The sequence below is a fragment of the Aulonocara sp. 'chitande type north' Nkhata Bay genome, linkage group LG23 (assembly GCF_057382095.1).
Source record: "Aulonocara sp. 'chitande type north' Nkhata Bay isolate Kocher_YH1m ecotype deep benthic linkage group LG23, A_spYH_male_GT1.1, whole genome shotgun sequence".
Taxonomy (NCBI): domain Eukaryota; kingdom Metazoa; phylum Chordata; class Actinopteri; order Cichliformes; family Cichlidae; genus Aulonocara; species Aulonocara sp. 'chitande type north' Nkhata Bay.
This window is the reverse complement of record NC_141365.1, coordinates 34,423,490-34,567,668: the sequence shown is the minus strand read 5'-3', so window position 1 is coordinate 34,567,668 and position 144,179 is coordinate 34,423,490. Positions and strand designations below refer to the sequence as shown.

At 41.0% G+C, this 144,179-nt stretch overlaps 3 protein-coding genes and 2 long non-coding RNA genes across 9 annotated transcripts; 3 read left to right on the top strand and 2 right to left on the bottom strand.

Moving 5' to 3' along the window:
- Positions 1-15,438: 15,438 nt before the first annotated feature.
- Positions 15,439-21,018, top strand: LOC147302300 (uncharacterized). 5 transcript variants are annotated; one of them, XM_086283806.1, is made up of 4 exons: positions 15,481-15,515; positions 18,235-18,354; positions 18,651-19,068; positions 19,487-19,854. In XM_086283806.1, exons 3-4 carry the CDS (start codon positions 18,727-18,729, stop codon positions 19,676-19,678), a joined length of 534 nt encoding a protein of 177 aa, XP_086139932.1. In that variant the 5' UTR covers positions 15,481-15,515; positions 18,235-18,354; positions 18,651-18,726; the 3' UTR covers positions 19,679-19,854. The 5 variants fall into 5 exon arrangements, with proteins under 5 accessions (XP_086139933.1, XP_086139932.1, XP_086139931.1 ...); XM_086283807.1 differs by lacking the exon at positions 18,235-18,354 and having other exon boundaries at positions 15,439-15,515; XM_086283805.1 differs by lacking the exon at positions 15,481-15,515 and having other exon boundaries at positions 18,014-18,354.
- Positions 21,019-36,484: 15,466 nt separating this feature from the next.
- On the top strand, positions 36,485-37,718 carry LOC147302299 (uncharacterized). The gene is made up of 3 exons (XR_015127297.1): positions 36,485-36,559; positions 36,634-36,720; positions 36,800-37,718. It is a non-coding gene; the product is annotated as an uncharacterized LOC147302299 (long non-coding RNA).
- Positions 37,719-52,585: 14,867 nt separating this feature from the next.
- On the top strand, positions 52,586-56,760 carry LOC147302298 (uncharacterized). The gene is made up of 4 exons (XR_015127261.1): positions 52,586-53,513; positions 53,882-54,034; positions 54,396-54,483; positions 55,061-56,760. It is a non-coding gene; the product is annotated as an uncharacterized LOC147302298 (long non-coding RNA).
- A 6,251-nt stretch (positions 56,761-63,011) lies between these two features.
- On the bottom strand, positions 63,012-118,417 carry nalf1a (NALCN channel auxiliary factor 1a). The gene is made up of 3 exons (XM_086284081.1): positions 117,515-118,417; positions 74,307-74,478; positions 63,012-67,759 (listed from the first exon to the last, which is right to left on the bottom strand). The coding sequence occupies exons 1-3, from the start codon at positions 118,199-118,201 to the stop codon at positions 67,461-67,463; spliced, it is 1,158 nt and encodes a 385-aa protein (XP_086140207.1). The 5' UTR covers positions 118,202-118,417; the 3' UTR covers positions 63,012-67,460.
- A 6,289-nt stretch (positions 118,418-124,706) lies between these two features.
- On the bottom strand, positions 124,707-135,967 carry lig4 (ligase IV, DNA, ATP-dependent). The gene is made up of 3 exons (XM_086283419.1): positions 135,854-135,967; positions 129,832-131,902; positions 124,707-128,734 (listed from the first exon to the last, which is right to left on the bottom strand). The coding sequence occupies exons 2-3, from the start codon at positions 131,892-131,894 to the stop codon at positions 128,065-128,067; spliced, it is 2,733 nt and encodes a 910-aa protein (XP_086139545.1). The 5' UTR covers positions 131,895-131,902; positions 135,854-135,967; the 3' UTR covers positions 124,707-128,064.
- Positions 135,968-144,179: the final 8,212 nt, after the last annotated feature.

The window sequence follows — 144,179 nt, the reverse complement described above, 5'->3', positions numbered from 1 at the left end:
TATATATATAAACTTGAAAAACATTTACAGATACAAATCCTCATTTGTGCCTGGTGTATAACATCTATGTGCGCTGCAGTCTACAGTACTCTATCACAAACCCACCTGATATGGAGTCATAACAGATTCATCTGATTGGTCAAATGCAACGCATGTTTAATGTAACAGACACTGGGCACAGTAATGCCCAGTGTCTGTACAGATGAAGTAACATTAAGAAACCTGTTGGCTTAACATTAGCAACCCTGAAGAAAAATTAATGAGCAGCACCGAATAAATCAATACTGGTGATGGGCTGCTGCAAATATCCCAAGTAGCTGCACCACATAAAGGGAATATCTTCTCAATCACTGGTAATGAATGTCATCATCAGGACCTTCATTAACTTGATCATTACAGCACTGCTAATTATTACAGTGGCACCAAGGAGCACACTGGGGGCCTGGTTTGTATAATCATCTCTGGCTTAATTTGTTCATAGGAACCTCCATTTGTAAGTTACAGTACTGCTACATATATGGCCTATAACTTAAAATGTAAGTTTTCCAGTGCTATTTATTAATCTAAATTTAATTTCATCTTAATTCTGGCATCAAGTCGATCTTCTAATTAGGAATGCTTGGCTGGATGAAGTAATTACTGAGTGCAGAGGCATAACTGTTTCTAGTGCAGCTCTAAGTCTGCCAGGGAGACTGAGCTGACATCAAACAACCAGATCCTTCACATTTCACACTGTGAACACCTCAGGTTTCCGTATACAGCAATAATTGGTTGGTAATTTAATAACGTCTTGACTCATTTTGAGTATCATTAATACAACCAAAATCATAATTAGTATCTGGAGCACAGCTGGATTCAAACTTTCTATTTAGTCAACCATGTTACAGCCATTTACATTTCTAAATCATTTTATGTTTCTTGTAATGATGTGATGATCCACATGTGCTATGATAACTTGTGATTCACATGTGCCCTCAACTACTAAGCATAGCAAAAAAGTTGAGATCACTGATATCAGCATTCGACCATCACAGATTTTCAGAGGCATAGGCAGATTTTGGTCATTATTTTCTTTCTGCACTATTCAGTTCAATTCAATTTTATTTATATAACACCAAATCACAACAACAGTCGCCTCAAGGTGCTTATTGTAATGTAACCCACAGCACCTCTTCCAATGCACATCCTCAAAGAAATGGCATCGTTGTAACAATAAATACAAAGGAAGGTGCTATATCATGTGCATGTACAGGATTTAGGAAGTTTAGCAGAGTTAGAAGTTCCTGCTAACTTCTAACTCTGTTAAACTTCATAAATCCTGTTTTCATGGATGTCTGGATGTTAAACTTAATTGCAAAGCAGCCACACCGATCATTTTATTAAAGATGGACCCGGAAATGGCTAATGACGTCAGATTTAAAGACCACTTCGACTCTATTCTATATTAATCTATATTAATTTATTAATATTTAGTTTCTTAGACAAACCTTAGTTTCTTGTACCAACCTTTTTGACTTATATACTGTTTGTTACCATGTATGTTGATACGTTTCAATAAATGGCTGCGCCTGTTTTCCTAGCAAACTATAAAGAAATGAGGGGTGCTTGAGACTTTTGCACAGTACTGTAGCTCCTGAGAAATCATTTTTATCTGACAAAGCAAATAGATCTAATATCACACAGGAGCCTGTAGTAAAGATTAAAATTTCAATGAGTGAAATGGTAAAGTAGGAAATACACAAGGTGGAATCGATTTGATTCTTTTTTTAATTCTTTTTTTAAAATAAAAGATAGATATTTTTTGATGGGAAAAGATATATAGATAGAGCACCATTTCCCCTCAAAATTCAATTTCGCTGTTATTCATAGAGAGCCAGTTCACAGAAACAGTAACCTCAAGGCATTTACCAGTACCTGCAAGCCGGTTAGCCTGGTACCCAGTTTTCTTCAATACATCCGTTTTAAGAGATGATGTAATAATGCGGGATGGGGTTTTTATTTCCAGAAAGAGGTGCACATGATATAACGCCTTCCTTTCATTTACTGTTACAACTATGCAATTTCCTTGAGGATGTGCACTGGGAGAGGTGCTGTGGGTTAGCATAACATATACTAACCATAACTGAATGCTATGGTTAGTATAGAGATAATCCATCCACGTTGCTTTAAAATAGTGAATAGTGGTAATAAAAACTGAGAGAGGCCAATAGTGATCACTTTTTTTAAGGGTTTGTTCAGATTAAATAGAACAAGATACAAAGCATTAAAACAAGTTAAAAACACAACAGCCTTGATAAACGCAGAGCAGAGTTCATACATCATCACTTAAAGACCAGATAGAATTCTTCTGTACTAACTTCCATGTTAATATTTGGTATGACTATGTTTATTCATTAATAAACATAGTCATCATTATTTATTCTGAAATCCTTTTTTGGATGCTGGCTGACTTTTGTTCTGTTTTCTGATAATATGGCGATATGGCAGACAAACTGAAGCAAACAAAAATGCTAACAAAATGCATTCTGGTCCCAACCATAAATGAGTTTTCCACCAAGGAGTGATGGAAGCAAAGAGTGAAAACTTTACTTTCTGTCTTTACAGACATTTAGAGATCATGGAGTGAAACAAAGAAAGGCAGTGAGGGAGAGCAGAGAGGAGTAACCTGATTTACAGCTGACGCTTAAAGTGTCAATAAATGCAATTTTACTGGCTCACAGCACAAAATAGCCATAATAGCATTTCAGAGTGTTGATCAACACCCATGCTTCAGAGGAAATCGAATTATTAAGCCCAAAGAAATCAGCCGATCAGTAGTCCTGGCAGTAATATCTGGGACTGTGGCACTTGTCGGCGCTTGCGTCACAGCTGATGTCTCTATTAATGAGAGAGATGGAAAAACATGTAGTCATGCTGCCCACATCTCCCACATTTCCTCTGCATTCTGATTTCCTCCTGGTGATGTTTATCAAGTCTCTGCACCTTGGAATCCAAACTGAGGAGGAGAAGAGACATCATCCGTCGTCCTCGCTGACACCTAATTATGAAAATGGTGATCTCAGGAGGCCACGCCACATGGCACTGTGGCACAAGGTCGCCTGCTGGCTCTGTTCTCTGAGACATCCTGTAAGCCAGCAGGGCAGTCAGAGGGTGCTTCCTTGGCCTCTTCATGAGTGTGTTATGACAGGATGACTGGCAGAGGAGAGCAAGAAAACGTGAACATACATGAACATTTAAACTCTAAATCAGGCTGAAATGACGCAAGTTTTGGCTGCTAAGCACAAAACACAGACGTTCTTACTGTAGGCAGAGAGGCTGAAAATACCACATATGTTTCTTGGCTTCCAAAGGATTACTCAGATCACTGTGATGTGGGCACTTGAATGTGGATTGCTTACTTTTTCCCCTAGGTGAATTTGCCACAGGCTTAAATAAAGATTTTAATAAATGGTTCTGGGCAAAAGCCTCAAAAAATGTCCTCAGCTGCGTTCATCTGTCACCTTAGTAACAACTTTACTGATGACTTAATTGGTTTATTGGCTAATTTCATGTCACATTAGATACAACATGAGGTTCAAATTGTTATTGTTCTGATCTGTTTTAGTATTTTTGTTGAGACAAAGGGTTTAAATGAGCTGCCAGCCACAAATTGTTAGCCAAAGAGTGGTCTTTCCTTGGTAGACTTGATTTTACAATCAGATCCAACCTTTTTAGAATAGAATAGATCTTTAATGTCACTGTTACTAGAACAACGAAACACAGTTTGGCATCTCTCCAATAGCAGCATGTAGATTTTTACATTAAAATTCCTTTAGGACAAGAGAAACCAAAAAATTAAACTTAATAATGTAAGTATCTACACAGATATGTACAAGTTAGCCAGGTGCAATACAAGAATTAATGGCCTGTATTTGTATAGCGCTTTTACTAGTCCCCACTAGGGACCCAAAAGGGCTTTATACACCCAGTCATCTACCCACTGGTGGTGGTGGCAAGCTACAGTTGTAGCCATACCTGGGGCAGACTGACAGAAGCGAGGTTGCCATATCGCGGTAGGTGAAGTGTCTTGCCCAAGGACGACCGAGACTGTCCGAGCCGGGGCTCAAACCTGCAACCTTCCGATTACAAGGCGAACTCCCAACTCTTGAGCCACAATCGCCATGTAATCGGTGGTAGTGCACATTGAGTAAGAGGTAGGACTGCTGTTTGTATTATGATAAATACTGTTTATAAATACATAAAATGATATTATAAATGTCCTTAAATGTTAACAGTTAACCTTCGATCAGCACTCGAAAAAATGAAATTGGGTGGTTGTCACATTTACAAAATTCAAACTTGTACTGTGAACAAAATAATTCATGGTTCTGTGGTGAACGTAATTAAATCATGTAGAATCTGCATGAAATTCAGCAACTTAATTTATTCTTGTTGAGATGACATGATACAATCTAGTAAAGTGGTTAGTTACCTCAACTCACAAAATTCATAAGATCACACAAGAGTTCAAACCACAGGAAAATCACTGGGGTCAGAAGAGACAGACAACCATACACACACTATGTATATGCCTTCACTATTTATTGTGGTTTAACCTGTAAAGGATTAAAACGTACAGAAAATTCTATATCAAGCCTTGTAATCATTGCTTCCCTATTTTTTTTGAAGTCTAGATTGACAGGTCGGTGGCGCAGTGGTTAACACTGTTGCCTCGCAGCAAGATGGTCTTGGGTTCAAATCTGCAATCTGGCCAAGTTTGCAGTGGGTTCTCTCTGGGTACTCTGGTTTCCCGCCATAGTTAAAAGTCATGCAGTAATTAGGGTTAGGTTAATTAGTGTTTCTACAATACCTGGAATATAATCTGTAATATTCTACAATATGCTAAAATAATACCTTGTATCCATACCAGTGATGTCATGATCCCATGCACTATTATATTTTTCCTATTTTCAATCATAAACTAAAAAAACTTCTTGCAGCATGAGTATTTGAATATAAATATGAAAAAACACAAAAAGGGTCAATGATTGTACCTCACAGAAGAATGTTCAATATTCAATTAAAAGCTTCTTTTGGCTGCATCATTATTCACATATGCATATTTGATTTGGCACAGACCAGATACCCTTCCTGACACAACCCTACTCCCAGTCTAGATTTGGAGATCTTTCTCGTGTTAGGCGAACATATGAAGACAGTATTCAATTATTGGCTGTTTGTAGCTGTGATATCCTAATTGGAACAATTAAAATCAATAAAAATCTCTAGGATTGATTTAAAGGCAGTTACTGCACATTGTGGAGGGAAATGTTGATTGAATTTTTGACAGAGCTGAATTCTTTTTTGGGAGCCAGCCTGGTGTGCACTGTGAAATAACAGGCTAAATGTGCTTTGTCTTAAGTTAAACCTGCTGTAGTTGTGATTCCTTTGTTATCTCATCTCTCTCTCTCTGTGTGTGTGTGTGTGTGTGTGTGTGTGTGTGTGTGTGTGTGTGTGCGTGTGCGTGTGTGTGTGGGTGCGTGCGTGCGTGTGTGTGTCTGTGGGAGGGAGATAAAACATGTCTTCCATCATCTCAGAATTTATACCCACCTTTACTGCTCACTGCTTAAGTAAAATGTCACAAATATGGCACTGTACCCAGAGTAAAAGATTTTGACAGTCCTATGAGAGCGCCACATGAAATATGAAATGTAATTTTAACTCCTCTGGGCAAAACCTCACTCTGTGACTGATCCAGCAGAAAGGTTTTGACTTGAGTTGCCAGGCTGGATGCTTTCAATCATCCTGACAGGCGCAAGGCCAAAGTGACTGAAAATGAGAGGAAAATCACATGGACAAAAGACTGAGCTCATAACACCTGAAGCTTTCATGAAACAAAGAGGAGCGCTCTCTCCAGCAGAGCAATTCAACAGTTTAGGACAGTTGTTGCTCAAATTGCACTGAAAAATGTTGCCTCGGCAGAGCCATATTGTCACAAAAGACGGTTAATTTCTAATTAGAATACTCTACTAGGCAAATAAAAACCATGTTTACAGTAATGAAAATGTTCTATCACAGAACTATGACAGAGTAATAATTGAAGCAGTAAAAATCTGCTGATCTCTGTCAGTCCCACTAAAATGAGAGAAGGGGCAATTTAGGAGAAGTTCTTGGAAGTGGAAACAAAAGTATGCCAATTATCATAATGGTCTTCATAAGTACTTCTATGTGCACAGTTGAATAAAATCACTCCAAATGGACTGTGTTTCCAGTGTTTCCAGGTGCAGTCACTCCAGAAAAATCCCTGCTCTATAACACTATCACACTTTAAGATTACATCAAGTTTTAATAGTACCCCAAAATAACATAAATTATATTCAATTGAAAGCAGATAATCATATTTCATAATATTTTTTTTTCGCATTAATCTAGCTAAGTGTAAACAGCAGTAAATACTAAATATTCAATGTTGTTGTGCAGCACGCAGGACAGACAGCGCACAATGTGCTTTGAAGTAGCAGCCAAGAAAGGTGTAATTTAAGTCTACGAGCAGTGAACACCCGTGTGCATACCTGTGTGGATCAGCGCGCTTGTATTCAAATGGTTTCCACATGTAATGGTCTGCAAGAGGATGTAGCGAGCCATAGCCCCGTCCCCCAGGGCATGAAGCAGGCATGGAGGAGATCCAGGCCCCAGACATCCAGAGGCCTCAGAGTGCGAGAGCCCAAGGAGGACCACCGGAGGGGCATCCGTGCCACCCTCATGGGAAGGGCTGAGGATCCCCAGACGAGGTGTCACCCAGTAGCCACCTAGCAGAAGCTAGAGGGGGCTGCACCGGCGTGCCCGCCGGCTCTGCCAGCAGCCAGCTGTGCCAGAGTGAACCAAGCCACAGGCCCAGAGGCCCAAGGGCCCCCCGCACCCCGGAGGAGGCCTGACCGAGCAACAGGCGCCAGGCCCCGCCAGGTAGCCACCGGGAGTGAGCCGGTACATACCTGAGCGCCCAGCCCCGGACACCAAGAACCACCAATGCACCGACCCCTGAGGGCATCAGTCACCGGCAGGGAGTGTGGTGAGGGGAGATAGGCCTTGGAGGGCCTGGGAGTTCCCAGAGAGGTGGAGTCTAAGACCCGACCTGACATATAGACACAGACAAACAGGCACACACAGACACAAACATGCATTCCCACCCTCATGCACACATATACAAACACTCAGCACTCACCCAACGTAAGGATTGACATAAATGGACATGTACACACAATCACACTCCCCAAACATACTCTATACCCTGGGTCCAGGTACCCTCGCCCCCAGAGGGGGAAACAGAACCCAGACCCAAGAGATGTTACCCTTCCCCCCGGGGTGGAGGCAAGCAGACCGTCCCAGGCTCCGCAGCAGCAGGGAGGCCAATCGGATAGCTAACATCTCCTCCCAGCCCCCCCGCCCCAATGGCTAGCAGAGAACGGGGGTGTGTGAAGACCCCATACCTCCCTCCTCCCACTCATGTGTAGTGTTGCTGCATGTTGTTCTAAAGTGCATTTAAAACAAGGGAGAGCATGGTGCTGCTGCCAGAGAGCAGCAGGTGTTAGCACGGCCCCTCCCGAGAACCCTCAATGTCTACATGGATTTAAAATTGAGAGGTGGGCACCAGCGCCAGAGGTAGGTTTGAGTACACAGACCGTCCACTGGACGCCGTTAACGTGCCCACCCTCAAGGCCCTATATATACAGTGGGGCAAAAAAGTATTTAGTCAGCCACCAATTGTGCAAGTTCCCCCACCTAAAATGATGACAGAGGTCAGTAATTTGCACCAGAGGTACACTTCAACTGTGAGAGACAGAATGTGAAAAAAAAAATCCATGAATCCACATGGTAGGATTTGTAAAGAATTTATTCGGAAATCAGGTGGAAAATAAGTATTTGGTCAATAACAAAAATACAACGGAACACGTCTGGCACTGCGGGATTTGATTCCCTGCCGTTGTAGTGTGTTACTGATGGTGACCTTTGTTACTTTGGTCCCAGCTCTCTGCAGGTCATTCACCTGGTCCCCCCGTGTGGTTCTGGGATCTTTGCTCACCGTTCTCATGATCATTTTGACCCCACGGGATGAGATCTTGCGTGGAGCCCCAGATCGTGGGAGATTATCAGTGGTCTTGTATGTCTTCCATTTTCTGATGATTGCTCCCACAGTTGATTTTTTTCACACCAAGCTGCTTGCCTATTGTAGATTCACTCTTCCCAGTCTGGTGCAGGTCTACAGTACTTTTCCTGGTGTCCTTCGAAAGCTCTTTGGTCTTGGCCATGGCGGAGTTTGGAGTCTGACTGTTTGAGGCTGTGGACAGGTGTCTTTTATACAGATGATGAGTTCAAACAGGTGCCATTCATACAGGTAACGAGTGGGGGACAGAAAAGCTTCTTACAGAAGACGTTACAGGTCTGTGAGAGCCAGAGATTTTCCATGTTTGAGGTGACCAAATACTTATTTTCCACCCTAATTTACGAATAAATTCTTTACAAATCCTACCATGTGGATTCATGGTGTGTGATATGAGAGTGTAAGTAATGTGGATGTCTAATTTGTGAGATAAAATTGAGGCACAGGTGGCCAGAAGGGGACAGAGGGGGGGGGGGGGGGGGGGGGATGTCTCCCCTGCACCCTTGTGACACACCCGCACCCCAAGGCCCTACCTGTGTGGGTGAGTGTGGTGGAGCGGGAAGAGGGAGGTAGCCGGGGATGGGGAGGAAAAGGAGGGAGGGGAGGATGCCCCTCCCTTTTCATAATACTAATATTTAAGCTTTAAAAAGACTTCTTTTCTCTCAGTGTGCTGATTTCAGGTGTTTTTCAGCTGTCATAAATGCTTTATTTCACTGTATAAATGCTTTAGTCATTTCCTCCTGATGAGTATCACAGTAACGGTAATGTGGGAATCTATAAATATTTGATTTAGATTATTATTCAACAAGTCATACAGTATGTAAGTCAACAGTTCCAGTTTGCTTAAAAGATTATTTCTCCCACACGGTATTGTTCATATTCAATCAAGCAACAACCTTTAGGGCTTTCAGCTCCGCTCTTTCAAGTACTTTGACCTCTCTGCCATGTTGGTGACTTTTGAAGAATTCATAATGGAATAATCAGACAAGCAGTATCACTTCCAGTATATTCTTTTTCGGACATTTTCTGTGTAATCGCATGCTAATGTTACTGGCATGATTTAGCAATGCACATTCTTCCCGCCAAAAAGAAAAAAGAAAAAAAGGAACCATAAATAGAAATATGCAAAATGCTAGCACTTTGATGGTCTTTTATATAACGTATAGGTAAATTGTGTTTTTATTGTCTGCACTGTTTTCTTGAGCTCACATTTCTTCCTTACATACAGGCAGAGATAAAGGTGTTAATGTATTTACATTTTAGTCTTTGCCTAAAAGATTTTTTTATGCTTTTTGGGAGCCTTGGAAACTTCTGAGATCTGCTTACTTTCAAGTCTTATCTACTTGCCTCATGCAAATATTGACCCTTGAACTGTGCTTTTTAAATTCTGTCCAATTTGCATAGCCCAAATAAGCTCCACCATGTCTGTTAACTCCATGAGCAATAAGTTACACTTTTATTTCTGAAAATGGTTGGGTTGTGCCACAGGCCCCCAATGGAGCAAAGGTCAGAGTTAAAATGAACCCAGGCTTCATAATGAGCTTTTTAGTAGATCTGGAAGAACTGCGGCCTGACAACTTCACAGACGAAGGCAGTCCTCCTAGAGAGAAAGAACAATCAGGGAATTAAAAAAAATGTAAAAAGCATAAAATTAGGGTGGTATCGCTTTAATGCAAGACTGTCTTCATCTCCACATCTCTCCTATGCAACATTATGCTCAAAAACTGCTCAATATGTAGAGCCAAGAAAAAGCAATGTACAATCTCTGTGGGGAAATTGGGCTGATAGAATACAGTGATGGGCGAAAAAAAGCAAATCTAGGTATTAGAAATGTAGAAATAACTAAAATATATATGCAGGCTGTGCAAGAATTGTTATATAACCTATTCAGCATCATTTAGTGTATATACATGTATCACCTTGCCATTATAAGAAATTAGCCATAGTCCACGTGGTCATGTACATTACGTCCAGATCTGCATACTGTAAGTGCATCACTGTTCAAACCTCCAGCTGGAAGCACCATATGCACAGGAACATGTTCTCTGTCAAACTCAGACCATGTACAGTTCTGTGGGAAGAAACCCACTCCTTTCGAACACATGATCATTTCCCAAAGTCTCAAAGAGAAGATAATGGCTCGAAATGTTTTCGTGGTTTTCTTGGAGAAAGAGAAGACAGGCACAAACAGACGGGGTTGGGCTTTTCACAGCCTCATAAATGAGCATCCTCAAACTCTTTCAGTGCAGTGTTGGATTAAGTAGCCACTAGACGATTTAGAGGTCCTGCATTCTCGTGCTTTCCCTCAGTCTCTCATTTCTCCAAGCACATGGCATTTCACTTTGATTAAAAACATGCTGTATTATATTCACTCAGTCTGCTGAAAGAAAGCACAAACCAGTCGAGCGAGAAGCTTTGTTTTACTGTCATTTGGTTACTCTGCGAATCCGAGGTCTCTGAAAGAAGTTGTTCTAAATTTTGAGTCAAAACTCGACCTTTTCTGATAAAACAGGTAGGCTACATATTACTGCGCTGTTTAACTGACAAAAACGTAATCAGGCAAGTTTTCTTAAGGTATTTTTTAGTTAAGTAAGAAGAGCACTGTGGAAAAAGATGCAGTCGTTAATCACTAATACTCTAAAACAGACCTTATCTGGTATTTATGACTATCTCTTAATTACTGATGAATGACAAAGAAACTGTAGTACCATCATGTTTTTATGGGGAGCTAAAAATGCTGATATCTGGATCTGTAGGGGCTATTTATTCATTAGTGCATATCTGCATAATTCCTTATGTTCTACTGGGAAGCAGTCTAAGTTACTGTCTCTTTAAGCCCACTTTCTTCTGAATGGCCAGCTTTCTGAAGCCTACTGAGGGGCAGCACACCAGCACTGTGATAGGCTGCCTTTATATTGTAGGTGTTCTTACAGCTTGTAGGAGAAGATGAAAACCCCAGAGCTCACAAAGATTACTTTTACATACATTTAACTTTTATCTTTAACTTTTGCCACATTCAGCTGTATATGAAACATGGACGTCATAGCCACTATGACATAATGTATTTGCGCTTGCCTTCATACCCTGCCTTTCTAGCCTCACTGATCACTTAAAGCCTTTTGAAGCCTGGTAAGTTTTTTTGTTTGTTTGTTTGGTTGGTTGGTTTTTGTACCAGAGGAGTCTCCCCCTGCTGGCCATTTCAAAAGAATGCAGATTCAAATTGATGAAAAAAAAATAATGGTTGCAATTTTTTCAAAATATAAACAAATTTAGACTGAAAATCAAGCTACATGTTGAAAAATGACCCCACTATCCAATTCACAAGGCCACATTAAAAAACTTGTAACTTTCTAAAATAATGCTGATATTAATGGACAAACGCATATCCATTGTATCTTATCAAACCACCTTAACATCTGCTAACCTCTGACTTACACAACAATTCAAAACTGCAGGATATCAACCTTTTACATGTTCGTTCCTCTTTAGTATACAGGTACAGACTCTCGGTTTTTTTCTTCCAATATGTGAAATTTTGCACACTGCATGTGTGGACTTCCTCTTTTGTTTATGTTCGCTACACACTGTTTAACACCTACCTCTTACCATCTGACTGTAAAACACAGAGAGATTTTGTGACAAAGATGTGAGGTGAAATCACAGTAAGTGCTGTTGCCATCTGTTCTCCATGTGTGACTATGGCTGCAAGCATTATTAACATAATTTGAAGCTGCCACATATGTTTAATAATTATGCAATTGTCATTTATATAAAAGTATATGACTGTTTATGTGAGTGTGCGAGAGAGTGGGCGGGCACTGAGGTTGACTTTGAAGTTGAATTTATTTTTGGCTGCAAAGGTGCAAATTAAACCAACAATAGCTAATTTGTTACCTATTGTGTGAAACACTTTGCCAAAAAATCAACTTGTATGTTGTAAACAGCTTTAGTGAAGGTTACAAATGATCTTCTTATGGCCTCTGACAGTGGACTCATCTCTGTGCTTGTCCTGCTAGACCTCAGTGCAGCATTCGATACTGTCGACCATAATATCCTATTAGAGCGATTAGAACATGCTGTAGGTATTACAGGTACTGTGCTGCAGTGATTTGTATCATATCTAATAGACTCCAATTTGTACATGTAAATGGAGAGTCCTCTTCACACACTAAGGTTAATTATGGAGTTCCACAGGGTTCAGTGCTAGGACCAATTCTGTTTACATTATACATACTTCCCTTAGGCAGTATCATTAGAAGACATAGCATACATTTTCACTGCTATGCAGCTGACACCCAGCTCTATCTATCTATGAAGCCAGATAACACACACCAATTAGTTAAACTGCAGAAATGTCTTAAAGACATAAAGACCTGGAAGCCGCTAACTTTCTGCTTCTTAATTCAGATAAAACTGAGGTTATTGTACTCGGCCCTGAAAATCTTAGAAATATGGTATCTAACCAGATTCTTACTCTGGATGGCATTACCTTGGCCTCCAGTAACACTGTGAGGAACCTTGGAGTCATTTTTGACCAGGACATGTCCTTCAACGCACATATTAAACAAATATGTAAGACTGCGTTCTTCCATTTGCGCAACATCTCTAAAGTTAGAAATATCCTGTCTCAGAGTGACGCTGAAAAACTAGTTCATGCATTTATTACTTCCAGGCTGGACTACTGTAATTCATTATTATCAGGATGTCCAAAAAACTCGCTGAAAAGCCTTCAGCTAATCCAAAATGCTGCAGCAAGAGTACTGACAGGGACCAGAAAGAGAGAGCATATTTCTCCTGTTTTGGCTTCCCTCTATTGGCTTCCTGTTAAATCCAGAATTGAATTCAAAATCCTGCTTCTCACATACAAGGTCTTAAATAATCAGGCCCCATCTTATCTTAATGACCTTGTAGTACCATATCACCCTATGTTACGTTCCCCCCAAAGGGGTCTAGGCATGCGAGTGAGGGGAACAGTAACAAATGAGTCCGGAAACAGAATGAAAAGGAAAACAGACAGAGTTGTTCTGTATTGATATATTTTATTACAAATGATATAGCTTTATTACAAACGACATTAACTTAAAGAGCCGGCAATGCCGTTTTACCAATAATGCCAAAGAAACAAAGGAAAAACAAAGGTTGCAACAACAAAGAACACAACAACCAAACAAAAACTCCACACCACGAGGAGGCACTTCCAGGGGCCCACAAGCTCACCCTGTCACTAGTAGCAGCTAGCTTTACTGCCGCCGAGGCCCACAAGCCCACACTACTCACGTAAAGCAGCTATACTGTTTCCACAACTCCACACTTCAGGCAGGATAACTACACACCAAGAACACAAAGCAGAAGACACCAGAGAAACATCCCACCATGCTCCCAGCTTATATGACCTCAGAGAGGTGATTGCTGACTGGGCCCAGGTGGTAAATGAGTCCAATGAGCAGCAGCTGTGTTCTGGGGAGAGAGAAGAGCAAGAGAGAGACAGAGGGGTGGAGCAAGAGAGGAGGAGGCGGAGAAAAACACCACGCCCACACAAGGGCAGTATCAGCAGCTTGTGAACTCACTGTCTGACCCATACTCCGGAACAGTAGGAGGCGGTAATGCTCCTTTACGTTGGTTGCCAACCGCCGTTAAACACAAAGAAGAAGAAGAAGAAGAAGGGCAGTATCAGGAGGCCCAGCTAGGGCCGTAACACCCTATTAGAGCACTTCGCTCTCACACTGCAGGCCTACTTGTTGTTCCTAGAGTATTTAAAAGTAGAATGGGAAGGAGAGCCTTCAATTTTCAGGCCCCTCTTCTGTGGAACCAGCTTCCAGTTTGGATTCGGGAGACAGACACTATCTCTACTTTCAAGATTAGGCTTAAAATTTTCCTTTTTTGGTTGAGCACCAGTCACCTTTCTCACTCACTATGTGTTAATAGACCTCTCTGCATTGAATCACATCTGTTATTAATCTCTGTCTCTCTTCCACAGCATGTCTTTTATCCTGTTTTACTTCTCTCTCCCCTCTTCCTTCTGTCGCAGCAGATGGCCGCCCCTCCCTGAGCCTGGTTCTGCCGGAGGTTTCTTCCTGTTAAACGGGAGTTTTTCCTTCCCACTGTCGCCAAAGTGCTTGCTCATAGGGGGTCATATGATTGTTGGTTTTTTTATCTGTATCTATGAAGCGCCTTGAGGCGACTTTTGTTGTGATTTGGCGCTATATAAATAAAATTGAATTGAATTGAATTGTAAAAGCCACTGGTTAGCAAATAGTCATCTGTGTTTACCATAGACTAGATTCAAGTTGAATTGAATTAAATATTATTTCTATAGCCCCCAGTTAAAAGATGGCTGTAAGTTTCGAGTCTGAAAAGTGAAATCTAAAGTGGACGTGCTTTAGAAAATGTGTTAGCAAATGAGTGTGCAGATTGTCAGCCAAAGCCGCTTTCAAAACTCGAAAACAGTGATGGTGAAACTATGAGGCTTCACACTGGGACTTGGAACCAATGGCTGACATTATGGCGACTACATCCATCTTTTAAAAACAGTCTGTGGTATTCATACATCGCTAATGCAGAGGCCTGTTAGCATTGTTTTTTGGTCTATCGATTCAGCCATTAAGTCCTACACCCTGCTACTGTAACTAGCTAGTTGCTAATTGTAGTTTGAAAATTATCAGTTTTCTAGGCTGCTAGTTTTAAGTACTAGCAGCCTAGCTAGTTCAAGGTTCGGGGGCGCTGCAGAGGGCAGAGTAGGAAGTCTGTTTTCTGTGGCTCTTTTTCTCATTACCCAGTAAACACCAGTATGTGGGCCCCACATGGGCTATGGGGGTTCCAAGTGGGGATGGGCTTACAATGGGCATCCAATCTGGGACCCACCTGGGTTAGCCAAGTAGGACCCACTTGAGCCAGCCCAGATGGGCTATATTCTATGGGCACCATATGGGTAACATATGGGAAGTTGCATGAACAGGCAACTGAGTTTAACGATCTTAGTTAAGTATAATTATTAGTCATGTGTAAGTATAAACATGAATTAAGATGAAATAACTGATAATAAATTATGCCAGAGGCAGCATATGTATATTTAATTAATAACAAAATATACATATAAAATATATTAATATAAGTGAAACACAAAGAACAGATGCGACTTAAAATTGTAAGACGCTTAATAAAATAAAACAAATGGTTTTACATTTGAGTGGGAAAAAAATTTCACTCCATGTAGGAGTGCTTTTCGAAATCTCGCGTTATTTCATGAAAGGTTTTCTCAAACTCTCCCCCCATTCTGGAACATTCTTCATTTCGCGCCCTTGGACAAAGCTGACAGTTAAGCTGGCAATTTTTGGATTAAGTTCATCTTTGAGCTATGGACTTATTTTCTGCACTAACGGTAAGAACTTTTTGACTTAATTTGAATCCCTAAGTATAAATGAAATGTTTACAAAGTTATGATGCTGCAAAGTAATGTATGGCACAAGTGCTGGCGAACTTTTTCCTAGCACTCAGGCAAGGCTAAGCTAGTTTAAATTTTTAGGTAATGTTGGATTTAGCCAATTTTCACAGTTTGAAAGCATTTTCTGGTGTCCTGTATACTGCTTAACTAGCACCAAAATTAATTACTGCGTGTACTTAACATCAAGTTGTACTTAAACATTATCTTGGTTTTTCTCTATGATTAGTATTAATAAAGGACTGTATTAGACCAATTTAACAAAGTTCTAGTTTTTTAGGAGGAATATGGGAGGGTATTTTCACTATCAGAGCAACCAAAATTGCTTTGGTGTTGTCTTTATTAGCTTCATTCCTCACGGCTAAGTGAGGAGGGTAGGCCATGAGCAACTAGTCCCCAGCTTTTGCCCCTGTGTCAGGAGCATGCACAGCAGTCAGAGAGGCAGATCAGTGAGCACTCTATTTCTGTAGAAGACATAATCATCATTTTTCTTGCCATTGTTCTCATTTTTCCAGAAAAAGCAAAAAAGAAAATATAGGTATTCTTGATTTGTTTGGGGTTTTTTTTTTATACACACTTTAGTATGCAACTTTATATGTGTAGTTGTTTTAGTGAGAACTTCATCAGAAATACTGTACTGACTCAAGAATCTGCCTCTTACTGTTGTGCAAGCTCTGTACATGAGGGAAACTGAATATTTAAGCAGAACTGGTCGGTCTTGTTAGGGCCACAGTGCCAACTCCTTTTACTATGATTGCTGTGGCCCTCCTTTTTTCCTTTTTGTAATGTATATTTGGCTAGAATCTACACATTTATTTATTTATAAAAAAGAAAAGCAATTGCTCTTTGGATGTGGTCCTAAAGATCTGTGATCTTTAAGTGTTTGTCTGATGCCTTATTTGTGCATGCGCACTGTTATTTTAATTTGTTTCATTATGGCTTAAATTTGTTTGAATTTTGTGCATGCTCCTTTATCAGCCTTCCTGCATGGACAGCTTGTGTGGTTATTGGCCAGGAGGGTTTGCAATTATCTCAAAACTTGAGATGTTTGTTGTTTTGATTATGACTATGGCTACTTATAAATTGCATAGTCACACTATTACAATAATATGTTATTAATATCTGTATATTGGTTTGATTTTGCTGTTGGACAGTGGAGTGAATAGTAGCAAGGGTTATGTGTGATTTCTTTCTTTCTTTATTTTTACAGACTTTGACATAAGAAGCAGTGTATATTTCAAAATTCATTTATATTTAAAATTTGATGCATGCCAGAAATATACTAGTAGGAATCTTTTTTTGAGTTTGTAACAATTAGAATTGTTACTTTATAAAGTGATGTCAGGGTCTTTTATTGTAATACAACAGCTTTTAAGGCTGGTGTAAGCATCACAGCAGATGTCTTTATGCCAAAGTAACTGAGGATAAAACACAGAAAAAAGGAGATTTTCCTGGAGTGGCTTTTTAAATCAGATAGCCTTAGAAATATTCTGCAGTTGAACAAAAACTGAAGAAAACCATGAATCAATATATGAACATTACCTGATGCTGCTGAAGTAAAGCAGAGCAAAGTTACAGAAATTTTTTTTAGAGGTTTTAATAGTGAACAAGGTGAGTTTTTTGCAATTTGGCACAAAAAACAACTGACAACAGCGCTAAGCACAACTGTACACTGATGTATAATAAGCAAGGGAATAATGTGGAAAACATATTTCAGATGGGGAAACTTTTCTTGAAGTATACTACGAGAGAGCTGTGCAAGAAGTATGATGTTTTGTTTTTTTGTTTTTTTTGTTTTTTTCAATCGTGGTGGAAACAAGACAGGAAGAGGGAATTAATGACAGTATTTATCAAATGTGAAGCGTAGTTTGGATCTTCTTTTGCTGCTGGTTCAGTTAATTTTTAATTTTGATTGGAGAGTGATGAAACCTGGAGCTTCAGAATCTGTGAGCTGTCTTTCAGAAAGCAATGGAGCAATCTCAGAGGACAAAGAGCTCAGAAAGTTGTTGAACATTTTAGTTTCGTTTCACAGTAAAATGAGTCAGAGCATCATCAGGACTTAATATTGTACTCTGATTCTTTTGAGAATAAAACACTTGAGGAAGAGCACTACGATTGCGATGAACATGCTAAAGATTATGTTATCATGAAATTTATGTTGACTAAAGGACTGATGAAACTTTGTGCTATGGCCAACAAAGAGCACCAGGTTGGGGTGTCACTTTGAACGAGCTGGGTGTGGGATATGGGGGTAATGCGCAAGCTTATTTATCTTTGGTTAAAAAGTCCCCGAAAATGCAGACAGTCTATGCAAATTCTAACTGATTTCAGCATTCATGGTTTCTGTCAGGCAATATCTTCCTTAAAGTTTTGCAAGAAAACCAAGGTCTCTCATTGAAATTAGCACATAGAAAGCAACTGAATTGAGACAAGTTTTGCTTTACACAAGCCCAGTTCTACTGAATAATATACCAAGCCAAATGTATAGATACTTTATACTGTTATCTGTATCTACAAGAATTCTTCTAAGTCCTGATTTGTATATTGATAACTGACTGTGATTATGCAGAGGATGTTTTGAAGCAGTTTGTGAAAGATTTTGCTTTGATTTATGGTCTTGACTTTGTTGGTTATAATATACATTCTTTAATACACCTAGCTCAAGATGTACGGAAGTTTGGCCCTTTAGACAGCATTTCCTGCTTCCCATTAGAAACCTTCCTTGGTGGAATTTATTTGGATTCTGGAAGCAGATTGGGAAAGGGAAGCGGAAAAGGAGGTAATTGTGTTGAAAACACCTTAAAAGCAAAAATTTATTGAGATTATAAGAAGAAAAAAAACCTGACAGTTTCTTTAGCAGACCCTTGCTGCTCATCAGGTTCAGATATGATTTCAAAATAGCGCTTTATAACTTGTTGACTTTTAAAAAATTGTTTTAGACTTTTTTTTTGATGCCATTATATACATTAATGTTTTTAGTTTGTAGGACTAACCAGTACCCTAAATTATGTGTTTGGATTATTATTTATTTGTGTGTGTATGTTTGTTGTATTTTGTTTGTTTGTTTGTTTTAAGGCCAGTGATCCCGTCGAGCTCTGATGAGGATTGGGACAACACTGCGGAACAGCCAGAGACCTCACCACCATCAGCAATGGAGAATAGACATTCAAGTGAAACTCACTTCCTGAACATCACTCATCCATTTGTTCAGCCGCTACAACCCTCAACTCCTTCACCTGTGGTTTCACAACCAGTTCCAAGACAACTTCTACAAGCCACCAATACGAGCATGTTTGTACGTGTTCTAACCCTCCTGGAAGACATTAAGGACACTCAGAGGGTCCACAGTCGAATGCTACAGTCTCTCCTTACACAACGTGATGGACCAGTTGCTGCAGTATTACCCGAGGGTGCTGTATTTCCCATCCGGACAGTAGCAGATGTGGCAGCACTGGAGCAAAAACTGGCAGACCCTGTCTTCCTAAAAGAAGTGGTAAATAATAATGATGTAATAACAATATTCAATGATTAATGCCTCAATCAGTCTGTGTTTCATGCTAGCAGTTATGATCAAGGAAAGTTGCTGTTTGTTCGAACATGGTCAGTGCAATGAAGGAGTGGGAGGAGAGCTGAACAAAAGTTGCTATTTTTGTTAATAAAATAACTTCTCCAAACATTACCTAGTTATAAGTTGTGCCATGCCAAACCCAAAACTTAAGAAATTACTTTTGGTGAATCATTTAGCTCTTTGCATTCACATCAGACAGTGTTTGACTTTGACACCTAACTCTTTCTCAGTCAATTAGCATCAATATTATAGAGCCTAATTACTGTGTAGCTGTGCTTGCTTTCTTTTAGGTGTGACTGATGGTACTACTGTCAGTAAAATTATTGTCCTTGCGTGTCCTAAGGTTTCTGTTGTGGCAGAGATCAGAGGGAGCACTGTTGATGAAGCCACAAGAAGAATGATGGCCTTCATTATGGACAATGCTCTTTCCAGGCAATATAACTTCGTTGGGTGCCATGGAAAGCGGGAATTTCGAGGGCTTAAAGTTTTTGAAGTGCTATATGGTAAGTTCATTAGTTGTAAGATATTTTGTTGATGTTTGAATAACGGATGCTCACTACAGCTGCAGTCATTCAGAATCAACTTTTCTCTCCACCATTGTGAGCGGCTAGCTTCGCAATAACAGAAGTTTGACTTGATTGACGCGGGAATGTTCCCAGTTAGCCTAGCAGTCAGCAAGGAGGCTTCAGCGGTGCATTATGGGATCTGTAGTTTGTATATTATTAGCGCCTCATATCGCCAGGCCATGCATAACAATAATAGTACATCTATATAAAATGATCTTGCGGGCCGGATATAAATGTATGCCGGGCCGGATGTGGCCCACAGGCCTTGACTTTGACACGTGGTTTAGATAGACTGTACAAATTGTGGAGATGAAACCATCAGCTCATGTTGTTCTGGAGGTTGGTGGCTGCTGGCAGGAATGACCACGTTTCTTTCTGGCTTGTAGCATACTTGAAGAAGTCTCTCACTAAACAGTTTTTTGGTTGCTCACAGAATGTGAATAAGCTCCAGGAACTCCAGAGCCAGCCTCTATTTTTTCCAGTGTAATTAGTAACACACTGATTTATCTGATGGCCCTATTTTTGATTTACATGAAAATTATTGGCGCCCGCCTGGCACACACCTCAAGAAGTGGAATCTGTTTTCTCCTTGGTAGATGTAGCCCTTGTTACATTTTACTATTTTGTTTTGTGTTCATTATGAGGTGCTGTACCATGCAAAAAACTGGTTAACCACTTGCCTGTTCTAAGCTCTGTGCCAATCACTGAGACAGCCCACAACACCAGTTATCATTGTAACTATGTAGACATCTTTTAAACATTTGTCTTAAATGTTTTAAGGTAAAATATTTCACATTAATTTAATTTTTGAGTGCCTACTTGGTAAATCATTTTGTAAATAGCTTTTCTGTTTCCATGAATACTCATGGTCTTCAAAGAGTTCAATGTAGGAGGTCAAACAACTTGAACAGCACAACCTCCAAAACAACTTCAGTACTATCGCAAATCTGATTTTGTTTGTGAAAATGCACTAATTTCTTTTTTTTTTAAATTTCTTTCAGGACCAATGGATTGGTGAATGAGTGAGAAGCTGTGGTTTGCTGCATTTGTTTTTCCTTTAAACTGTATAACATTTATTTGTTATTGTTTTGTGTATACTGTGGACATTTTTGTCAACATGTTCTCCACACAAAAAATGTATTATATAAAAAAGCATACTGTTTTAAAATTTCATAGTAATCAGTATTAATAAAAAAGATAAACTGGCTTTGTTGTACAGGTGATTTAAATTATAGCTTACTTACATTATCCAAAATTCCATCTGGGCAAACACACTTGGGGCCACCATGGAAACTGAGGACAAAAATAGCTGGGTCTCAGGTTGGTAACCCAAGTGGGCCCCAAGTATCAAACCTGCTTCTATCCATCTGGGCCCCATACTCATTTATTGTCTGGGGCTGATTTGGGACCCATCATTAACCCATCTGGGCAAACACATTTGGGGCCATCATGGAAACTGAGGACAAAAGTAGCTGGGTGCCAGGTGGGTAACCCAAGTGGGCCCCAACCATCAGACCCGCTTCTACCCATCTGGGCCCCATACTCATTTGTTGGCTGGGCCTGATTTGGGGCCCATCCGGGTCCCATCAATAATCCATCTGGGCAAACACATTTGGGGCCACCATGGAAACTGAGGACAAAATTAGCTGGCTCCTAGGTGGGTACCCCAAGTGGGCCCCAAATATCAGATCTGCTTCTACCCATCTGGGCCCCACATATTTTTTTCAACTGGGCCTGATTTGGGGCTTATCTGGGACCCAGCATAAACCCATCTAGGAAAACACATTTGGGGCCACCATGGAAACTGAGGACAAAATTAGCTGGACCCCAGTTGGGTTTCCCAAGTGGGCCCCAAATATTAGCCCTGCTGCTCCCTATTTGGGCCCCACATATGTGTGTTGACTGGGTACCGTAAGAGCTTTGATAGATCTGTTGCACTAGGATCCTAGGTGGACAACGCTCAACATAAACTCCCTGCTGCTGGCTAGATGGCTCATTTCAATTGGGCATAAGAGCTGTTTAATTTGAACTTCGCCTGCAGTGTGTGTTGCATCCTGTGTAAAAGCATCTTTAGCTCTTAAAGGTCAGATTAGCATTAATTTGCCAAATAAAAAACTGCTAAAATCCAGCGATCCTTCAACAGCACAACTCACCTCATAGTTTGAAACAGTCAATAAACCACACGTTCCTATGTACAACTTCTGACCTGTCTGCAGGCGCCTCCATGACTCCTGCAGGCTGAATTGAGCAGGATTTCAGACCTATATTGCAACCATTTCACAGCCTGTTTGAGATACTTTGGCTTCACTGCCAGTGAGGTGCCAACTTCCATCTATAGAGAGAGACACTTCCTTACAATGCTAATTGTCTTCATATCATCATAATGGCAGTTTTGTGAGGCACCATCTCAGACCTCTTATGGTTTTGACCCCACTAGTAAAACATCTTTAGCTTTTGGAAATAAGTGTTGCTAACACACTTAAAAGTTCAATCATTCAGCAAAGCCTGACAAAGAATGCTTTTTTCTTAAATGTATTCAAACAGCCTAGAACAGCCGATTTATGGAAATGAGGCAGAAAAGGGTTTTCGCTCCATCACTCCACCTAACCATGAAAAATTGCGGTCTGAGAGTTGAGTGTGAATGAATTACACTCCACTCAAAGAAAATACTTTCAGCTGAAAGTTTCTTAAGCCTTATGACTCCATCAAGCCTCCCCCCTCTCTCTGTCTGTTTAACTGTCTGTCTGTCTGCCACCAGGTTGTGTGCTTCTCTCCACACAAACAGCAGTATTCATGATTGTTCTTGTAAAATTCAACGCTGTTTGTTGTAGCTCACACAAAGAGAGCGTAAACAGTTTATTAATCCTGTAACTTGAATTTCTAGGTTCTCATCTATCAGGTTTGCCTGTTTTCACATCATTCTCTTTAGTAGAGTTGCATTATTCACTGAGGGCTTCAGAAGAACATCCGATTCCACATGTGGAACTACTGACTTAATCCCACTCTTTTGGTGTTTTTAGACACTGATTTATTTATGAGAGCTTCTTTGGAGAGAATCGTACTTCATTAGACACCAAACACTGCTGTTTTCTGAGCATGCATGCCATCACCACTGCCAGTAGCTTACTACTGATCCCTGTGCTGGGAAAAAAAAGTAATTTTAACACACCTGTAAAATCAGTTAATCCAGCTTAAATGCGTGTATGTACTTTTTTCTGCACTGTTCACCTGATGAAGTATATGAACTATAGTGTTCATATACTACACTGTGTAAATGGATGTAATATGTATTATTTAATCTGTCTGAGGTGCCTGAAGTTTTGTCACGTGCCTTTTCTTGTATTAGCTAAAATTATGAAAGAAATGAAGTGTTTTCTGAATTCTTCGCCAGACAGAAAGGTCCAAGGCTGTGCCATCAGTGCAGAACTATCCATCTGTTCCCCTTCATAGTCTAGTTACTACTGCAGTCCTGGTCCAATCTGTTCTCTCCAATAGGTTAACAGTCCTTCAGGGCTGCTATAACAAGCTGTTGGCTTGTTGTTAGCATTCAGTGAATCCAAGTAGCTAGCTACTGCTTGGGAAATAAAAGGGGAAAACAGAAATGTAATCAGAAAAAAATATATTTTGAACTCTTTAAAAATGCCCTAAGTAAAAAGACGTTTAGTCATGTGGTTAAAAGTAGCCTGCACATAGCAATAAGCTGATCTTATGTATGTTAAAAGACAAATGATTGTGAGATTTGGTAGATATTTATTTCAGTTATGTCAGTTCTGTTCTTTTTCAGTGGCTCAAAATTAATTACACAATTTACAGGAAAGCGGTTTCTGTGGTCAGGTGAGGGCTGCTTCTTTTCACTCATGACGAGGCGACATGATTAAAAAAAAAGTCTGCAGCTTTGAACTTGCATTTGGTAACTTTACCTTTACCTGGTACTCTCAGTTGTTGATGCAAGGAACAGAGGCCATCATTACACTGAAAAAACAAACTCAATCAGTCAGCAAAATAGCAAAAATTCAGCAATTTGGTGGATTCTTTGAAAGAAGGAATGCACTGGCTAACTCAGCAAGGTCTGAAATACCACAGAAGACAACTGAACTGCATGAAGACTTCTTTCAATTGCTACAGTACAGTCTTGAGATGCTTTCGTGAATGTAATGAAATTCCAGTTTACAACAAAGTACAAACCAACGGATGCACTGAAGAACAAGGAGGGCAGATTTTAAAAAGACAGAAAACATCAAAAAGAGTCTGCAGAAAAAGGAAAAAAGAAGTAACAGAAAGATGGGAAGAGTTTTCGTCCCATCGTTATTTGTCAAACAGTCCTGGCAATATTATAGCATGGGCTGACATGGCTGCCAGTGCAACATTCACACACACATTCACACACTGGTGATGGCAAGCTACATTGTAGCCACAGCCGCCCTGGAGCGCACTGACAGAGGCGAGGCTGCCGGATACTGGCGCCACCGGGCCCTCTGACCAAATTATTGTCCAGATTGGTCATTTTATGTCAACCCAGTGGCAGAAAGATCCACAAACAAACAACAACGGAAGTTGGCTGCAAAAAAGGCCTAACATAGCATATCAAAGGAAAAATCAGATCCTGGTGATCTCCATGGGATCTATACGGGAAAGTTATTGACTAGCACTCATGCTATTAGTTTAGGATTAGCTTACTGCGGAATCCTAAACTAATAGCATGAATCCTAATTAATTAGTAACCCCTCCTGATGTTGCCGTATGACTGCATTGTTTATAAAAAAAATAGTGATTCAGTGTTAGATATTATATCTGTATATTAGTTTCACCGTGCTTCAAATAGGAATGCTAAATTTACTTGCCATCTCTTCTATATTGTGATTCACCTTTCGCGGCCTCACTGTTTTGCAGATTTCTTTGTGTTCAATTTTGCATGCTTTTTTTTGTTTGTTTGGGTTGGGGTTTTTTTGGGGGTTTTTTTACAGCGCATTGTGTTCTGGCTGTAGACCATTGTCAGTCAATCTTGTGCCCTGTCTCCTGTGCAGTACAGAATGCGTTCAGCTTGTCAAATTTACATAAATCTTCGATTGGTAGCAGTGTGACTCTGAAGTGCTGTACTGTGTGTCGTCATCTGCGGGTGCCTTTGGTTTCATTCTATAATACTGGAGTTGTTTTTCTACATGGTTTGAATTTTGAGAGTGTTTAGACAAGAGAGAAAAGTGTGAAAATGTTCATGCCATCACAGCTCATTATCATCACTCCATCAGACTCCATCCAAACTTCAGTGCTAACTTAACTACTTTACCTAACACGGTAAAATATCCTTTATTAATATTCTCCATTGTGTTACTGTTATTAAAGTGAAAATATGAGCTATCTGACAGTGCCACAATGGGGTGCAGCAATTATTATGTATTTTGGAGCCAATCTCCTTTATGTGCCTGAAGGCCAAAGTAGTTCATGATTGATCTGAGGTCAAATTAATTTTAGCACCGGAAGGAAATTCAAATTACATCAAGATTAATAATGTACCACCAGTGTTCCTTAGGAGAAATCTTACAATTGTAAGGACTGAAGAGTTTCAGTAAATGCACAGAAACACACTTCTATTAAAATACACAATAGATACACTGCCTTCATTTTCTACCAAAAAAACACAGCATTGAGGTTATGATTCATAAGAGCTACTTGAGTCATAGATATGCAGAGAAGCTTTGTTTTTTTCATGCAGTCCTGGATTTTGTTCTTGTCTCTCTACAACAAACACTTCCATCTGCTCGCCGTGTTTCAGCTCACTGATTACAATCAATGTGTGTGGGTGCTGTGGGTTTTTAAGTGTTTGCACCCCCTCATTTCTCCATCCCTTGCAGGTAACTGGGTAGCTGACAGCCTCGGCTCGCCTTGGGCTTCCCACTTCTCACCAACCTTTATGCCGTCACACTGGCTGTGTGGGAAGAACACATTGATGTTGAAAAAGGTGCGTTGCTGTAATTATGTGCCACAAAACAGCAAAAAAATTCACATATTTCAAGCATGTCTCTGAACTTTTCAAACCTATTCCTCTGCTTTTTTGGAGACTTAATAGCAGTTGAGTTCTTGTTTTTTTCTTTACATTTTTTCCAGTTTACTCCAAGGAGTATAAAGTGACAGTAATTACCAGTTTACATACTTTTACACAACCTTACATACACAACCTTTAGTTTCCTTTTCTTACCACATTTGACCTCTGATTTCACTTTTACAAGTATTGTCCAAAAAAAGAGAGAATGATCTGCTTAGTTAGTTAGAAATATACTATATGATCGTGATCGTGGAATTCTTGCTGTGCTGCAACAGTGTTAAGCACCGTGCACCGTGCTCAATCCAGTTTAAATCAATTTTATTTACATAGCACCAAATCACAACAACAGTTGCCTCAAGGTGCTTTATATTATTATTATAAGGTAAAGACTCTGCAGTAATACAGAGAAAAATCCGAAAACCATATGAGCCCCTCTGAGCAAGCGTTTTGGTGACAGTGGGAAGGAAAAACTCCCTCTTAACAGGAAGAAACCTCCAGAAGAATCAGGGTGAGTGAGAGCCCATGTTTTATATTATGGTTTAAAGGGGATGTGGGTTGGACTTCTGTGCTCACGGATAGAGCTTTGTGTCTTGTGTCTTATGAGTGTATTTTGAATCTAGTGACATTTCCACTCTATCTATCATTTGCTACTTTAAGAAAAACATTTGTGCATTTAGAGGCAGAAACCTGCACGGAGACTTAATAATATATTGATTATCAAATACTGACTGATATGATATGCATGCGCATTTGGTATGCTTCCATGCTAGTTTCTTGAAACAACATGTTGCCATATTTGGAAAAGAGGATGAAATTATCAGCCAAGGCTAGGACGCTTGACTACCGAGCTGCATTCAGTTCACTTTGCTGAATAATCACAGCACAGTCTTCTCTGCCTGTAATGAATCCAGACCTTTAGCAGATTTAAACTGCCTGATTCCCCGATGAAGGTTGTGTGTATGCTTCCTACTCAGCAGCTTTTGTTTGATCACTTAGAAAAAGTCGAGCTTCTGTGTTAAACTGGCTTGACTTTTGTGCCAAAGATCATCTGGGGTCTCTGGTTATGACTGACTCTAACCGAGAGGCCAAAACATCGATTTTTACTAAAAGACCTCTTAAAAAATAAAAAGGTAACTCAACTTGGTGGGTTTTTGTACATCCTGCCTCCTGCAAGCCAAACTAATGTCACATTGAAAAATCATCACTAGAACAAATTAAGTACAGCTTGTCATTTCAGCCTCCTTCTGAGTGACCTTTACAGTGCATTTCTTGTTGAGCATCCTGATTGTGATTATACTGCTCTGCTTCTTAATGCAGAGATTTGCTTTCCCTGAGTAGGAGTTAGATGATGATGATGATAATATCTGATTTTAATTAACCAAGATGTCAAAGGCCTTCATTATGTGTCCACTCTGGGATTTTCAAGTGTCACTTTGCACAGTGTGTTGGCATCCCTCACTGCTGTCCACACTCCCAGTGTGAGGTGCGCTGACCTCAGACGCATGTCAGAATCTGAGCTCCAAAGTCTGTGGAATGAGAAGCAAGGGAGATGTTGGGTGTGCATCAGGCCATGAAACAAGGTGGTTAATATGTGCTGAAGAAAAACAGGCCCCTGATAACAGTCCCCTATAGCTCAGCTATACGGCTTAGTGTTTATGAATGATTCATGCAGTGAGAGGATCTAATAGCACAGAGGCAAGAAGCTAGAGGAGGTTTACAAAAAGTGATATCTGCTCAATGCTGGTTCAGCCGGGAACGTCTCTCAAGCCATCTGGCAATTGTGACTTTTTACAGATTCTTGGACACAGGGGCGAAAAAAGAAAAGTCTGTGTGTGTGTGTGTGTGTGTGTGTGTGTGTGTGTGTGTGTGTGTGTGTGTGTGTGTGTGTGTGTGTGTGTGTTTTGGGTTTATTTATGTCCATCCTACATTACTCACCTCTAATACTGTCAGTTTATTGAATGGAGATTCTTCGCATTGATCAGTTTGCCTCAGTAGCTTCTGCCAACACCTTAAAAAATATTTGTTTTCTGCTAAGGAAAGGCGTCAGTTTGTGCGCCTTCTTTTTCCCAATGAAAGACAATTAATCACAGCCTGATTCCCTGTTTTATTTCTTTCCCCATGGTCAAAGAGCGTGACTATCAATAAGTGCAATAAATCCCACAGAAACCGCAGTAGCCTGAGTGTGAGAGTCTGTGATACCCTGCAGCTGAGCCACAAACCACACCCTGCCACACTGAGATTACATAGACGAGATATTAACAAAACAAAAACCCTTTTTTGAATCAATTTTGGTAATATTGACTTACCTCTACTCCTTTTCCTGCTTGTTTAAAATAAATAATCTGCACGCTAATAGAATACTTGTGCAATGGTAAATTCAAAGCCTCACAGGACTGTTTAACTTAACATCATTTAGCATGTTATTCAGTAACATTGTGTTCAGAGTTTGATTCTTGCGAGAGTATAAAGTGACTTTCAGGGTTTGTGTGGCCAAAAACAGTGTAAATATTTAGCTAGCAGCAGACCACCACGGCAAGGACTTCTGTGGAGACGAATGACTCCCGGAGTTCATGTTCAGGATTGTTGTTGAATTGTTGTTGAAACCAGTGTTTCTTTAACGAAATGTAACAGTTTCTGGTAAGCGCTACACACCACAACAGAAAACGTTCAACAAAATCCAGCCTGACTCTCCCCACATTTTCCAAAGCGTATGCATGAGAACAGCTTCATTCATGTCACTCTTTTGGTTGATGGCCAGGATGTTCGTTTGTGCCTTCCTACAGAGAGTGAGTACTCATGTGAGCAACAGGATACTGCCTGCAGTTCACTAATGACCATCTGTGGCATTTTTAACAAGAAGTTTCTGAACATTACTCTTAGAAATTTTGCATTTATGTAGCTGCTTGCTGACAAGATTCAGAGATTAGAAGAAGACTTTTATGTGCTTTCATACAAGGAAACCAGCCAAGACAAAATGTGAAACACTTTTCTATGACCAAATGGTGGAGAGTCCCAGGTGTTTAAGCCCTAGTGGAAGTTATCCCTTAAGAGGGTCGTCAACCCAATATTGATCGTGTGCCGCATCACACGAGTCAAGGTGTGGAAAAGGGTTTGGGTCATTATCAGCAGAGGTTTCAGGTCAAACCATTGTGAGACATTGCCTCACCCTATCATGTAACCTATTGAGATCAACAGACTGTCAAGATGTGAGTGGGCGTTAAGGCGTCTGGGAATTCAACTTAGTTCAATTCAATTTTATTTAAACAGCTTCAAATCACAACAACAGTCGCCTCAAGGCACTTTATACTGTAAGGTAGACCGTACAATAATACAGTCAGAGAAAATCCCAACAATCACATGACCTCCTATGAGCAAGGAAGAAACCTCCAGCAGAACCAGGCTCAGGGAGGGGCGGCCATCTGACGCGACCAGGAAGAGATCTCAAAGGTGGATTTTAGGTGACAGATGTCGTAAGCTCTGTCCAAAATGTGGACATTGGTGTCCTTGACCGAATGAGCTTTGTCCTTGCGATGAAGATGGACAGCCGGGTCTTCTATGTTGTACCATGCGCTTATGAAGTGGTTGTTTGGTCTCTCCAATGTAGAGGTCTGAGTACTGAATACAGCATACACTACGTTGTTTAGTTTGTGTTTGTGTTTTTAGTCCCTGGGACTGTCTGACCTTCTTTACTCCCTCCCACTAGGGCTTAAATACGTGGGACTCTCCACCATTTAGTCTTAGAACTGAAGAAGCTTCTCAAATGAGAGGTTTAGGAAACTTTAACAAGTACAGTCGCTTTTCTTTCCATGACGTGGATGACTGAGAACCTACACAGACAAAAATAAATCACTAAACACTAAAGTGAAACACCAAAAACTTTGACTATTTAGCCTACATGAATTACTGATTGTTTTGTGGCAGTCATTAAAAATAATGTACTGTAATTCAATAGTAAGAATGTGTCTTCAACACATGTTGAAAACTGTCAAACTTTGTGCATCAACACCGATAAATAGATATGAGTCTGGTCTACTGAACACTCGTGTTCTTGTAAACAGAAATAAAATTAGCGTCAGGAAGCACAAACTATTAGATCACATGTCGCAACTTTTTAATAAACTCCCCTTCGCCTTTGCTGAAGACACATGAGCACCACAAGGCGATTCTTTAAACACAACAAAACACATGAAGAAACTCATATGACAGCATTAAAATTTAATGTGCTGTACAAGATAGAGTAGCTGCTCTTTCAACCAAGATTGAAAACACAATGGCTCTGGGAGCTTGTTCGACAAGAGTGCACAAGACAGATGGGAAGTGACACGTGTGTCCCGAGGGCACAATGCGAGACTACAGAATTGCCGGACTTCAGCATTGCTGTTTGTGTTGCACCTTTTTTCCTTTGCTTTCCTTTCAGACAAAAAGACCATGTAAACACATTATTCTCTTTCACTCTGATGTCAAACTGACTAACTCCTCAAAGGAGAGCATCGCACTCGTAGCACCAGCTGTTCTCCCTCAGGCACCTGCAGTAACAAATCCAGGAGTTTTTTTGTAACCTTGCCAACTTGCAGTCGCAGTGAGGCCTTTGATGCAGATGAGCCCAGGCACTGGGCAGTCTATTGGTCACCGGCAGCTGAGGTGTCACGTTATTGAAGTGGCTAAGAATGAGCCTGGATGCCAGTTTCTTAAGTGAATAAACTGCGATTGGAGAGAAGAGTGGGCAGCAAGAGGACAAGATGTGGGAGGGAGGCTGGCATCTCCGATTCATTTTGAGCATGTGACAGCGAGAACACAGACTGGGTTTTTTAGCGTTAGTGATGAGCTGCTCAAGAAAAACACACGTGCTCGATCTACTCACACAGAAAAGAGAAAGAACAATATTTGACTTACTATTTGTTCTTGTGTCTTCCACATGCAAGTTTTTCAACTTTAGTGTTGAGATGAAAGGTATTTTTGAAATGCACTTAGTAGTACAAAAGAAATATTATACTTGTGTAGATGAAAAGTCCTGCTTCAGTGAGAATCCAGAGAAACAGTATTTTATATCAAAGAAAGGGTTCTTTTACATGGGATTGTTTTTCTACAGGTGTATATTCCTCATACAGTTTTTGAGTAAATGAGACAATTTGAAAAAAGTGCCAGACTTCAGCATACCAATAAGCATTTAACAATATGTAAATCACAATACAGAGTGCAATGTCACAACCCCGACCATAGTGGCTGTGGAATTCTCACTTGGGTTAATGGTACTTCTTAAACACATATTTTTATCTACAAAAATAGAAAAGGAATATTGTTGTAATTAACACTATAAGGTGGGACTGTAGTTACATTTTTATTTAGAAACAGCAGCCTGGCAGTATTAGTGCAGAGTTTTTGTATCCCATGTTGTACCTAGAAGTAATTTAATGAAGTAGAGATCATGGGATATTGAACTATAGCATCTGATCAAATAAATTTGGGGCATAATGCAGGAGAAATCAAAGCAAAGCAATGGTGTGAACAGTTAGCAAAGATAACTAAAAGGAAAAGAAGAAGTAATTTTTTAACCCCTTAAATAGTATCAGACGCTGTTTGAAAGAGTTTAAATTGTCTTAAATAGCTTAAATGTATCTAAATATAGTTGCCTAATAAACGCATTAGCTAGTTAGCCAAAAAAAAGAAGATGTTCTAATAGTTTTAGCCCTTCTCAAAATCAATGAAGTTGATCGAGAGCTTCTTTGGTGTTCCAGGGTCTGTTCGATGATGGTGCGCAAAGTAACGATCTGCTCCATGCCTGATCAACCACATCGAAATCCGCCCTGCTCGTCACGTAACATTTTGTTGACTGCCCGCTGTAATTGGTTCAGGAGGACTAGACAGAATACTTTCTCCAGGAACTGAAAGCATTGTGATTCCTCGCAACTTGCTATAGTCGCCCAGATCACCCTTCTTTGGGAGTTTAATTAATCCTAATTGAAATAGCTAAAAAAAAATTGGAGATGTTTAAATATATATGAAAGACAACAAAAGTTAGAATGATAGTAAGAATATTTACAATGGTCTGCAACAGTTAGCTAAAGGATCTGTAAATAAACTCCTGAGCTAATAAACTGTAGTTAGAAAAATCTAGCTGGATACTGGCTTAAGAGATTAAATATGTTATATAATCAGAACATTCATGTTATTTATGCAGTATAGTTAAAAGACTTATCAGTCAAGCAAAACATAGAACAAAACATAGAATCCCCCTTTGATTTAAACTCAGCTCTCTCTCTTTTATGATGTCTCTAATAGCATTAAATTAAACTAAAATGACCAATGTTGTTGATCAAAGGGTGCTTGTCATACATTTGGAGAGACTTCCTCCTGAGGTCTCGTGCCATACCACCATAAACATGCCAGACTTTGTCCTATCTTGAAAGCTAAGTAGGGTTGTGCCTGGTTAGTCCTTGGATGAGAGATAGCCTGGGAATACCAGGTGCACTAAGCTTTCCTCCCTGAATCTGTTTTGGCCAGAGGCTTCGTTGTGTTAAAAGGGAGTTTTCATCATTAAGTGCTTTTTTATAGGGGGATATCTGATTGTTGGGATTTTCTTTCTATTATTGTAGAGTCATACACTCTTCTAACCTGTAATACTGTCCAGAGTTCGTGCATGAACAGTTCACTTTTTTGTCTGCACATAGCTTTTTGCAGATTAGGCTCTGAACAGCAGGCAAACCAGAAGAATTTCTCTGTGCAGCCAACGTTAGCTGAGATGTAACAGATGGATTTAAATTAATTTTTAACTTTATTATGCAAAATCCCTGACTTTAATAGAAACACTTGCTTGGCAAGCAAGTGTTGGGGTCAGTCACTCGATTCAGGTCATACTGCATTACTTGAAGCTCATTTACCAGATTTGGTCATTCTAACTGCCACAGACGAGGATTATTCAGGGTATGCTTGTTGGCTAATGACTTGTGAAAATTCATTAGCCACCGAGCGTGCGGATCAGAGGAAGCGAGATCCTTTCTTGACCTATCTCATCTGGTTTCAAAACACTAAAGATGGCGATGGTGAAAATGCTCATCACAGGCCAATGGATAATCTAAACACCAACAAGACCGAATACTTAGAGGCTGGCCCCCAGACCGACGGCACGATCAGCGTCGATGGAGAAGATCTGGCGAAAGTACCTCATTTCAAATACCTCGGATCGATGATCAGCAATGACGGCGATATCCTACTAGATGTACGAGCCAGGATCAACGCAGCGTGGATGAAATGGCGCCAAGTCACCGGCGTCCTGTGTGACCGAAGAATGCCCAATCGCCTCAAGTCAAAGATCTACAAGAGTGTAGTGCGCCCCGTCGCCCTCTATGGATCCGAGTGCTGGCCAGCCACCGCAAAGCACAAACAAGCCCTTCACACGATGGAAATGCGGATGCTGCGATGGTGCCTAGGCCTGACACGATGGGACCACGTCATGAACACCGACGTTAGAAAGAGGATGGGAATCGCGCCAATCACAGATAAGATGCAAGAAGCGAGGCTGCGGTGGTACGGACATGTGGTACGGAGCGATGAGAACTCAGTGGTGAGAACAGCACTGCGGCTCAGCCCCCAAGGACGTCGACCTAGAGGCAGACCAAAGCGGAGATGGATGGACCGAATCAAGGACGACGTGAAGAAGATCGAAGCCGATCTGACCGACGCCCTTGACCGACCCAAGTGGAGACGACTTTGCAGAAAAGCGGACCCTGCAACCGAGCGGGAAAAACGCTAGGAGGAAGAAGGCCAATGGATAATCTCATGGCGGCTAAGTCCACAGCAGCTGTAGTATTTATGACTTTAGCAACCTACTTTGAATTGCATCAATTATGCATTTTATACATTGAAGAAACAAGTACACAAATTTCTTGATTAGATTCAACAGGAGCTCAGAGCACAAGAAGTCTATCCTCTTTTCCCAGCTTCTATATGAATGTCTTCCTACCTGGGCAGTAGATCTGACCCCATGAGAAGGGGAAATGTCAGTTGACATGTGGTTCAGAGGGAAAAAATGAGTGGGAGTTAAGAGAGCATTGCTGTGGGAGAACACATGAAAAGGCTAAGGAACAAAACTGGCCTGAAACTTCAATAACAGTCAGACCTGCTGCTGGAATCATCTGTTTGAATAAGGAAGTGAGCTACAGTAAAGATGAAGTAGCAGCTTTTATGTCATGTCGTTATGTACAGTATGTACAGTAGATACTTGATGTAGACACACTATTCCGTGTGTTTGCTTTTTTATGTGGGATGCTTTATCTTACATCTTCAAATTCTGTGATGCATCACTTGGATTCTTTTGAATTCTAGTTTTTCACCTATTTCATAATATTTAACACATATTTCATTATTCTGTTACAGTATTTTTCCAATCTCACACATTACAATGCTTGACAATGGCTAAACTCTGCTAGGCAGTTCACTGACAGCTGCTCATTTAACTTGGTGCTATGGTTCCCCCTTGTGGCTAATACAGGGTAATACATGCATAATACAATGTGATTCTCCCAGTGCTTTCTCAAAGTGACTCTTGGACTGGTGTTGAATTACCAGTGAGACTGTGTACTCTTCCATTGGATTTTTCCCTCTTTAAAATGTCTGTTTGACCCAAACACAGAGAGCTGAGAGAGTTCATTTAAGTTCTTCATTGTTTCTTTTCTCAGTGGGCTGTAAAGCCTGCCAATATCATGACATAATTTAACTTTATCTCAGATATTTTGCCTGTTTTGAGAATAATGGCTTCATTAAATTTAATAAAACCCACAAGTGAGAAACCTGTTTCTGACACTAGTGGAAAAATTGGAATTTTACACTTGATGTTACACTGAGGGAGAGAAAATGCCCCCGTGCGCAAAGGTAGACTGAAGAATAGAAAATTTCATCAGAACAAGTGGAAGTGAAACGTGACTGATGCTCAGGCTGAGGTGTGACGAGGCATATAGTAGGTTCAAGATTGCGTTCACTGTGGCGTGAAACTCCCAAATGTGAAGCTGTACTCCCCTCTACTGGTCAGTCTGAGAAACTGTCCCAGTTATCCCTGCAACCATATTATCAATAAAGCACCATTTTTCAATTTTTATACAACACAAAATAATACAGGAAATTACTGAATCTCAATTAGTTTTATTGTATAACCCTTGGTCACAAACTCCCTACTTGTCAACTACTTTGAGCCAGTTTGTGACAAATATTACATGCTCAACATGTCCAGGTGCTACTACAATTAACCTGTAAGCTACTTCCACTCAGTTAGTTATGATTGGGTGTCAAACCTTCTGTTTCTGACTCCATCAACTAGAGGCTGCTGTAACTAAACATGGAAGGTTAGCAAGGCTGACATAATACCACCATGCTAGGCAGGACAAAAACTTTTTATTTCATTCGGGGTAAGAGTTTTAGTAAAAGTAGTTGACATGATCTGGTTACACTTTTTTACACTTTTCAGAGAAAAGCAGAAAACCCATTGTAACCCAGTTCCTAAAATCATCTCAAACAAAAAAGAAGAAAAAGTAAAACATTTAATGTTCATTGTTTCTGTTCTTACTGTCCTTGTATAATGAAAGTGAAATTAATATATTTACTTAAACAAAAAAAGGGACACGGATTTATATATTTGTTCTGGTTAAACAAGGGTTAAGTTTCTCCGAGGATTGATGAGCTCCACTCCTCGCGTGTCAGCCAATCGGTGAAGCTCTAGGTAGCTCTTGTCCCTCCTTAGTACCAGCTCCCAAGTTTTCAGTCTCTTGGTTCTACAGCCGAACAGAGCAGCCGGGCTAAAACTTTGTTATTAATCTCTTGTTAAATTAATCTCTCACAAGTTATTTTTTAAAAAAAAGAAAAAAAAGGACAACAACTTTAAACTGATATTGTTCACAAAGTATGGTTTTGCACTTGTTGTCATAGAGGACAGAGCGAAGCCGGAAACGCTGAGCATCCACTCGACAGCGGTAAGCTAAACGTGGCTAATTAGACACGTGATGTATCGAGTGGGTTACAGTTGTTGGGTGTCTCTGAAACGCACTGTTGTTGTGCTAGTTATATCGTTAACCAAGTCATTAACATGTGAAAAGCTGTAAATGGTTAAAGCAGCTGAAAATAAGTTTATGAGAGATATTGTAAGCAGACTTCATGCTGCTTCCTGCTTAATTTTTTGATGTCACTCAGTTATATTACAATGCTCAGTATTGAATACTTGGAGGTAATTTTTAGTGTATTCCCACTTGTACTTGTAGGCCTATGGTACAAGCGGGATTAAGCACATCTATTTTAATACTCCTATTCATGGACTGAGTCCTTGTGTTTACATGTTATTGAAATTATGTGCACTTTGTTCAGTTCTGATAAGCATTTGTGTATTGCTCCATCTCTTAAAAGGGGTAATATACTTATTTATTTGTGATTTTATATATATGCAGTGAGTTTATATCTGATGGATGTAATCATGTTACCATGAAAAGTGAATTATATGGTGACTATAATTCCTGAATGTTTGAAGCCTTGTAGATAATCTTTAATGTTACTGCAGGTGTAGCCGGATGGGCTACTCGCCCTTCTTTTTCTCTCTTTCTCGCTCGCCCTACCACCCTCACTCTCTTTCCGCTGCACTCGCTCCTTGTATCGTGTGATTGGGTTAATTAGGAACCCACCTGCATATTGATTACAGGGTGGTGTTTACCTGTATAAAGGGAAGCCGGTTTTTTTGTTGGATCATTCCTCCCGAGCTTCTGGTGCGATACGGCAATAAATGCTGGCCTATTGGTTAATTTACCGATACAATCGCACTGTGTGACTGCTACAGGTAGGCCTCCTTTCGACCTCTGATTTCTCTCAAAAGTCGATAACTAGTAGTCATAATTCTGCGGCCCGCTACAGCGCGGCTGTTTCTCTTTTCTTTACTCCAGCTGTGGTGGAGAGACGCGAGTTGCGTCCACCGTACAGTACAGCGCCTCCAGTCTTGGGGTAAGCCGCTTATATTATAGCTGCTAGTATTTGTAAATTAGAGACGATTAAGGTTATCTTTGCCTTTTTTTGTTTGTAGGGTTTGATTGCTGCTGCACCTTCTCAGGGACCAACCGCCTGATTTTAAGCAAAGAGTCGAGACGCCTGCCTAGCTGCTGTCTTGTCTTGCCCTGTTTTATCTTGTGTTCCGATCTGTTGGCCGTCCAGTTTTGTTCCTGCTGCTGGCCTCTCCTCGCCCCTGGAGGCTTCGGGTCTCACGTTAAGCCCCTTTTTGGACTATCGTTTTACTCCAGCTTTCGCGGCTGGTCGGGGCGATCTTCAGCTGCATATTGGGCTGGTGTTACAAAAACTGGTACCGCCTCTCCCTTTCCCTCTCCCAGTTGTGGAGAGCTGCGCGAGACAGAGTAGGGCTACGGACAATCGGAACCAGCACCAGCTGTGGGCTGGCTCGCAGAGCACGAGTATTTCCAATCTGTGCTCTGTGGTGTATATGTGGGTGTGTTTTATTGCAGGTCTCCGTTTTTCTTTTAATTTCTTTTTTTAGTATATAGAGAGCCTTTTTATGTCCCATGTTTTTATCCTTTTTAATGTGTATATCTTGTGCTATAATTTCAGTGAACTGAGGATCTACCAGCGGCCGTGGGACCTTAGGTGGCGGGTCGTTTTCCACACTTTTGTTGTACAGCACCAGGTAAAGAGACTATAGTTGTTTTTTTTGTTTTTTTTTTGTGTGTGGTTTTCTTTTGGTCCACCGCTGCTGGTAAATCCCAGTTGTATGTTTATTTTGTTGTAATTTAGGACACTATTTTAGACAGTCTTTGTTGTTTTGTTTTTATTTTTTTAATAAATAAAATGGTGTTAATACATTGAGCCGGCCTCAGTGTGCATCCCTGAACCTGTGCAAACGTTCTTTTTAATTACATTTCATTTCTAAAGTTCATATTTCCCGGGGGCTAGAATTCCCCCAGGTGGCGTTGTCATTTTATTCTTTCTTTCATAACCCCGCCGACCACTTGGTCACATACTTGGCGTTGGTCGACAGGATGCACATTTGAGGTAGATGTTTTAAATTGTTTTATTTTTTGCAAAGATCACAGTTCACCTGTTTGAAGGCTCTATTTGTTTTAGAGTGTGATTATAGACAAGACAGCAGTATCCAGGTAGGAGGAAGAGTAATAGGATTTTAGCACCTTGCTGTTTTTTTTCCTTTTTTTTTTTTTTTTTTTGGTCAAAATTTATTATGGAGGAAGAATTGCAGCAACTTGGAGACTTGGTAGCGCAGTTAAAGGCAGATAATGAGCAATTGCGCCGGGATGGGGGCGCTGTTCTCGAGTCTGGTGGTGGTGCCGCGTCGGCCTCCTTCGCACCAGCTGGTTGCCAGTGTTGGGGAGTAACGGAATACATGTACCGCTGTTACGTATTTAAAATACAAAATATGAGTAACTGTATTCCGTTACAGTTACAGTTTTAAAAGGTGGTATTCAGAATACAGTTACTTTGTCGAAATAAATGGATTACACTGCGGTACTTTCCTGTTTCATTTTGTCGCGGGTCAGGACTGTTTGGGTTTTGTTTGACAGCTACGTTCTGTTGTTCCAGGCGGCAGCATTACGGTTGCCATGGTTACAGGGCGACGCTCTCTCTCTCTGCGACTGTGTGCTTCCTGGGTGAGAGAGCGCCTTTTCGTTGTTGTTGTTGTTGTGCTAAGCTAACAGGCAGAATGCTACAAGCATAGCTCTAAAGAATGTAGCATCGTGGGCAGTGTAGTCCGTGTTGCAGGGAGAATGGACTGCCATACATGTTATGGGTCTGTGAGCGCGAGGAGGGAGAAAAAGGGGAATGGAATAAGGTACGAGTTGTCATCGAGGAAAAACGGGAGCTGGAAGCATGTAAATATAATAATAACCACTTCAGCCAAGAAGAGTGCCTGACAAGCCCAGTTGTAAGTAAGCTATTAAGACTCGACTGTACACAGTGTTCGTGTTTTCCTCCGAAAACAATAAGTTCCGTTGGAGCAGCCTTTCAACGCCTCTCTCTGTCTCTCGCAAGAAAAGTTGACCCACACAACAAAGTAAAGCTATTTTTCGGCTACGAGCCGACAGGGACCCAGTATTAGTCAGAGGTCCCTTTACTACAGTTCGGAGTCGCGGACCTTCAGTAATAGTAATAAATCACAGCAATAGTACATTCACGTTGTTGTAAAAAGCATGATAATATAGTAAGTAATCCAAAGTATTCAGAATACGTTACTGTCATTGAGTAACGTAACGGAATACGTTACAGAATACATTTTGGGGCATGTATTCTGTATTGGAATACATTTTAAAAGCAACCTTCCCAACACTGCTGGTTGCATACCAAATGTTGGTAGCCAGGCCGCCGTTACAGAGCGTTTGATGGTGGTGCCTAGGGACCGTAAATGTCCCATGTTCAATGGCAGAACGGGCATCAATATAGCTGAATGGGTCGAAGAGGTTCAAGCGTGCATGCGTGCCCGGCACCTGTCTGTTGCTGATCAAGCTTTCTTTATTTTTGACCATTTGGAGGGAGAAGCAAGGGAGGAGATCAAATTTCGCCCTAATTTAGAGCGAGGGGATCCTGTTCGGGTGTTGACTATTTTAAAGGAACTGTATGGTAATGCGCAGTCCTATGTCACTCTGCAGCAGGCTTTCTTTTCGAGGAGACAGCGGGAGGGAGAGACTTTGCAGGAGTTTTCCTTAGCGCTAATGGCTCTGATGGAGCAAGTAAAACAAAGTGCACCTGATGGCATGCATAACGCAGAGGTGTTGCTCCGAGACCAGTTTGTAGAACATGTTGTTGACAGTGCTCTCCGCAGAGAGCTTAAACCAGGGCTGCCCAATCCCAGTCCTCAAGAGCTACTATCCTGCAGCTTTTAGATGCATCCCTACTCCAACACAGCTGAATCAAATGGTTTGATTACCTCTTCAGCATGCCATCATGTTTGGCAAAGGCCTGATAACAAGCCATTCATTTGATTCGGGTGTGTGGGAACAAGGATGCATCTAAAAGCTGCAGGACAGTAGCTCTTGAGGACTGGGATTGGGCACCCCTGGCTTAAACAATACATTCGCCGTGTGCCTACTGCCACCTTGTTAGAGGTGCGCGGGGAAGCAATTAGATGGGAAAGAGAAGGGTTTTCAGGCGGTGTTCGCGACCGTGGCTATTCTCACCCATCGGCATATGGTTTCCAGTGTGGAGTGCACACTAGCCCTAGGTTCGCTCCTGTTGGTACACCCGAGTCCGAGTGGCGTGAGCTAAAGGAACTCCTTAAGCGCCAACAAGAGCAGTTAAATCAGCTCACTGAGACAGTGGTTTCTTTACAGAACCCCCGAAGAAGTGTTCGGCCTTCACGGGCTGGCTCGGTGATTTGTCGCTGGTGTCAGCAGCCAGGACACTTTGCTAGGGAGTGCACTGGGGAGCGGGCTTCACGCCGCCCCAGAGCAGGTTCTGATTCAGGCCCTCCTTATGCCGCAGTTGGCAATAATCTTCCTGCTACCCAGTCGGAAAACTAAAGCCCTCTGAGCTGCAGAGTCACAGTTCAGGTGGGTAGTTCACTGGCTCACAGAAAGATAGGATTGGCAGGCTAATTTTATCGTGTCCAAAGATAGATGTGCTGATTAGTGGGGTAACTGTCCCTTGTTTGGTGGATACTGGGTCCATGATTTCCACCATCACAGAAAGTTTCTTTTTGGCACATTTTGCCCCTTGGGGACAAGAACGCCTTCAGTCATGCCATTGGTTACAGCTTCGGGCTGCCAATGGGCTTGCCATCCCTTACATTGGCTATTTGGAGCTCAGTGTACTCCTATGTGGCAAGGAAATGCCCTCTTGTGGGATCCTTATAGTGAAGGACCCTCCTGGTGCCACACCCTCTGTTCCTGGTATTTTAGGAATGAATGTAATCCGTCGCTGTTATCAAGAGCTGTTTGGGGCTTTCGGTGACTCCTTGTTTAATTCTCCTTCTGTGTCACAGGCACCGAGACCAGTTTTGGAGGCCTTACATCAGTGTCACCAGTCTGCAGCCCAAGCCCCAGAGGACCCTGTCGGTACCGTTAAGGTACAGGGCTCGCGGGCTGTGCGGATACCTGGTGGCGTCATGCAGCTGGTGGCTACCACCTTTTTTCAGCAGTTGTCAGGTCAGGCTGTGCTTTTTGAGCCTTCTGAGTCCGGGTTGCCAGTGGGTTGCTGGCCTCTCCATGTTTGGTCCAGGTGGATAAGGGCGTTGCCTACATCCCAGTCACCAATGTGGGGACAGCTGAAGCTGTTCTCCACCTGCGGACCCGTTTGGGAGTGATAAGCAAAGCTATTGTTGTTAGCCTCCCTGCTGGTGTTAGCGAGGAACACTCTTTTCCCGTTACAGTTTCCTCCCATACAACCAGCAGCCCTGCTCAAGAGATGGTGGACACTATTGACCTGTCTGCTCTCGCTGAGTCAGAGCAACATGAGGTACGGTTACTTTTGCAGAAGTACCGCTCTGTTTTCTCCACTTATGAGGGAGACTTGGGCTGCACAAACCACATTTTGCATGACATACCGCTGCTCGATGACGCACCTGTCCGGCAGAGGTACAGGCAAATTCCTCCTGATTATGAGGCTGTCAGGGCCCATATCAACCAGCTACTGGAGGCCCAGGTAATTAGGGAGAGTAGCAGTCCTTATGCCTCTCCCATCGTGTTGGTCCGCAAGAAGGATGGAAGCCTCCGTCTGTGCGTTGACTATCGTTTGCTGAATAGCAAAACAAGGAAGGACGCCTTCCCCTTACCTCGCATCGAAGAAAGTCTGGATGCCCTTGCTGGCGCACGCTGGTTTTCTACCATCGACCTGGCCAGCAGGTACAACCAGGTGCCAGTTTCTGAGCAGGATAAGTCCAAGACCGCTTTTTGCATGCCGTTTGGCCTGTTCGAGTGGAATCGTATGCCGTTCGGGCTGTGCAATGCTCCTGGTACCTTCCAGCGCCTAATGCAGAGGATGTTCGGGGATCAGCAGTGCCAGTCGCTACTGCTGTACCTAGACGGCATTGTGTTCTCCTCGTCTGTCTCTCAGCACCTGCAACGGCTAGAGATGGTGATGGCAAGGCTGCAGCAAGAGGGGCTCAAGGCTAAGTTAGAAAAGTGTGCCTTTTTCCAGCAGAAGGTTAACTACTTGGGCCATGTAATCTCCTGTGAGGGTGTCTCTACCGATCCAGCCAAGGTTGACGCAGTAGCCAAGTGGCAGTGTCCTTGTTCCATGTCAGAGTTGCGATCCTTTTTGGGTTTCACCAGCTATTACCGGCGCTTTGTGGAGGGCTTTGCCACGTTGGCGGCTCCCCTGCATCAAGTGGTGGCTAAATTGGCTGGCACCAAGACAAAGAAGGGCTCGGGACAGAGTTTGAGTGCTATTTGGACCCCTCAGTGTGAGGAGAGCTTTGAGGCCCTGAAAGCAAAGCTTGTGTCTGCACCTGTGCTAGCATATGCTGACTTTACGCGCCCATTTATCTTGGAGATTGACGCCAGCCACAGTGGTTTGGGTGCAGTTCTCTCCCAAGATGTAGAAGGTGCTGTTAGGCCAGTGGCTTATGCTAGTCGAGGTCTTCAGCCACATGAGCGCAACATGGACGATTACAGCTCCATGAAGCTGGAGTTTCTTGCGCTCAAGTGGGCCATGGCCAAGAAGTTCCGGGAGTACCTGCTGGGGCAGAAGTGTGTGGTTTACACCGATAACAATCCACTCACTTACCTCTCTTCAGCTAAGCTGGGTGCCACCGAGCAGAGGTGGGCCTGCCAGCTGGCGGCATTCGATTTTGAGATTAAGTATCGCTCAGGCCGCAGTAATAGGAATGCTGATGCTCTCTCTCGACAGTATGAGACGAGCTCCAGCTTGGCCGAGGATGTGTTGCCTGGGACTCGTGTCCCAACATCACTTCAGCAGGCTCAGCGTCCAGCCGTTTTGCCCTCTGTTACTCAGTTGGAGATTGGGGCCTTTCCATCTCACTCCCTGGGGGATATTCGTGCTTTGCAGGAGGCTGACCCCTCCTCAAGGATTTCTTGGTATACTGGAGGAGGCACACCCCGCCCTCTTCGGAGGAAAGGAGTCAGGTCCCCAAACCAGTCATGGTTCTGCTGCATCAGTGGGATCGTCTGGTGGAGAAGGATGGCATCCTTTATCGCCATATTTTGCGTCCAGGTGGAGGTGAGGAAGCCCTCCAACTTGTTCTTCCAGAGGCTCTGAAGCCTGAGACCTTGAGGCAGCTGCACCAGGACCATGGGCACAAAGGTATTGAGCGTACCACTGAACTGGTCAGGCAGCGTTGCTATTGGCCCGGGATGTCCTCTGACATCAAGCAATGGGTTCAGCGTTGTGAACGCTGTCAGGTCGCAAAGGCCAAATGAAATCCTGGCCATAGACTTCACGGTGTTGGAACCTTCCCGTAGTGGAGTTGAAAACGTCTTGGTTATGACTGACGTTTTTAGCAAATACACTGTTGCAGTCCCTACCCAGGACCAGCGGGCCTCTACTGTGGCCCAGGCCCTGTTAACAGAGTGTTTTTTTGTTTTTGTTTTTTTAAGTTTGGCATTCCTAGCCGCCTCCACTCTGACCAGGGTAGAAACTTTGAGAGTTTGGTGATGCAACAGCTATGCGAGTTGTATCAGGTAGCCAAGTCCCGTACAACCCCTTACCACCTAGCGGGTAATGGGCAGTGCGAATGGTTTAACCGAACCCTCCATAACCTCCTCCGGACCCTGCCATCATCTTGGAAACGTAACTGGGCTGCATGCTTACCGCATGTGCTCTTTTGCTATAATTGCTACTGGTTATGGACAAATAAAGTGTGTGATCATGTATGAGTTGTATAGTTTTAATGTTTTATTTGGGAACAGAATGGTGTGTATGTGTAAGTCTGGTGATGGAGTTTTTATTATGAATGAATGATGAATTATTATGTCTATTTTTTATGTTTAAGGACAACAGATGGAAATTATCCTTTGGCTATAATCTGGCATGTTTACATTCATGTAATTTTTTTTTTTTTTACATTTATGTTCATTTACATGCACTGTCCTAAATAAATAAATAAATAAATAATAGCACGCCGCATCAGGGCACTGGAGAGTCGCCGTCTTTCCTGATGTTTGGCAGGGATCCTAGGCTGCCTATTGATTTCCTTCTAGGCCGCGTTCAGGACCCAGTGCCTGGAGAGGTACAGGACTGGGTACAGCACCAAGCCAGGTTAATGGTGGCTTTTGAGGGAGCTCGGGCACGGTTGCCGCTGACCGTCGCAAGGAGCGGCATGACCAGAGAGTCCACCCTGTTCCTTTAAAGGTCGGTCAGCTGGTGTATCTTCAAGATCACAGCGCCCGTGGCCGGCACAAGATCCAGGACCTTTGGAGCTCTGTGGTCTATCAGGTGTTGAGGGCACCCCAAGAGAACAGGGCAGTTTATACCATTGCCCCCGTGGGAGACTTGGAGAAGGTTCGACATGTCCATCGCGACATGTTGAAGGCACAGGTCAGCCTAGGGCCTCCTACACCTGGTCCACAGGTTCCACCCCCACCTGTGCCTGCTGACTCAGAGCAGACCTCTCTGAGTGACGACGAGTTGTGGCTCCTTGTCCCTGAGGTACCCGCACACCCTGTAGCACCTGTGGTGTCACTTTCTGATGCCTCTAGAGTTCCATCGGTGGAGCTCAGGTCTACTCCCAGTGTGATTGTAGCACCCTCGACCTCTGCTCCCCCAGGTTCTTCCTCAGGCTCTGTTGAACAGTCTGAGGTGAGTGGGCCACACTTGCGGAGAACAGCACATTCGACAGCTGGTCAGCACTCGAATGTACATCACTTGCCACGTCCTGTTGAGTCTGTACCGGTCGCCAATGCTCAGCTTGCCATATTCAGGCCATGGTGTTAGGTTTCTTGAGTCATTGTTGGGGCGCCAATGCAAAAAAGGGGGGGTAGATGTAGCCGGATGGGCTACTCGACCACTGCTACACCTCTTTCCGGGATGCGTACAGATCACCGCTCCATCCTGCTCCTGCCCGCCTACAGGCAGAAGCTGAAACGGGAAGCTCCAACCCGGAGGGCGGTGCACTGTTGGACGGACCAATCAGAGTCTGCGCTGCGGGACTGTTTTGATCACGCGGACTGGGAAATGTTTCACGTGGCTGCTAGGGACATTGATGAGTACACAGACTCAGTCTGCGGATTTATCAGGAAATGCGTGGAAGATGTCGTCCCATCCAGAACAGTTAAATCCTTCCCGATGTGTTCGCCTCCGCGAACACATCGGACTACAAACACGCACATTACCAACTCCGGAAGACGATCAAAGCAGCCAAACGTGAGTACAGGGACAGGGTGGAGCAACAGTTTGACAACCCTCGGAGTATGTGGCAGGGACTAAACACGATCACAGACTTTAGAGGGAAAACCAGCACACCGCAGACCACGGCCTCTCTGTGTGAGGATCTAAACGTATTCTACGCTAGATTCGACACAGCGAACACCATGAGACCGGACAGTGTGCGCACCGCGGATGACGTCAGTGCGCACACTGTGTCTGAGGAGGATGTGCGGAAGTGCTTCAGGAAGGTGAACGCACGCAAAGCTACTGGTCCGGACGGGATTCCCGGCCGCGTCCTCAAGTCATGCGCGGCTCAGCTGGCTGGAGTGTTCACGCATATCTTCAACCTTTCCCTCTCTCTGTCTGTAGTCCCAGCCTGCTTCAAAATGGCCACCGTCGTCCCTGTACCCAAATCCTCCACCATCTCCTCATTGAACGACTGGCGACCTGTAGCCCTGACCCCCATCATAAGCAAATGCTTCGAGAAGCTGGTCAGGGACTTCATCTGCTCTGCACTACCCGACTCACTGGACCCTCTACAGTTCGCATACCGCCACAACAGGTCCACTGATGATGCCATAGCCCTGACACTACATACTGCCCTGTCACACCTGGAGAAGAGAGACACGTATGTGAGAATGCTGTTTGTAGATTACAGCTCAGCATTCAATACCATCGTTCCCTCGAAGCTGGACAGGAAACTGCAGGATCTAGGACTGAGCAGCTCCCTCTGCAGCTGGATCCTTAACTTCCTGTCTGACAGACGCCAAGTTGTCAGACTGGGCAGCATCACCTCATCCCCCATCACACTGAACACTGGTGCTCCACAGGGGTGTGTACTGAGCCCTCTCCTATACTCACTCTACACCTACGACTGCACAGCCACTAACAACTCCAACATCATTGTGAAGTTTGCGGACGACACTACAGTGGTGGGTCTTATCACCAATGGTGATGAGACGGCCTACAGGGAGGAGGTCAGCGCCCTGACCCACTGGTGTCAAGACAACCATCTCACCCTCAACGTCACAAAGACAAAGGAGTTGATAGTGGACTTCCGGAGGTGCAGAGAAGTACACACCCCCATCACCATCAACGGCGCTGCTGTGGAGAGAGTGAGCAGCTTCCGGTTCCTTGGTGTACATCTGGCTGAGGATCTTACGTGGTCAGTACACACAAACAAAACAGTGAAGAAGGCGCAGCAGCGCCTCTTCTTTCTCAGGAGACTGAAAAGATTCGGCATGAGCCCCCGCATCCTCAGGACCTTCTATCACTGTGCCATTGAGAGCATCCTCACTGGATGCATCACCACCTGGTATGGCAACAGCACCGCCTACAACTGCAAAGCTCTCCAGCGAGTAGTGCGGTGCTCTGAACGGATAATTGGAGGTGAGCTTCCCTCCCTCCAAGACATCTACAGGAAGCGGTGCCTGAGGAAAGCGGGGAGGATCATCAAGGACTCCAGTCACCCCAGCCATAAACTGTTCAGACTACTCCCATCAGGAAGGAGGTTCTGCAGCATCCGGTCCCGTACCAGCAGACTGAGAGACAGCTTCTTCCACCAGGCCATCAGACTGCTGAACACGTCATAGACACCTCAGCTTCACTACTGGAACTTTAACATTATGCACTCCATACTGTACAGTAATGCCACTGTTTTGCACATGTCTCAACTCTGTATATTTTTATATATTTTATTTATTGTTTACTCTATTTAATTTGTAAAATATGTGTACACACACACACACACACACACACACACACACACACACACACACACACACGTAGAAAAATATTTAGTATACACATCCAGAAATGCATATACTATTATATATTGTACATATATTCATTAGTTTCAGATGTAGCCATTCTTGTATTTTGCTTGTTTACATTATTGTATTTTGCACAACTCTGTTGCTTGTGAAGCTCGCACACAAGAATTTCACTCACATGTGCTGTACCAATGTACCTGCAAGTACAAGTGATTTGATTTGATTTGATTTGAAAATGATCATCACTAAATTGAAATTGAATTTATATTTTGAAAATGAATTGATTTGCTTTGAAACTGCATTTTATCCTTTAAAAATTCAGCTCTCGAATAATTTCAGTTTCACTTCTCACCATTCAGTTTCAGTTCTAGAATTCAATTTCAGTTCCAAAATTCAGTTTTTTGGAACTTACATCCTGTTCTGGTTCAAGCGCAGATTAATAGAATTATGTTTTACTAGCGGACCGAAAGTGTTACTGATGGGAATCTACAGCGTCTTGAGCTGAATTAAGACTTAAGAAGTCATTCGTCATATCGAATGACCAGCGGATAAACTCTCAGGTTGGTAATAAATGTATTACATGTATAAGGATAAGCGTCATGTTAACAAATGATAGCCGTAAGGTAACTTTTATGCTTATTGTAGCTGTTAGCTCAAAACGCTAATTTAGCGTAGTTTGCCCTGAATTCAGCTTTGACAAACAAATATGATCGACTGTTTCTAGTAGAATTCCAAAGTTGTCATCTTGGACCCTCTCAGAGTACCCCCTCTGTATGCTTGCAGAGACCCATACAGTAGGGAAACATGCAAAACGGTGTCCAAACCTTTGTATTTTAGCTTTATTTATGTCTTACACACAGTGTTGGGGAGTAACGGAATACATGTACCGCCGTTACGTATTTAAAATACAAAATATGAGTAACTGTATTCTGTTACAGTTACCGTTTAAAAAGGTGGTATTTAGAATACAGTTACTTTGTTGAAATAAATGGATTACATTTTTCCCTGTTTCATATTGTGGCGGGTCAGGACTGTTTGGTTTTGTTTGACAGCTACGTTCTGTTGTTCCAGGCGGCAGCGTTACGGTTGCCATGGTTACATGGTGTAAAATATCAACTCCAGTGACTTATTTACATCAGGACGCTCTCTCTCTGCGTGTTTCCTGGGTGAGAGAGGCCTTTTTGTTGTTGTTGTGCTAGGCTAATAGGCAGAATGCTACAGGTATAGCTCTAAAGAATGTAGCATCATAGGCAGTGTAGTCCGTGCTGCAGGGAGAATGGACTGCCATACCCGTTATGTGTCTGTGAGCGAGGGAGAAAAAGGAAAAGTCGGAGCTGTCATCGAGCAGAAACGGGAGCTGGGAGCATGTAAATATAATAATAACCACTGCAGCCAAGAAGAGTGCCTGACGAGCCCAGTTGTAAGTACGCTATTAAGACTTGACTGTACACCGTGTTCATGTTTTCCTTCGAAACAATAAGTTCCGTTGGAGCAGCCTTTCAACGCCTCTGTCTGTCTCTCGCAAGCAAAGTTGACCCAGACAACAAAGTAAAGCTATTTTTCGGCTACGAGCCGACACGGACCCCGCCGTATTAGCCAGAGGTCCCTTTACTACAGTTCGGAGACGCGGACCTTCAGTAACAGTAATAAATCACAGCAATAGTACATTCACGTAGTTGTAAGCAGCATGATAATATATTAAGTAATCCAAAGTATTCAGAATACGTTAATCTCATCGAGTAACGTAACGGAATACGTTACAGAATACATTTTGGGGCATGTATTCTGTAATCTGTAATGGAATACATTTTAAAAGTAACCTTCCCAACACTGCTTACACAGCATCCCAACTCTTTAGCTAACTTAATAACTTTAGCTAAAGTGAATAGCAGAGGTGGGACCAAGTCATTGTTTTGCAAGTCTCAAGTAAGTCTCAAGTCTTTATCCTCAAGTCTCAAGTCAAGTCTCAAGTAATGTCAGGCAAGTCAGAGTCGAGTCTCAAGTCACTGGTGTAAAAGTCCGAGTCAAGTCACAAGTCTGAAATTTTGAATTTCAAGTCCTTTCGAGTCTTTAAAAAAAAAAAAAAGAAAAAAGTATGTTGCAGTTATGCTAAATGTAAATATTAGACCATGTAATTTTTAAATCTGTGTTTTTCTCAACACATGACAAAATAGTGAACTTAGAAAATATACACAAATTGTGAAATTGCACCTCTTTAAAATGCAGCTCAATTAAACCTAGCTCCAAGAATAATTTTCACCGACAGTTCTGAGATAAGCTGCATGTTATTCTTGGATGCGGTTGTAGGACCGGTGTTGTGCCAAAAAGTGATTGTCTGCCAAAAACTGATTTCCGGTATTTGCCAAAAAGCGATTGCTCATATTTAAAGTGCTATAAGTAACTTGTTGGGCTATAATATGTTAAACATATGTCAAATGCATCCCTTATGGATGACATAAAGTCATCTTGAGCCACAAACAACATTCGTGTAGCAAGATACAAGCCGCAATCAGTTTTTGGCAGCGACTTTTATATAACCTTTATTTATGCAGTAAAAAAAATCTCATTAACATTAAAAATGTATTTTGTAAGAGTAAGTTGCCCAACAGGACAGCAGAAATGGCAGCAAATATTACAATAGTTCTGTAAAAATATTTTAAGTGGGGATAAAGGACCGGATTGGTTATAATGTAAGTACAAGTTGTAAAGATACTTAAAAAACAGATAATTTTTTAATTCTTTATGTAACCCCTTTGTATCCCCTGTTCACCAAAGTCTATTTACGAACATACGTAAAGATATTACACATAAAAAATACACAGAAACACTGGAAATCACTTTTTGGCAGACAATCACTTTTTGGCACAACACCGGCTTTAAAATCGCATGACAAAAATATCATATACATTAAAAAAACTGCATCACCAACGTAGCCTGGACAACATTTGCTAGTTAGATGAAGTCAGCTATCTCATCGTAGCATATTTATATGCATATTTATAATTATACGGTTCTTGTGAGTGCATACACTCGTGAAGTTTAGTAACTTCCGGTCACTGCAACAAGCCCAGGTACAGTTTACCGACGGATGGGTGCAGGACCTTGAAATGCAGCGTGTAGGAAGTAAAGACCATCGTACGTATCATAAGTTTACCAGTCTCACAAATCGTCGTCATAAATACACATTCGTTAACCGTTTATTAATATAACCTTTGAGCTTAACGGTAATTAATTAGTAGTAGAAATAATTTCTGGTACGCGTTACAGAAATGTAGCAGTGACAATAATATTGTATGCTGTAATCGCACTGGACAATTAGTGATACAAAACAACTGTTTTATTCTGTGAATAAAAGTATATGTTTTTGTCAATGTACCATAATAACAGAAGCGAAACGCAATATTGTGTCAGGACAATTCACTATTTATGCACAATAAATAAAGGAGCATAGCGCGACCATTTCTGTTCAGCGCCAGACTTGCTTGTAACCTATATCACTAATTATGTTATGAAAATGACGCATTAACTACAACAGCAGACTGACCTTTGTGTAAATGCTTGGAGCAGACTAACCTGTGAGCTGGAGTGTTCTGGGACGTTATATTTGATCTTTGAATGGCTGCAATACAGGCCATCCGTCGCGTCTTTGTTACTTCGGAAACATGGCTCGAACAATTTCTCTTCAACGACGTAATCCGATAACAACCGATCTCTTTACCCGTCGGCTTCCCGTGGCTGTCATGCGACCGGCTATTGTAGTTAATAATACAACGGCTTCTTGACATTTTTGTGTTTCTTTTTATCGCTGTGTGACTGATTTCAATTGAAAGCCTGCGTGCGCTAGTACCGCTTGCCACGAGTTCCCAGAATCCTTTGCGGTTCTACCCGTGAATGACGTCACATTTTCAATCTCTATATAATATGCATGTTAAATTTTATATTTGGGGTAAAATATCAAGTCTTTTCAAGTAAACCGGTTCAAGTCCAATTCAAGTCCCAAGTCATTGGTGTAAAAGTCCAAGTCAAGTCACAAGTCTTAGAACATTTTTTCAAGTCAAGTCTAAAGTCATAAAATTAATGACTCGAGTCTGACTCGAGTCCAAGTCATGTGACTCGAGTCCACACCTCTGGTGAATAGTTAGTCTAATTCATTAGTGCAGCATTACTGGATCACCTCTGTTTGAAGTGATATGATATGATATACAACTATCACTGAAACAGCAAACTTTGTAAATAAGCAAACAACACTTCTCATTCTCTAAACGTTTGGCCACAGCTGTAGATTACACTATCAGTGCTTGTTCACTCTTGACAATAATTACATTTCTAAATTCTCTCTGTGCATTTACAGGTAAACAATATCTAATACACTGAAAAAAAGGGACTGGCCATCTCTTGGATTTATGTAAGCATCTTGCATGTATTTAACACAATTGCCTCATGTTTTAAAGATAAATGTAACTATATAGTGTAAAAACTACATGATATGCAGAAAGGGTGTATTAAATTGTTTATATCATGTTCAGGTGAAGTAAGTCAATAAGATAGCAACGTTAAATCTCGTGAAACCACGCGTGATTTCATCTCGCGGGCTTTGGATCGTGGTTTAAAAAATGCATCCATCTCAGTCAAGTCGAGCAGCCAACTCTACGTTTTTTGGTATGTCTTGATTTTTTGAATTAATATTTACCATATTTCAGCCAAATGTAGTTAAACGTCTAAAGTGCCGCCATGTAACATGCTAAAAAAGAGCCGTTAGCTTATTTGCTGTTTTATCTGTTATCAAAGAATTGGCGCTTTTTCATTTGAATTTATCTTTGGCACAAGAGCCGTAATATCACATTAAACCTAATTACGAGGCACTCATAACATAATTTGGTTTTCTGTGTGAATAGATTTGTCAACTGACTCTTCAGTTACATTGTGTATTTACTGCACCGTGGTGTTAGTGAGATTTTGGACATTGAACAGCTTTAGCTAATATCATCAGCGGCATTATGCTAGCTTACATCCCTACCCCTCCTGCCCTCACCAGGGGCCCGTTCTTCGTACGTCGCTTACTACATCCAAGATCAAATGACACATCCAAGATCAAATCATCGCGCTAACCGTGAGCTCGCTAATCCGGTTCCCCGAACACACCTGTTGTTGACGATTAGTATAGCTGGACGCAGGAATGTGAGATCACTGGGTGGCCCAACAGGGGCTACGCATCGATAGTAGAAACATTGATCGGCAACCCGCTGATTGGTCGGCGAAAATGTCCAAGGGGCGTGCTCGGTATTTTCCGGCAGCAGAGCAAGAACTCATGAGTGAGGGATTTCAGGAGTTTCAGAGTTTAATTAAAACGCAAGAGAACACTGCAAAGGCTGCAAAAGCAAGGAGAGAGGGCTGGCAGAAAGTTGCTGACAAATCAAACTCGTAGGTAATTTAATAATAATAATAATAATGGATTGGGTTTATATAGCGCTTTCCAAGGCACCCAAAGCGCTTTACGATACCACTATTCATTCACTCCCACATTCACACACTGGTGGAGGCAGCTACGGTTGTAGCCAGGCTGCCATATCGCGCCATCGGCCCCTCTGGCCAACACCAGTAGGCGGTAGGGTAGATCTATCATATGACACTATATTGTCCAATATCATATGGCATTATATTATATTATAATATGTTATATTATATCCCCTTTCACATTAGAGCCACAACAGGACCCACAAGAACATGGGAACAAGTAAAAGTGGAATACAGGAGTATTCTACAGAATGGTAATATTTATCTCTTAGATTGCTTTGCGTCTCTTGGCAAGGTAATACTGGCCTGTAATACTCTGTTAGTTTGTTCATAACAGCAACCAAGAAAAGGGCAGAGGAAAAAAAGACAGGTGGTGGTCCTGCACCCCCTCGTCAACAAGTTGGTTAAGTAAATAATACCCTCACGGGAATATCGATATCTCTCTATGAGCACACTGTCGCGCTGAGCTAAAGGATCCTGTCTGTCCCGCAATATACGCTGAATTCTGAGGACTCTCCTTATCAATCTTGCACCTTCCGCAATGGGTTGGTCGCGTATACGGACAGGACATGGCTGCGACAGGCTTCCCAAATCCACCTTCGCTTTTATAGCCGTGGTCTCTCATCTTGATTACATGAAGTAATTTACAATTACTACTCTGAAATATGAATTACATCTGTAATAATCACATACATGTAATAGAATGTTAATAGTACATTTCCCTTTTTTAGGAAATGACCTGTATGTATCTGTGTGACATCAATAAAAGGATCAAGTGCTGCATTATCTTTAGTTACATTGATAATATTTATTTATGGTGAAACAGTGGAAAAATATCGCTGTTGCTTTCGTATAAATGAAGCGGACATACCTGCGTGGCCGCGATCTAATCCTGTTTACATAAAGTAAACCTGCTCCCGAGCAGGTTTACGCTTACGGCTCTGTTGCTATGACAGCAAGTCCCGGATGAGCTTCGGGGAACCGACTGATCCAGGATCACGCGAAATCGTCAACAATCTAATCCGGCTAACCTACTTAGCGAGGTACGAAGAACGGGCCCCTGCTGTCCTTTTGTTTTTGTTTGTTTGTTTTTGTTGATGCACATTGAGAGACCACATCTATTCTGCATTTCACCAGGAGTCAGCTGATGGATTGTGGGTTCAAGGTGTTATGGTAAGAAAGTATATTCTATTTTCGCTTAAGGTTTCTGTAACTTAATTATAATAGGTTTTTTATAATTATTAGGTGCATGCATACTCAAATAGACCACCCTATTAATACAACTGAGAAATCCAAAATCTGCCATAGGTTTAACTTATACCTGTATGTATTGTCAGAAAGGTGATTCCTGGACTCACATTAATGCACACTTGAACTAAAATGAGGTTGTAACTTGTGGGTTCTTGGGTTGCAAATCAGAAATAAACATTTTTTTAATCCCATAAGATCTGGAAACACAGTTTTTATTCAACAAAACATTACTGATTATTAACCAAGCACAGTGCCTGCTGTTATTTCAAAATAATTTTATGTCATTTCAGATGAAATGCAGCATTCCAGTGCATCCCAACCATGCCTTTACAGTCAAGGTTTCTGACGGAGCTGAGTTTCTCTCTCACAGTCTGCTGAAAGTGTTTGCAAAGTGATCGGGGGAACAGGGCACAAAGCTAAAGGATGTAGCTGCCATGATGACAGTAAGAACTTTAAAATTCTTTAACTACAAAGTGTATATGTATTGCATTAGGTCAGTAAAAGATTTTTATGCTGCATCCATTGAAACAGTCAACTATTACCTGTGAGTACTGATTCCACCGAAAGGATGCCATAATTTTCGTCATGCATTTACTGGCCCACTGAGAAAAATTGATCTTTTTAAAAAAATAAATGTTCTGGAAACTATATATCCATAAAGTTGATGTCAAACAGGAACTTTTGATATTGCTTTGTAGATGCTGGTGTTGCATGTTGACTGGTTTAAGTTTTGGTCTGGGATCATTTTCTTCTGTGCTACTGAAAAGTTCACAAATCTCTGTTTTCTTTGTTATAATACTTTAGGATGACATTAATGCTCAAAGGGAGTCTCATCAAAGTGCTCCGCATCTGTGTGAAAGACAATTGCAACATCTTGGTGCAGGAGTTCATGGTGTTTTATGAGTCGATTGTGGCTTTGCAACATTTAAAAATTCATTTAGTTATCCACTTGATCCTCATTGGACCAGTTAGGACCAGTAGTCCTCTTTAATAATTTGAAGTTCACATGAGGCCTGGTAGTGAACTCAGCCGCCGGCCCTTGAGGCCCCACCCCTGTATTAGGGGTCACATCAGTGTGAAAAAACTTTAAATTTGTCATTCTAGTGAACAAAGGAAAATCCCACCAATATTTACATTAGCTTTTGTTTGAAAAAAAAAAAGACCAACAGCTAACCAAATTGTGGGGCTGAAAGTCTAAATTCTAACATCTTCTGAGTGACAAAACCTGGATTTCTGATGGGCCGGTGTCTTTCTAAGAAAAACTAATGTAAAGCATTTGAAATTATGTTTTTCACCCTCTCTTAGAAACTCTGTTAGACCATGAATGGCAGCATGGCAGGCCACTCTTTGGCTATAGCTATTTACTATGTTGCTTGCATTGGTTTAAATTACTCTAACATTAGAACTGGTAGATTCAAAAGAGATGAGTTTAAAAAGGAATCTTAAAGAAATGTTTTGTTTTTAACCAGGACTTGACTGAGGCCACTGCACAGATTGAGAAAACCACAATGAACATCTGTCTCCAGAGGATGCACCAGGCAATGACTTTTCTGACGTTGGCATCATCATCGAGGGTATAGTAGTTCTTCAAGATCTGGATAACGTGACCTTTGCAGTAGCCATGCTGTTTGGACCTTTTTTATTCCTTCAATATGAGTTACCCATCACAACTCTGCTACACTTTTGAGGTGATTCAAAGGGTGGTAATGGAGTTGGAAGCAACTCAGCTCTCAAGAAAAGCTCACAACTAAGACAAAACTGCTCCTGCAACGAAGCTCACTGTTATTCATGTGAGGTGACCAGCTCTAGGTGAGAAGACATTTAAATCTCACACTTGTTCTGCTGCATTTTTGAAGCTCAATTCCAGGAACAGATCGCAGGGTTCATTTTTATATACACTGCAACTGCCATGAGGACGAGCCGTTTTTTTGTTGTTGTTGTTGTTTGTTTTTCCTTTTGCTCTGTACAAGTTCTCTGTCTGTTTGGCAGCATTTTTAAATTTCTCTTTGTATTTTTTCTTTCTTTTACTAGTGAAGAGATGTAGCATGAACAGTTATGCAGTCTAAATATCCCATATGGGCCGTGTGAAATGGTATTTTCAGTTTCATTCAGTTGAAGTAAGGAACGTTGAATATTTCTAAGCTTGCTGTTTTGAACCAAGATGTCACAGTATGATCAGTGCTGTAATTTTTGACAGTCACTGTATCAATGTTATTTTTGCATCTCTTGAATAAAGGTTTTGACCTGCAAGTGCTAATTTCTTTAGTTATTGGGGTAAAATGGGTAATGTTAATAGGAAGGTGTTTGCCAATTCAGTAACCTAATTTAATGTTAATGGAAACTAACATTACCTCAAATTGTTTAGTTATAATTGTTGTTTAACTGAATCTTGACGTCAGAGGCCTTAAATAGAATGTTTTGTATTGTTCTTTCCCAACATTTTTCAAAAGAAAGAGTCTAATTTCTTTGCTGTGATTGATTCCAGAGAACACGGAAGAACTGACATTATTTAACTGTTGGTTTATATAGATTCAGTAGTGGAGTAATGTCAGTTTAATTCTTTACCTACTGTCAATGCAGTGAAATTAGACATTTTGTTTTGAAAGGTTACTGGTGGATGCCAGCAACCATCTTGGAAGAGAACAATATAATCTGTTATAAGGCCTCCATTTGAAAATTGTGTATTTGATACTAGAATATAATAGCAAAATGTAATTTGAAGATAACATGTAGTATTTAAGTGACCAAGTAGTATTGGGTAAAAGTTATTGAATGGTGTTGGGATAACGTGAGAAAATTGTGAAGGATTAAAATATTTCAAGAGCTCAAATTACTTCATCAAAACATGTTTAAGTCACATTTTATCAACACAAATTGCACAGGTTTATTGAACATGAATAAATTGTGTTAATTTAACTCAATTGTTTAAGTTGCTGCCAAAGCAAAACATCTGTGTGCAACAAATGTCCACCATTGAATTAAGTAAATCCAACAACATATTTTTTTCAGTGTATTTTATCTAAATGACTGCTTCGTCTTTGAAAAGGGTGAAGAGCCATAGGCCGGTGACAGTTCAGTTCTACTCTAAGTACATCCTTACATTTAGTGCGCTGTCTTTGTTGTTTTGTTTTTATTTTTTTTAATAAATAAAATGGTGTTAATACATTGAGCCGGCCTCAGTGTGCATCCCTGAACCTGTGCAAACGTTCTTCTTAATTACATTTCATTTCCAAAGTTCATATTTCCTGGGGGCTAGAATTCCCCCAGGTGGCATTGTCATTTTATTATTTCTTTCATAACCCCACCGACCACTTGGTCACACAGGTTACAAACAAGTATTGAACCTTGATACAGAGAAATTTTGAACCTTGATACTTTGAACCCTGCTATTTTAATGTTGTACAACATGACTGAACTAATGATGATGAATGAATTGGTGATAGTGTAACCCAACTTACGAATTATTATTAAGAATGACTGAACTCCCATTAGCCAGTATCAGAAGATCTAGAATCGGCAGGAGCCCAAGGTATAAAGACCAATAAGGAGAGACCACACCACAATAGACTGTTCACAAATTTGTTATATTTGACACACAGCAGTTGCAACAAATGTAATGAAAGCAATAAAATAAAATACAAAATATTTCCCCCAAAATAACAAACTAAATAAAAGTGCGCGCATACAGCTTTCTCTGAGTCAAATGTATGAGTGAATAATGTCTGGTAACTGATGGATCGTTGGGGCCCATTCAGTTTGTTTAACGTTTGTCCTACCACACTCCGATGGAGGAAGAAAGTTCGTAGTCCTGCAGGTATCTGAAGCTTCAATGGGAACGAAACTTTGGCTTTAATAAAACCTCAGCAAATCCTGTTCACTTTTGGGTTGGCTCGCCATCCAGTTAACCGGAACCGGAATCGCCGCTCCTCAATGAGAGCTTGCTTCAGACCGGGTCCGTGTGTCGAACCTGACCGATGACAGGGTGAAACTCTGAACGACCAAAAACTGCAGCAGACTTGCTTGACTCCTAGCGATTCAACTTCGGGAACATTAGTTTCTCTGGCACATGGCATTGTATGAACAGGAACGAAATGGCAACACAGGAAATCATGTGATCAAGGTCAACAGCAAGGGTCACTGGGAACTCATTGCTGATTGGCCAAGTTAAACAACAACAGATAATCTTATTTGTCCACATCTTCCTTTAAACAAAAAAAGAAAAAGAAATTACTAAATTGTTTACATCATACACGAAAAAAAAACTACTTTCCACTGCTCTTTTTTCTTTTCTTTTTTTTTTCTAGCTGGGCTACAATAGCTGATCTGAATAGTAGTCACTGCAATTTGACACTACTTTAGTTTAATTTGTGGGAGTTATTCTTAAATTGTTCGTGACATATATTTGACCATTGTTTATAGGTCAGGTTTTTTGTTTTGTTTTTGTTTTTTTTATAAATTTTATTTTCAGTCACAGCAGCATGTTAACAACAAAACATTGAACATACAGTAGTTTGCTGTTCAGTATTTACAATACCCCAAAAGATAACAGAAATAGAGAAGGAAAAAACAAACAAACAAACCAAAGAAACCCCTACAAAACAACAAACAACAAACAAACAACAACAAACAAATAGAAAAATAAAATGTATAAGGGACATTCAGTGTACAGTTAGCTATGATAGCGATATAGAGATATGGTATCTGGTCATGATAAGGTGGTCATTTTAAATGTTTCCATGTACATCAGGAATGGCTGCCATGCCTTAAGAAATTTGGTGGTTGAACCTGCCAGTGTATATCTCATCTTTTCTAAATGTAAAAACCTCATGAGCTCCGCAAGCCACTGTTCATGTGTGGGAGGAGCTTCCTGCTTCCATCTTAAAAGTATAAGGCGCCTTGCGATAAGTGAAGCAAAGGCAATAGAATTCGATTAGCATTTTGGCAAAGTGATGTCTTGAGGTATCACCCCAAAGATAGCCGTTAGAGCAGAAGGCTCATATTTAACGTTATACATCTCTGACAGAGTGTTAAATATAGACACCCAATAGGTATGAAGATTGGGGCATGTCCAAAAGGTATGAAGGAGCGAACCTGTTTCTGCTTTACATCTGTTACACAGAGGGTCAGCTCCTGGATAGAACTTGGCTAACTTTTCCTTGGAGATATGTAATCGGTGTAGGACCTTGAATTGAAGGAGCCCATGCCTGGCACATATCGAAGAAGAGTGTACCCTCTGGAGAAAAGATTGCCAGAGCTCATCTGTTATAGTCATCCCAAGGTCTTTCTCCCACTGTGCTTTAAGGATGAAGAGAGAAGGAGATTGAAGATCTAATAGTATAGCATAGATTTCTTTAATCGCCCCTCTCTTATGAACGTTTATATTAATAATTTTATCCAAAGAAGTTTCCTCAGGTAGTTCCGGAAATGAAGGAAATCGACTCTTTACAAAGTGACGAATTTGTAAATAGCGGAAAAAATGTTGCCGAGGAACATTAAACTGCTTCAGGAGCTGCGTGAATGAGGCAAAAATCCCATCTACAAAAAGGTCTTTGATATTTCTAAGGCCATTACTTTCCCATATTTTAAAGGCAGAGTCCATCATGGAGGATGGGAACATATGATTTGAGCAGATAGGTGCTTTAATTGACATTAAGTGTAACCCCAACCTTTTCCTACATTGCACCCAGATTCTGAGCGAGTCATACAACAAAGGGTTACGTTTATAGGTGTATAGTTCTAATGGGAGAGCTGATAGGTCAGGTTTTTATATGGGACGAATCCAAAGACCAGGTCAGCGATTCCAGAACCCAAAGTGTTCCAGTGTTCACTGGACGGCGAGCCAACCCAAGATCCTAGGAGACGATATACATACACACGCACATTCATTCGCACATTGATGGACTCCAATCATCTACTGTACAAGTAGTGCGGTAGGACAGACAATCACACACACACTCCTCATTGGATGGACTCTATTGCAATACACCCGTTTGTCATTGGCCCCACCGGTACCATTTGGACCAAGACTAATTCTTTACTTGTGCACAATTTTATTTTATTCTTTTTTTTTTCTTTTGCTACTTTGGGTCAACATTTTTTGCTTGAAGTTCTGTGTAATTCTGTGTTGTTTAGTGATGTTAAGCCTTTTAAAAGAATTTTTTAAAGTACTTTTAAGCCACACAACTGTGTTTGTCTGGTTCCTCTGCCGTTCATGTACCAGAGCTCTAAGAGTCGTTCTTAGTCTTCTGATACTAGCCCAAATTACTCATTACCTTGGTTATTATCCATTGGTTCTGTTAAAACATTAAACACAAATATATAAAATATAACTATTTACAGAGAGACTGTAGACGCGATACGTGCAAATACACAAAATGTACCACACTAAGTTGGTGTGGTGCATTTTTTTTTTTATCAGTAACTTGATAAAAAAAAATTTTTTTATCAATAACTTACCAGAAGTCTGTCCAAATATATTTGCTCAAATGTATGTGGATGATGCAGTTATATATACGCAAGCAAATAGTGTTCAGCAGGTGGCAAAAGATCTTACAGCTGCTTTAGCATTAATGGCTGGAGGACTCATGCCTAATGTTGAACACCTCAAAAACTGTCTGCATGTATTTTTCAAAATGCCCCTTAAACTTGAAGCAATCAAACATATTCCTGGATGGAGTAGAGCTTGAATTAGCTCCAGAATTTAAATATCTTGAGGTCATTCTAGACCCCACATTATCCTTTAAGAGTCACACAAATAAAGTGTCCCAGGTACTTAAATGTAATAATCGAAATTTTAATCATATATGTAATAATTTAAATATGAATGTTGCAAAAACTTATTTTTACTCAATGATCATCTCTCATATGGACTATTGTTTGATGTCCTGGTCACTTGCTTGTCCAACAACACTATTGAAAACATTTATAAAAGAAGTTTAAAAGTACTTGACTAAAAACGGACTTCCCACCACCACTGTCATGTGTTAAAAAAACATAAATTACTGAACTTCAATAACTTAGTGAAACTTAAAAGAGTGTGTTTAATATATAAAATCTTACACTCCCTTGCTCCACCACCACTAAAGCAGTTCATTAGGCATAAAGAAAGCTCAGACAGGACCACTCGAGCTACAACCCGAGGAGACTTGTTTATACCCCACAGACGGACAGCATTTGGGCAGAACGTCCTTTCTGTCCAGGGTGGCCATCTGTGGAATAGTCTTCCTCAATCCATTAGAGAATGCTCGACAACTTGTTTAAGGCACAGGTTAAAAACTGGTTATGGACAAATCAAGTGTGTGATCATGTATAAGTTGTATAGTTTTAATGTTTTATTTGGGAATAGAATGGTGTGTGTGAGAGTTTGGTGATGGAGTTTTTATTATAAATGAATTATGAATTTTTTTTATGAATTATTATGTCTATTTTTTTAATGTTTTACGGACAACGGATGGAAATTAGCCCTTGGCTATAATCTGGCATGTTTACATTCATGTAATTTATTTTACATTTATGTTCATTAACATGCACTGTCCTAAAATAAATAAATAAACGCGCCAGACGCGCTACTTTGACGCGTTTTCGTGACGCAAATCTGCTTCTGAATTTTCGCAGGACCCTCAATTGCGCATCATCGTGCTTCTCCATTGACTGTACATGTAAACCTGACGCTCTGGTCGCGTCTATTGCGTTTGGTGTGAACACACCATAAGAGTCGTTCTTAATCTTCTGATACTAGCCCAAATTACTCATTACCTTGGTAATTATCCACTGGTACTGTATATAACTCCACGTAAGTGCTACACCATAATGGGCAGAGTCCCGTTATCAACAATTTATACTTGGCCTATCCAGCGAGCGCTGATATCAGTGATGTTGCAATATCAAAGTGGCTAAATGTAGCCGTTACACCCATACCCAGAGGGCATGGGTACCTTTGGTATCTTCAAGAGGATGATAAGCTGGTCCAGTGTTCCCTTACCAAGGGGAAAAACATCTTGCATGGTTTCTCCTGAATCTGAGATTAAAGGGCAGATCTCCTCTCCAGTACTTGCCCAGCTAAAATGAGGAGTGCGATTTCCCTTGTTGTCAGTCACCATCCAGTCCCTCTTCTGAACTTCACAACTAGCAGATGTGTTATTTATTTTTGACATATCAAAATGAAAATATTCAACAGAAAACCAATAAACTATAAGGCCCATTAAAATCGAGGGTGAGGAGGTGGAAACAGTGGACAGCTACAGGATCACCTGAATGACAGCCTGGACTGGAGGACCAACAGTCATGAGCTTTTTGAGAAAGTTCAGATCCTTTAATGCATGCAGCAAGAAGTTGAAGATTTTCTAACAGTCTGCGATAGCGAGTGCATCCAAGTTGCTGTCGTCTACTGGGAGAGGCAGCATCAGTGCCAGAGATGCCTGCAGGATCAACTAACTGATTCACAAGGCTGGAACCATCATTGGCCAGAATTTGGAGGCGTTGGAGTCATCAAGAGGCAGGAAGTCAAACTGAACAAACTGCTCTCCATCACAAGCCATCTAACCCTGCTCCAGTCCACACTACTGAGGCAACAGAGCTCCTTCTCTCTCAGACTGATCCAACCTTGGTGCCATAAAGAACACTAGAGCCTATCCCAGCTATGATAGGGCGATAGTCAGGGAACAACCTGGTCAGGTTGCCAGTCATGTCTTTAGACTGTGCAGTTAGTGGGCGGAAACCAGAGTACCTGGAAAGAATCCAAACTCCACGCAGAAGGGCCCAGCCAGGTGGTGGAATTGAACTCAGGACCTATGAGGCAACAGTGCTAATCACCACGCCACACTAACGGAAACTCTGTAAACTCTTTGCACTGTCTCACAGTCCTCACTCTGAGCCTGTGGCACTTTACTTTACCTCTGTTGTTTACTTATTGGTAATAAAGGTAGTATTGTGACTCTATAATTTCCCTCTTGGGATCAATAAAGAATCTATTAGGTAACAACTTCTAGTTTGTTAGAGGCCTAGTGGACGTTAAAAGGGGGAACCACGGCCCCAATTTACATTCCAGAGCCACTGTACGCAACCTTGGTTTGATGTTGCAGAGGTACGTCAGCTGGGACCACCACACAACATCCAGAACCTTGAGGGACTCAGGACAAATCCATCAATGTAGAGGGCTTTGGGCATCAAATAGTGTTTTTTTTTTAACTACCTCAGTGTCCTCTGCTCCACTGATAGGCAAGCTGCCTCCCTCGTCGGATGCAGCACTTCATCCCCACCGTATAAAGTTTGTACAAAGCATTGCTTCACTGTCCTACCAAACATCTCCCATACTCCAGTTTTTGCTTAACCCACTCCTCTTGGTTCCTCTCATTACTAAATGCTTTGCAGCTCTTCAATAATCAATGATACAGACACTGGGGAAAAAAGCACAAACAGCAGTAATGTTTAACATAATTTATATTTATTTTCTTTTGAACAAAATGTTAATAAATGTATTTGTTTTACGTCCAAAAAAGGTCATGACTCGTGGGACGCATTTTATAAATAATTTCATCCAAGTCTTTTGTAGAAAAAAAAGAAAGTAAATTAGCAAACTAAAGCATCTCTAGTATGACAATATGACAACTTTATCAGATTTTTTTCCTCTATATTTGAACCCTTTCTCAATCCAAGCTTCATTTTTTGTATATTTTCCTTTAAGACCTCTTTCATCTCCTCAACTCACACCACAGCTTTAGACAACAGAAAAATGCAGCAAAGGTCTCAAAAAACAGACAAAAACCAAGGAGCCAAACAGAAAACACAGTGAGATTCCAACAGTGGGGGAAGTAGGGAGAGGTTAGGGAAGATATTTGGGATTCCACATCCTCAGGACATATTTACAACATAAAGGACAGGGTGCCGGTGGATGGATTGGCGTGGGGGCGGTGCTGGAAAGTGGTATGTTGATTCGGGGTGGGGTTCATCTGCATAGATCCACAGGACTCATATCATGAACAGCTAGAGATTGAAGGAAGGAGGGAGCACAAAGTGTGGGTCTATTACATCCACTGCTGTCTTCAAGGGAATGTAAGTTCTTGTCAACAGAGTTTGTCAAGGAAATCAAAACAAATCTCAAAAAATAAAAATAAAAAATAGAGCCAATGTGGAATGGTTGTGGCGGTGGTAGACGTAGGGGAAAAACTATGGACATCTTAAAAACCTGACTTACTTTTGGACTTTATCGTTTCGCTCTGACATGTGAGCGAAGAGCAAATCGATGGGTGGTAAATAATGTGAGGCTGTAAATGAGGAAAAAGCCAATCTGGAAACAAAGTTCACCATCAGCAAAACAAGAATGTCTTCATTTAGATTTGGTGTACTTAGTATACGTTTTTTGTCAGTATTTGCTCACGGGTGGTTCAAATCCCTATTTCTGCTGCCTAATAGGCGAGTTCAAACTAATCTTAATCCCTGCATGATCCATCCTCATGTAAATGTGCACTTTACTAGCAGCAGCCATGCAAAAAAAAAAAAAAAAGGAAAAAAGAAAGAAAATCACACGGATCAGCCCTTGAAAACTCCTCACACTCCTCACACGCTGACAGTAACACAGCCCTTTGCTAGTCTGTGAAAGATAGCGGTTGATCAGCTTGTCTAAGGGTGATGTAAGAGTCAACGGTTTGATAGATTGGGTGGCTGGCTAGTCACATGCACCAACTCTGTGATACTGACAAGCTGAGCCATCAGTAGTGAAGATGTCACAAAGTAGGACACTAACCCCAGCTGTTTGTTTTTTCCCTCCTATATTGCACTTTTGCCTCATTAGATTTATGCAGCAGAGGCACTCAAAGATCTCGGGGCCTCATTTATCAGAACTAAAAATGACGTTCTGTGGGATGCATGGAATGGGGCCTGCAGCACAGAGTTGTAGGCACGTTAGTGTTTTCTGTAGTAATTTAATAGACAACTAACTTGAAAATCAGAAAGGAGACATTTGCTCACTCGCCATATTGTTGTTGGTTAATACTGACAATGCTTTCAGCGCTTCCATTTTTTCAACATCTTTCTTGCACATTGAAGTCTGAAGAATGATGTCAGATCTAAATTACTCGGACCATCCGAGGAGCATGTGAATGTGGAGAAAAAAGATTTTAGAACCAATTGACTGAAGATTTTTGTGAACATTTAGGGGCATTTGGCACTGTTGAACTTTTGTACACTTTGCTTGTCATTTTAATTTTCTGTTTTCCAGCTAGCTAGTAACATCAGTGCCATTCTCCTTGATTTTAGCTTAGACTTGTTATAAAAACGGTAATCTTTTTTCCCACAATGGGTGTCGCAATAACCATGAACTGTTTACACCAATATTTCACAAGTAAACGTTGGTATTGTACGGTGGCCCTGCAACTTAAGAAAACAGCATAACAGAAAAATTATGTGTCAGGAATTTACTTTTTATCTTTAAATTACACATTTGTGCTTTGTGTAGGGTGTGGCGCAGGACCCACATGCATGTGAAGTCATTGAGAGGCTGCCGTGGAAAGTTACTAGACTGCATAGCAACAGGGAGATAGGAAGGAGTTTTCCTTTACAGGAAGAAGACCTGTGATTGGAGCAGAGATGAAGCATGAGCCGGACACCAGACCAAATACAGGAAAGAGGGATGCCTATGGCGCCATGTGTAACTTGAACCCTCAACTATTTAATAAATTTTAAAAACTTATCATTTGAATTTTTTTCATGTTCTCTCAAAAAAAGAACACAGCAGCTGCAAAATCTCACAAAAACCAATGAAGTTAAATTAAAAAAACAATGTAAATAGAAAAAAGAGACGATAACTTCACGGAACAGTGGCGGAAGTGACAAGCTAACATTAAACAGCAAAAATGTAGCTACAGCATTATATGACTCACTATTAAAACGCTTCATCTGCATCTTTTTCTTCCTCACAACACTGATGAACCCTCAACATCTTTGAAGTGTATCTCTTTTTTAAAGTGTTATTTTTGTACTTTAGTTGTATTTTGTGTTCCTCTGCAGTGTCTCTCTATTTCCTGGTGTTCTCTCAAAAGTTGATTTGCATTTGACCACTCGGGATCACCGTAGTAGTTGTGTCCACAATGCACGTATAATATTACTGTAGCTACCCGTCATAATTGTAACTGTAAGTGCAATGGCAGAAATAATGCTACATAACAATTCTGACAGCGAAATTTCTGTTTCTATTTTTTAAATGACTTTTTAGGAGGTACTAAGATAAAACTGAACTTTTTTGGGGTCATAATTAATGACAAGTAACCCAAACATCCTGGAGAAAAGCTTGATGCCTATTAGAATAGAGCCTGCTGTTGGCCTCACAAACAACTGTGTGCAGTAAAAGTGACATCAAAACTGCCGGCGTGCGCTACACTTTGGTGTTTCAGATTGTCGTGTACTTCTTGATTTTTGTAACCTGCTGTACGAGCGGGTCGCTTCCATGATATATCAGTGGAATAGTGCTGTGATTCCGAGATTACAAAGACGGAGACTACTACAGCTGGAAACGGCGAGACTTTCTATAAAACAAAGTCTGCAATCCTTTTGATTCCAGTTTGGATTTCTTTTAATCCCACCAGCACTGATATGATTTCTTTATTTTTCCCTGAGAGGCAACATCTGCCGCTCAGGAGAATATTACAGTGAGTCTGGCGTGCCTTGAGCATCAGTAAATGGATACAGGGCTGTGGTGATGTCACAGTTTATAATGTCCATAGGCTAAGCTTAAGTGCAGTCATGTTGTTATGTAGTCCCTCATTAAGGTTAGCACTAAGGTCTTGACAAGTGTAACTGATAATTTGATAGCTTACGCTTGGCTGATAAATGAGGCCCCTGGTGTTTTGGCTTCATGCAACTGTCCTCTAGTGTCCCTGGGTTGTCCCTGCAAGTCTAAGTACTCGCCGTGCTGCCTGTCTGCAACACCAACACCACTGTATGAGGTAAACTGAACACTTTAGAAACCAGAAAACACCATTTCCCCCCGCCCAGGAGCGCTACACGGTGACTAATCTGAGCTTACTGTTCCTGCAACACCATGCAATCGTGAGCTGAGTTGTCACCACCTTTTCTTTTTTTTTGTAACCACTCCACCTCTCCTAACTTGCTTAACAACCCAACAAGCTAGAGGAGAAAGTGAGCCAGTCTCAGAGCACTTAAGGTCCTAAAATATGTAGGCATGTACTGTCATAAGGGGTTGAGGAAAGGTCCGGTCTGACAGAAACACAAGCTGAATATCAGAATACAGAATCACATACATTTTGTTTTCTGGGAAACAAGATCCACAAGTGATAGATGGAGCTGGTCCCAGCCGGCCCTCGAGCAACATCACATACAAGGTAGTAAAGAAGATCCGTCTAAGGTGATGGAGAGCAAGAAGTGGGAAACAGCTGATATGTCAAAAACATTCTGGCACCTGAAAGAAAGTGCAGCAAAAATCTAAAAGTAACGAATGAGAGTGCACACCTCATCGATGTCCATGTTTTCCTCTGACATGCTATCCGTACACACACATCGAAAACAGACGGAGGAGGGTGGAGAGAAGGGAGGGGAGGGGAGGGGGGGGGGACAATATGCTAGAAAACATTTGGATGGAATAGAAACAATGAGCAGGTTTCAAGTGGCAAGAGGTCAGTTCTTTTAGGGGTGGTGGTTCTCAAACATCTCTCTCCGGTTGATGTCCAATTCCAGCACCCTCCGCTCCAATTAAAACCTTCCCACTTCCTGTGGTTGGCGGTTCATCGGCAGCAGGCTTGTGGAGGCATTTCCAGCACATCTCACCAGCTGTGTCCCTGGCAGCCATGACAAGCCTTCGTCTTCCTCCCTGTCAACAATCGCTCTACGCAAGCTCCAGCCCTGATTAAACCCCAAGGTTCACTCCTCATTAGAAGCACTTTCCTCTGGCGAGAAAATGGCAGCCACGCCCACCAACGAAGAATTATGGGAGGCTGAAATGATAATGACAGTGTGTAGGAGGACAAGGGCCAGCAGGCAGATCTTCAGTCGCCCGCTGCACAGTCTCGGGGTGGCGGCGGAAGTGACCGAAGCCCCCACGGGCTGGCAGGAAGAAGCAGTTCTTTTTAGCGTGCCCCCTGAAGGGTTGTCCATTTTGGAGTCCCATCGGACGTCGCAGCACTCCGCCTCACTATCTGATGGATGGTTTCCCAAGAGACCTGAGAAAGAGAAGACACTGGATGAAAAAGCTGAGGTTCCCCTGCTGTGCACTTGTATTTATAACAGGGGGTCACTGGTAGTTTGGTGTTCTCACAGCAGATATACCAACTGTGTTCTGTATTCCACTGTTTTGCTTCACAATCAGCTGTTCACACGCTCATATGGAAGGCCAGAAGGAACCAAACCAAAAATAAGAAATGGCTCATAAATACATAAATATGCCATTAAGAAAAACCAACGTAACAACAAGATGCGAAAAAAGGTTTTTTAGCTGAGAAGGACATGAACTGAAATTTTTATTGATTGCTCAAGGATGCAAAGAGAGTCCTCAGCATGTTTTGGTTATTTTTAGGGGCTGTAGGTAATGTTATCAGTATGTGTCAAACGCTAACAGTAATTATCTAATACAAAGAGACAAAAAGAGTAAAGAGAGACTGTTTTCCATTTAGCCTTTTTAGCTAAATCTGATACATCTCTATGGTGGCTTTCTGTGAAGTTGCTTAATAATAATAATTTTAAAAAGTTGAAAAAAATAACCGTGCAATAAACAGCTCACATGGAGCACAAATGACAATGATCTGTCTAACACCAGCCACCTTGTTGCTCATCTGCTGCCTCGGTAAACGGATCAAACGCACTAGACCTCAGCGTGTGGCTCTAATCACAACCAGACACGGTGACCCTCAAATGAACTCCAATTAGAGCTCACCACGGCACAGAGGGAGCGCATTGCTGCATCAGTTGATGGTTCTGGAAGTCTTAACTTGCCAGCATGTTTATAAAAAAAAAGAAAGAAAGAACAAAAACACCATGGCTGCTGTGATCATCTGCACGGGGAAGCTTAAACTGCAGAGAGAGAAGCTCACTTAGTTCTAACTAAAGCAAAGCATAAGTAGAGAGCATGTGATTGATGATGAGAGCAGATTGAGGACTGATGGGGCTGCTGGATTAGACCCCTTCTCTGTGTGGACTGACACCTCACCTGACTCGTCTGTTGCACCTGTGACAAGTGAGATGATTTACCCTTTTATCATCTTTAAGAGACATTATGAAAACGATTAGGTTTGAGTTTGCTGTTGTTGCTTACATTGGTACGACTCATTTCCACCTGCAACCCTTCCAACCTGAGGTATCGACCCTTCCTACGTCGATATTCCACTAATGCAGGGGTGGCCAACCCGCGGCTCTCGAGCCGCATGCGGCTCTTTGCCTGGTTTCATGCGGCTCTTACGTTCATATCAAAGTTTATGTTTGTGTTTTGATTTTTTTTTATGTTGTTGTTTTAAAATGTGCGCGTTCGCTTCGCTTGAGTTCAATACGGTATTTTCATCAAATGCGCATGTGTGTGAGATGAAAATACCGCAGTTTCCCAGTAGGAGCAAGTTCGCCCTTAAAATGGCAGGAAAAAAATGCACAGCAAAAAGAAAATATGAAGATGAACACAGGACGTTTTTAACAGAGTGGGAGAGTTTATATTTTTTTGTTGAACGCAATGGTAAGCCATTCTGCCTTATATGTCAGACGTCATTAGCGCATTTCAAAGCTTCAAATCTTCAGCGCCACTTCAGCTCACTCCATGCTAACATCGACCAGGAATTTCCAAAAGGGACTGAACTTCGCAAGCACGAGTTGGCCACTTTGAAAAGTCAGGCAGAAAAGCAGATACAGTTTTTCCAAAAATTTACGAAGCGGTCAGAGACCATAACGCTCGCATCCTATCAGCTGGCTTGGAACATTGCACGGGCTAAAAAGCCATACAATGAAGGGGAGTTCGTTAAAAAATGCCTCAGTGATGTTGTTGAAATCTTGTCTCCTGAAAACGACAAATTAAAACGCATGGTATCAGACGTCCAACTGTCCCGCCACACTGTTGAACACAGAATATCGGACATTAACACGGCTATTGAATCACAGTTGCACTCTGACCTTCAAGCATGTGAGTATTTTAGTGTCGCATTGGATGAGAGTTGTGATATACAAGACAAGCCTCAGTTGGCAATATTTGCACGGTCTGTTTCAAACGATTGTGTGATCAAAGAAGAACTCCTGGATATTGTGCCATTAAAAGACAGAACCCGTGGCATAGATGTGAAAGAAACCATGATGGCTGCATTTGAAAAAGCAAATCTGCCCATAACGAAATTAACTGCAATAGCCACGGATGGAGCACCAGCCATGATGGGATCTGTGAACGGGCTTGTGGGGCTGTGCAAAGCTGACCAAACTATTCCTGACTTTTGGAATTTCCACTGCATCATCCACATGGAGCAACTCGTGTCTAAATCATTGAATTTAGATAACGTCATGAAGCCTGTGATGGAAATCGTCAACTATATCCGCACACATGCGCTTAACCACAGGCAATTCAAGAATCTCATCGCTGAGCTGGACCAAGGGCTTCCAGGTGACCTGCCGCTGCACTGCACTGTGAGGTGGCTGTCAAAAGGCCAGGTACTCTCTCGCTTCTTTGAGCTTTTGGATGCCGTGAAACTGTTTATGGAAAAGAAGGACAAGGACTATCCCGAGCTCTCGGACCTCAAGTGGATTATGGATCTGGCCTTTTTGGTCGACATGCTGTGTCACTTGGACAGACTGAACCTGACCCTGCAGGGTAAGTTAAAAATGCTCCCTGACCTAGTGCAAAGTGTGTTTGCGTTTGTCAACAAACTGAAGCTGTTCAAGACACATATTCAAAAGGGAGATTTAACGCATTTTCCCACTCTGCTAAAAGCCAGCGGGCAAGTCGCCAGTGCTGCCCTGAGTAAGCAAAGAGCCAGATATGCAACGCTGATTGAAAACTTGCACGAAAGCTTCGTGACCCGGTTCCATGATCTACAATTGAAAAGGCCACAGATTACGTTCCTCGTCGACCCATTTAATGCAGAGACCGGCTGTTTGAAAGTCCCGCTAGTCACAGATGAAGCTGCGGCTGAGTTGGAGATGATCGATCTTTGTGAAGAGGACCAATTGAAACCTGCTTTAAGGGAAGGGACCATTGAGTTCTGGAAAAGTGTGCCAATGGAAAAATACCCCAATGTCAAACGGGCTGCGCTTAAGATACTGTCAATGTTTGGGTCAACATACGTCTGCGAGTCTGTGTTTTCTACCCTAAAACATGTGAAATCAAAGCATCGATCTGTTCTGACTGACACACATGTGAAAGAATTGCTTCGAGTGACAACAACGGAATACAAGCCAGATTTAAAGAGGATTGTTCAAGGCAAGGAATGCCAGAAGTCCCACTAAACAACATGCATTATAAAAGTAAATGCTATTGTAGATTATTATATTTTTGTTTGTGGACTTGGTTGAACTGAGAGTTTGTGTGTGTGAGACAGTGCACACAATGTTCATTGTTGAAAATGACTGGCCTGTGGTTTTAGTACTGTAGGAGTCCATTTCTGTCATTATCATGTTGGTGTGTGACATTTACAATAAATCTGGCTGAGCAGAGATGTGTGTATTTTGTGTGTGTGAGAGAGAGAGAGAGAGAGAGAGAGAGAAAAAAGGATTGGTGATGTTCATGTGTGCCCATGCGTATGATGTGGCTCTTTGCGGTAACACAGTAAAAAAAAAGTGGCTCTTGGTCTCTGACTGGTTGGCCACCCCTGCACTAATGTAAGAGGTCATGCTGCTTTTGTTGCCATGCTGGTAGTGTAGGTAAAATATTTAAAGTGTACCACAAGTAGCTTTTTGTCACTTTGAACTGGGGGATTATCTTTTTGGATCTGCTCCCATGGTGCATTGAAAGATGCAGACTGGATTATGGTGGATTCACATAGATTTATGCCATAATGTGAGCCCTATTTGTTGTTGCAAAGAGCACTGCCAATTTGATTTTAGCAGCTCCTGGTTGCAATGCACCAATAAGTTTATGGACGACTACACTAAATTGCCGATTCACTCACCCATCCAAATCATTTAAATCAGGTGTTCCGATCCCTTCCATGGCCATAGATGTATAAAATCAAGCACCTAGCCATGCAGACTGCTTCTACAAACATACATAAATGAATGGGTCGCTCTCAGGAGCTCAGTAAATTCTAGCGTGGTACCGTGATAGGATATGACTGCACACCCGTAGACAGAGCAAGGTCCACAAAGACATGAATGAGTCAGTTTCGTGTAGAAGAACTTGACTGGCCTGCACAGAATTCTGACCTCAACCCGACAGGACACATTTGGAACAAAACAGAGTGGAAACTGAGCCAGGTCAACATCAGTATCTGACCTCACAAATATGCTTCTGGGAAAATGGTCAAAAATTCTTATAAACACTCCTAAACTTTATAGAAAACCTTCCCAGAATAGTTGAAGCTGGGTGACATCATATTAAACTGGGATGTCACTCAAGTTCATATGCGTTTGATGGCAGACAAGTGAGTACTTTTGGCAATATAGTGTAGCGCTGGATTAGTTCAACACTGAAGATGGCTTAGAAATTTAATAATATCTAGATTGTAGCTACGAAGGAGTTCTAGGATAATGATATGTTTGAATAGTGCAAGCCACACTAAAAATGTGAGTATCACCGCTGGGTGTTTACATTTAGCTGAGATGTTAAAGCAGTTTTTTAAAGCAAAACATGGAAGGGCAGGCAAAGAGGATTGGAAGTCACTTAATTGGCTCCAAAAGCTGAGCGCCGCAGACAGCCGTGTTGCTGAAACTGCTGACTGTTACCGACACAAATCAGGCGCTAAACTAGCATGACTAACTTCCTGTTGATTCTAGAACACCTGCATGCACCTGCCCCTTTCTCTTCACAAAGTATTTCACTGTGGCTCACAGTTTGCTTACAGCAGCCATTAATATTTTTGATGGCATATTTTTAAATTTATGGCAAACTAACTTATTATAACCATCAGGAATTCTTTAATTCACTCACATTAACCTAACATGCATGTCTTTGAACTTTGGAAATCCACGGAGACTCACAGGAGGGAACACGGTCAAACAGGACGTCAAACGTTCCTGCTCAGAGGTGAGAGTGCTAATGCCCAAATGGTATTTTTAAAAAATTGTTGGAAAGGGACACCAAAAGGGCAGGAAAAGCTTTGTAAAAACCAAAAATAATTCACATCACAGTTTTCCTCAGTAACCTTTTTTTTTATAACAGAAACAAGACGATAATTGAATAAAAACTAACACACGATGAAATGCATCGACACCTTCATCAACTAATAAAAGCAAGATTAAAATACTCTGGATACTCTTGTGCAGGTCAAATACGCACATCTGATCTCCCCCCAGGAGCAGGTAGAAAACGAGACAAATGTCAGCGCTTGGGAGGAAGAGAAGACCAGACGCTTTAACACTTTAACTTTCAGACTTTCTATTTTACTCAGCTTCATCAACTTTGGATGTAGTCTATCGATCGTGGCTCAAGAGTTGGGAGTTCGCCTTGTAATCGGAAGGTTGCCGGTTCGAGCCCCGGCTTGGACAGTCTCTGTCGTTGTGTCCTTGGGCAAGACACTTCACCCGTTGCCTACTGGTGGTGGTCAGAGGGCCCGGTGGCGCCAGTGTTCGGCAGCCTCGCCTCTGTCAGTGCGCCCCAGGGTGGCTGTGGCTACACTGTAGCTTGCCATCACCAGTGTGTGAATGTGTGTGTGAATGGGTGGATGACTGGATATGTAAAGCGCTTTGGGGTCCTTAGGGACTAGTAAAGCGCTATATAAATACAGGCCATTTACCATTTACCATCTAATGATATTTAGTCAACTAAAACTAAAATAATTTCAATGCCTAAATTTTGACGACACTTAATTAAAATTTGCTGTCAAAAGGGAAACATGCCTCTGTCACAATGTTTTGAAAACTTTTTGCTATAATTTGATAAGATGTGTTTTGTATAATTTTCAGTTCAATACAGGCTTTAAAAGCAAATAACTGCTTTCTGTTTTTAATTAGTTTCACGCAGCATTCCAACTACTTTGGAATCTGGTTGTAGTTGACCCAACAGTCTCATTTAGCACTGCAGGAATTGTTTTCAGCTGTTTAACCCCAGTATACTTTCATAGAATCATCACACAGCGAAAGTTGAAAATCAAAATTTGAGGTGACTAAAAATAAAATCATGACTTCCATCCATTATAAGCATGCACAAACCTCTAAGCCTTTAGGTGTTGAAATGTTTTATGTTGTCAGTCTCATCCAGGTAACCCGTGAAGCTGACCTTTATTACAGAATAAAACAAATCTGCAGCAGATACTGAGAGAAGGACTAAATGTGTTGTTAAAACGTCCTCGCATGAGGACTGCAGTGCTCAAAAACACCACTAGATGTCATCAGAAAGCCTTTAGAACCACTTCACTGTTTTCCTGGTGAGACACCATTCAGTCAATACAGAGAAACACACACTGGATGATTTATTACTGTCTGTCCTTTTGCAAAATGCTACTCACCAGCTATTCACTAGCATAAATTAAATTAGAAGGTTTTTCTGTGAAGAGGATACAAGGCCCCATGAACACCCACGCATGCAAACACACAATCTGCACTCATCTCCAGGATACACGAAGTGGCACTAGGCAGGAAGTGGGTATTAACCTGTGCAGATGAAGCTGGGGCTGCCACCGTGGATCAGGTCGTCGTTATCGGGCAGGATGAACGGACAGCTCTGCTGGACCTCCAGGCAGTACTGGTGGCACGGCACCTTCTTCTGGCAGGACTGCTGGGTGGTGGGGAAATACTGAGCACACAGCCAGGGCTTATAGGCCGCCTGAGGAGGAGAAGGAGGAGGAGGAAGAAGAATTAGGCAAGAAAATTACATAAATAGATGCAGGTTCATGGTCCACAAGAGGATTGGAGGAAGTTACTGCATTTGTCTCTGCTGGGTATTGGCCCTCCCCTTGGTTCAAATAGCTTTCTTCACAATAACAAATAAATATCTAGAGGTCCACTAAGCGTCACATGTTTTTTCCACCAAAATAGAACAGCAACACTTCACACATCAATCTAACAGCCACTGGGATATTAGAGGTTACTGTTCAAAGATTAGCTAATCAAAGCTACGCCAAATACAGAGTAATCATTGGCAGGCAGGACTTTTTTTTCCAATAAAGCCATTAAAGGCACTAAATATCTTAATATCCACGATGTCATCAGTGACTCATCTAGGATTAGGGACAGGGTTTGGTTAACATCTGCCCCCTTCTGAGGGACTTTTTGCGTGTTTGAAACAGCCAAATGGAAAATCGTTTAACAGAAAAAAAACAGTCATGACAAAAACGTACGAGACTTTATTTCAAAGCAAAGGGGTGTTTTTAATCTGCTGTGGTGTGTTTGGCTGCTTGCTGCATGCCAGTGCAATCAAAACCAAATGGCACAAAATAAACTCACCACATTTCATCCTGCGTCTTCTTCCAAGTTAAATTTGCTTTAGTTCACTGTGAGGCAGGATGTAATACAAAACGCACAGACTTATGTGCATAAGGAGACAGATGGTGACATGTAATAGCCAAAGCCTCGAGCTTGGAAAGCTTAGCAAAACTAAATGAACCGAGGGCATACCACAGTCTGGATTCATTCTCATTCTTAGCCATTTCTTTGTGTGTTTTATTGGGATTAACACAGGAGAGGGGAAAGAGCACAGACGATATCAAGCAGAGACTGAAATCAGATTTGTTTAGGACCCCACCGCCTACTGCGCCAACCCGGTGGGACCAAAGATCACTGTAAGTTCGATAAGTGCCCTCTAACACAGTCTTTAAAGGTGGACAGGCACTTTCCCCCATCCCATCTACCTTTGTAGCTAGCTGGGAACCTTTAAGCTGAATAAACCTATGCCTCAAAAAAAAGAGTTGGCATGATGGGACACACACCGGATGCTTTTGTTTCCTTGGACTGCTTACAATGTTACATGCTTCCTATGAGCCAGCTTTCTTTGCTCTACCTGGAGTTGGCAACACAATTTTTCAGTTATTGTCTCATGGAAGCCACAAAGACATGCAATGAAAAGCTGTGTCAGTTAAATAACAGCGGAAATGTGCTGCTATTAAGTGATGAAAGCCACTAAAAGAGTCATTAGGCTGCCTGACACATTTAAGCAATAGAGGTACAACAGCAATTTTCAAGTGATGAATCAAAGACAAAACAAACCATTACCAACAGTCATGTAATTACCAAATAGTACAATGCTAAAATCTTGCCATGAGCCAAGTTTTGCACTTACTAATGAATGCTGCAATAACGCAATCTGAGTTTTAAGGGGAACACCACCAATGTTCCACATTAGTATGAAGCCTTTTAAAGTTGGGAAAATGAAAATAAAAGCCCATCTTGGGCGTGGTGGAGCCTGTGATATGCTTTTTTTTTTTTTTAATCTTTAATGTTGCTTCACACTTCTCCCTTTCCTGGTAAACTGTCGCTCTCTTCCCCGTTCCAACCCACTTCTCAACCAATCAGCATTTGACCTATGCCCATTCTAGCTACACGATGTTGCGTTTTTGGAGGACTGCACGGGAACATGCTTGTGCATGCTGAAAACCCCGCTTTGTAGGCAAACAAAATAAAACTCTATTATGCAATATGTGAATACAATCCATCTTCTCTGAGCCAACGCTCATTTAAAATGGATTAATGCAAAGCAAAAAAACTACCCTGTGGCCAGACAAACTGGATGTTGACCATCCGGCTTGTCATTGGCACACACTTAAAAAACCTGTGTCGCTGAATGCATGGGGGGGCATTAGTGCTCATGGAATTGAATGGTATATACACGTTTTAGAGGAACATATGGTCCCATCCAAATTAAATCTTTTTCAAGGGAGACCATGTCAAACTACATACTGTATCTATTACAAAAGCATGGCTTTTGTAGCTTTTGTAAGAGTCCAGGTGGTGAACTGGGCTTCATGCATTTCAGGCCATTTACCTGTTGAAAACATTTGGAGCATCATGAGACAAAAACCATGACAAAGAAGACTCAGGACTGCTGCAGCAGCTTTACTGCTGTTAAAAGAAGAGGTGATACTACACAGTGTTAAACATGGGTCTGCCCCAACTTCTCTGAAGTGTGTTTCTGGCATCATATATTTTTCTTCAAATTGTACATTTTGTCAGTTAATAAGATTTGCAAATCACTGCCTTCTTCTTTTATTTCTATTGTAATCATTTTTTAAAATTTGGTTTTATATTTTTAGCACTAAAACTATTCTTTATTGTTAACCTTAAAACTGTCAGTTACCGTGTAGATGCTCACCAGTATCAATACAATCCAATAATATGGCAGTGTTATATATTGATTTTTGCGCCATCATCTTTTGAATTTACGAAATGATTTTTAATCTAGAATTGATCCCTTGATACGTGTGATAATGTAAGCCTGTGCCTGTCTCTTTAAGGCCTTCCCCCTCCTCTATTATGATTGGCCAGTTTCCAGAAGCATCCACCTTCAGACTTTAATAAATAACAAAGTAGCAAACTTTAGCTTTTTGTCTTCTTTTTTCAAAAATTTAACTTACTTAAACTCAATTTAATCATGAAAATGAATCTGATTTTAAATATTTAAGTGAAAAACTAAGTAAACAACTTTAACAATTTAGGCAAACTAAATAAATACAAAACTGTTCAAAAGTAAACAAAAGTGATGGGGCCTTTAAATAATAGATGTGAATAAAATCAAAAATTTTGTATGTGTAATGATAGTCATAAACCTCCGAAATGAAACAAACAAAACTAACAAAAAAATCCAAAGGGAAAGACAAAACGGTGCAGGCACAGTTAATTATCCCTCCGTGTTATTTAACCACACAGAGACATCCATGCTTTGGAGGCGGGGCTGTCATTGTGGTTCGACTCCTCGTGGTTTTAGATGTTTGTTTAAATTGTACCCAGGTAAATCTTCACCTCTAGCACTGGCCTCCCACATGTGCGTCTCATTTCCTATTTATGCCAATATACAAAGATAACAAACAGTGCACAGGCAATTATATTAATTATAATAATCTGATTAGGATGATGGGAATCATAATGATGAGAACAATGTGCTTTGTAAAATCTAATATATTCCAGACACGTATGACTTCATGTTCACTCTACATGCATCTGCAACATACTGTACTGTTGGGCTTATTTCCAGGAAATACACTCATCCGTCAAAGCAAAAGGAGAGGGGGAAAAAGTCAATGCTGTTTGGGATTTAGAGGGAAAATCTGTCTCTGTTTAAATCCAAGCTCACACTTGCAAAAAACAACAACAAACTGCTGTGGACTATAGTGACTACACCTCTTTGTTTTTTGGAGGGTAATTTAGATAGACCACACCAACAGTGTAATTCCCATGATTCTCTGTTTTTGGTAAAAGCGTTGTTACGGTGAAGTGGCTCAACAGCTCAACGTACAGAGGAAAAAACAAGCTCAGGGCCAAGATAAAAATCAGACAGATCAATGAATGGGGGTTTATCTTTCAAGAGTTTGTTGGAGTGTGACGTGTAAAATCCGTGACCGAGGATTTTCACTGTGCCGGCTTCTTGTCTGCGCATATGCTGCTGTTTAATTTGCAATCATTTTATATAAATTCTCACCGCCGTGAGATAATCCGTCTAGGGATACCGCGGCTATCAAAAGAGAGCCAAAACAATACGATCGCAGTGAGACAGGAAATCTGGGTCCTCCTGAAGATGTATGCTGGCAGTTGCCAAGGTAACGGCTTTTTCTGCTTTTCATTAGAGCTCAATGGGTACTGCCCCACTCTCTGTCGGTTTGTCTGTTTGTGTGCACATGTTTAAGCGTGCAAGCAGGTCTATGTGTGTCTGCGTGTGTGTGTAAATGTGTGCGTGCGTATGCTCAGCGTGAAAAGGGAAACGTACAAGAGCAAATTGAGTTAGTCAGGAAGCAGGCCTGGAGTCTGATTTGATCAGTCTAATGTGTGATCAGTGTGAATGGGAACCTGGCACTCAAAAAGCCTCTGTCGCCATGCAGCTTAGTCTGCTTCGTACAATTTACTGAAGCCCAGAGACACAGACAGGAAAGACACCAAGCTGGCAACTGCTTCCACCAGGGCTTTACTCCCTGCAGCTGATTTCAGCAAAAGCCCATCTATTTGCACAAAGAGCTTCAGTCCTGTTTAGATGCCACACCTGACAACACATCACGTGTCGGTTAGTCGCTGTGTTTTGGGTATTAACTCTAGAAATTTAAGTAATTTTCTCCCAAGCCAATTATTTAAAGCTGAAGAATAAATAAGAATAAAAATCCCATTTAAGTGCTAATGTTCTGCCAGATAAGTGTCAGCAGTGATGACTATTATATGAGACAGGTTGAGGTTTAATGCTAGAACAACCAATGGTTGTTTACAGTATGCAGTGCATTAATTGTTTTTAAACTTCACAACTTGTTAACTATTACACAAGACACTTAACTTCTATAGCACTGACTACTGTGGGTTTGGTCTTTTGCTGTTTAAAAAAGTAAGGCCACCTGTCCATTTTCATGGTGCACATTCACTTGGGAAAAGCTAGTTAGCTTTTCTTTCTTTCTTTAAGGTTGACTTAGGTGGTAGAACGGGCAGTCTAAAAATAGGATTTTAGGTTTTTTTTAAGGTCTTTTCATACCTGTGGTGTTTAGTCCATTGCAATCAAGCTCGGTGCGGTTTGTTTGTGCAGGTGTGAATACAGTAATCGCTGAAATGTGGACCAAAAGAACCACACCGCGACCACCTCCTCCAAAGAGTCTTGGTGCAGTTGTTTTCGTTGATTTCAACTCCAGAGCGGTTTGTTTATGGTGTGAATGTGATCCGACCTTGATCCAAACTTACTACGAGGTCTACCTTACAAGTGTGAGCTAAAAAAAAAAAAAAAAAAAAGAGGTCTCGTAACCACATATGCTTTGTATTCTGGGATGCGGCAAGTTATCATAAAAGTGCAAGGGTCAGTATGGGTAAGCACTAGCTGTGAAATGAACATAAATTCTCAACACATTTTGGTTCACTTGGACTTGACTTGGATTTTTCTCTGTGCTAAAACAAACCAAACCACAGGAAAAAGCTACAAATTCATCAACTTATTCGGACCAGAGGAAACAAACTATATTTGGGAAAACGTCCTTACAGTCTATGTATCGAAGTGTCCTTGGGAAGGATACTGAACCCCGAACTGTTCCAGATGTATCAATAAGAGTGTTATTGAGAGCATGAATGCTAGATCAAAGTGCCTAGGTACAGATAAAAGCATTACATGAATCTGTGTGATTGGGTAAATGAGACTCAATGCATAAGTACTATTTTATCTACTATTTCTGGGTAAAGGCTCCTAATTGCAAAGTACGGATCAACTATTGTTAGGGGTCACACGGGTCTAGAGAGCAGCCATCGACCATCTGGCAACCATCAGTCACTGAAAAGCTGGGATGTCTGCAGCCACTTGCCAACTGCTCTCGAAGTTGTAGTGAAACTTGAAAAACTGTAATGCAGGGAATAGAAAACACAGACAATGGACAGCAGGATGATGAAGAAGTGTTCCTGTCTGTTACTGACTAACCAGCTTTTACAACCTAACAATGACAGAATTTCATTGTGGAGTCCTGACCTCACAACCATCAAGACTGTAGATGTGTTAAAGGCATTTAATAGCCGACGAGCTAACTGTCGTAATGCAGGGATGCATTTACTACTGAATAATTACAAATAACTGGCATCTACAATCGCAACTAACAAACACAAGCCTAATGGCCCGAGCTTGGTTCTACCGTAGGTTTCTTCCTTAAAAGGGAGTTCTTCCTTCCCACTGTTGCCAAAGCACTTGCTCATAGGGGTCATCTGATAGTTGGTGTTTTCACTGTTTTCTCAGCCTTATAGTAAAGTCTTCACCTTACAATATAAAGTGCCTTGATGTAACTATTGCTGCGATTTGGCACTATATAAATAAAATCAAATTGAATTGAATGGAATTCAAAGCCAAGGGAGAATATAATGTGTATTTTAATTGTAAATTCAATTTGATTTTAATGATTTTAGTTCTAATGCTTTTGTTTGCCACATGAAATAACTGGCAGGTTGGAAAAAAGTGCATCTGATGCCTTCAGGGGAGGTTTTCTGCCTGTGTGCTGTCATGTAGCATCAGTCAATTGGATAGCAAAAAACACTCTCAAATCAAACAGCGGAGCAACTGTGTCTCTGCAGGGAATGCATGTGTGTGTGTGTGTGTGGGGGGGGGGGGGGGGTCACTGGTTTTGCAGCCAGCAGGTAGCGTTACAACTGTGCTGTATATTGAAAGATAAAGATTAACGGAGCTATTCTGGTGCTACATGCTGCAAAAGTTAGCAGCCAGAAAGGAAAAAAGTCACATTTACGATGTAATAAAAAGACCCTACAAATAACTTCTCTCTGCTTGGCTAAAAGGGGATCCACTCCTCAGCTCAAATGGATATCACACACTCCTGGTGACTTCTGTATTGTAAAAAAGGGTCAGTTTTTGGTCATTCCACCAAAACCAAGAGCTGTTCACAAGAAGCGGCTCTCAGGTTGACAGCTCCTGTAAATCTGACATGCAAAGCAGCTCATCCTCCATTCTGCTTTCCCGGGCTGCAGGGCTTCCCCCACCATTCCCATTCGCATGCCTGTCATCTAACACAGAGAGGACTGTGGGAGAGCTTGTCTGTAGACAAGAGGAGCTGCTGAATTGCAGACACATGTAATTGTTTGCTCGGTACTCATTTGGTAGCATAGCACAAAAATCAACAATATATAAACACGTTCAACATCAAACTAGCACTCGTAAAAAACCCCACTGTGCCTTTATTTTCTACTTTCAAGTGCAGACCAACAAGAGGAAAAAAATGTGGGGCTACATTATGATGATCTAAAGAAATAAATGGCTGTACGTATTCTTTGTGAAATATAGAAGACACTAAATTCTGCTTCTTTATAATGAAAAAAAATCTGACTATTAGGGAACTAAATTGTTGTCATGTCTATCCATTGCTATTGTTAATTTCTTTATCCTTAATTAGTAATTTTAATTAGGCCGTGGGATAAGTTGTTGTCAGAGAAACTTGTTGCAAACAAACATATTATGTAACATAACCATAACCAATAATAATCTAACATTATTATTTAATAATGAAGTACGCAGACACTGTGACAGTGGTGTTGACATCACAGACATTGTCAGACAGTGACCAACACAGCTATTATGGTGTGCAAAATAAAAAAATTCATTCAAGAATTATTGATGTATTTTTTTATTATTTATAATTTGTTTATTATGTATTATTATACAATACTATTAACGTGAAGAAAGTGTCAAAAAATTCCAGGTACTGGTAATAGTTCAAACATGAAAGGTAGCTAACATTTAGCGTCCCCTCCCTGTGTCCTAGCTTTTATGCTAATGCTAAGCTAATCTAGCTTCATATTTAATTTAGAGACATGAAATAAATTGTGTTAATATTGTTAAATTCAGAAAAATTAAAGCTAGATTCCCCCCTTTTTCTGTTTCATATGCTAACATTATCTAACTTCACATTTATCTTAGAAAGATGAAGAATATTGTTTTAATTTTGTTAAAAGAAGCCAAGCTAGCCCGCTTCAGTTCCAGCTGTGATGCTAAACTAAGCTAAATTACTATTTATGTTACAGAATTGACTTAAACTGTTAATTTTCTTCTTTCCAAAAAAAAGAACAAAAAAGCAAGAGAGCTGCTTTTTAGATTTTATGATAAGCTAATGTAGCTTCATGTTTGAATAGTCAATTATGTTACATTTGAAAAGAGTAAATAATCTATTTATTTTGTTCCTGAGCAGCAGCCTGTTACAGCAGCTCCCATATGCACTGCTGTTTTTCAACTACTCTAATTCATTCTTAATAACTAATAACTTATTTACCAATTTACTAAAGAACTGACCAAATACCGGATGTCTTATATCATGTTTTATCCCATACCCTTTAGTTCTTGTTAAGAGTCAAGCTAGCCCCTTCTCCTGTCTCAGGTTTTTATGCTATACTACTATGTGTATATATGTGAAGATATTATGTGTTAATTTTTTTATCTTTTCAACTCTTGTTGAAGTGAATGAGTGTGTTTTCTAAAATGGGGCTCATAAAACAGTAAAATGGCTGCTTTTGAGTAGGAAGCTCCAAACATTACTCATTAAGTGTGCATATTTTTTTATTAGCCTTAATATACTACTAAACACAGGCCATGAAATGATGTCTTGAGCCACAACGAGTGTATCCCCAAGTTCTGGCTCATAAATGAAGTGCCACGTTAACTGTACTCATATTGGCTTAAAGCTCCCGGGTATGTAAAAAACTTTAACTCAACATGCTGTGAAGTATCAACACTCTGTTTCTTTCCCAGCAGGACGGTGTTGTCACACATACACACACACGCGCGCGCGCACACACACGCGGCGGCTATAAAGTGGAATGACAGAGACGGCTATAAAAAGCATATGAGTCAGCAGCAGAGTGAGATCCCAGTTAGAAGCTGAATGACACAGATCATTACCACTCACACAAATCATGGCTGCGTTAGAACAGGAAGGGGCTCTTACACTACCTGTGCTATTTTCTGCTGTGTTTCGCGGTTTGACAAGGCTTTTTTTAAGTACCGTACTGTACCCAGTGTGCAAAATAGGGCTAGATTCACGATACTGAAGAGCTCACATTTGAAGTGGAAATCAACAAGCGAATATGACCTGTTTCATTCAGGAAAAAGAATTGTATAAACCACACAGAGCAGGACATAAAAAAGACACCATCAATACTGGCAAAATTTTGTTGATAGGACTTTGATCATTCAAAGCTTAAATCTCAGCGGTCGCCTTGGGTCAATGATGCAACACTTGGATAATCCAGCAGGACAGGCAAACACACGGTTGCCTGTTTTCCTGCATTGACGTGTGCACTTATTGCATCCCATCCTCTGGTGATGTAACACATCCAGGCAGAGCTTCTGTGTGTGACACTGAGGCAGGGCGCTCTCACCAAATTAGATGGTTTGCAATTTCAGTGCGACCCTTGTTCCTACCTTGACCGTGTCAGCCTCTACCGACAAGCGCTCACTTGGGAAAAATCAAGTGAACAAAGAAAAAAAATTTTTTTAACCACATAAAGACTAAATACTATACCTCCATTACTTTTCAATAACAATATGCTAGCAGTCAATGTCATAGAGGAGAAATTAAGCCCAAGACACCATCACACCAAGATGACAGCAAGTAAGGACTTAAAAAAGAATAAAAGCATAAAAATAAATACACAGCAATTCACAGATATATTAAAGAACCTTAATTTCCTAATTTCCTAATGAGACTTTCAGAGGACGTCATCACTGTTAGGACTGTGTTGATTATTCAACGTGTGTCTTTCAGTCTTCTTTAGCCTGACTTCAACTGGTCCAGAAGGCAGTTGGAGCATCTAGGCTGCCAATAAGAACTAGCAGACATCCACATATCTCCCCGATTCTTGCTTCCCTTCATTACCTTTGAGCAAAATTCAGAATTAAAATTCTATTAACTTACATAGATACATGGCTCTGCTTATATAGCAGAAATACTAATAACTTGTAACAGCAGCTAGCCTCTCCGATCATCAGGTCTCTTAACATTCCTACATCCTTATTTTAAAACCAGAGGTGATCTCGTTTTTATAAAGCCTTCTCAGCCTGTGATCAGCTGGACCCAAGCAGTATGTTGATTGTGTCTGTATTTAATGTGTGGCTTCTATAACTGTGAGAAACTTTACTACTGTGTGTTTTAAAAAGTGCTATACAAAAAAAAGTTATTACTAGTATTTCAGACGGGTCTAGGTCACATATATTTCTTAGACCCTGTGTCAGGTCTTTGCTGAATTATGTCAAGATATGCCAAATTTTCAGCTAATAGCTCTTTGGCAATCACCTCGGTGTTGCAAAAATACTATTTTATGCCTGTCAAACTATGTTACCATTGACATTTTTGGTGGATTGAACCAAAGAAACGGAATCAAATTCTGTGTTTCTGTTACAGGCTGCCCATAACAAAGTCCCTAAAGATATAATTTACAATTGTCTGTTATGTGAAGGGACAACACTGGTTCATCCGTCTAGTTAGGGGCCTTTTTCACACAGGAATTATTCATAGGTCAGTGTTAAGTGGCTTAACAAAGACAAAAAAAAAACCCAAAACAACAATGAGCAGGTACAAGAACTAGATTGAAAATGAGTGAAAAGCTTGGAAAGACCTTCAGAAAGGCTGGAGACTTAATGCTCAAGTCCACTGAAAAAGTGTAAGAATAAGAAAGGCTGGCTCCTTGAAAGTAAAATATAAGGAAATGAAGGTTGGCTCACAACATTTGCTCAGTACTGTCTATTTTTATACAATCATTTCAAACTGTTCAACAAATAAAACATTTTAAAAAATCTACGAAAAATGAGATTTTAATCTATTTTATTATTTTTGAAATGTCAACATTTGTCAGTAAAGCAGCTCTGATAAACCTCTGAACTGAAACCGAGTGTAAATGCTGACAAATTGTCGGTTTTCCAGTTTCTCAGAAGTAAACAAGCCCAAAAGAACAATGTTTAAAGGTGAAAACATTAAACACGGGCCTGCTTTAAAGATCAATCATATTGACAGGCTTCTAGAAATCTTGACCCTTTTAGCTGGAAAGCCTCTCTAGAGGACACAGCTTTATGAGACGTCTGACCCATTAGGCTTGACTGACACGAACGGGAAGATTTTTACAATCCGACTCAACGCTATCTGCTCCTGCTTTGCACCCAATGCTGCAAGATTGGATCCACTTATCAGGACGTAGATGCAAACATAGCATCATTTCCCTGAACCGTGTTTTGTTCATCATTTCTGAGAAAACATGATCATGAATGTGCATGGCGGGATTTGTTTTCAGCCTGGCTCCATTTACAAAGCAGGCAGGTCTAACAATTGGCATTCAGCCCATGTAAAAATGCTATCTGCTGCGAAAAACAAACCTAATTTCTTTAGGCATGAGGTTGTTTCCCAGGTTTGGTTTTCACGGTGAGTAGATTAAGCCGTGCTCTGGTCGAAGAATCCCTCTTGGCTTGGAGCCAGCTCTGCAGCTCTCCTCTCCCAAGTTTTAAAGAAATCATTTTCAGCTGGATCAGAGAACAGCGAGGCTGCTGAATAGGTCAGTGTGGCTCTGCTTTCTTCATCGATGCAGACCCTGCTGACTGCAGGTGGCTTGACATAAGCCTGGGACATATCGACTGAACCATCCAACCCCCGAGATGGCGCTCCATGATAAACACAGTGGGATAAATGCTGAGTAGGGACCTTGTCGCTGTGACACACAGGAACCACAAAACTGAGCTTGGCTACATCACTCTTATCAGCAATGAAACATGACATCTAAAACACCTGGTTGTTTATGTGTACGCTAACATGAGGATGAAAGAACTGGAGTCCAGGTAAGTACTAACATGACAGGACTCTAGAAAAAGACAAGGTTCAAAGGTGGGAATACTGGAAAGAAAAAAGGGACAGACAGATCATTAAATATCCAGACACCTAATACAAGTTGGCAACATTAATCTCTGGATTCCATCCATTTCTACACACTGAGTTTTTGAGGTCTGCAGAAAATAAATTCAAGGTGACTGACGTCATCACAGATGATCGCTTTTCAAGGTAGAAAGTGTAAACGGTGATCATCACATCCGAGTGTTGGGAATAATGACAGAGAGGGAATGAGAAGGAAGGGCCAGTGTGCGAGAGGAGAGCAATCAGCATATAGATGTTAAAACTGTAATCTGAACACAGTCAGGGAAAAAAAAGTATTACTCCTTTAGGGGTAAATTGCTTACCGTATTTTTGACCCTTGTACTTTCTTTTTTCTACAACAAAGCAACAAAAATAGATTTTTTTTAAGAAAAGGTGTAAAGTTGGTTCATTTCTGTTTTTATTACCTATCACATGTCTGTAAGAAGATTCTAACCTCTGCCTAGTAAACCCCTAAAATCTAAGAAAAATAAGAAACAGTGCAAATATGTACCTTTTACTTTTCGCAAGAAAAAAGAAAACAAAGAAAGAAAAAGAAAACAAAATAAAGATTCATCATATAATACATTTCCCACAGTCTGTCGTCACTCTGCCCACTTTTTATGGCTCGATTAAGACAGAGTACAGATTTAGACTAAACGCTAGCATGTTCACAAAGTTGTTGATGTTGATGATCAGTTAGTGTCGTTTGCTGCCCTTTGCGCTATATTGAGATGCAACAATTCCAATTTACTTTGCATTTCCAATTTATTAAATCCAGTTTTTAAGATCACCAATTTTAATTTTGTCTAACTTTCTAAGAATTTCAACTAACAGCACAAACATTAAGTGTTGTATTGTTGATATGTAATTACATTTCTACATAGGTAAACTTTAATAACAGGTAAATGTACCAACTTACTCCAGTCAACAACCAACCCACTGGTATATCTTGAGTCTCCAGAGCTAATTTTTCCTGTTTTTCGCTACTGAACGTTAAGACGCCATTTAATATCACAGTGAATTATGGACACACCTCGTTAACCAAGCTAGCAAGCCGCAAATAAAGTTAACTTTAAAAACAAAAAGCTTACTAGGCTAACATTAACTTTTAACTCCCTGCTATTAGCCAAAAGACATGTATTTTTGTATTAAAAAACACAACAACCTGTAACTATATAAATGCTTGTCTATTACACACACACACACACACACACTATAGTTACATAATATAATGTGATTAGTTTATCAGATAGACAGCTTTTTGCTGTTATCATGCTATTGTCCTTTCCTCTTCTAAGACATTTAATAATTTAAAAAAACTTTGTAACTAGAACATGAATACCAAAAGCCATGCTAAGAGCTCTTCGATGTAGTATGTAGACATGGTGATGTGTTGCACTAAAAGCTAATGCTAGTAGAGCAGCATCCTCGCAGTATTATTACAGGATTATTACAGAGACAAGATCTTCTGGTTATTTTCAAGCCCATTAAGAGTAGAAGACATTGTTATGAATGCATTATAAAGTTAAGTGTGTGTTAACTGTGTTACTGTTCTAATCTCCCAGAGACCTCAGAGAAAAGTGAAGACATACACGTCTCTTAAGTAACTAGAAATCAGATAACTGATGCAAAGTGTTGTAGGCATAGAATTTATGAGGAAAAATGAAAGAATCCACCTGCTGATCAAAAAATAAGATGTTATAAAGTTAAAAATGAGTGCTTACAGACCTCTGGTATAGCACACACAGAAATGTCACTAAAGGTATGCACTGTATGTGTGTTTATTAGTGTATATAACAGCTAAATGGAAGTTAAATGTCCAAGAGGCCTCCCGTTCCGCCCACACCAGGAGCCTGACACAAGCTCCTGCGTTCATACACCCCCTCCTCCTGCCATCTCTGCAGCCTTGAGAGCTAACTACGAAAGAAATTTGTTAATATCTCTGGGACATATTACAGTAGCAGTCGAGTGCGAAAGAGCATCTATTAGAAATGAGACAAAGCTGAGGAGCGCGATTTCCCATTTAACATCTATTGTTCTAACAGAGCTGAACACTGCTGAAGAGGTGGGAGAGGGTCTTCACAGCAGTGTGCAGCTCCTCGAAACGCACCAAAGTGGCTCTCAACTCAGGTGGCCACTTAGCAGTTTACATGAGGGGAGGATTTGGAGGGGAGGTCACATGGGAACGGCATTGGGACTGTGGGTGTACCAGGTGCCTCTGATAATGGCTTGACATTCTCTCTATTCGTGCTAAACGGAGCAGCTCTCTTAGATAGAGGTGCATGATCTGCACTGATCTATCGCCAGACAAGGATGCTCAAACTGGAGCAGTTTGCAAAATCCTGCAATACTTTGAAAAATAAAGTTTGAAACTCCCTTGCTAATGATATGGTTAGGATTACAGCTAAATGAAAAATAATATTGAAAAATTAGAAATATGATCAAATGTATTGCTTTAGGTTTTTTGTATGCAAATTTAAATGGATGCAACTTGTTTCAACATCGAGGAAGCCCGAGTTGGTTTTATGTTGCAGTGCTATTTGTTTGTCTTTAGTGCCTTTCTAATATTCATTAATGAGCATGATGTAGCAGTTAACATATTTCACCCTACATGTGAAAGATTCCTGGTTTGTGGGAGGAGACACAAACCCAGCCCCAACAGGTAAACATGTTTACACGTAGACAGGCAGGTAGCTATTTAGGTGGTTAACAATGGTGCAGTTTTCTTAAAGAAATTTTTTTTTTTGGGGGGGGGGGGGATCCCAAAGGGGTAAAAAAAAAAAAGTGCTTTGTACAGTCCAGAACAAAAGTTTAAAAGGCGAAAAATGGCAAAAAATCATATTTTGCATGGTTGGATCTTAACAAGGTTCCACGTAGAGCTTCGACATGCAACAAGAAGAAATGGGAGTGAGACAAAACATTTTTTGGAGCATGCAATTTATTGAAAACAGCGCTTAAACTGATACAGGCTGTTTTACAGCTGATCAAAAGTTTAGGACCTCATGCCTTTAAAAGGCCAGGTCTGTGCAAAAATGTGGATTCATTGTCATTTTCTGTCAGGTAGTCACACTGACCTTGTGATGGCAAAGTCAAAACAATGTTCCCTGAATGTGATCGGGTTGTTGAGCTGCATAAGCAGGGTTTCTCGCAGCACGCCATCACTGCTGAGGTGGGACGCAGAAAAACAATCATTTGGAATTTCTTAAATGATCCTGAGTGTTATGGAAAAAAAAAGTCGAGTGGAAGACCCAAGAAATGTCACCAGCACTGAGCTGGAGGATCCAATTGGCTGTCTGTCGAGACACTGGACGATCCTCGACCCAAATGAAGGCTGTTACTGGTGCCGACCGCAGCCCTGTAACCATCAGACGGCATCTGAGACCGAAGGGCTTCAAAAACAAAAAATGTCTTCAAAGGCCTCGTCTGCTTGAGCGCCACAGAACTGACCACTTGGACTTTGAACATGGGATATTGAAAGGTGGAAGAAAATTTTATTCTCAGATGAGAAAAAAAACGTAACCTTGATGGTCCTGATGGTTTCCAACGTTACTGGCATAACAAGCAGATTCCACCTGAGATGTTTTCTACACGCCACAGTGGAGGGGGCGCCATAATGGTCTGGGGTGCTTTTTCCTTCAGTGGAACGATGGAGCTTCAGGAGGTGCAGGGGCGTCAAACGGCCACTGGCTGTGTCCAGATGTTGCTGACAGCGTCCCTCATGACTGAGGGCCCTCATCTGTGTGGTAACGACTGGGTTTTTCAACAGAACAGCACTGCAGTACACAATGCCCGCAGGACAAAGGACTTCTTCCAGGAGAATAACATCACACTTTTGGACCATCCTGCGTATTCCCCTGATCTAAATCCAACTGAGGACCCTTTGGGATGGATGGCAAGGGAAGTTTACAAAAATGGACAACAGTTCTAGACAGTAGATGTCCTTCATGCGGCCGGCTGTTCCCACTCACCTCATGGAAATATCAAGCAACGAATTTTTGAAGTGATCAACAATAACAGTGGAGCTACTCAATACTGAGAAACAAAAAAATGTTTTGTCTCACTCCCATTTCTTCTTGTTGCATGTTAAAGTTCTACTTGGAACCTTGTTAAGATCCAATCATGCAAAATATGATTTGTTGCCATTTTTCAAGTGCTCTTAAACTTTTGATCTGGAACGTATCCAGCTATAGCTATTTCCCTTTGATAATGACGGTCTAAGGGGGAAGTATTGGGGTTCATTTTAAAATAACACAGTGGCTATTGGGATACATTTTCAGGAAGTTTCAATACATGAAAAGGATGAAAAATACTAGAAAACAAATATCATAATTAGCTGAGATTTAGTGACATCATCCTGCATCACCAGCTCATTGCTCAAGACAATGAGGGAAAATCAGATTCTGGTGACTGACAGCAGGACTGGCTGAGTTTTAATACTTCCCATGTATATTTATGGTCTCTGGTGACACCAAGCGCTCCCAAAAAAGTAAAAATAAAAACTGACAATGAGGATTATTAGTGGGTTATTACTGTAGGCTGTTATTCTGTGCCTTGAATACTAATGAAAAACAGGTAGAGACTGTGGGATTGCTCTGTGTTTTTACTGGACTTAATGAAGTGAGAAAGTCAACGGAGGCTACAAACTGCAGCTTCAACTGTTTGTGATTTACCGGAATAAAATCCCTGTACTCACATGATTTACATTCACACTGCTTATGCCACAGGTCTTTACTCAGTAAAGAATACCCATTAATTCATAATCTTGGTGTGTATCTGAGGGCAGATGTTATTTTTACCGTTAATAATTACAGCAGCACATGTTCATCTTTCAACGAATAAAATATAAATAAAATATTTTCTGCTTTGCACTAAGGCTAGTGAGTAGGCAGCACAAGGTCATGAAGGGATTTATATGAGACCTGTATTTGTAGGTGTATATAGCATAGATCTGTGAAAAGAAAAAGAAAAGCATGAATAATTTTTATGTGAAAACAACACATTTTGGCCCTTGAGACATGAGTTTAAACAAACAATTAATGACACTGCTTCCTGAACAGTTCGCAAAAAAATACATTCATTAGTGCTTATGCTTTTAAACTCGAGCTAAAAATCAACAACCCAACTGAAAAAAATAATTTAACACCACTGACTAAAATATCTTTAGTGTTAAATGAACACAAAAATTCAAACGACACGCTTTCTTACATTAAATATAATCATTTAACTGCTTTCAAAGTTGTTCCATTTCTCTTAATCGATCGGTCGATCTTTCTCATTCCATCCCTGGATTGGAAATTTGCCACAAAGTAATTAAAGACAATCCTACTTCTCTTACTATTAGCCATAGCCACTAGCCGCTACCTTAATGATAACTTAACAGACAGCCAGTGTGGCTATCCAATAAAAGTATTTTCAACTTCTCTATTTCCACAGCAGATGGATCCTCATGGTCGATTTGGCAAGATTTTATGACGGATGCCATGCCCTTCCTGATAAAACCCTCCTAATTACGCATGTTTGGGACCACACTACACTAGCTTATGACCCCCTGAGGAAGAGTTTGCAGCTATCACGTAATTGCTAAGAGTTAAGCAGTTAACATTAATGTATTATAAACTTTATTTATAACAGTTTAATGTTTCAGTGTTATTGAACCAAAATTCAGTGACGTGAGTGTCAACTACTTTAGTCTGTAGTGATGGGAAGGGCTGTGTGCAAGACTCTCTGCAGTGGTGCTGTATGAAGTTGTGCATGAGTTGGAAGAGGCACAAACAGTACTGTTTGTATCAGTGCTACTGCAAATGACTTTCTAATCTGATAGCAATTATTAGTATTGATTAGTACCTGAGTATTGAAAACCCTATTCAAGACCATCTGCTGAAGTTCAAACCAAGCACCAGATTCATGAAGAAAGGTGATGTAAAGTAACGCTGAATGTAGCCAGGTACTGGTGCGGTGCCAGATGGGCTGGTCTGAGTATTTCTGATCTGTGGTATTTCTGATTTGCTGGGATTTTGCATCAAAGCCTTGTTTAAGGTTTACAGAGATCTGTTCTGGTCAAACAAAGAAAAACGTCCCAGTTCTCAAAAAAACAAACAAACAAACAAAAAACACCAAAAAAAAAAAACACAGGAGCTTGGAAAACCTGCCTAGTCTGATGATTGGTAATTTCTGCCACATGGATCTATCCATTCTTCCTTGCATCAATGATTCAAGGGGGTATTACACCATAGTATATAGTATGAAATCATACTAGATAAGATAAGATAAGATAAGATAGAACTTTATTAATCCCTCGGGTGGGTTCCTCTGGGAAATTCGATTCCATACTATTAGTGTGTGTGTGTGTGTGTGTGTGTGTGTGTGTGTGTGTGTGTTGGGGGAGATGTTCACTTTGGGCCCTATCATTTAATGATAACAGCAACACTATTGTTGCTGACCGTGTCCATCCCTTCGTGACCTGTGTACTCATCTTTTGACGGCTGCTCCCAGGATAATGCACCATGTCGCAAAGCTCAGCTTATCTTAAAGTACTTCTTCTTTAACAATGCAATGAGTTCACTGTTACCAAATGGGATGCACGGTCACCACATTTCAGTGCTACTGAGAACCTTTGGGATGTGGTGGAACATTAGATTTGTATCATGCACAAATCTGCTGTAACTCTGTGATGCTATCATTGGACCAAAATCTCAGAATTAGAGTTTTAACAGTGGAATTTGCAGACATTTTTAACTTTTTGACATTATAGTGAACTTCAAGTCAAAATGTAGTATTTCTAACCAGAAATTGAATGTTAAAGCTGTTATTAACCATCCATAACGAATAATTCTCTATTTCTCTCCGACAGATTAACTATTAGCGCACAGAAACACAGATTAACAGAATTATCAATGGAATTTGTACTTCTTAACAACTATACTGAATTTTTATAGCAAATTACATTTACCTGAATGATAGATGTAGTCAGAGAAGACACTGGTTGGCCTATATTACCTGTCTATATTGGTTTATTGCAGGATTGTTTTTGGCAATTACCATACTGGCTGTGCATCATTATGAATTATAACACAGGAAAAGTCACTTGGGGTAGTTTCAAAATGGTGTCATTACACATTTACAGGAGATTTATCTCATATTAGAATCATCAGGGCTTTTTTTGTAGGGTAAAATGGATGGAGGATGTTTGATTACAGACGGTTTTGTTTTAAGTGGACTTGTAACTGTGGATGGGATACCATAGATAGCCTTTTCTTTCAATCACTGGGTGCAACACCCAAGGACAAGATATCAGTCGCACCTTATCTTAACCAGACCACAGAAAATACTTTCTGTGAAAACCACTGATGTCAAGGAGATACTGCTTTTACTAAGAGACCAGTTTAACAGATTAGTTTGCAGACAGTACTATTATACAGTGAAATATGAAATGCTATTTCAGATACTTACAAAGATTTGTTTGAGTCCCACTAAAGTCTCACAACAAAGCTCCCATCCCTCAACCAGTACATGTTATATTGACTGAATAGATTAATTGTAATTTCACATGTTTTGTGCTTGTTTTGACATATCCTTAAACTGGTATTCCTTGACATTAGACAGGCTTCACTGTAAAAGAACAGTTCTAACATGTTCACCGGTAATGATTAAAAAAACCTCCTTAAATGCACCACACTGTTAAATGTGTAACACAAAGTCCAGGTGCCATATCTAAATATTAGCCCTAACAGGTAAAGCATCAGTTCAAAAAGAACACATTGATGAGAGATCTCAGGTTGATTAAATCTCAGTTTACTGCAAGGCTAACACACAGAGACAGACAACAATTCACACCTCCACGTGTAAAAAGTGAAGCCAATGCAAAAAGTCTGTTGCATCCTTCAGAGTGGCCAGCAGATGGCATCTGTTCTGGCTGCTAAAAGAGGTTGAACTGTATAAAAAGCAATGACCTTGTTTCTCACTAACCTTATTAAATATATCCCTAATAAGGTCGAGATTTCTCATGTTCATGTTGTTAATTATGGTCCAATTTAGGTTAAAACATACTTATCGTATGTGGGCGTGCTTTTAGCGAAGGATGGTACTTTGTTAATGCGAAGTTGCGACCTGCACATCCGTCGAACTGTCCATTAAGGGTGAGAAGTGTCCAGGATTCTTCACTAAACTCTTTGAGCTGTCAGTCTGAATGTAGCTGGGTTCATGTTATGCTTTCCACACGCGCAAGTATGCAAAGGTCCGCTTAAGTCTGAGCGACCTAAATTTCGTCATCAAAGGCTCCAAGCGGACGTGCTCGCGTCTCCCACCTTTTTTTGCAAATTCACTGACTCGTCCACGGACACACTATGCCACGGTGCACCAACTACCCATGCACCCTTTGCAGCAAACTCCAAGTAGACTTGAAAAAGTATACATGATAAAAAGGACTCTATGGCCAGTTGCTCATGCCCACATCCACCAATTTCTGCCAAAGCGTTTTTTCCCCCTCTGTCACTTCCTGTTTTGTGTTTTCCCCGCCTCTCCTTGGCTTTTCTGCCACCTTTTGTACTGTGCATAATATAGTTCATTTCAGAGCAGCGAGGGAAGCTGATGAAATCACCACTGCAGCAAATCCTGAATGAAAAGCTGCTGGTTCTTCCGAACATGGCATGTGCCGTCACTGCAGATAGTAAAGCTAAGTAAATTAGGTTTCACTGTATCCTACAGGGCTGCATTTTTAAAAACACAAAAACCATTATGCAATCCTATAACTCACAGGCTGGCAGTGTACACTGTGATACTGTAAATCACCTTACTGTAAAAAAGAAAAAGAGAAACTGTTGCTCACTGTCACACTATGCTCTAATAAACAAAACTCATGTCCAGAGACTGACAATTCATTTACCGGGACAGACATGATCCTCAATCATCCTAATGGGCCACACAGAGCTTAACAAAGCCTTTTACCCAGTTCACTGTACTGTATATACATGCACACCTGGCTTTAAAAAAAGAAGGGGGGGGGGGGGGGGTGGCAGCTAAAGAGAGCAGTACCTGACTAAAGGGAAAGGCAGATAATTCCATTAGTGCCAAGTGGTGGGGAACTTAAGATGTGATCATCTGAAGGCAGCACTCAGGATCGCTTGTCATCAGTCTTCATATATGACACCACCACAGAAAACACCGCTGAGTGCTTCATAAACAAGGGCACCACCACCCCCACCACCCTGCACCAAACAGGCATTTTCCAGATTAGTTAAATACCATAATGTAATATAGCACAAAGGGACTGGGATATGCGTTCAGGCTTATATCAGCCCCTGTAAAAATAATCCATTTAAATACCTATGCAGACAATAGCTCTGTTAGACTAATTGATGCCATGCGCTTAAATGAATGGAGGCATTTGCCTGACCCTTAGGTGTTTCACAGGAAAAGAACATCCTGCTTGAAATGTCTTCATTTTCTCATAATTACTTAGCCAAACTAATGAATGTTTTTACTATAATTAAATTTTGGTTGTTCCATTATTGCTTAATCAGGAGAACAGCTTGGCAAGTAAATGCAATCCATCTCCAGGGAGGATTTTTGATGTGTCACTATAACACGCATCTGTCTTTTCTTTGGGGCATACACTTTTTTTTTAATCTTTAAACTGGAAGTAGCAGATCATTTTCACATTGAATAACTCCAAAGTGTCCATCTGATCCAGACTTGACTATAACCAAACAACTAGGGCTCCAGGTCATCTGGTCAATTGTTGGCCAATAAGTGCTGATCTGAAATCATTCTTATTTATTAGAATACAGGAGAAAACCATTACATTAATAGCTTTCCAAGCTTTAGTCTTTTTTTTTTTTGCAGTGGGAGGAAGAGACTAAGCACCTGTTACAACCCCCCCACATATTCCAATACCCTTAAAGTAACCTTAACTTCTAACTTAAAGCTTTGCACGGTTGGCTCAAGATTCAATAACACCATATCAGAAAAGTTGCTCGTTGCATCTTGTTAAAACAGACAACCAAAAAATATCAAGTCTAAACTTTGCAAAAAGAACCCACCAGTTTGTGTATCAGGGCATCAACCACCAACATATCATCTAAAAACAGACTAGCATCGCTAGGATGTTCAGACAACTTGGTGCTTGGGACTTTGAATGGTTTGTAGGTGTGATCTGCAAATGTAACATGGATGTTAAAGCTGAGCAGAGAAAATATCAGCCTTTTTGTTAAACTGACCTGACTGGTGGATTTCTGGAAACCACCCAGAGAGCAAATGGATGCATTCAAAGAGTTCACACTTTCCAAGTCCGAAGATTGCTCATCAGATCAGGAGAGCGACCAGGCAGATGTTTTCCACATTTATGAGGTTGTGCACTGTGAATTTCTCTTGCACAGATCATCCAAGTGCCAAGGCATCTTAGTGACCATTGTGCCGCTGTGACCCAGCACATGTTGAACTTTAAATGGGTTTTGCAGCCACAAAAACAAAATTCCATCCCTTTTGATGTTTTGACACACTGGGAGAAATCCAACACTCGCCACAGAGGTGCAAGTGGAAACAGGCAAAATGGGATTTCAACAGGAGCAGCACTGAAATCAATCCAGAGGTGCATGGGAAGATGACTCTAAAGGGGACGTTGGCCCAATTTAAAATGAAGCTGCCTCTGTGGGTAGGTGCACTCCAGTCTCTTCAGTCTGTCATTTGATTACATTATAAATAAGCTAACTGAAGCTAATAGGCTAGCATGCAGTGTTCATTTAGTGCACTGTGGCTGCTGTGGTTCCTTCCTTGAATATTTACATTTATATTTACATTTAATTAAATAAATAAAAGGTTAGATGTGTTTTGTTTTTTTCAAACTATCATTCCAAAAACCTCATATTCTCTTTCCCCTCAACCCCCAACCGCTCACAGCAGGACTTTCAGATTATTATGCATCATGTTGAGTCTCTCTTTGAAAGTCGAAACAAAGATGGCGACCTGCCCACAGTCAAAACAGAAAACACAAGCAGCAAAAGAAACTTTTTACCTTTTGCTATCTTTGCACTAAGATAGACCAGGGATGTCAAATACGAGGCCCCGGGGCCAGAATCAGACCTCCGGGGCCTTGTATGGAAAATATAGCGGACATAGATTTTGGACTTTTAACTCATTCACTGCCAGCCATTGGCAGTGAATGAGTTAAACCCATTGACTCATTCACTGCAATTGACGGCTATAGACGTCAATGGCAGTGAATGAGTTAACTATATTTTCACAAGTTTTACAGTGTTTCCTACTGATAAAGACCTCCACCATTACCATTCATTCTACACCAAAACAATTAAGTAACAGATAAACAAAAACAATGGAATCACAGGAAAGTTCCTGTTTCTGATTTAGAAATTTCTGCTTTTTAGAGATAAAGAACATTTTCTGGGCAGTGAACTACCAGAACTTTATCTGTAGTTTAATACAGGTATTTATTTACTTATGACAGATTTTTTGCACTTACTACAGCAGCATTTACTGATATGTACTGCTGAAATTGCACTTCTTTTTATATTAAATGGGATTAAATGCGTAGTTAAACATCTTCACACCGACAGAAAGGGGTCTTTCTTTGGTTCAGCCCACTTAAGATCAAAGTGGGCTGCATGAGGCCCACAATGTAAAATGAGCATCAATGAGACTGACAAAAGACTGTTAACCCTTTTTTATTTTTAAGCTACTGACCATGGGCGGGCGGCTCATTTTACAAGCACTCTTTAACTGGCATTAACTCCAGTACTGTTTGTGCTAGAGTCAAAAACTAAATGTTTCGGGAAAAAAGACAAGGCGAGGTTTACAGGGATATTCGGTGTATCATGGTACCACAAAGCATTCACAAGGTATGTTTATCTGAACAGATAAACAGAAAAATCAGCTCTGCCTAGATTTTACCATGTGTGTCTCAGATTACTGTAACTCCTCAACTCTTTTGAGAGAAAATTCTAATTGTTCCTGAAAGATCAGAATTATTTTGTAATTTTACAGCCAAAATTACAAAAAATTTAAATACATTTAAAAAAGTAACAGGGATCTGTAAGCGACATGGGCAATGCCTTCAGAACAACAGTAAATATTTACAACACCCTTTAGGTTTATTAGAACCCAGGTGTTGTTCAACGACCCTTTTAAATGCCAGGGGTCCAAACTGGGGCTAGAGCCGGTGTAACGAGAACTGGTGTTATAGTAAATTTATAGTGCTCCAAACCAAAGCACTGAAATATTTAAATTTCCACTCCCGTAATCAAACATGATCTAGCTATGATTACTTTAAGCCTTTGCCCTTGATTTGACAACATTAGGTTATGTCAGAGAAATGACTCCATGTGTCATATCTAATTGAAATGCCACAGAGGTTGAATAAGGCCTATTGAGTGGGTAATCCACGTGAGCCCTGTTTAGCCCAGTGCAGTTTCTCCTCTTTCCCAGCCCTGCCGCTATCTCCTGTGATCTCATCAGATCTGCTCCCTGGACACTCAAAAACAATATGGAAGCGCTGCCATGCACTGCAGCAGCTGGCCTCCCCTCTCTCCTCTCCCTGGCTCATTAGCATTCTGCTCAGGGATCAGCCCATTCATAAAAGGGGGCGTCGTGGAGTGGGCCAGGCATCTTGAAGGGACAAAACCTCTCCAAGGTCAGCATTCACAACCACCACAGGAAGGCACAATGGCAGAAATCACTCGTGAGCGCTTCCATCCGTGGCTTTACTGCAACCTAGACAGGCGAACAATGCAATGCACTGCAACAGTCTATCATTCGTCAATGCACAGGAGGCTCAGTGAGACTGTAACAGACTCACACGCACCGTGTTGGCTAATATGAATAATAAATAAAGGCTAACAAAGGGGAAAAAAAGCATGTGTGATCACAGGATATTCATGCAGATGAGTTAAAGCACATTAACACTGCAACATAAGGGAGAGATCTGTGGATGAGAGAGTCTGTATCTATGTCTTGCTGTCAAGTAGGAGGTACTGTGGGCTGAGCGAGAGAGCGAGTCAGAGCTGCAGCAGCACCCGTATGTGAGCCACTTCCACTCCGAGAGCCGTCATAATCACTGCTGGTTTGATGTATACGCACAGAGTCACCGCTACACAAAGAATCCATCTGTAAGCTGATTTCAAAATAAAGCCAACACAGTAAGGGATCTGCACAGTGATACTGGCCCTTACCTGATGAAAGGATAACGATTTTTCACAGAAAATTAGGTGACAGGTGATGCAGTGTCTGGCTGGAGTTTGCCCCCTTTTCCCCATATTTCTGTAAAATCTTATTTTGTACAAAATAAGACAATTCAAGAGACAGCCTCAATTAGAGCAGGGCGATATGGCCAAAAATATTTATCACGATATATATTTGAAAATTTGCGATAACAATATAACTGACAATATAATTAATGGGAGACAAAATACAACTCCACAACTTTACTAGCGCAAAAAAACCCATCCATTTATTTTCACTTAAACAAGCAGCTGTTTTTTATGTGCATTAAAGCTATATAAAAAATTAACAGTGCAAATGCAAATTTCTTACTGAAATTTCCAGTAGAAATGGGTGGATATATCCTGAGCATAACCATGTACAATATCCACTGAAGTTAAAAAGAGGTGCTTTGCAACATTTAACTGCAGTGTGCCAAATAAAAAAGTCAAATACGTATTTTTCGGACCACAAGGTGCACGGGATTATAAGGCACATTAAGCGAAACAAAGCAGTCAGATAAATCAAACTTTATTCAACTCATACTTCTTGCTTCCTCCACTTCTGTACCATTGATTCCTTAATGCTGTATTCTATCACAGCTGCTCTATTCCCATGTTGTTGCAGTATATTAATGACTAACCTCGTATTGTGGCTGGATTATCTCAGACTGAAGTTTGGTCCGTTTACAGCATCCTGCCATGCGATTGCATTTGTCTCTAACCATCAGAAACCCTTACGTTTATCGAGTGGAAAAGTGTTTGCGTTCATCCTGCAGCTTCACTGTTTTTACTATGCTAACATAGCTGTGTCGCTAGCGATCACGTAGCACATCATTATATACCAGCTAGCCCAACTTCAGTAACCCTACAAACGTACCTGCTGTTTAGTTTCCTGTCTTCATTTATGTTGGAAGTGATAGCAGAGCTGTACATTTTAATTTTTTCAGAAATCTCTCAGTCAGAACATGCTATCCGATTGTTCAGTGATGACGCGACGAATCCTACTTCCGGGCCTAAAGTAGTCTGCGTTTAATATGGCATTTGTGTTGTTAACATGTTTAATGTTATGTATTTTCTTCTATTTAATCTCAAAAAGCTCCTAAAACAGTCAGCGATCACTGTTGACCTCCCTCGGCTTTTATTACCGCTAATCATTTATTTAAGCTCAGTTTTTAAAACCTTAGGATGTAACTACAGCCCAGCCCATGCAGCAGTATATGAATGACTAACCTCGTATTATGGATGGATTATCTCAGTTGTTCTCCTGGCTGAAGTTTGGTCCTTTTACAGCATCCTGCCATGCGATTACATTTGTTCCTGACCACCGAGAACACTCACATTAACTTTTATCCAGTGGAAAAAAAGTTAGCTTGTTTATATTATGCTAACATAGCTGTGTCGCTAGCGGTCACGTAGCACATCATTATATACCAGCTAGCCCAACTTCAGTAACCCGACAAACGTCACTGCTTTTTAGTTTTCTGTGTTCATTTATGTTGGAAGTGATAACAGAGCTATACGTTTTAATTTGTTTCCAAAACCCCGCAGTCAGGACATGCTATATTGTATTTAGATAGAAGCTAGCGAGCTAACTCCCTGCTAACCTCTAACTCCGTTAAATGTCATAAATTCCGTTTTCATGGATGCCTGGATGTTAAACTCAATTGTTACACCTGGTAGAGCAGAACGCTGATCATTTTATTAAAGATGAAAGACTTTAGACAGTTTTTCAACTCTCAGTAATGCCATAGTGATCGTTTGATATATGGACCTGCAGTGGAGTTTAGGTCCAGACACGGCTAGTGACGTCAGACTGAACAACTGGATATCATGCTTAGGTAGCTAGCGAAACTAGCGAGCTAACTTCCGCTAACTTCTAACTCCGTTAAATGTAATAAATTCTGTTTTCATGGATGCTTGGATGTTAAACTTAATTGTTACACCTGGTAAAGCAGCAGTTCTGATCATTTTATTAAAGGTGAAATAATTTAGACAGCTTTGAACTCTCAATGTGCCACAGTGTTCGTTTGACTTTGGGACCTGAAGTGGACGGAGTTTGGGACCCAGATTACTCCCAGATTTACGAGCACCTTAGTCAGACAAATATGGTAATAACGACGGCCGCTTGCATGTTCTACAAAAAAATGTCCTTTGGTGGGTATCTGACGGACAAACACCAAACCAGTTCCACATCACTGAAGTTGCATCATTTTTACAAACCTATTCTGGTTCAGCCATTGCACTCAACGATCCGCTTTCCCCCTTCTCATTCTCCGTTGCCGCCATGCTTTTTCGGAACACGTGCGTATGTAAACAAAGGCACTGCGCATGCGCGTTTTACCCATATTCTATCGCGATATTTTCTTTTTTTATCGTTGCCTAACATTATACCGGTATTACCGTGAAGGGTATAATATGGCCCAGCCCAAGCCTCAATTACTGAGAAACTGCATCAGACATTTTATCACATTTATTGAAGACTAAATGAGTAATTCATTAGAAGAGAAAATAATAAGCACAGTAAAGAATAGTTCCTTTTTTCCCACAGATGTCTTGGTGTCCCAGCCATCCTCGGAAAGATAGCAATGCATCTTTTTTGCCAGTTCCAGGGGTCATTTGTTCAAGAAAGGCTCCACTTTGCACAGTACAATGCAGCAAATAAATACATCAAATTCCACTGAAATGTTAGTTACTCTAAATAATAAATGCCAACGGGAACAAAGCAAATAATTTAAACTTGCTTTTACAGTTTCTACCTACTTTATTTGCCCCAGTTTCGCTTCAGCTCAGTGTGAGAGTCTTAACTTTGCACGCTGCTGTCGTTTAGGCAAGCTAGTTTGTCTTGTCTGTGCTTTCACACAGATGCACAAATGCCACTCAACAACACGTGAGTGAGGCAGAGCAAGAGACGTCAATGGTAGAGGCACCGACGGAGCCTTTCATTCATGCCGACTCACATGACCAGATTTAGCGGTTAAGTCAGATTCTGCTGCAAACATACAACGATCCTCTACTTTGCCTTCACTATACAATGCTAGTGCTAGTGCTAGCAATCCGTTATCACCCATATTGAGATTTCTGGATTGGGATCAGAATATCCTTTCCAAATATCAGCATTCTTAATCCATGTGTTCATTTGTCCACCAGTTATCCAACTAAAGCAGAGGCAGTAGTCAGTCAACATTTTTGCTTTGCTGTCACCATCTTCTTATTTTGAAACCGGACAGGACAACTGAGAGGATCTGACTGCGAAGCTCAGAGTCAAGTTGTTGGCTATTCAGCATAACATTAATAACCCTCCATTCTGACTCTGAGGATTTAGAAAACAAATCAAGTTTTATTCAACATGACCTGAAACTAGCGACTGAGCACTAGGGAAGGGAATATTTGGATCGCCCTTGTTCACCATTAAAAAGTATGCTGTCTTTAAAGACTCCCACGATGGCTTCACTTTCAGAACAGGAATCTACATCCATCTGTTACACTGTATTAGATCCTGATCGATATAGGATTTTTAATCCAAATTTTGTGATTAAAAATTAGATATGTCAATATATTGGCTAACATTTGTTTTTCTTTCAGATGCACAAAAAGTAAAAAGATTTTCCTGCATATAAATGTAATTATTTATATACTCATTTACGCTCGGCCTGGATCAGCTGGTTGTGTTTGTCCAAACATATATGTTGCTAAAAGGAGTGCCTCTGGTGGACAAACTATGTAAAGTCAATACTCATAACATAGTTGAAGGGTGTTTATCCTGTCACTTCTTTAATTTTCATGTATTCACTGGTGTAAATGCAGATACCAATAAACTGGCAAATAGCTAAGATCAGCTAATATTATCGGCCTGCAGAGAAATTGGTCTTGTTTTGCTGTCTAAGGGCTAACACAGGGACACAGCTGACCAGATACTTTTACAACCATGCCTGCAATCAAGAGAAATAATATGATAAATTACATCCAATATGGATCATTCTCAATTGAGCAAGGTAATTATGAAAAACAACAGCTAAGATAGGTGGGACAGTCTTTACAGGACAATCTCATCTTAAAATCAGATGACTGTGTGAAAGGAGAAGTCCATCCAACATATAGTAAAGTAAAAGTATCACACTGGTTTTAATGTATATTCAACTGTGATGAGATTTTGCTGATTTCTTCTTCAAAATGTAGTGCATAAGCCTTTTCCAAACCCTAACAGGAAAACACATTACTTCACTGAGCTCCATCTGTGTTTAGGTTTAGTTTCAAGGCCCCCCCATCTGAGAGCTGATATCCTTGTTGTTACACATCATTTGCTGCACAATTGCATAGCTGTCCATGTTGCAGGTTGAGAGATAACAGATGAGGTGGCTGATACTCTAACACCGGTCTCTTTATAAACTGTACATGCCCTCCTCTGAAACACACGTTTGTTCCCAGATCGAATGGCACAATCAGACAGGTTCAGATAATAACGTGATGTCTTCACTGAGCTCAGCAGCTGCCCTATTTTGGTCAGAGGAGCTGCCCACTATCAAATGAAGGACGTGTGAACATGCAGCGCTAGGCTCAAATCAATAGGGATCAACCTCTTGATATCGCTGCCACCCGTCCCTGAGATCAATGCAGATGTGTGCGGTTGACAAGGATGTAAAGAGGGAGGATGCTGTGGATGCTGTCCTCCTTTCCATTTGCACACAACACCGGCTAAGATTAGACTTTCAATCGGACCTGAAGGGAGGGGCGGAGGAGATGAATTTGTGGAAGGACTGGTCAGGGATTGTGTTCCGAAATGATGAGGTGTAGTACAAAAAGCAGCCAAATAACCAGCAGCAACAGAGAAATAACAGAAACCCTAATACAAGCAGGAAAAGTTTTTTACTTCCACAGACTCTGTGATTACTTTCCATGCAGGTGCCGAGAGTTCTGCTTTCAAATCCACAAATGAGTAAAATTACCCAGGAGGAACAACGGTGCAGACACCTGTGCCGTTAATTCATTATTCTTCCTGAAGCATATTTCCCAGCGATTCAGTAAAAAACAGCAGATATTTTTGTGTCGTTGTGTCAAGAACAGAAGAAATTTTGAAGGTCCAAATTAAGATGAGATTAGCCTAAGGGCTTTTTTATTGAGGGCCTCCTCAAGAAATTTTTATTTCATTTATCACTTACACATTTTTGCATCTTTTTGGATGATTGTGATTACAGTAATAATAAAAAACACAAACAGACTACTGAGTGTGTGTAACTAGCCAGCTGACTGAGTTATTGTTGTGAGCTGATAAGGCTCAATAATAAAAGATAAAAACTTTTCCATTGCAGATGTGTGAAGTGCATGACTTTATGGTTTTCAGGTAAAAACATCTGTTAACATTTAGAAAGGCCTCAAAAAGTAACACATCACACCACAATCTGAAGAAGCTGAGGAACAAAGTGTGTGACATCTATCAGTCTTAAAAGGGTTACAAAGCCACTTCTAAGGCTTTGGGACTCGAGCAAACCACAGATGGAGCCACAAATCCAGAAATGGAAAAAACTTGGATTATTGGCAAACTTTTTCAGGAGTGACCGATCTCCAATTACTCCAAGGACTCTGCGACGACTCATCTACAAGGTCACAAAAGAACCCAGGACAACATCTAAAGGACTGCAAAGTGAAAACCACTGCTGACCAAAAAGCAACGCAAAGGCTCGTCTCACATTTTAGACGTTTGGGGAAAATATTCCATAAACTGATGAGACAAAAGCTGAACTTTTTGGAAGGTTTGAGTCCTGTTGCATCTGGTAAAAAGTTAACACAGCATTTCATAAAAAGAACATCAGACTAACAGTCTAACATGGTGGTTGCTTTGCTACTTCAGGACTTGGAGGACTTAGTTTAACTAATGGAATGGAACTATTTATTCTGCACTCTACCGGAAAATCAAGGAGAAAGTCCAGCCATCAGTTTGTTCCCTGAAGCTCTTCCTCTTCTCCTTTTCAGGGTCATGGGGTGGCTGGAACCTATTCCAGCTGTCTTAGGGTGAGAGGCAGGGTACACGTCACCAGTCTGTCACAGCGCTAACACAGAGACAGACAGCCATTCGCATTCAGATTCACACCTCTGGGCAGTTCCAAATGACCAGTTAACCTAACCTCACTTCCTGCTTGCCTTTAGTCTGTGGGAGGAAATCAAAGTACCTAGAGAAAACTCACGCAATGACGGGGAGAACGTGCAAAGTCCACACAGAAAGACCCAGGACTAATCCCCTATGGGATTAATAAAGTATACATTATTATTCATCCATCCATCCATTCGCTTCCGATTATCCTTTTCAGGGTCGCGGGGGGCGCTGGAGCCTATCCCAGCTGTCATAGGGCGAGAGGCAGGGTACACCCTGGACAGGTCGCCAGTCTGTCGCAGGGCTAACACACAAGGACCGACAACCATTCACACTCACATTCACTCGCACATTCACACCTAGTGGCAATTTGGATTATCCAGTTACATTATTATTGTTATTATGAATTGAACTCAGGACCTTCTTGCTGTGAGGCAACAGTGCTAACCACCGTGCTACTACCATGCTGCCTGGTGGATATATCATTATGGTTCATAATTGCTTTCACTTCCAGCACTGTTCAACGTAATACATTAAAACTACCTGAAAAGCAGTATTTAATTGTATTAAAGAATTCTTAATGGAGCATTATTTGGGTGAATATAACGCATCCTTTTACTTAAGTTTCTGGCTTAAACTATGCACTTAGATGCAGGCTCATCATTTCTGGTGGGAAATCGCAGAATTGAAGATTAAAAACATGTATAAAAGCTGGAAATGAAGATAACAGAGCCCTTCCGAGAGGTGTGCAGCCCCACTGGGATGCTTCCTATTTTGCTCAGTTGGATTACCTTTCATTACAAACAGCAAAACATCAGGATTCTGAATCAAACCATGCATCCTATCATTATGTTAGTATATTTTAAGCAAAAATGCCAACATTTACTGTTTAAAGTCCCAGTTTAATGTCCCCTGTGTGGCTATAAAGGTGAAAAACAACTTCTAAACACGTCTAAGGCAAACCAGACTGTACTTACAGTGACAAAATAACCCATCACATATCACCAAATTCAAACAGTGCCAAATCCAGACTTGAACACTGTGTATAAAAGATGTAGATGTAGCCCTTTGTGGTTTTAGTGAAATCATTGACTACCAACAAATAGGAAGGTGGGGGAACCCTACATCAGGTGGGGCAAAGAATTACTTAGTAGTAATTCTAAGTAAGTAAGTCGCATAATACCGTAATTGTCGGGCTATAAGCCGCTACTTTTTGCACAAGCTTTGAACCCTGCGGCTTTTAGTCAGGTGCGGCTTTTCTATGGATTATCCATGATTTTTGTCATATCGTAAGACGATTTGTTTTGTTTGTTCCGCTGTTGTACGGCACTACGTTGCCTGGCGGAAGGGCATGTGATCAGACACACAGTATCGGGGTTCAAGAGTGGTATGTTGGTCACATGTCCATCTGCCAGGCAACATAGTGCCGTACAAGTAGCGCTACACGTTCAGCGGGAGTCGTGGATGACGAGCGGCAATAAACTTGCGAAAAGCAAGTCATGCTCAACTCCACCGGTGGAATCTGACAGCGTGGAAAAGTGTGAAAACATCCATGATCACCAACGGATTTCGAAGGGCTGGACTGCTGCATGATGGAGAGGACACCACGGCCCTTCAGAGGGTGTTCGACTCTGACACTGACAACGAGGATTTGTTTGGTTTTGAAAGTGACAACGAAGGAAAGAAGCTGAGAGTGGATGACGAAGCGATCCTGAGCCTGTTCGTCTCCGACACTGGAGAAGAGGACTTTGGTGGTTTCAGTGCGCAGGAAGAAGAGAAAGATGGTGGTGAATGACTGACTTTTCTTCTTGTTAAAGCCGTGTCACTGCACCTGAGCCTAAAAGGTAGTCCGAATCTATTTTTCTGGTGTGCTGTAGGTTATTGTTATGTACTACATTTGTTACTCATTTATGAAGCACAGTACATGTTTCATACTTGTAATTACCGCTACTTTTACATATACCTAAAAAGCTGTGCAAATATGTACCCATAACTTGTTTTTCAAAATATTAATAAAAGGGGTGTGTCTCCAAACAGCCATCTCTTTCCTGACAATTCCCTTTGTGCATATTCTCTTACATATGATAAGTCAACATTGAAACACCTGCGGCTTTTAGTCAGGTGCGGCTAATGTATGTACAAAACAGGATTTCCCCCTGATTTTAGCTTGTGCGGCTAATATTCAGGTGCGCTTTGTAGTCCGGGAAATACGGTAATTTGTTTTGTGATCTCCAGTAGATTTTTCTTTGTCTGGGCTGTGATCAGTTGACCTGTTATAATACTGCAATATTCACTGCTCTTTGTGCATTCAGCCAGCTGCATTCAACAAGAATCGCATTGCTGATTTTTCAATTAATAAGCTCTATAAAAACTGGGTGAATCTAATTAACATCACCACCTTAAATATAAGTTAGTGTCCGCTACCCTTGATGTAGCCTAGCATTGACCTGAGAACCACAGCCAGCTCTGTACCAGTCACTGCAGTAAACTTCTCCACAGTACTGCAAACTAACCTGCACAAAACTGCACGGTACACTATATCCATGCAAGCTTTATAAAACTCCAGCTTAGTATGAGTTTGTATAATAATTCCACAACACATCTGAATTGAAAATCTCCAAAGTGAAATAATACGTCGCTTGTAAGCTTTCATTTTCCAGTTTATCAAACTTCACTTGCTGTGACTCCATAAGCTTTGAAAATAATCTCCTCTTCCTCTCCTGTCCTGGCTTTCTTGCATCTTTATCTCTTAGAGTGGAGCACATTAACGTTTTGAGCAGACACACTGCGCAGAAAGAGTTTGTGTGTTTGGTGATTTATTTGTTGAGCTGTTTGAAATGTTACATTTGAAATGACCTGCCACTTAAGAAAACACTAATCCATTAATGCTTGCTCCTCTTCTATATTCCAGGCTACATGCGGAATACCACAACTCCAGCTTTATTTACATCTGCCCCATGAAGGCATCGCAGAGATGAGAAGGGGGAAAAAGTGTGTAACCATGCTGTGGGTATTATTTTCTTATTACTGAGCAAGTAACTCCATGCAACTGGAAATAAGGCTAGGCTCATTAAAATGAACGCATTCAACAGTAATTTGCACATCTTTAACGTTCGAGCCAACTTTAGCCTCTGGATCAAGGCCTGAAAAGTGAAGCCATTGTGAAAGTGCCTAAAAAAGCCATCTATTTCCACTGTGAACGACTATCTTTGAACAGAGGAGGTGGCTTGCGACACCAACTGTCTGCCATCTATAATCCAGTTTTGAGATCCCTTCCAAGACACCTTAACACCCACTCACATCCTGGGCCATTTGACCTCACATGATAGGGTGGGGCTAGGTTTCACAATGGGTTCACCCGAAACCTTGGCTGATTGTGACCTACACCTGTTTTCACAACCTGGCTCGTGTGATTAGGAAGATGATCAAAATCGGGGACTCTCTACCAGTTGCTCTTAGAACTGAAGAAGCTTCTCAGATGAAACGTCTTCAAGAAACTTAAATGCCTAAAACCAGCATTCTTATTACAAAAAGTTGTATAGATGTTTACAGTGAAATGTTTATGGGCTCAGACACAAGTTTGCAGTCTTACTGAATCCAACATGATGCTTGTTAGGACATTGTAAGGAGAATTCAAATTTGATTATAGGGCAGCGCAATATGGCCAAAAATATTTATCACGATATATATTTGCAAAGGATAAGCGGTAGCGAATGGATGGATGGATGGATGGATATATTTGCAAATTTGCGATAACAATATAACTGACGATATAATTGATGCAAGACAAAATACTTTACAACTTCACAACTTTATTAGTGCAAAAAAATCCCATCAATGTATTTTCACTTAAACAAGCAGCTGGTTTATGTAAATTAAAGCTATATACAAATTTAACAGTGCAAATGCAAATTCCTTGCTGATAATTTAACCAAAAGACATTTCCAGGGGAAATGGGCCATCATATCCTGAGCATATCCTAACCATGTATAATATACACAAAACTTAAAAAGAGGTTATACACACACAATACGGTAATATTATGTTGAAGCACAGTACGTATCACTCCGCGAGGCTCCCGACTATGGTAGCAGTAATGCTCCGACAATCCATCAAGCAGTGCGGCTTTGTAGCTTAGCAAAGTCGTACTAAAACATTTTTGACAGATTTTTTTACCACATAAAATTGATTCGGGGTCAGTAAACACAACCAGAATTACATAAATAAGGCACTCGGGATTATAAGGGGCACGGTCGATTTTTCAGAAAATCAAAGGACTGATTTTAACTGTGCCGCATTTTCCGAAAAACACGGTAATAACGACGGCTCGCTAGCATGCTCTACCAAAAATAGTGCTTTGTTGTGTATCTGACGGAAGAAAGCCAAACCAGTTCCACACCACTGTAGTTGCAGCATTTTGACAAACCAATTCTGGTTCATCTGTTTCATTCAACGATCCGCTTCCGTCCTTCTCATTCTCCGTCGCCGCCATGCTTTTTCCGCCATGTGCGTATGAAAACAAAGGCACTGCGCATGAGCGTTTTACCCATATTCTATCACGATATTTCATTTTCTTATCATTGCCCAACATTATTACCGTGAACAGTATGATATGGTCCAGCCGTATTTGATTAAACAAACAACGTAATTGGCCATAACTGGTGAAGCCAGAACCCGAAATATCTCTAATCCATGAAAGATATTTGGAGCTTCTGAGCCTCTAAAGCAATGCCAATACAGAAGTGTTGCTAACCTGCAATCTTTTTAAAAGATCAAAAGTAAGAATGACGGCTGAAGATGAAATTCCTCAATCTGAACAAATGCAAAACACAAACTTGGAGGAAACACCCTTAGCCGATTGCTGTCATCCGGTTGCAAGGAACCTTGTTGTGATTTTTGACAGTGTGATAAACAGATTAGCTCTCTTGTTAAGCTCAGCTTCTTTCAACTAATGCATGAATTATGCTTTAACTGTAAACTGTACTGTAATTGTGACATAACGGGAAACTCCTTTTAGCTGTAAAGCTGTAAACTTCCAAATAACCTCTCGTGCACTTCCTGAGAAAGACGTTGATTTCCTGCAGAAGTCTATATCAAGTTCAGGCTCCTCAGTGAGGTTACCTTTACCTACGTCGTGCCACATGATTTTGAGAGAATAATCCAGTCATTATCACCTCCAAGCAGCAGCTCACCTATACTGGCCTCCTTCCTCTGGCTTCCAGTACATTTCAGGATCCAGTTTAAATTTTTATTGCTTGTTTTTAAGGATCTCAGTAGTTTGGCGCTCCCTCACTTAACAGAACTTTTGAAGGCATACAATCCTGCAGTAGCACCGAGGTCTGTGCTCTTTCTAGATGCAGGCTTGAAAGCAGAGGCGAGAGAGCCTTTTCGGTGGTGGCTCCTAATCTTTGGAACAACTTATCTTTTCACATAAGAGCTGCCAAGTCTCTTAATCGTTTTAAAACACTTTTAAAAACCCATCTAATATATATATATATATATATATATATATATATATATATATATATATATATATATATATATATATATATATATATATTAGAGGTGGGAATCACCATACATCCCACGATACGATATTATCACAATACTTAACGCACGATACGGTGTTATTGCAATTTTTTAAAAATATTTTGCAACATTCAGATTCTGTACATAAAGGTAAACTTTATCAATATTCATTTTATCTAATATCAAAGTCTCACACTCAGTCTTTCTCTCATTTCAGTCAGTTTTATTGTTGACAAACTGAACGGTTTGTATTACAGTCTAGTCCAACTTAACTGAATGCAACCATCTGGTACAATTATAGCTATTCTGAACTATGCAATTTATGAAAACCATGCAGCCCATTCAGCAACTGAAGAATTTGAAAGTAAATTAAAACAAAATATAATTTTACATTAAATAAAAAAGTTTTAAACTTAATTAAAATAAAATATGTCTTAAAATAAGTAAACTGTGAGCCCTGCGACAGACTGGCGACCTGTCCAGGGTGTACCCCGCCTCTCGCCCTATGACAGCTGGGATTGGCTCCAGCGCCCCCCGCGACCCTGAAAAGGATAAGCGGTAGCGAATGGATGGATGGATGGATGGATAAGTAAACTGTCATGTTTATTGCTGCAAAAAAAAAAGTTAAACACATTTGGACAGTGAAGGAATGTCAGGGTTCTTGCTCAGAAAAAGGATCAACATGCTCTGAAGTCGGAGCATGTTCCAGTCCACAAAAACTTTTTTGTAACAAAATATCGATTTCTGCTGTCCCTGTATCGATACATTATTAGCAAACAAAATATCACGATACTACACAGTATCGATTTTTCCCCCACCCCTAATATATATATATATATATATATATATATATATATATATATATATATATATATATATATATACATATATATACATATATATACATATATATATATTTACAGTGTACATTCTGAATAGCTTTTACAGCACTTTGGTCAATTGAGGTCATTTAAAATATGCCACACAAATGAACTTTCTTGAGAATTCCTCTGGTTTCAATAAGAAGTCTGGTTTTATAGAGATCTATGGTTACAATGAGTCTCTGGCTCCCTCAAACTGTGACCTCAGTAAAGATTTTTCTGACGAGTTCACAGAGTCAATCTCTAGTTTCAACTCTCACTGAACATAGCATGATTTCTTTTAAATACTGTCCAGAATCGAGTTGCGAGGAGGCTGGAGCGTGTCCCAGCACTGGGAGGGAAGGAGACAGGGTACACCCTGGACAGGTCGCCAGTCTCACAGGGCTAACATAGAGACAGACAACCGGTCTTCTCATTTTCCCAGCTTTTACAAAACTTACTGAACACCACTTTAAAAACAAGGCTCATAGCAAACCGTGAGTTTCGTGCACCTGCTTCCAGAGTAGGGAACACCCTAATTACTGTGACCCCTTGCCTTTGTTAGCTAACAGTCATTTTCCAGTCAAATGCTATCTGGAGAGCTTCGCTGTTTCCTGTAAAACTCTGACTGAGTCTGACATGTTGGTTCACGCTCGGGATGAAAAAAAAAAGAAAAAAACAAAAGCTGGAAAATACCGCTGCTCAGTGCATCTGCCCCGGTTTGTATGTTCTAAGCCCGCCCTGCTGTCAGGATGAATGGTGGGTTTTCACAGAGTCCGATGATGGAGGATCCCATTGTGAGGAACAGCACACTGGCCGTGTCTGCTGTGTGATGTTTCACCTCAGGCGAGAGGAATCAAAGCACCACCTGCGGACCACTGGAGACACTCCTGCACAACAAACGCGACTCTCAAATATCCTCGCTCGAAATGTCAGAGACTGTCCTGCAGCAAACGCCTGCTGTACCTGTCTGCACTGTTAACCGTGCACCAGACAGTGATTCAGGCCTCTGTTTGTTTAATGTTTTCACACTTTTCCATCTGAGCGGGCACACAAGTTGAACCGCTAGGTTTCTCCGAGGCAGGTAGCCATTAACTCAACAAGAGCTCGATATTATCCTTTGAGTCATGCTGCTCTTTCTGTACCATACGGAGGACTCGGGCAACCCTATAATCTAGAAGGTGACTGAGAAGGGTCATTGTTAAAGAAATTAGCAGCTTGACTAAATGACTGTTTTCCCTTCAAATGCCAAGAGGTGAGTGTGAAGAATGGGCCTGAAGACTGGCAGTGGCTAAAACATGAAATCATGAGCAGGGCTTCAGTTCAGCAGGGGAGAAGAAAGAATGTCAGACATGGCGGCTGGAGTAAAACGCACAGCCGTCTCACACTTATGGCAGGAAACTTCAATATTGGAATATTGAAGTTTCCTGCCATAAGTGTGCAAGATCAGCTGTTTATTTTCCTTTACACTGTGACTCTACATTCTTATTTTCTCCAGATATCATTTAGTCCAACTCGTGGACCTAACAACCTCCTTAACACTCGTATTATCAATGACACCCACAGCCTGGCTGATGAAGCAAATATGGCAGACTAGTCAACTAACCTTTATACTCAGATATGATTTTGCTAGTGACATACAGTGAGTCTGCTGTAACTTATCTACACTGCACAAATCTGGTGATGGTTGGTTAGTAACATTAAACTCATAAAGTAATGTGAAAATGGACAGCCAAGATGCCAGATCAGCCCTGGGTGTTTGGATAAAACAGCTAGCTTTGTCCACTCAAGACAGTATTTTTGCATGTGAGCAAGCACACTAGCTTTAGCTAACATTAGTCTGAAAAACAACAGCACTGAGTCGGTTCTGAGCCGGGAGAGAAAAAAAATTCTATATGAATGAAACACACTGCTGATGTTGCTGTTGGTTTAGCCGGGTTTAGCCGGTTAGGTCAAACCGGTTTTGGTAGATAAAGCTGGCTTTCTTTTAGCTAATATTAGATCACTAGGGATAATCCTGGCAACTAATCTTTTACTTGAAAAAATCAATTAGGCTAAACGACTAGTCTTACACTAAGAAACATTCAGATATAACGTTCAATTTGAAAATAATTTAATGCCAAAAACTGTTTAAACAAAGGCATTTGAATCCATTAATATATGACTTCTTCAATAATGAGCTATGCGACTGGCCCATTATGAGTGTTGTACATAATACTCCAAACAGACAGGGAAGAAGAAAAACACATAAAATAAGCTGATGTTAAATATGATATGAAAAGATATTACTACAAAAGATGCTCGTGTATTACTGAAATATCTTTTGAAAAAAACAAAAAGTCAGGAGGCAACAGCCTCAGCTGGCTCCTTTCAATGTGGAGGACTACTCTGCTCTACTCTGAGCATCTCCCGATTGACTGAACTCCTCACCCTATCGCTGTGGGAGAGCCCATCCACCCTTCGGAAAAAGCTCATTTTCACCGCTTGTATCTGTGATCTCTAATACTGTTGACAAAAAGATCCATTCATGGTGTTTCTTAAATTAAGTGCTCTATCTGGTGGCAGCTGGCTGCATAACATTTAGGACTGGGCATCAATTCAAATGTTAACAATTAGATTTAACGACTAGTACGTCTGGTCCCGACTACTGACAACAGCAACCATTAGTCGCTTAGTCAACTAGTTCCTCACATCCCTGTAGCTAACATTAGCTTGACTGCTAACACAGACTTGATACCCAACTTAGCAACTGATACTGTCAGTAGCACATTGAAGCCAATTGTTGGCGCTGCGAGTCAGCCATTTGTCACTCAGGTTAGTGGACTCTTTCTACGCTACTATTAGCTAGTAACGCTCACTGTTGATGCTGGCATCAACAAAGAGGCAGTGCAGCAGGGCACTTAGTAATGAGCATAAGTTTTGCATCCTTTGGAAGTTCGACCTGAATCCTTTGTAGAAAAGTCACTCCACTGGCTGTTAAGAGTCAAGAACAGTATAATTTTACATAACTAAGTTATTACCCATGTGTGAATGGTTAAATTTTCACACATTGTAAAATTTTCAGTGTACCCTGGTACATTTACCTAACATACATACAGAAATAGAAATAGTGGTTACAATTACTCCTAAAAGTGGTGGGAATGCAGACAGATTACTGTTAAAAAGAAGAGCATTTTGGATTCATACACTAGAAATTGAAGAATTGAAGAATGAATGTTGAGCTGCTTCCTGTAGCCTATTATAATAACCGCCTACTGGGATTTCCATTTTATGGATGCCCCTTTCACGGATTAAATTTGATGCCATTCAATTTAAACATTGTGCATTTTGCTCACTCGTATAGACTCGGTTGACTGCACAGGGTCAGAATGTTATTCTGTATATGAGTTTGCATTTATTGTACATTTGTACATCTATTTATACAAACTGCTCAAATATATTTTAATGAACAGCTTCGTACTAATGTTTTTTTAGGCACGTTTGCCATTGTTCCCCTTATTGTAAGTATTGTAAGAGTTTTAACTGCAGATGATGAAACCTGACTTTTTTTTTTTTCTTGGATCACATTCCAGTGTGGTTAACCTCGAGATGTTTGTTGTCAAACAATTGTGTGTAGCTTTTGTTGATCCTCACGTGCACTAAAAATGCATAAATTTTGTCCAGCTAAAAATACTAAGCAGAACAATAAATCCATTCAGTTTGTTCTTATATTGTCATAAACTAGCCTCTGATACAGGCTTTGAGACTTGGAATCGGTCTCTGTGCTACTTGTATCTTTTATCCAATGTGTCTTTAAGTGTCTTGCTCAGCAAAAAAAATCTATCAGATCCATTTTTTGTATGTATTTTTGTAGCTAATCCAAATATGTATCAAGATCCCACAAATACTCGAAATATAAAGAGACATGTAACAGCAGACTGAATATGGAGCCTGGCTTTAAACACTGACAGCAAAACTGTCAAGAAAGAAAATAAATCCTGATCCACTGTTGTGCAGGAGATAAATTCAAGAGCAGCTTCCTCCAACGCCTTTCTGCACTCAAAGAATCAGAGTGTTTATATGCAACAATATGCATTATCGTACCTAAAAAAGGCTGCTGTATTTACCAGCATTAAGACATTCAATAGAACAGAGACATAAAGAAGAAAGTGAATCATAGTTTGCTGACTGCAAATGCACACAAAAGGGATTTGGTTTGCCTTTTCACATTTCCTTCCCCTAGATCCTAGCTACTTTTTCCAAACTAGGCCCCGCTCCTGTGCATGCCACACATTGGGTCTGTATAAGCAGGCAGATGGCCTGGTTAGATTTTTCACTTGACGCCTGTGCTTGTGTCTCTGCCGCTGGTTGGGTGAATGGAGGCCATCTGGGATTGGCCAGGGCTTCTGTGAATGGAGCTGGGGAGCGCCATTCAGCACTGTGGACAGCTCCATGGTGCTGAACCGACTGACTGTCAGAGACAGCTCTTAACCGGGCACCCATTACAGCCCACATTAACCTCGCCGTGCTCTGTCAGGAGATGTTAAACGATCAAACAGTAGAGCCAACGCGAGGCCGTTTGCTTGTGTGTGTGTGTGTGTGTGTGCGCGGATATGGAGATAAGCAAACAGCAGCGGGAAGGAGACTTCCGGCACATTAGGCAGGGAAACCACCTCTTGACTGTAATGAAACACTCTTGATATGGAGTGGGGCAGTGGTGGTGAACACCTGGCAGACTGCAGCAACACACAAACACACACACGGGGATCCTAGAGTTGTTTGCATAAGGTGCCTGCCTCATTCCTGATCATTAAACTGTTAGAAGGCCATAAAATTGGAGTGTCAACCATGCGGCACAGTGGCCAAAAAAGGGCCGAGGAAGGGTCTGATCTGGCCCTGCTTGATGGCTGGTACATAATTACTCCAATTTTTTGGTCAAATGAGCTGCTAAACATGCTGGCAGCATCTGGAAATTTAAAGCACTTCTAGACTTCAAGTAGTAAAATACTGCTGTGTAGTTCCAAAGACTTACGCGATTTTGATTTCAACTGATTAACAGAACAGACAAAGACAACCTGGGCTGTTAGAAAACGCAGGACTAATTAAATGTGCATTTCCTGGGGGGGGAGCCAATAAGGGAGACCAGAAGACAATGATCAGCAGCGGACTGAGCCACCTGCTCAACCAGGTGAGCTACAAGGGCACCTGTACATTTAAAGAGCAGACACATTGTTTTTGGAGGGGTGGGTAAATTGGACCACTGCATTAAATTATCCAGTGGTCTTACTTAACCATATGCGTTCTCCGGTATTATGAAGTGCACAAGCTTGTAAAAGGGAGGACTGTGGGGATGGGGCGCGCACACACGGCCTCCATCTGCACATTAGCATGGGGCCTAAACACGATGAGGAGATGAATGAACATGAGGCCCGGAGCCGGGAGTCTCCTTGAATCTGTCACCCGTCTCCATGGCGACAAGAGGAGGAGGAGGAGGAGGACCACAAACTGGCATCTATCCGGGCCCAAATCAACAGATGGCCACCACCACATCACCCCCCTCTCCCCAACACCCTCCCACCCCATCCCTTTTGTTTGTTTGTTTGTTTGTTTCCTCTCTTTTCTTGCAGGTTTTATTTGTTTGTTTGCAGCCTACCTTGCACTGCTCCATGCACGTCCTCACCGAATATGCCCCCGGCTCGTATTTTTGAGTGAGGAGCTCAAAGTCCTCGTATTTCTCCTGGGCGTGCTGGTCGTAGCGCTGGTACGCCTGGACGCACAGACTGCAGCGGTTCGCGTCGCCGTCGCCGAGCGCGTCGAGGCTGCAGTTCAAATTGTCCGGACTCGTCGAGCCGTACAACAAATCCAGCAGGGAGTAGGAGTTACAAAAGGAAAGGTACAAATTGCTCATATTTACAGCCCGCGTCCCCTCTCTGTCGGAAAGGCCCCTGCACAACTCGTCGGCATCCAAGAAAGTAAAGCAGTCGTTAGATAAACTATCCCGGTGGCAAGTTTCGAGCCGCCACAAATGTTTGGTAGAGTTTCCTATAAAAATATCATCTGGGTTTCCTCTGAGGCTGCTGTGTGCTGAGTATGTCTGAGGTGACAAAGGGTGGGTGGATGCGAACTTGTCCCGGGTCCGGGCCAGCGTGGCCTCGGCGCAGAACCACAGGTGATCAGAGAGGAGGATGGTTAAGAACAAGAGGGATGCCAAGGACAGTCGCCATCTCTGCGCCCTCTCTGAGTCGGTGAATGGCTTTTGGTTGTCGCGGGGGGGCTCTAGCCAGATTTGGAAGCCGTCGTCATCTTCTTGCTGCCAACACGTCCCAGCACCCCTGGTCATATTTTGGGAACCGGCCGACTCCACCGTGGGGGCTCCTCTGCCGCAACAGTCATTGACGTCGGGTCCGCTTCGCGTTTTCCTCCCCTCAAGTGTCGGGCGGTGGGTTGTCCCGGCTTGCCTTTGCTATCAGCGGTAATTCCCATTAAAAGGAGCGTGGGTCGGTTGGGAAATCAAACGCTGGCGACCACGGGCCGCATCCTCCATGGCTGACCGGTGAAGCCGCTGTCCTCCCGCCCGCCCGCCCCGAGCTCTCCTCCGCGCCGCGCCGCTCCGCTCCTCTGCGTAGCCTCGACTCCGTTTTTAGAAACACTTCCCGACGCGTTTACGTTTCCCCCGGCCTCGGTCGTGCAGGGACAAAGGCGCTATCCTCTTCCAACATGGCGAAGCTGTATGCCTTTGTGTCGGCGGATGGGCCTACAGCCTGTGACAGACCTCTTTTTTTTTCTTTTTCAAGCCCTCACCATCCTCAGCTCGCTGCCGTTGTCAAGTTGCCGCCATGTTCGCTAAGAGATGCTGTGTGTTTGCTGGAAGCTGGATAAAGGCGGCGACGATAACGGGCGGCATTTCCGGTCACGCCGTTCAAAATAAAGGCTCGTTTTAGTCGTTCCTAGTGATTCGTTTTAACAGCTTTCCCGCTTTTTAGACATTCATGACACGCGATGCTTCCAAAATGAGGGTTTTTTGTTTTATTTTTAAGGCTACTGATTTTTTTTTTTTAAATGTTTATAAATCAACACAACTTAAAAAAAAAACCAAACAATAAATAAATTAATGAATGAAAACAAGAAATAAAGAAGTAAAATTAATTTAAAAAATAAAGTCTTCTGCCTTGGATCCACTTTAAATTTATTCTGGAAGCCTTCAACCACACATTCGATCGTGGGCGATCGTGGCTCAAGAGTTGGCAGTTCGTCTTGTAATCGCAAGGTTGCCGGTTCGAGCCCCGGCTCGGACAGTTTCGGTCGTTGTGTCCTTGGGCAAGACACTTCACCTGCCGCCTACTGGTGAGGGGCCGATATGGCGCGATATGGCAGCCTCGCTTCTGTCAGTCTGGCTGCCCCAGGGCAGCTGTGGCTACAACTGTAGCTTGCCTACACCAGTGTGTGAGAGTGAATGAATTGTAAAATATATAAATCCAATCCATTATTATTATTATTCAGAAAATCTTAAACTACCAATACCCAACCTCTTTATTTAAATGAAATGAAGCAGGAAAAGAATGTTTCAAGCAAAATAATGAAAGTCAAAAAAATAACACAATAATTTGAAAAGTTATTTAACAAACCAAGGCACAATCATATTATTATTATTATCATTATTAGTAGTAGTACATTACAAATACAGAATATCACATTTAAACGTTGAAACCTAGCATGTGTTTTATTTTGTCGGTAATTTCGATTAACATCCGGTATGGTGCTACTTAATTAACGCGATTTGACCAAACATCTTCAGCTCTGACGTTATGCGCGCGCACCACAGTCGCCGCATCTCTCTGTGCAAGGGCGCATCAAGTCAAACAGACCGTGCCAAAATTTCACCAGAAATATTCGAAGTGTGACTTCAGAATTAAAGCTCTGAAATGAAACTCTTTAAAGAAAAGAATATTGCTGGGCATAAAATTCATAGGAATGTAACTAAATAAATATAAGTATAGGGACTTAGTATTTTATGTGTGAGTGTTCTGTATCAATTATAAGTCGTTCAGAAGCTTTTCTGAAAACTATTTTATTTCTTATTGGACTGGACGTTTCAGACAGGTTGGTCACGTGGTTTTTATCCTCTGACAAGAACCCGCTGACATGTGTCTTAAGGCTAAACCGCCAACAAAAAACTCTAAAGCCTACTAAAACACACAGTAAACAAATAATGAAAAAAGCTAACTGAACTTGGTTGTAGCTTTTAATTCAGAATACATTAATAACTGATCTTTTTTGTCTAAACCTCTAACTTATCGATGACTTATTGGTGCCTTTGTTCTCAGTATGTTTATGCTCTACTTCACTAGAGTAGCTTTGCATTATTAAGCATCAAAGCAAGTGGTTCATCTATTGTCTTGTAGCTACTCTCCTGTAAGCCAACTTTCTTCTTTTTTTTAAATTATTTTATTTTTTGCTTTTAAATTAAACACATCATGCTTATACAGATTCAACTGAGGACAATTACTACATTTAGCAGTTGTGAACTTATAAGCATGGGAAAAAAGAAGAAAAAAGAGGAAGAAAAGAATTATAGCAATATTAACTAAATAAAGAGTAAAATAAAATAAAATAAGAAAATTCATGCGGGGTGTGAGGCATGAATTATGATCAGTTAATTTTTAAGAATTCTAGAAATGGCTGCCAAATTGTACAAAAACTCGCCAGGTTCCCCTTTCTATCAAATCTTATCTGTTCCCCCCTGGCCACAGACACCATCTCATTAAGCCACCTTTTAAAACACGGGGCCGAAGAAGACCGCCACTGTAAAAGAATAAGTTTCTTTGCCACCAGCATACCCGTTTTAACTATCTGTTTTTGTGAAAAGGAAAAAGATTCGATTGATGCAAATGATCCATAGCCAGTGTACCATCAAGTGGTACCTTTTTCCTAAATTGGTTTGAAAACCACGTAAAAATTTGGCTCCAAAAAGTTTTCAAGACAGGGCAATGCCAAAATACAGGGAGTGCAGAATTATTAGGCAAGTTGTATTTTTGAGGAATAATTTTATTATTGAACAACAACCATGTTCTCAATGAACCCAAAAAACTCATTAATATCAAAGCTGAATGTTCTTGGAAGTAGTTTTTAGTTTGTTTTTAGTTTTAGCTATTTTAGGGGGATATCTGTGTGTGCAGGTGACTATTACTGTGCATAATTATTAGGCAACTTAACAAAAAACAAATATATACCCATTTCAATTATTTATTTTTACCAGTGAAACCAATATAACATCTCCACATACACAAATATACATTTCTGACATTCAAAAACAAAACAAAAACAAATCAGCGACCAATATAGCCACCTTTCTTTGCAAGGACACTCAAAAGCCTGCCATCCATGGATTCTGTCAGTGTTTTGATCTGTTCACCATCAACATTGCGTGCAGCAGCAACCACAGCCTCCCAGACACTGTTCAGAGAGGTGTACTGTTTTCCCTCCTTGTAAATCTCACATTTGATGATGGACCACAGGTTCTCAATGGGGTTCAGATCAGGTGAACAAGGAGGCCATGTCATTAGTTTTTCTTCTTTTATACCCTTTCTTGCCAGCCACGCTGTGGAGTACTTGGACGCGTGTGATGGAGCATTGTCCTGCATGAAAATCATGTTTTTCTTGAAGGATGCAGACTTCTTCCTGTCCCACTGCTTGAAGAAGGTGTCTTCCAGAAACTGGCAGTAGGACTGGGAGTTGAGCTTGACTCCATCCTCAACCCGAAAAGGCCCCACAAGCTCATCTTTGATGATACCAGCCCAAACCAGTACTCCACCTCCACCTTGCTGGCGTCTGAGTCGGACTGGAGCTCTCTGCCCTTTACCAATCCAGCCACGGGCCCATCCATCTGGCCCATCAAGACTCACTCTCATTTCATCAGTCCATAAAACCTTAGAAAAACCAGTCTTGAGATATTTCTTGGCCCAGTCTTGACGTTTCAGCTTGTGTGTCTTGTTCAGTGGTGGTCGTCTTTCAGCCTTTCTTACCTTGGCCATGTCTTCTTGCGACCCTGTTGACTATTTTGAATGAAACGCTTGATTGTTCGATGATCACGCTTCAGAAGCTTTGCAATTTTGAGACTGCTGCATCCCTCTGCAAGATATCTCACTATTTTTGACTTTTCTGAGCCTGGCAAGTCCTTCTTTTGACCCATTTTGCCAAAGGAAAGGACGTTGCCTAATAATTATGCACACCTGATATAGGGTGTTGATGTCATTAGACCACACCCCTTCTCATTACAGAGATGCACATCACCTAATATGCTTAATTGACCCAGTATGAACCTTCCAGATCCCTCAGGTCATCTGGATCCAGTCTTTTATCAGTTCCCAGAGTCAGAACCAGACACGGAGAAGCTGCATTCAGCTTTTATGCTCCTTATATCTGGAACAAACTCCCAGAAAGCCTCAGATCAGCTGAAACACTCAGTTTATTTAAATCCAGGTTGAAGACTCACCTATTCTCAGCTGCATTTGAATAAAGTACCAAATCCACACTTTTAAGCTTAAATTTCAAAACTTACATTAACTACTGATTTTATCTGTTTTGATTTTATATACTGTTTTGTTTGTTAGTTAGTTAGTTAGTTAGTTAGTTAGTTAGTTAGTTAGTTAGTTAGTTAGTTAGTTAGTTAAGTGGGTTTAGAGCTCTGGGTAGCTCCCCAGCTGGGTCTAGACTGGGTCTAGAGAGTATTTTAAATTCAGGGAATTTAAAATAGAAAGTAGCTCGTCCACAGAAGGACTGGTAGCTCCCCTTACGATAAGGGTTCAGATCGCACGAACAGGTGTGAATGTGAATGTGTGTGTTTAGTTAGTTAGTTTGTTTGCTTGTTTTAATCAATTTTAAATCATGCTTTTTTTTGTTTTTGTTTCTAATGTCTCTGTAAAGCACTTTGAATCACCTTGTTGTTGAATTGTGCTATACAAATAAATTTGCCTTGCCTTGCCTTGCCTTAATTGGTAGTAGGCTTTCGAGCCTATACAGCTTGGAGTAAGACAACACGCATGAAGAGGATGATGTGGACAAAATACTCATTTGCCTAATAATTCTGCACTCCCTGTAGATGTGCAAGGGAACCTTCACCGATATTACATCTATCACATAAGGAGGATACAGAATTATAGATCCGGTTAAGTTTAAGTTTAGAAAAATGTAATCTGTGAATGACTTTAAACTGGATTAATTTATATCTGGCATTTATTGAGCCTTTCTGAATATTGGACAAACAGTTTGACCATTGGTCCTCAGACAGAGGAACACCGAGGTCTTCAGCCCATGTACTCTTAATTCGATCAGAATCAACTGGGATTATAAAGCACTTGACAAACTGAGATATCAGATGTTTAAAGTCTGCTTTCCGAATTATATCAAAGTAAGTATGACTTAGTGGCTTCAGTGGAAAGTCTAAAAAGTTTCGTTGAACAAAATTCCTTATTTGAAGATAACGAAAAAAATGTGATTGAGGTAACTGAAACTTTTGTTGAAGTTGAAGGAAAGACACAAATTTGTCATCTATATATAAGTCCTCAATGCATTTCAATCCCTTGCCAACTTTCTTCTGATTGGCCAATTCTTGCAAAAAGCAGGTCAGAACCATAGCTGGACTGGCCATCGGCCCCCCTGGCAAATGCTGATTTTTCGTTTTTATGGGCCGATGATTTTTGATTTTTTTTGTAGTAACGGTATAAACAATGAAAGGTGCTGAAAGGTGCCAGATGCTGGCAGATGTGTAAAAATAACTCAATTGTTTGGTGGTGGCTATGGCAGAGCTTCAACAGAGTCCAGCAGGTGGATGAGGGAAAGGGGAGGCAGGAGGAGGAGAGATCCAAGGCGGCTGCCGGTGCGAGTGTCAGGTGAACTGAACTTCAGGTAAGAAGTTATGACCTGCAGTCTATCTGGGTCAGATATAAACCAACTTTAGGTGTAGTTTATTTTCGTTGTGCTGACTTTTTACAGTCAGTTACAATAACTCGTACTGTGTACTAGCTAGCATGACAGAGCTTACATAGAGCTGCTGGGTGGGTGCAATGATGTTACTGATAGTGAACTTTATTTCATTCATAAGGTTAGTTAGTAGAGTTGCCAACCGTCCCTTAAAAAATGGAATCGTCCCGTATTCAGGGAAAATATTACGGGTTTCGTATTGAGCCGAAAAGGAGCACAGTTTGTCCCGGACTTCAGCTAGAATGGAAAAAGACACAAAGCTGGATTTATTCTGCGTCTTTACGCTGTCAGCTGTTTCTTCTTCTCTCATTCTCTCCCCCTCCCTCTCCTGTTTCTACTTCAATCGTGAAACTGATCAATGATCAGCTGATCGGCTTTTCTCTCTTGTTTGTTTATCGCCCACTTTGCGCCAGAAAGAGGAAACCAGCGGATGTCGCGCTAAACAACAGCAGCACGTTTAAGCTTGATCAGCTGTTGTTAGAATTTATTTGATATTAATTTCTAGTATCAGCTGATGTTTGCTGGAGCCACAGCTGTAAAAGCTGCTGGTCATGGTATCAGTTTGGATATGTGATGAGAGGGAAACATGAAGATGAAACCAGGAGATGCCCTTACTGAATCATCAGAGCTGAACAGGTGATGGAGAAACAGGTTTACCTTTATAGGTGGTTTGAATGAGTTTAAGGGAAGTTATGAACTGTTTCTGAGAAATAACACCAGGATCCTTTTCGGTGTAGCTGACAGCTGGTAACTGTGCAGGGGTGGGTCTAGCAAAGTTCTGTCAGGGGGCCATGTAGGGCATTAACAGGGAAAGGGGGGCACAAAGAAATACTTTTCTTTCTTATTCTCATTTAAAATGTCTCGCTTTTATTAAATAATTATCTGAATCTTACAACCAAAGTTTTTATCTGACATAAAATGTATAGAAGTCATACATATACCAACAAGACAGTGTACATGACTGTCACAACAGCATCTGTTTTCATTCAAAGGCTTTATGGCTTTTCCTATAATTTTCCTGGTGGGCTGGTCTCTAGTCAAAATGCCCGGGCCGATTTTTTGTCCCAGTCCAGCCCTGGTCAGAACAGCAAACCGTCTGTGCTCACAGCTGTAGCTGTATGTGTGCTTGACCTGACCATATTAGGGATCTGCTTTCTATGACATCATACGCATGTGTCTACATTTTTTTTCTTCTTAATCAAACCACACATTACTCTGTGCTCTATAGTTTGTATTTACCCAAACCTATTTTGGCTGCTCCCTTATTCACAAGGATTCACCACAGTGCACATTTGATTGGGCAGACTTTTACACTGGATGCTTTGTCCAGACACAAGGCGTGTCTCCTAATTTACCTACTAGCAGTCAAATGCCATCCTTAGGAAGCACCAACCCGAGCTTGATTTACTGCCGTGTTTGGCTGTTACTTTCACTGAGGGCAGGCCGTACTAATTGCAGACTCATACAAACCCTCCCTGCAGCCGTGAACCTCTGTTTGGTCTTATTACTAGCTCATTAACTTCCCCTGAGTGCGTGCAGTACTGGTGGTCCAGGAGTTGCTTCCAAACCATTTGTCTTCTGCTTCTGTCCTGGGTGCTGCTGCTGGTAGCAGCTCTCCAAAAGCTGCAGCCAGCCTAATGAGAGCATTTATCCCATTAGGGACATCATATTTCAGCAATGCTGGATTTACAGCAGATGTTTGCATCTCCAGATCGTCGGGACTGATAATCTGCTCCTGTGAGTCCTTTTAGGGGACCAACGGCAGCACTTTGTACTCACAAAACTGCACAAGGAAAAAGAGCTGGTTGAGTACCTCTAATTAAAGCCTGTCACTCAAACGCTCACTCAGCATCACCTGGAAATAGTGCAGAGTGGGCGTTGGGTTACAGAGTGCACATTGAAGTACATAATATTTTTTTAACTACTAATGAAGACAGTTTTTATCTCTTATTTTGACAAATTTGGCAGAAGACTGCTGAAAAACATGCCTTAATCTTTATCAATATCTTAAGCATAGAATTTTAATCGCAAAACTATGCAACAACTCTACAGGGAATCTAACAACGTGTTAACAACAGGCCATTATTCACAGTATATGATTAGGAAGAGGTGTCTCATCACTTATACTTTAAAAATGTATTCATGCGGCATTTACACATAACAAAGCCCAGGGCGCCACAGGCAGCTGCCTGCACCTTAGAGATGATGCTAATGAAGGTTAGAACATATCAAAGACTCCCAAGACTCATCAGTGACATTTTTGAAGGCAGGAAAACATGGCCACATCTTTGTTGGAGGGCCTTGAGCTGAGCCAATTTTAACGTACCCCCCGTGTGGTCCCTTGTTGAAGAGCTGAGGCAAAGGCCATCGCTTCACACAGATGTTGTCTTTAAGAAAATTATTAACAAATTGTATTTCAAACCCCTTCAGGATTATTTATTAGAGTCGTACTTCATACATAATGACACAAGAGCACAAAAAACAGGAACAGTTCAAGACATTTTTCTTACATTAAAGGACACCACGTGAAATTGTCTTCACTTGTCATGAACACGCAACGACCTCCAGGGTGAAAATTGAAGGCCATGTGAAAGTGCCAAAAACTACAGTTCCTCTAAAGCCACGTGGCACTTGTTCCAAAAGCAAATCAATCCCAAAGATGAATATAGCTGCTGTGATGCCTCAACATTAGCATCTGGCTATCACTTTTGTGGAGCCAGAAGTTACTGTACTTGGACAAAAGGAAGACGTTTTTAGCTAATGGTAGCAGGCTGTATTCACAAACACACAAGTAGCAGGCTAATAAAACCGAAGCACAAACTTTGATAGTTTGCACCACAGAGCAGGTTGTATTACCTGTCACATCTTTCTATTACAAAGGGCACAGACAGTAACACGCAAACACAAGTCCAATTAATGAAAGTGAGACGGTAGCAGATGGCTTGTATCTGGACACCTCTAATTCAAGTATCCAAATGAATTGATTATATTAAATTTATATAAAATTTTTCTACTAGGATGTGGTAATTCTGTAAAGTTGGGCATTTTAACATGGGCGTCAGTGTGGACTTTTGGAGCCAGCATCAAATGGCCATTAGAGGAACTGTAGTTTTCGGCATTTTCACTCCAGCTTAATCTTTAAACCCTGGATGTTGCCTCTTGGTAACTCGCCATAAACTTCAAATCTAAAATTTATAACTCTACATTATTAAAAATCATGCTTTCAGCCTGGTGCACAAAGTGTTTGGGTCTCTATGGATACTCTTTCCCTCTATGACAACTGAACAGGAGGTAAATGTTTCAGTAACTCACCAGCCATATGGGTAAGACGTGACACATATAGCTATCGCCAAAAACTTCATTCATGTATGTAACTGAAAGAATCCTGCTGCTGGTTCCTTTTGGAGCAATATTATTATCTGGAAAACAATGTGGCTTGCTGTGAACTTTAGATACCAATGAGTAAAAATCGCAGTGGCCATGCACATCTTTCATTTACAGTCTATGATCATGTTGAGTGTCTTCTTAGGCTCTGGAGGGAAAGCTCCAAACGTAACTGGCTAAACAACCTCAGATTTGATGTTTTCCCAATGGGTTTGGAGAAAATGGATATTTAGAGGCTAAGGTCGATCAAATCAAATACACTGTGGAATCATGGGAAACACGAGTCAGTTTTTCCAGGTTCAATTTGAACCATTATTTTCTTAATCTCTCTCTCACAAGTCCGTCAGCTTAGCTAAAGTGAAACATGAAACCACTGGAGCGCCCCTTCACAATGGACAGATTATTATGGCAGAGCATTCCCTTGCTGCTGCTCTCTAATGTGGATCATTCACCGAAATTACTGTCAGAATTAAACCTTCCATTTCTGGTTAATTGGCAAGTCTCCTTTCTGCTGCAGAAACAGTTTTAATAACTGCTTGGCTAAAAATCTGAAAGAAGGAAGGACCGACCCCCATCCCCATTCTCTCAAAAAGCATCTGAACCCTTCATAATGATTCTGAGTTTGGAAATTGAAAAACCAGTCAGCAGCCTATTCATTTAAAATTAATAATAAGCTGTCTCGTTAAGAACACAAAAGACAAAACTCACAGAAACTGAAAACCCTGAGAATTAGTGTCGTTGGAGTTTTCATGCTGTAGATTTTATTAAAGAGTTTATTCCTAATCGTATTAGGAACAAATTAAAAATGCTGAGTGTCCATTTAAATGTACTAGAGCCTCTTCAAGCCAGATATTCAGTGTCATTCATCACATGCCCTGCTTTGATTGAATCAGTCACCCATGTCTCTTTTACTATCTTAAACTTCCTCCTAAAGCAGCGCCTCAGAGTTCTCAAATCCAGAAGTCTTGTTGCCTCTGCAATAATAACATGTGAAACGCCTTCCTCCAGCTCTTCCACCACTTTTCCTCCATGGTAACGAAACTCCAATGCCCTGGTGTCCAGGCAGGTGGCAGGTATGGCACTTTTAGGGTCTCCTATGTCAGCAAATCTGTCCATATATGCTGTGAACGGTCTGAACATGCTGGTTGGAAGGTCATCCCAGCCGTAGCGTCCCTCCACCTGCGTGACATTCACCTCGTTTGCTGCGTCTGCGCTGCTGATCCTGTTGAACACTTCCCGCAGCTGCTGCTCGTCTGTGTCAACAAAGTAGCTGTCACCATAGTTGTCGTACTCCTTGGCAAAGTGCTCCCTGGTGGAAGGCGACATGTGGATCATGTGGCGGGGTTGCCATGGAACCACCTCCTTCTGGTCCAGGCACTCCAGCAGCCAGGTGGCCCAAACTATGTCATGCTGGTTGGATGAAATCAGGTTCTTCACGCGCATGTTCTCCACACCGGCAACCACGCAGTAGGTGTCCCGTCCAGGGTTCTGAACTACAAAACCTCCACACCTAAAGTGGGAATTACATAAAAAATTATTAATTATTAGACACTCAGTCATAACCACCACCTGAAGTTTCTTCCTGTTAAAAAGGAGTTTTTCCTTACCAGTTTTACCAATCGCTTGCTCACAAGGGGTCGTCGGGGTTCTCACTATTCTCTGTATTTTAGGGTCTTTGGCTTCCAAATGAACCCTTTCATGCATGAATTATGACAACCTCAATCAGGATTTTTTTCTTGAGTATTTTTATTCATCTTTAGGCATGAAAAAAAGAGTGACCCCTATGCGTGAAAGGGTTAAAGTGCCTTGAGGTGATTATTGTTGTGATATAGCGCTATATAAAGAGAACATTTGAGACTTTCCTCCAACAGCTGGATAGACTCCAACTCTTGGAATCCAGTGGATAATGAAAGTCCTTGTCCTGTTGTTGCCTCTCTAACCAAACTTAAAACACATGGAAAGCTAGTGCTGCTATGCTATAGCTTACCATGGCTGTAGAGCAGAACAAATGATATTGTTTCCAGCTATAGTCCAAGATAGTCGAATTGGAGTCATCTAACTGGTTGAGAACCTTTTGGAATTACAATTCATTTAAGAAAGCGAGGAAGTGCCTCCTGAATGCCAGTGCCACTTGCACCGCCACAGTTCTACTTATCCAGATGTTGTTTACTCAAACATAAACACAGAAAAAGTGATCATAATAACAAAAGTTGAAACAGATGTTCCCTGTTTCTTCACAGGGCTTGGCTAACACACCATTAAAGTCCCTACTGTTAGCTAAAGCAGTAAAGCTGTATCTCTGCCAGGGCTGTCACATGTTTACATTTATTAAAAGTTTATCCATTTACATTTTCTTACAATGTGTCTTCATCCTGTAGACACATTATAAAATGTATTTATTAACAACTTTATTAAAGTGAGAACTCAGCCACGATATCAGCGCTTTACTTTAAGATAGAATTGACTTAATCATAAAAATTTCATTAAAATACTAAATACGTAAGAAAAATGTTGTCTGCCCAAAATTTCTAATTCAGTCATATTTTTTTCTTTAACTAAAATACCAAACTAACATTTACTTTACTAGAAAAAAATAACTTCTGTTACCTGGCCACACCCTTTTCCAGTTCAGACTTGGGATGATCTTCGGTGCCATTCAGGATGCAGAACTCCACGTCCTCAAACATATCTGTTTCCTTGGTCACCCCGGAAAGGTCCTGGGGCTTAAATTGGTCAATGACGCCGATCACTTTCTTGGGTTTGACTGGGAGCTTGCGCTTCTTCTTTTGCGGTTCATCGTTGTCAATGTGAAGGTGCCGAGAGGCAAGTTTCCCAGACGCCTTGCTGCGGAACTGATCCAGCTCTGCCAGTGTCATGCACTGGTACCATTCTTTGTCATCTCGAATCTTCTCAATCCTGGGGAAGCGCAGAGTACAGTTGGTTTTATACATGTCGCTTCCGACTATCTCAGCCGCTTTAACCTGGATGATAACGGAGTTGCAGGGTTCAATGTAGACTTCCGGTTTCTCTGTTCCACACAGGATGGATGCTGGTGGGTTGTTTTTCCGGTAGACCTTCCAGTGTTTGGTGAGCTTTAAACCAAGGTCATACAATTCTTTCATGGTGTAGCCGGAGCCAATGCGGCAAAGGGTATGGAAAACTGAAGGTTTCTCGCCAGGCTCTGGAGCTTCGGCCACAGCACATAAGAAATGGGACATCATGCCACCCCTTCTCCCTTTTCCCCAGTAGCCACCAACAATCAGCAGGTCAAGCTCATCCATCAAGCCATCCACATATTCTGGTTTTATCTTCAGCCAGCCTTCCCCTCGCTTGTCAGGTTTGTAGATGGATAAAGGATCCTTCACCATGATCCCCTCTTCTCTGCTGTCAATAGCATCGTTAAGAGCATTCACCACCTCCTGCATGGTTCTGGCTTCAGCCTTTGGCACCAGATGCAGCCTTCCCTTGGCTGGAGTGAAAACTGTCTGAAGAATCTCATGTCGCTTCTTGAGACTTTCTTTGCCTAACTTCTGATCATTTATTAAAAGCACGTCAAACACACAGAAGCATGTCTGCAACTCTGAGTCATCCATCAGCCTCTTGATGTCAAATTTGCTCCCTTTCTGCATGAAGGTGTCTGCTGCCGGGTTGTATGCCATCATCTCACCATCAAGAATGCAGTTCACCACATTGCTTTTAAAAACATTGTGGATATAAGGCGTCAGTGATCCTTCCAACGGGGATCCTCCAAACTGCTGCGTGTACTCAAAAGCATTTCGGCTGAAGTACTTGTACACATCCCCATCTTTGTGCAGCTGAATGCGCTCTCCATCCAGCTTTGTCTCAATGTAAAAAGTGCTGTTTCCCATCTGTTTCTCCACGTTGCGGATGTTAGCCACAGCTGCCAGCATAGGTTTGAAAGCAGAAAAAAGTCCAATAGAGACTTCACTTAAGGACACGGCTGGATTGTGTAACTGCTGGCACACCTTGTTCAAGTCTGTGTTGACGTTGTAGAGCTCAGCAGCATCTGGGTGGAAAACTTGGAGAACGGTTTCTTTGCTGATCCCGAGCTTCATGTCCTTCAGAATCATTCTAATGAGCCACTTTTGCTCAAGAGCTGAGCTCTGGGTGATGAGGTGCAGCAGACTCTTTTTGACAAGATCTTTCTGCTTGGTGGCATTGCTGGTGGCTACTGAATCCAGGAAGTCGTTGACCTCTTTAATACTGAGATTTCCTTGGCTGGTGCATCGTTTCTTCAGCACAAAATACGCCATGCCAGCAAAGTCTCCAGCTTCTCCTTGGGACGTGGTCGGTGCACGGTAATTCAACAGCTTATTAGCCTCAGGGCCATTCTTTGGGAGGCCTAATACATCAATGTAGAGTTTAGCCAGCATGCTCTCTTTGATGCCATATGCCACTCGCTCTCGTTCAAAAGGCGGGACTATGAGGCGCATGGCAGGATAGAAAGAGTCTGTAGTTTTGGAGTTGTCTTTGTGGAGGGCAGAATGAAATTCCCGCCATTTCTCAACGAAGTACCCAAGGATCTTGGATTTCTCTGGACGGAGTTTGGACTTTTGAATTTTTTCTAATGTGGTACACAAGTGAAGGAAAGGAACCTGAGAAGCAACAGATAACTGACTGGAAGCATCAGTTTTGGAAGTGCTGTCCATGGTGAAATCTGTAAGACCAGTTAAAAGAAAGAAAAAGTCTGCTCAGTTTAGCCCTTCCTTGAATTCCTCTATTTACCAGCATTTAACAAATTAAATGAGTCATTTGAGAAATTAGTTATTCAACAACAACAACAAAAAGAAACAGATTCTTTTAATAATACAACTTTAAAAGAGGGAATTAAATCTGGTACCACATGTGAGGACTTAATGCTTTCCCCATTTTGTGTGAAGCTGAATATATATTTTTAGACATTCAGACAAAACAAGATGAAGCCAAGACTTGACATGCTCAGGAGCGCAACAATCCAGTATCTAGACTAGATGTTGACAAGTCCAACACACACACACACACACACACACACAAACAAAAAACAAAAAAAAACACTGAATGTCAGTGATAATGAGCCAAACTGTTCCATTTCATCCTGTGGTATTCCATGTTTACTACACCACTCGTCATTAAAGTAAAAGATCAAAAGTTAAAAGATCTTTTGCACTTGCTATGATAACATGTTTAGACTTGATAGCATCACAGAATTCTTGGCTGCACATCCATGATGGGACTGATGACTATGAAGGCAATTTGAGTAGTTGGAGATGATGCATTCAGCATTCAGAAGATTGATACATTGTGGTCATAAAGGGATGGACATTAGTGATGGGACGTTCTGTATCGAGGCTTCGGAGCGTGTGTCGAGTAATTGAGGGGGCGTTTCCGCGAAGCGCGTATCGAGGCTTGCTTCATTTATGGGAGGAGCTCAAAATGATGACGTCCGAAGCCTCGCTGCCCGGCTGTACCACGTGACTGGTTCATGAAGTGGTTCGAACTTTGCCGCGAGATATGACAGCGATATAAACCCCTCAGACTTCATTCAAAAATGTAGGTGTTTGATGGAGAGTTGCGGTTAGTGAGAGTTTGGAGACCGTTTGGAGGTTTATGAGAGTGAGGAGAGAAAGTCTGGAGAGAATGGAGCCAGCTAAGAAGAGGAGGATGTCCTCCCCTGTGTGGGAACATTTTGATTTTATTCCTCCCAACAAGGTATGTAAATTTCTACAGAAGATGTATTTTCATAATACTGATGGTGCAATACAATTTATGTTAAGCGGCTTTACTTTTGTACAAGGTGAAGTGTTTGCTATGTGCCAGGGAGCTGGGATATAACAACAAAACCTCATCCATGCTTAGGCACTACAGAGCTTTGCATGAGAATAAGGGGAACACCGATTGTGGAGGAAGACCAGGTGAGCCATCAAATGCAATGATAATATAGGATGCAGTAATGTTACTAAATGATATAACAATATTATACAACTGTTATAAGTTACGTGTGTGATATTTATATTTGTGCTTTGTCTTTATTGTCTTTCCTCAGAAGAACAATCTCAAATAGATGAAGACCTGGTTAGCATGGTGATTGAGGACTCCCAGCCATTTAGCATTGTGGAGGACAAAGGATTCAAAAGATTTGTTAAATCATTAAATCCTAGCTATGTTCTCCCCACTAAAAAGGTCATAAAAGCAGTGAAAATTTAGTTTTTACAGAATAAAATGTGAACAGGCAGGACTGAGGCTCAGTGTGTAGCTGTCCATACCTCAACGTTACAAAAGCACAACCACTGTCCACACCCCAACCACACCTCACCTCACAGTAAATGATCATTTCCATTTTAAGCATTTCCAAATAATCATTTCCCATACTGCCACTATAAATATACACAGTATACTGCCACCACTACAATATACATGTTTTACACACTCCTTTTGTTGTTGACATTTACAGGCTGTGTGCAAAATGCCACACTCTTCAAATTCATGCCAGCTATTATTTTTACGTCCAGTAGGTGTCCTGCTAGAGCAAATGAAGCTTCATGAAGCTTCGCGTTGGGGTGAACCAATTGGATGAAAAGCTTCAGTGCTTCATGGGGCTTCATCTGCCCATCACTAATGGACATGGTCAGTGATAACACTCAGATAAGCTGTGGAGTTTAAACAATGGGGCCTAAAGTGGGCCATGAAAATATCCCCTACATTATTACACCATCAGCACCAGCTTGAACCACTGGTACAAGGCAGGATGAATTCATGGCCTCACCAAATTCTAACCCTACCATGCTTGGTTTCAATTCCAGCAGGTCACCTTGACCATGCGTGCATGCCTAAATGCACTTGCTACCATGTGATAAAAAAATGATTGCACATCTTCTCATCACAGTGAGAAATAGTATGTTAATGTGATAGCGGTATTAACTGGTACTTGAAATCAGCAAATATATAAAGCCAAGGTATAAGTTGGAATAAAGCATGACTATAAAAGCGCAATACATTGCTGAAATAAAAACACATTTGTAATAATAATGATAATAATATTACTGCTAATAATAATAATACTTTGTTCTCTCTCACTTTCAATAGAACAACTTGTTTTTAACAACTTGTTTTTTGTAGTTTTTTTTTTTAGCTCAACTACAAAATAAAACTTAATTCAGAAATAAGCAATCAACTTAAACCACTGCTAAATACTTGTGGGTAAAAATAAATTTTAAAATGACTTAACTGCTACTGTAAGTTTACAGGTGCACAATCGCTGATTATTTGTCTGTGAAGGTTCTCAGTCATCCAGGTCATCGTAGTCAAAGGAGCTTGCAAAGAAAAGCGTCTGGACTTCTTTAAGTTACTTGAAGACGTTTCACCTCTCATCCGAGAAGCTTCTTCAGTTCTAAGGTCAAATGGTGGAGAGTCCCAGATATAAACCTAGTGGGAGTAACCCCCCACAGAGGGACAAAAGGACCCCCTGATGATCCTCTAATCGCCTGAGCCAAGGTGTGAAACTGGGTGTGGGTCCCAATCAGCCAGAGTTTCGGGTGTGTTCATTGTGAAACCTGGCCCCACCTTATCATGCGAATTCCTGAGGTCCGATGGCCCAGGATGTGAGTGGGCGTTAAGGCGTCTGGGAAGGGATCTCAAAACTGGATTATAGATGGCAGAGAGTTGGTGTCGTAAACCACCGCCTCTGTTCAAAGATGGTCGCTCACAGTGGACATAGATGGCTTCTTTCACTCCTCTTTCAAACCATCTGTCCTTTCTGTCCAAAATGTGAACATTGGCATCCTCGAAAGAGTGTCCTTTATCCTTAAGATGCAGATGGACTGCTGAGTCTTGTCCTGTGGAGGTGGCCAAACAGCCACTTCACAAGCGCATGGCACAACACAGAAGAGCCACCTCCACAGGACAAGACTCAGCTGTCCATCTGCATCTTAAGGATAAAGGACACTCTTTCAAGGATGCCAATGTTCACATTTTGGACACAGAGGACAGATGGTTTGTGGGGGGATACTCCCACTAGGTTTATATCTGGGACTCTCCACCATTTGACCTTAGAACTGAAGAAGCTTCTCGGATGAGAGGTGAAACGTCTTCAAGTAACTTAAAGAAGTCCAGACGCTTTTCTTTGCAAGCTCCTTTGACAATCGCTGATTATTGTTCCACACAGATCAAACATGCTCTGACATGTCTCACACTGACTATAAACTCGTTAAGCAGCAGACACTCCTACAGAACCGGAAAACTGTCTTTACCTACCTACCTTGTAAGTATTTAGTTAATAATAGCTATATATACTGAGAACTTGATGTCTGGTACAATAAAGAAAAGCCTTTTAAAGTGTTTGAAAAAAGAAGCAATTCCGCTTACGTTTCAAAATAAAAGTACTGTTGTCGTTTCACATTTGTGTTCGTCGGGGCATGTCTGCTCACAATGAGTTCAAGACCCTTAGTGACAAAAGCTAAAACAGATATGAGTCATTTTGTGTTTTAATTATCTGAGTGAAATATTCCGTTCACACAAAGCAAAACGTGAACTAAGCGCATCAAACACTCTGCTAAAGTAATGCCGGTTCCGTTTGAGAGAGTAATGACACATATTAGCAAAAATAGTGAAAAATAAAAGGTTAAAGATTTACCGTGTTTGCTTATATCCTCAAAAACGGCAGTAAAAGACTGATTTTTCTCACCACAAATACATGTTTACGCTTCCTCAAACTTTAGGTGGGGAGCTTCAAAGAAACCCTTCCCATAGAAACCGAAATGGAAACTTGGTTCCTAGAGACAATGTTTCCTTCCTTTGAAAGAATTATGAAAAATAATTACAAATTTTCTAAAAACCCACAGGTTTAGCATTCAAACAGGACAGGAAGCGCATCAAAGGTTTGTTCTCTTGGTAGTGCAAGCAACTGAGAGACGTGAATTATTTCTGAAAACGTGAAACGCCATGTCATTAATAAGACATGGCGTTTCATTCATCAAACCGGCTTTTGTCGAAAAGTGTCTCCGTCCTGTATTTAAAGTCACTGCTGTTCAGACACTGTATTCATGGGGTAAGTTATTGGGTGAAAAGCTGTGTTTGTGCAACGCGTGAAAAACAGAGGTCAGAACAGAAGGGGTAGTCCTCCTGGCTTTTATTTGGATTGGTAATCATTTCTACTCTTTATCTTTGTTTTGATTCTTTATTGTGCTTTGTTTTCTAATGTATGTATGTATTTATTTGTTTTATTATTATTATTATTATTATTATTATTATTATTATTATTATTATTATTATTTGACCTGGTTTGTGGTTTTTCTTCACCGATAACTCTTCCTCAGTTCAGTTTTATTTTTTTATATTGGGCTCAGCGGTGATTTGTTTCTTGTTTGTGATTGCAGATTAACGTCTGCTTTAAAAACACAAGCAAAAAATATGGTTTTTGTCCTTTCTTTTAATGCTCAACAAATTTGGTTAAAGAGACAAAGGATATAGTATCATATGATGTTGTATTGTAAAAATAAAATAAAATAAAGCCAAAATCATTTTTCTATATTTGAACAGCAGGTTTTGGTTAAATCCAGTGAATGCACCATATATACCACACAGGATAACCCTTCCTCCATTGCAATTAAAGATTAAAATAAATTAAAGGATCTTTGTGTGACTCATTTGATCAAGAGGTTGGTTTAAACCTTAAACACATGTTTCAGTATTAGGAATGCTTTTTTCATAACTACAGGGCTGCTTATAACATTTGTTGCTATCTTAGTTAATGTGATTATCAAACTGTGGACATGTTCTTATTTTTATTTGACATAAACATCTTCTCCTTTAAATTTCCCTCGATATCATTTTCTTTTTCCTGTATCCACCAGCAGAGGGCAGAAATGAAACGCTGCAGTGCTGATGGAGGTACAGGTGGAGGTTGTTTACTACTCTGATCTTGGGGCAGCTGAGTCCAAAGCAAAAGTAAAAGGTAATTATGCATTCATACTTACTGGTAACCATGAGGCCATTCTCCTCACTATAGAGTTTGTGTAATCACTGACCAGAGTCCACCGGAAGGAGGAATGTTTATGTTTTCTGATAATTTAATAGATTGTAACTACGTGCAGTGTTCTCAAGTTTCAGTTTACAGTATTTGGGATTTACCAGTGTTTACTCAGAGAGTGCAGTACTTTCCAGAGTCCCAGCTATATAAATAGAAAATAAATAAAAGCCCCTGGAAGCTTTCCAAGATAAATGGTGTTATTGTCTTTTTCCACTGTGCGGAATCTATGGTCTTATCTTTACCTGGCATGTCAGGTGTCACGTGCAGCACATGTAAGTGGGAGAAGTGTGATTCATTGTACTTTGATGGTTGTAGAGCAAACAATATCAGAACAAGGAAGCACTTTTAGCCCTACTGCAAAACTTTGCCAGGTATTAACAACAACAACAAGTTGTTGATCAGTAATCTGCCGTGTTGAGGCCGTGTTCTGCAGAATTCTGCAAAAACTGAAAGCCTTGCCTCCTCTTTATTCTAAGCACCTCCTAACACATACAGAATATAGGGGTTAAATTATGACTGGGCTGGCTCTAAGAACACCGGGAGAACCATGTAGCGGTGCAGCATGCATGTGGAAACGACTCGCAGAACAATTTGAGCTGTAAACTTAGTAAACTAAGATTAGTTTTCTTTGTGTACACGCTGTGATCAGGTGACCTGCACTTCTGCTGCTGCTCTGAGATTTACTGCTCTTTGTGGATTTTCCCAACAGCATTCTGCAGTAAATAAGAAGATATAACATTAGCCAGAATGGCTGCTTCACAACCCCTATCCAGTGTAAAGCAAGAAAAGATGATACTAAAGAGCTTCATGATCTTAAATTCAACCTAACCCATAACCAATCCCCGAATACCACAATTTGCCCTGCACCAGGTAGTTGCCCTCCAGCACTGTGAACTTTATTACAATACTCCAAACCCAGTTTTATTTATTATGATTCATTTAGCTGTAAATGACATTTCACAGTATAATATAACAAGAAGCACTCTGAGAATACAAACCTCCACCTCCAATTGTATTTTCTATATATTCATTTTGTTTTCCTTGTTGTTGTTGTTGTTGTTGTTTTTACTTCAAAGGATTTTTACAGCTGTAAAAATGAGGTCATTGATCAAATGTGATGTGATATTTAAAATCGTTATGTGGTAGTTTCTATATGTCAACTATACACACCAAACTTGTAAGACCTTTTGTCAATTTTCAACTAAGAAATCATTAAATTGACCTTGAGGACCTTGATGGATGCAAGGGAAGTTTTAATGAATTGTCATAACCTCCCTGGTTATCATACACAGATTCACTGTCTGATTAAAAAGCCTAAACTTGAGTGCTCTGATTTTCCTGCCTTTCTCACATCTTTCTCCATCTGTAAATTCTGTCACACGTAAACATTTTGTTTAATTTACCCATTGTCCCCGGGACATACAAAAATATAGTCAGTCAGATTAGAAATCAACTCTCTGAAAAGTTGCATTTGACATGATATTAGCGACCACTGATTATTAATAAAGAGCATCAGCTAGATGATGAAATTGTGCCACTGCAGCTTTATTGACATCTGCTCACGTGAACACAAGAGAGAAACAAGAAGGTGTATGTGAGTCTGTATTTCCATGGCACCAGTCTGAAGGGATGCTGGGATCCAGCACATAAAAAATGACCAGATGTTATGATTATTAAACAGCCTGCTAGATTTAATTACTCATAAATGAAAGGTACAGCCCTGTTCTGGATCATTCCAGCCCACCGTAACCCCTGTATATACGAGATTCGTGTATTCTCTTCTCTGTTCTTTGTATGTCACAGACCTGATCATGATTTTGAAAAATGAACTAACATAAAACCCAGTGAAGGTGCAGGAATCAGCGTCCCCTCTTAACCACTTGAACTACAATGTGCTGAAACCATTAAAGATTACTATTAAAGATTTTCCATCCAGTATGTTGCATACTCCAGCTTCAGTGCATATAATATGATTTACAAATTCAACATTTGACAGTTCTGCCATGTCCATGTGTGAGGGATGCAAAGGGACAGCTCGACTGCTTTTTAGCCATCGGCTTTGTTTCCATTACAAACTTGTTTTGACACTTCATTAGCTGGTAGCTGGTGTGTTTCCAAGTACACGCCTGTTTCTTTTAAAGTAACGCGAAATCGTTCCAGTGGCATCTGGCTTCAAATCAAAACTATTTGAGGCATGTGCTGATGTGGAATCCAAAAATACACAGGTCACATTCCATGCCCGTCCAGGCAGGGCACATTCTTTGAAAATAAACACAGATGCTCATTTCTCCGAAACCTGGGATCTGAGTCTGTTGGGCGTCCCTATTGGATGGAGCGGCTGAAGGCTTTTTGTGCAGTTTGATCTGTTATTAGAATGGCAGCTCTCCTCCAGCTTCAGAGGTGCTGTTCAGTCAATGACTCTAACTTCTGATCTGTGTGTGTGTGTGTGTGTGTGTGTGTGTGTGTGTGTGTGTGTGTGTGTGTGTGTGTGTGTGTCTCTCCCAAGCTTTACTTTAAAGAGCACAAATCAGCACAAAGAAAAATGACAAGTACTGATAATGTATAGGTGAGATTCTGTCATACTATGAATCTTAATAGAGAAAATGTATTCATAGACGTGAGACACATGCTCCATTAACACTTAAACAGTGACATTGAAGCTGTTTACAGCTGTTATAAAGTATTTATTAGATCAGCTTAAATAAATTGCCATGAAGCAAAAGGTCACCAACGATAAAAGCATTCAGGAATATCACAAGTGAGCTGTCACTGTGACCATTACCAGAGATGACAGCAGCATTTTTTTTAAAAAGACAGAATATCTGATCTATTGGGAAAGATGAATTCAATTCTGCTTTATTTATATAGTGCCAAATGACAACAACAGTCGCCTATATTGTAAATATCTGTTTTATATGTAAAGACTCTGCAATGATTCAGAGAAAATCCCAACAATCCCCTACAACTATCCTCTGCAAGCAAGCGCGCTTGGTGACAGTGGGAAGGAAAAACTACCTTTTAACAGGAAGGAACCTCCAGCAGAGCCAGGCTCAGGGAGGGACGACCTTCTTCTGAGACCAACTGGTGGTGAGGGGAGGGAGACAGGACAAAAACAAACTGTGGACATCAGAGGTGTCTCACTTTTTACATGAACTCTCTGGCGATAACATTATGTTTAACTTTTTTAAAGATCAGTAGACGTCCTGTTCAAGAAGGTTCGGCAAGTTTATCTATTATAAGCTATACATGATACATTTAAAAAGACCATGAAAACAATAAAATACAAATTGGGCCACAAACCACTTTAAGGAAAAATGCCAAACAAAACATTTCAAGCACAGTCCAAATCTTGCATGTTATGAAACACTCAAATGAGTGCAGAGAAAATGCAGCTTAATCTGTTATTTGTCTGGTGTTTCCTCTAATTTAAGCACTGACATCAGCTCAGTAGGAGTGGACCACCTGTCTAGCAGGAGGACTTAATTTTGACCTGATAAATAAAAAAGACCCCGGCTTCACTTTCACTTCCTCAGCAACCCAAATTTGGTTTTGGTCATTGCTTCCTGTTGCCAGCAGGGGGCGAAGTGTGTCCACTCTCGAAAAGGCAGGCAGCTGTGAGCCAGAGTTGTTTACCTCTCTGCTGATGCTGCAGCAGCAATGGAGGACTGTGGCGTGTGTGTGTGTGTGTGTGTGTGTAGAGGGGGTCCTCTTGGAGTTATTATGTGCTCCAGGAGTGAAACCTCTGTGTTTTCAATCCGTACACAATGCAGGCAATGGAGGGAAAAGTGTGTGTGTGTGTGTGTGTGTGTGTGTGTGTGTGTGTGTGTGTGTGTGTGTGTGTGTGTGTGTGTGTGTGTGTTTACTGTATGTCTGCATACAGTATGTGCATGCACCTGAGCTTATGTGCGTGGGGATGATGTATCGTGCAGGCTGCAGCATGAGACCCCCACCGACCCTCCCGCAGCACACACACTCTGCAGTAAAGCGTCCGTCATGCTGACATGAAGCAGGCAAGGGGGTTACATAAGCCCTGCTGGATGTGCTGCTGCACTGCAACGAGAGGCGACCTACAAGACAGTAAACAACTGACGTCACTGCTTCCGTGGCATGCGTCAGCTCGCACTGAAGAGAGAGAGAGGGGGTGAGAAAAACGAGGAGGGGGGCTTGTGTTTATAGCGTGCTGGTGGGACTCGGTATCCTGGCATGGAGGCACAAGAGGAGGAGAGAGAGGGGGGCTGCAGAGAAATCACGCTGTTTGTGATTAAATGGTGCTTCCACTTTCAGAGTGAGCTGTTGGAGGAGTGTGGCTTCAGAGACAGTGGTAAATAGGGCTGGGTATCGTCACTGATTTCTAGAATCGATTCAATTCCGATTCACAAGGTCCCGAATCGATTCGATCCACGATTCGATTTAATTCGATTCGATTCGATTTAAATCTGGGAAATTTTGACAGTCAGAAATATTATAATTCAGATCAGTACATTTACATATTTTTGTATCAATAAAAAGGAAGCTGACACACGCAAGACTTTATCACAGGTGTGAGCATCACAGCAGATGCCTTTGTGTCAAAGTAGCTGAAGATAAAACACAGAAAAACATGAAGGTGAGTTTCCTGGCCTGGGATTTTATAAAATATTCTGCAGTACATCAAAAACGAAAGAAAACCATTAATCAACATATGAACATTACCTCTGAAGTTACAGCGGTTTTATTAGAGACACAGCGTTTTGCATTTTGAATAATTTTAAAAAGTTTAAATTTGTTCAGTATTGAACAGCAGAAATGAGGTTTTCTTTTCGGAAGAATGTAAAAGGGAAAAAAACAGCGGCTGACAGCGCTGTAAACAACAGTAGACTTGTGCGTAACAAGCAAGCGAATAATGAAGAAAGGGAAACTGTTCTTGAAGTACAGAGATAGAGAGAGAGAGAGAGAGAGAGAGAGAGAGAGAGGGAGGGAGAGAGAGAGAGAGAGAGAGAGCTGTGCATCGCGGTGGAAGCAAAACAGTAAAAGTCAGAGTGAATACATGACGATGTTTATGTGAAGCGTTTGGATCTTCTTTTGCTGCTGGTTCGGTCAATATTGTTTGGAGAGAGATAAAACTAACAGCTTTAGAATCGGCTCATAAAGGGCGTGAACACAAAGCGTGGACCCGCCGACAGATCAGAATCAGCGAGCTGTCGGCTTTCAGCCCCAACCGTGAGAAAGGCGACATCTAACTGATTCTGATCCGCAGGTCGCGCTGTGTGTTTAAGTCTATGTGCAGAATCCGTGTACCTGCTCTCATTTACTGTCTTAACTGTTTGGTGGTTCTTGAAATTTTGTGAGATGTCACCAGAGATTCTGGCATTTCGGGCAAAATAAATTTATATTAAAAAAATCGATTCAGGATTTTAATGAATCGATTTTACGTTATCCAAGCCAGAATCGATTTTAATCGATGAATCGATTATAAAAACCCACCCCTAGTGGTAAACACTTCCTGGCCCATGCAAGGGGGAGGCAGGGGGCTGACACACTGAGAAATGGGTTTGCCAAAAAGCTTCACCCACTTTTTTTACACTCTGCTCAGGTATGAAGGGGTGGAGGGGATCCAGGTAAAGGATGGAGACAGAAATGGCAAGAAACAGAGAGGCAGTTTTAAAAGAGCTGCTAATTTTACATGTGACAATCTGCTAACTAGTCAAGAGGAGTGCTGCTCAGCCGTGAAAGCAGTTGTATAACATTTTCTGTCAGCCCGGAGGGAGCTTTTTATGGGCTGGGAAACTAACCCTAATGATGTCAGAGTGAAGTCATTAGAGTTTAGAGTAAATGCTGTGCTTAAATTCCAATATCCCTGTTGGTAACACTCACTCTGTGTACACCATGTACTTGTTTGTGTAGTATGAAAATCCAGTACAAGCTGTTCAATTCAAGGAAGCGATGTGTTTGCAGCATTTGGAATTGATTCTCCTGCTAGCTGTGGCTTTTCTTTAAACTAACATTTAAATCTCTGAACTCGGAGCACACGATGCAAAAATCTTCCACACTCAAGCACGGTGGAACGCAACACCTGAAATCCATCTTAGAAGACCATAAATTCAAGCGTGGCCGCTTAACCTGTCAGATCAGCACATCTAAATGCCAGCTGACATCAGCTGATATGCTTGTGTGCATCTGTTTGGCAAATATGTTGGCTGATTTAACCTGTCCCTGCTCTAATTTCATTCTACTGTTGTCTGTACAATAAAGCACCTGTTGTGAACTGGACTCTCTGAGTCCACATATTGAAACTTATAAGATACAAAAGGAGTCAAAAGAACCTCACGACTAAACTGCTGTTAAATCCTGATTCTTTGCTTAGAGCTTGAGCTTAAAATCCCTTACCTCTGGCATGGAAGCCTTCTATATATTCAATTAGCAAATATCATACAGGCCATGCTATTTAAGCTGCTTTGACCTACATCTGCAAGCCACTTTGGAACCAATTTCAACCCCAGCATCTTTGTGCTGTATCTGACTTAGACTAGTATTTATATTGCCTATGGATATAACAGTCTCCTTTTTGGCTGTAGTGGTCCTGACCGAACATATTAAACAGAAATGCTCATTATAGATCTGAAGAGTATTCTCGTCCTGATGGTTCCTTCCCTTCTTCCACTAGATGCCAACCCCTGAGGGTAACAAGTGTACAAGTATAAGTTCCACACACTTTTTGGTAGTTTTCAGCATACTATCCTGGTACTGATAGTGTACTAAACATAGCCAGTGTAAAAGCAGTCAAAATACCCAATATAACATAAACTAGGCTTATTTTGAATTGCGAATCAGGCAAAGCTACTATAGTAGAGTCCAGGAAATGAGCATAATAGGTGTCTTTTAAACCTACATTGTCAAACCTTACTGTTGATCCATCTCGAGTGCTCAGGGGAAACATTCCACAAACATTCTC

Bases quoted from the DNA above. Each gene is read 5' to 3' on its own strand.
- lig4 (XM_086283419.1), bottom strand. From the start codon at position 131,894: ATGGACAGCACTTCCAAAACTGATGCTTCCAGTCAGTTATCTGTTGCT. The intron at 128,735-129,831 runs GTAACAGAAGTT...TTCCCACTTTAG, and splicing joins CTGGAAAAGGGTGTGGCCAG to GTGTGGAGGTTTTGTAGTTC.
- LOC147302300 (XM_086283803.1), top strand. From the start codon at position 18,583: ATGTGTTTGGATTATTATTTATTTGTGTGTGTATGTTTGTTGTATTTT. The intron at 19,069-19,486 runs GTAAATAATAAT...GCGTGTCCTAAG, and splicing joins CTGTCTTCCTAAAAGAAGTG to GTTTCTGTTGTGGCAGAGAT.
- nalf1a (XM_086284081.1), bottom strand. From the start codon at position 118,201: ATGACCAGGGGTGCTGGGACGTGTTGGCAGCAAGAAGATGACGACGGC. The intron at 74,479-117,514 runs GTAGGCTGCAAA...TCTCCTCCTCAG, and splicing joins CGTGCATGGAGCAGTGCAAG to GCGGCCTATAAGCCCTGGCT. The intron at 67,760-74,306 runs GTTAATACCCAC...TCTCTTTCTCAG, and splicing joins CCCCAGCTTCATCTGCACAG to GTCTCTTGGGAAACCATCCA.